General features: G+C 41.5%; 9 protein-coding genes across 16 annotated transcripts; 5 read left to right on the top strand and 4 right to left on the bottom strand.

The window, feature by feature from the left end:
• Positions 1-13421: 13421 nt before the first annotated feature.
• Positions 13422-47499, top strand: ep300b (E1A binding protein p300 b). Of its 7 annotated transcripts, XM_061711947.1 has the most exons (32): positions 13422-15048; positions 15989-16084; positions 16206-16303; positions 18381-18979; positions 20428-20607; positions 24449-24734; positions 26039-26152; positions 26298-26540; positions 26972-27077; positions 27220-27345; positions 27525-27642; positions 27742-27925; positions 28211-28288; positions 28409-28494; positions 29052-29204; positions 29512-30051; positions 30979-31215; positions 31304-31496; positions 32371-32519; positions 34360-34599; positions 35129-35217; positions 36331-36441; positions 37654-37710; positions 37925-38002; positions 38426-38493; positions 38803-38953; positions 39924-40184; positions 40306-40471; positions 41140-41307; positions 41404-41565; positions 41833-42114; positions 43065-47499. In XM_061711947.1, exons 3-32 carry the CDS (start codon positions 16210-16212, stop codon positions 46347-46349), a joined length of 8604 nt encoding a protein of 2867 aa, XP_061567931.1. In that variant the 5' UTR covers positions 13422-15048; positions 15989-16084; positions 16206-16209; the 3' UTR covers positions 46350-47499. The 7 variants fall into 7 exon arrangements, with proteins under 7 accessions (XP_061567931.1, XP_061567937.1, XP_061567936.1 ...); XM_061711953.1 differs by having other exon boundaries at positions 15989-16303; positions 24452-24734; positions 32371-32486; positions 36361-36441; XM_061711952.1 differs by having other exon boundaries at positions 15989-16303; positions 24452-24734; positions 32371-32486.
• A 4255-nt stretch (positions 47500-51754) lies between these two features.
• cbx7a (chromobox homolog 7a) lies at positions 51755-59389 on the bottom strand. Its single transcript, XM_061711537.1, has 6 exons — positions 59115-59389; positions 57704-57747; positions 57502-57567; positions 57339-57405; positions 54285-54573; positions 51755-53234 (listed from the first exon to the last, which is right to left on the bottom strand). Exons 1-6 carry the CDS (start codon positions 59181-59183, stop codon positions 52720-52722), a joined length of 1050 nt encoding a protein of 349 aa, XP_061567521.1. The 5' UTR covers positions 59184-59389; the 3' UTR covers positions 51755-52719.
• Positions 59390-71102: 11713 nt separating this feature from the next.
• On the bottom strand, positions 71103-101441 carry top3a (DNA topoisomerase III alpha). Its single transcript, XM_061712023.1, has 19 exons — positions 100978-101441; positions 97533-97592; positions 97369-97442; positions 97213-97288; positions 96942-97050; positions 96676-96819; positions 96371-96541; positions 96171-96271; positions 92914-92988; positions 92639-92721; positions 92148-92358; positions 90455-90640; positions 90168-90297; positions 86500-86613; positions 83641-83806; positions 83352-83498; positions 82937-83059; positions 75252-76039; positions 71103-72146 (listed from the first exon to the last, which is right to left on the bottom strand). The coding sequence occupies exons 1-19, from the start codon at positions 101152-101154 to the stop codon at positions 71983-71985; spliced, it is 3099 nt and encodes a 1032-aa protein (XP_061568007.1). The 5' UTR covers positions 101155-101441; the 3' UTR covers positions 71103-71982.
• Positions 101442-103185: 1744 nt separating this feature from the next.
• On the top strand, positions 103186-112577 carry smcr8a (Smith-Magenis syndrome chromosome region, candidate 8a). The gene is made up of 3 exons (XM_061712020.1): positions 103186-104358; positions 105691-107409; positions 110306-112577. Exons 1-3 carry the CDS (start codon positions 103706-103708, stop codon positions 110760-110762), a joined length of 2829 nt encoding a protein of 942 aa, XP_061568004.1. The 5' UTR covers positions 103186-103705; the 3' UTR covers positions 110763-112577.
• A 2229-nt stretch (positions 112578-114806) lies between these two features.
• bud31 (BUD31 homolog) lies at positions 114807-117869 on the bottom strand. Its single transcript, XM_061711540.1, has 4 exons — positions 117674-117869; positions 116558-116680; positions 115489-115655; positions 114807-115376 (listed from the first exon to the last, which is right to left on the bottom strand). Exons 1-4 carry the CDS (start codon positions 117765-117767, stop codon positions 115326-115328), a joined length of 435 nt encoding a protein of 144 aa, XP_061567524.1. The 5' UTR covers positions 117768-117869; the 3' UTR covers positions 114807-115325.
• Positions 117870-118236: 367 nt separating this feature from the next.
• Positions 118237-124693, top strand: pdap1b (pdgfa associated protein 1b). The gene is made up of 6 exons (XM_061711413.1): positions 118237-118368; positions 118603-118691; positions 121140-121241; positions 121393-121514; positions 122642-122793; positions 124115-124693. Exons 1-6 carry the CDS (start codon positions 118356-118358, stop codon positions 124168-124170), a joined length of 534 nt encoding a protein of 177 aa, XP_061567397.1. The 5' UTR covers positions 118237-118355; the 3' UTR covers positions 124171-124693.
• Positions 124694-125482: 789 nt separating this feature from the next.
• On the top strand, positions 125483-130767 carry shmt1 (serine hydroxymethyltransferase 1 (soluble)). 2 transcript variants are annotated; one of them, XM_061711411.1, is made up of 12 exons: positions 125483-125580; positions 126386-126514; positions 126633-126778; positions 126902-127017; positions 127124-127284; positions 127815-127896; positions 127980-128192; positions 128307-128420; positions 128538-128660; positions 128831-128947; positions 129080-129190; positions 130219-130767. In XM_061711411.1, exons 2-12 carry the CDS (start codon positions 126422-126424, stop codon positions 130389-130391), a joined length of 1449 nt encoding a protein of 482 aa, XP_061567395.1. In that variant the 5' UTR covers positions 125483-125580; positions 126386-126421; the 3' UTR covers positions 130392-130767. The 2 variants fall into 2 exon arrangements, with proteins under 2 accessions (XP_061567395.1, XP_061567396.1); XM_061711412.1 differs by lacking the exon at positions 125483-125580 and adding an exon at positions 125618-125636.
• Positions 130768-133268: 2501 nt separating this feature from the next.
• Positions 133269-138320, top strand: cpsf4 (cleavage and polyadenylation specific factor 4). The gene is made up of 8 exons (XM_061711995.1): positions 133269-133636; positions 133823-133873; positions 135435-135587; positions 135709-135804; positions 135923-136016; positions 136185-136257; positions 136554-136721; positions 137013-138320. The coding sequence occupies exons 1-8, from the start codon at positions 133534-133536 to the stop codon at positions 137079-137081; spliced, it is 807 nt and encodes a 268-aa protein (XP_061567979.1). The 5' UTR covers positions 133269-133533; the 3' UTR covers positions 137082-138320.
• Positions 137844-139690, bottom strand: atp5mf (ATP synthase membrane subunit f). The gene is made up of 4 exons (XM_061711996.1): positions 139630-139690; positions 138795-138902; positions 138094-138210; positions 137844-137984 (listed from the first exon to the last, which is right to left on the bottom strand). The coding sequence occupies exons 1-4, from the start codon at positions 139643-139645 to the stop codon at positions 137956-137958; spliced, it is 270 nt and encodes an 89-aa protein (XP_061567980.1). The 5' UTR covers positions 139646-139690; the 3' UTR covers positions 137844-137955.
• Positions 139691-141895: the final 2205 nt, after the last annotated feature.

Here is a 141895-nt window from a genome sequence, read left to right as displayed (position 1 = left end):
ATAATATATCAACTTCCACTGCTATGCAGACGACAGCCTGCTCTACACCTCCTCAAACTCCTCACTTCCACTTACCCCCCTTTCTGACTGCCTTCAGGAAATCAAAGCATCGTTCTCCTTGCATTTTCTTAAACTTAACAGCCATAAAAGAGAAATTGTACTTGTCGCAAGACCTCCACTCTCACCGAATCACGCGGTTTCTCCGTCAACACTGACGGCTCCTCCATCCTCGCCTCCCTTCAGGTTAAGAGTCTGGGCATCATCCTCATCATCTTTGTCACTTCTCAAATTCATTACAGTAACTCACTTCTCCTGGGTCTCCCCAACAAATCCCTTCACAAACTACAGCTCCTGCAGAAGTCTGCTGCTCGAATCATAACCCAAAACCTATCCGTTGAACACTTTACCCCTGTTCCTCAACAGGTCCACTGGCTCCCAATAAAACACCAAATCAACTAAGATACTGCTTCTTCATTTCAAATATATCCATAATCTGGCCCCTCCTTATCTGTCCAATGTGCTCCACTCTGTCACTCCCTCCGTATTCTGAGGTCATCCTCCTCCTCCTCCTCCTCCTCCTCCTCCTTATTGTTCCCTCTGCCCCTCTCACCAGGGAATTGATCAAAATTTGCTTTTATGATCTAAGGTACATATCAAAACTAAAGAATATTGTTTCACGCACCTATTTGAAGATGATTTTACACTCTTTTATCTCTTCTAGACTTGACTATTCTAACTCTCCTTTCACTTGTTTTAACGAGCGCTCCTTTACCCGTCTGCAGACTGTGCAGAATGCAGCAGCCAGCTTTTACCTGGTGCTCATAGATGTCAGCATATCACCCCAACATCATCCTCTCTGCACCGGCTGTCAGTCAGACAACGCATTGACTTTTAGAGCTGATGTTATATTCATCCCAGGGGAAATTGCTGTGCAACAGTTACAGTACAAGGTGGGGAAGTAATACAGGAAAATAGTAAATAAATAAAAATAAGTACACACTAAATAAGTAATAAGGGGACAAACTGGAACAGTGGTAAAGTGATAAAGTGATAAGTAGCATGAATTAAATTAAATTAAATTAACAGTACAACTAGTGAAGTGGTGAAGTGATGATTGGTTAAGTGCACGACCAAGCCCCATACACGTGTGATCTTTTAACCCCTTATTCCTCAGCTCCTTCACTTCGGTCCTCAGATGAGAACCTTTTATTCGTTCCAAGAACATGTTATAAAACTAGAGGAGATCACGCTTTCCGATCCATCGCCCCTCTACCATGAAGCTCTCGACCTCCTGATCTGCGTCTGGCCAACAGCGTTGACTCTTTTGAAAAACAGAAGAAGACATTTTTATTTGAGTAAGCTTTTAGTTGACTGGGCAACTTGTCTTTTATTCTAACTGGTTTGTGTGTATACATTTCTTTTATTGTTGTCCTTTTCTACATTCATTTTCGCCTCTGTATTTTAATTCATTTCATTTTATCTCACTCCACATCTTACTGTAAGGTACTGTGTGATTTTTATCTGTGAAAAAAGACTGATTGATTGGATTTCAAAAGTGTGAGTGGGTTTAATCTTTCAGTGATCTGATGATGTAATTAAACTGCGTTGGTGAGGGATTGCTCTGCTGCTGGTTTCCAGTTTACTGGAAAGGCTGACATCCGGTCTGTGATAGCAAATGGCAAAGATGTGGAAAGGAGGGACCAGAAAAAATTCAGAATATTTGCTTTTTTTCTTCAAAATATCCACATAATCTGTACAAACTTACTTTGCCAAGCACCGCTTAGAAGAAAATAAAGGCACTATGGTGTCTTATTTAGTGTAGCTGGTGTCTTGGATGCAGATGTTGCGTATATGGATGTCTTCATTTCAGCTTCAGCTGGTTCATCCTGGGTATAATATGTCATTACATGTATGCCACAGAATTATTATGTGTTTGTTTTTTCTTGTTCCTCTCTTTTTTTTTGTATTTGTAAGGAGTTGTTTGAATGCAATATGGAAAAAAAAGAAAATTATGATAAAAAGAAATCATGAAGCTTTCTGCAACAGTCATAATTAATGGCTCTTTTAGATTACATAATAATCCCAATGTAATCAAGCCAGGAATAAGCACAATGCCCAACTTTTATTTAGCAAAAAACTTAACTAAAGTTATTATCCCACTGGCTGCAACACTGCAATATAACATGACTGATCCATCCCTTTCCTTCTTCTCCAAATATTCCTATTGTATGTTATTCTTATTCAGTGACGTTCTATCTTAACTTGGTCCGCAGGACCCATCTCTGAATGCTACAGGCTTCTCTACAAGATATTTCATCTGATGAATATGTGCTGAGAATGCAAGGTAAAGGTAAAGATCCCTTTTGTCCAGGTCTAAACAAAAAGTAGAAAAAGACAGCGCTTTTGGATTCAAACTGTGATTTTCATTCAGTCAGTATTCAAACTCAGAATTCAAGTAAAAAGAATTATTATAATCAAAATATACTTAAAGTTCTTAAAGTAAATGAACATATGAGGAATCACATGTTTCATGAAAGCAGCATGACAGTAGTGAGGCGTGTAGGAGTAACAGGGAGGTTTCAGATGGAAGTGGGACCGCAACGCATCTTCCCTGAGCCCAATTCTTGTTTTTCCGTGGAGATGGCGAGATGGACCGGGGAGGTCAGACACGCGTCTCCATGGACTGTCATATTTTCAGATGACATTGTCTTCTGTAATGAGAGTAGGGAGTAGGTGGGAGAGAAGCTGGAGGGGGGTGGGCGGTGGTGGGGGGTGGGCTGGAGAGAATAGGAATGAAAGTCGGTCACAGCAAGACAGAATATACATGTATTGAAGAGAAGCAGGAGGAACGATGAAGATGGAAGGAGTAGAGGTGGAGAGGGGCAGGAGTTTAAATACTCTTGCTCAACTGTTCAAAGAAATGGGGGGATGTGGAAAAGTGATGAAGAAGCAAGCACAGGCAGGTATCAACAAGAGCAAAGGGAAAGTTTTACAAGTTAATAAGAGCAGCTCTTCACAGTGTCTTTGAGACAGCAGCACCGACCAGGAAGCAGAGCTTGAGGTGGCAGAGATGAAGATATGAAGTTTCTGTGGGAGTGACGAGGACAGAGAGAATTAAGCGTATCAGAGGAACAGCCAATGGTAGACCTCTTGGAGATAAAGTAAGAGAAACTAAACTGAGAGGGCTTGGACACTTAGAGGAGGGATAGTTCATAGACTGATGCATGAATGTTGGAGATGGAGCCTCCAGGAGAGAAAGGGGAATAAGAAAGGAGACTTCTGGATGTGGCAAAAGAGTATACAGGACTGTCTCAGAAAATTAGAATATTGTGATTTTCTGTAATGCAATTACAAAAACAAAAATGTCATACATTCTGGATTCATTACAAATCAACTGAAATATTGCAAGCCTTTTATTATTTTAATATTGATGATCATGGCTTACAGCTTAAGAAAACTCAAATATCCTATCTCAAAAAATTAGAATATTCTGGGAATCTTAATCTTAAACTGTAAGCCATGATCAGCAATATTAAAATAATAAAAGGCTTGCAATATTTCAGTTGATTTGTAATGAATCCAGAATGTATGACATTTTAGTTTTTTTAATTGCATTACAGAAAATAAAGAACTTTATCACAATATTCTAATTTTCTGAGACAGTCCTGTATATACAGGGGAAGATGGAAACAGGTGATCCACTGTGGCGGCCCTTACAGAGAGCTGAGAGAATAACAAGAACAGTCATGTATGTTAGTGGAACATAATAAGTTCATCACCTCAAAGTTATCAAAGAGGATTTACCAGCTTCCCAAAGTATAGAGAGTACATAGATCTGGTGTGCAGCTTGTTCATTTTTCCTGTGGTGATAGAGGGTTTTATCTTAACCTGGGAAATAGCCACTTTCGTGTTTATATTCTGACATAATATTAATGTTCAAAATATGATAAAGTAAACCATTGGCCCTTGGATTGTAGGGGTCACTTAATTACCATCCACCACTGCCAATTGCAGCATTTTCTTGACCTTCCAAACCTACTCTTAGCCTCCATTATTCCTATAAATTGTTTATTTTTCCTAATTACCTGACAAACTATGTAAACAGCCAGTGAAAACACTTTGCTTGTGTCCTGCAGCCTTCTGCAGCCCGGTGGGCATCAATTACTTCAGAACGCTCGGCAGCTGCTTACAGGAGCCTGCGCTGGCTGATTGGTGCAACGGGGTTTGAAGAGTCAGTCTTTTTTTTTTTTTTTTTTTTTAATGACTGTGAACAAACTCTCGCTCTAACAAGCTAATTAGAGTCTGAGACCTTGATGAAAGTTAGACTGGTGAAGTCTCACGGGGTGCCCAAACTTTTGCTTTTGCACACTTCCACTTATTTTCCCTCCATCATGAAATTGTACTAAACAACCCCCCGCCCCTCCCAAGAAATAACACATGACAATGAGAATAAGATTTCTTTGACTACATGTTTTTGGAGATCCGTCATCTTCTGCTCAAGTATGCTGCAGCAGTCCCAGCAGGCGGAGAGCAGGTCCTACATGTGGGGAAACTAAAGCCCAGTATCAGACTCTGTAAGGAAAACCATCGATCTAAATGATCAGTTGCTGCAACATTTCATAATAAACCACTTAGATGATATTTACAGATGTGGGGTACAAGACTATTTGACTAACACAATAACATTTGTCTCTTCGTGCAGAAGCAGCAACTGTTTAATACATTTCCTAGATTGGTGTTTATAAATTGCTTTTTATTATTAAAAACGTATATCAATATAAAATATAAAAATACCAATTAAATAAAATGTTTTAGGCCTAAGTAATCTGTGACCAGCTGACATATTTGTAGTAGTCCAATAATAAAGTAGTAATTGTGTAACTGATTGAATTATAAAGAGCAGTTTGTCGGTTACCAAATGCAGTCAAAAAGGTATTTTCCATGGTGTTAGGGAGGTTTGTCTCCACTGAAACACCTGCAATGATGGATACCATTGCCTTGAATCAAAATGGTCTCTCACACACCTCTGAGAGAACCATTTTCTATTGTCAAAGACTTCAATGCTAGGTTGAACTGCGCCGACAACATCCTCAGAACATCTGAGAAGGTTCAGCAAGTGCTAGGATCGTTTCTTTGTAAAGATTCAGTGAAGGGACTGTGTCATCATAACTTAGGATCCTGGTCAGTGATGGTAGGAGGTGGTGGTCAATCCATCTACATGTACAGTGAGGTGGAGACTTTTGGATAACCTACTGATATCAAGGTGTGCAGCAAAGAGGCTAATTCTGTTCCAAAGAAAACAAAAACATCCAGAACAGACTGATCTTATGCAGGAAATGTAAAAGTTGCACAACACAAGACAGGTGTGAGGTTACTTTCTTCGATCAAATCCAATTTCAGCTTTTTAGAAAAATATGGAAAATGATCTGTGTGTTTTCCAGCATAACAGAGAACCACGCCGCAAGCAAAAGTAATAAAGAGAGTACAGAGAGATTGAAATAGCATTACAATTCTAGATCTGTGGCCATAAGACTATACATATCCAAAACCGGTTTAGAGTCTTTGGTCAATCCTCAGAAAGAGGGTAAGTAGGGAATTACAAATTGTGATTAATTCAGCGCACTAATGCAGCATTGATGGTCTTCCCCGTTAACCATCAAAATCTAGCCCAGAAACCTAGTATGTCAGAGGGAAAGTTTTGAAGATGTTTTGAAGAATTAAAAAATGTTTTAGCTATGAACTCTTTGAAATAAATATGTTTTGGCAAATAACAATCATTGAAACTTAGAAATTAGAAATGCTCTTCACTGTATCTTGGAAATGTGAAAATCATGATCTTAAAATACTGATGCACGCGTGAGCCAACCCATTACTTCTTAAAGTTGTGGGAAAGTTGAGGACCGCTCAAATAACACATTTTTGGAACCTTTCACAGGTGATCAGGTTAATTGTAGACAGGTGAGTGTTGTGAGCATTAAAAGGAATTGGAATTATGGTTTGTTGATGATAAACCAAAATTAATAAATGTGCAGTCTATGAAATGTACAATGTCAGATATGTACCGACTCAGATTCATGTAATAGACCAAACTATGAAATGTACAGGCAACATTACTTACAGTTACTGTGTGCGTGTGTCGGTATTTCTGTGGGTGCATTTTTTTGTTCATTTTGTAGTGTGGGATATTTTATTTTATTTTGTTTTAATTTTAATTGTATTTATTATTATTATTTATTGCTGCTTATTATCATTATTATTATTTGTAGCTGGAAGTAGGGTGGTTCACACCGGAATGTTATATTTTGATGTAATTAATGTGTCTGTGTAATCCCATGAGGGATGGGTCATTTAAATGTCCAGACACAAAAATAAAATCATTCATTCATTCATTCATTCATTCATTCATTCATTCATTCATTCATTCATTCATTCATTCAATTCATTCAATTCATTCATACAATTGAAACCAGAAGTGTACATACAGTACAGTGTGCAAAAAGAGACATAACATTTTTTGTTTCACTGTCTGGAGTTAAATCAGACTAAACATCTCCTGTTTCAGGTCAGTCAGGATTATGTAATTTTACTAAATGCCACAATAATGAGAGAAAAAGTTTCTTAGATAATTTTACATTACTTTCTCCGAGGTCAAAAGTTTACATTTCCTTAGACTTTAGTAGCATTGCCTTTGAACTGCAAGACTTGGGTCAGACGTTCTGGGTAACTGCTGGAGTTGTGCCCGTTCCTCCTGACAGGACTCGCTCGCACACACCTTTTCAGAGAAGGGCTTTGTGATGATTGCCACTCCACTCCACTTTGTTGTCCTCAAGCCACTTTTTAACAATTTGTCCCATTTGCTCCCAAGTTTTAGCTTCCTGGCTGATGTCTTGAGATGTTGCTTAATATTTCAAAGTGCTTTCTTCATGATGCTGTCTATTTCATGAAGAGCTCCAGTTCCTGCTGGAGCAAAACATCCCCACAACATGATGCTGCCACCTCCGTGCTTCACAGTTGGTTTGGTGTTCTCAGGTTTACAAGCCTCCTCCTTCTTCCTCCCAACGTTGGTTATTAAGGTCAAACAGCTGCATCTTAGTTTCATCAGACCACAGGACGTGTCTCCAGAAGTTACACAGAGGGGACACAGAGCCCATCTCCTTCCTGAGAGGTGTGATGGCTGGACATCCCATGATGTTTATACACATGTATAATTCTTGGAACAGATGAACGTGGCACCAAACATCTGGAAATTGCACCCGTGGATGAACCAGACTTGTGGAGCTCCCCGATTCTCTCCCTGATTTTTTGGCTGATGTCTTTTGATTTACCCATGATTTCAAACGAGGAAGCACAGTGTTTCAGGTGTGGCCTTATAATGCATCCCCGGCTGTGCCTTCAATTACCTCACATGTTGTCAGTCAACCTATCAGGAACTTCCACACCCATGACATCATCATCTGGGCTTCCCCACGTTATTTAAAGACATAGTACTTTTCGTGTATATAAACTTTTGACCTCAAAGAAAGTAATGTACAATTCTCTAACACATTGTCTCTCTCATTATTGTGGAATTTAGCTAAATTAAATAATAAATAAAAACTGGCCTGAAACAGGAGAAGTTTAGTGATTGAACTTCAGGCAGTGAGACAAAAAATGTTATGCGTCTTTTTGCACACTGTATGTAAACTTCTGGTTTCAACTGTACAAATGATAAACTAAACTGTGAAATGTACTTACTGTACTTAGAAATATGTATACACAGAGTAGTGGGTGCAGAAGAGTCATGAGGGAGTGTATGAAATAAGGGAATGAGTCAGGAGTGCTATTGTCACACAGTGATGCTGCGCTGTACAAACTTATGGCATGGGATAGAAGAGACCACCTATAAGGCTCCCGGTAATAGAGGTGCAGAGAGAGTGGTGGGGTTACCCATGATAGATAACAGCTTTTTGTTGTATTTTCCTCCCCAGAAGAGCTTCAAAGGTCTTGTGTCTGCAGCCAGTAATAGAACCAGTCTTCTTAATCAGTTTATCTCATCTCTTTATGTCACCGGCAGCAATGTTGCTCCCCCAACAAACCACAAAGAAGAACAGAACACGGGCCACAGCAGACTGGTAAAACATCTCCACCATCTTCCTGCACACCTTGAAGGACCTCAACTCAGTTCCTTCTTGCTGTAGTGATAGTCTGCTGTTGATGTAAACATATTTTAGATTTAGATTTAGATTTATTTATTTGCACAGTTAAACATTACACAAATAAAATTACCAACTTTACAAATTACAGTGCAGGAAGAGGTGAAAACTCAAAAGAGCTTATCAGGTGCCTCCACCTATAGTTAACATAAAATTTAATATCATACTTATGAAAATAAAATATACAAATGAGCAGTTAGAAATCTATAAATGATACATGTGTACATATGTGTATCTGTAGTTCTCAACTATCTCCATATCCTCTTGGTGGAGTATCTAAAGTGGCTCAGCTTGTCCTGTAGCTCAAGCTGCCCCCCCTCTCAGTTCCTGTCACCTGACCGGGAGCCTTTCTTTCTTGTTCATTAAAACCTTCACGTTACCAGTGATCCATTGCTTTATTACTTGGGAAACAACAGTCCTGTGTCCTGTGTGATGGGATCCATCATCGTGTTGATGTGTTGATGTCCTCCCCACAATGGCTTTAAGAGGCACAAATCCTATCCTGCAAGGAAGAAACAGAAAAGACAAGGTGATGGGGACAATGGCACTGAGCTGTGTCTCCAAGCTGGGAGAGTGGCTCATGCAGATCCCTGGCGTCCAAAATGTGTTTGATCAATCGATCTATCTGTCGACCAAAATGTCTGTCTGCAAGTGCAGAAGTTGAGAGTTTCAGGATTCATTTGATGGTAGTGATTGCTTCAGAAGCTTGTGCCACTTAATATTAAGTTGATGTCTCAGTTTCATTTGTTAGTATTTTCTTTAATGATTCTGTTTAACAATAATGAAAATGCAAAATCTTATTTTAAGTTGTCAGTTTTCGATGAATTATTATTTATTATTACTTTAATCAGTATCAGGTTATGTCAGTGATCATTACAGGTTTTTCTTTCTTTAACAGGTTATCAACAATCGTGTTTAGATCTACTTACAGATTAATGGAGATTTCATGAATGAGGCCGATTCTCTGTTTTCAAAACTGCATCCTGCCAGGTAGTATACAATATATTCTGCATATTGATGAGGTGGTCATTACTAGTACATAGTATGCCACCCAAAAACTGACTATGCATCGGCACAAGCAGAAGCCAGTCACATGACTGCTGTAGTGCTGCATTGCATTATGGGATATAGTACGGTATGTTAGACAGAACTCAGTTTCCCACCAATTTCTACCATTAAAAGTTCCCCAACATTAAAATATTCCTGGCATTTTCAAAACAGTCAGATAAACTTATCTGAGCACATTCAACCACTTTTTGTTAAATTTGAGAAATTTCATCTACCGACTGATTAAAAGTCGCAACAAGATTTTTGATCCAAGAATCCATTTCAAATTAACATGCAACATGCAAAACATAAAATATAGACATAAGATACTCTTTATCAGTTTCTTGCATTGTAATTCTTCAAAATTAAATAAACTTGGTACTGAATCAGCAAGATAGTCTTCACAAGCTCACCAAACGTCATCCATAAAGGGCTGCACAGTTCATGAAGCTTTAGAGCCCCAGTCTTAAAACTAAGTAAAAAAAGAATGCAACAAAAAATGTGAAATCAGTTGGTTGGCATATTGTCTTACAAATGAGTTTATCTTGGGAGTTAAAGTTGAGAAAAAGTCTTCTTCCTCACATTCTCTATATTTGGCGGCGGTGGTGGAGAACGTCAAGTACCTGGGTGTTATAAACAGTCGGCTGGACTGGGATTACCACACAGATGCTTTACTCAAAAGAGGGATGAGCAGACTCTACTTTCTGAGGAAGCAAGGATCCTTCAACATCTGCTGCACATGTTGGAGAACTTTTCCCAGTGTGTTGTTGGGGAAGCAGCATCAGAGCCAGTGATACCAGTGGACTCAAACTGATTAAGAGGGTCATTGGCTGAACTCAGAAGGCTTTTGAAGCTGTGATGGAGAGGAATGGTTTGGACAGACTTCTGTCTATCATGGATAACCAGGACCACCTCTCCTCTCTAAACTGCACAGACAGGGGATCACCTTGACTGCATGTCATCACACTCTACAACAACTCCCCTCTGACACAGAACACATCTGAGCTCTGCATTTCTTAATTAAATTTATAGCTGAACATTTTGTACTCCTTTGTAGGAAGGTATGTGGTAACAGATGTGTGTCATTTTACATACAGATTACCCTTTGTAGTCAGTATTGTTCATTGTCTTGTGCTGTGTATAGTTTTATGTACATACTGTATCTTTTACGCCTAAACATAATGCTATGACGCCAGAATTTCCCAGCTGAGATCACACATTACTATTCCTGTGCACCATTTCAAATGACACTAGCAGAAATTTAATAAAAACGATTGGGAATTCTCAAACTGTTACCAACAGAGCAGGCTTTAGGGATTGAAAAATAATAATAATACATTAGCATATCAAAACATAGGGAGAATTCTCAACTGATCATTTTTTCAGTGTCTGACAAATCTGCTAAAATTTCATCCACGGTGGGGTCTGAAGTCATTCAACAGGGAGTTCCTATTCAGATCAGCTTTATTTATATAGCTGCAGATGTCATCTCAAGGCATTTCAAGAATACAATTCAACTCATTTCAAAATTAAAATAAAGCCGAAATAATAATAATAAAATAATAACAATAATAATGATGATAATAGGAAACCGGCAGATTGCCCAAAATACTTTTCTTCGATACAATCCCATATCCTGGGCAAGCACAAGGTGGTGGTGGAAAGAAAAGAAAGAACTGGATCAGGGTTGAGAAGACAGGAGAAAACAGATCAGGAACACAGGGTCGTCGTCACCATCAAGATTCAAGATTCTTTATTATCATTCTACACTACCTGTAGGCACAACAGAATTACAGGTGGTTCATCGAAGGTGCTGGTCCTTATATAAAGTATATCAATATAAATATATAAATAAAAATAAGGTAAATAAAATATTAATATGTAAAAGTAAAACTATAGTTGCAGTAAACGAACCAAGTAAAGAGAGGTGCGTCATAGCAGGTCCCCAGCAGTCTGAGCCTATAATGCAGCATAACTGTGGGGTGTTTCAGGGTCACCTGAGCCATCCCTTACTGTGACCTGTACTGTATGTGCACGCCGTCCGATAATTCAAACCAAAACATTAAATTAAAAAAACAGGGATGCCTACAGTGCATTATCCAGGAAGTGCATCACTACTGGAGGCAGTAGGGTGTTTGTGGACGGTATCAGACAGAAACGCAGGAGCAAGGCGCCACTTTTCCCTTGAAAGAAAATTGAAAGAAGCCACCTTGGCTGGATTATCCATATACTGAACCGGGCGAGTGCCCAGGGGCGCCAGCCAATGAGGGGGCACCAAATCAAATGACTAACTAGACCATACATGTCATATTTTGTTATTTTCTCTATATATTTGCTGGAAGAGGAGCGAACAGGTACAGCAGTAACCAATGATATAATAAAAATACTTGAAAATAATAATAATAAAAAAATAAAAAGAATTGCGTTTGAGTGAGTGTGCTGTTCCCTACCTTCACATCAGCTCATTCAGTCTGTTTGATTGTTTAGTCATATGCTGTAATAGTTTTGCATGTAGTCCTCAGACAGGCCATATATGATGGAAATGATGATAGTGAACATGTGGTGTTACATTGGCATGTGAGTTGCATTCTGATTGGAGCAGCAGTGTAGTACGGCGTTTGCAGACTCATGTCTATCTATGGTGTTACTCTTAGTTGGTTGCTTGTCTTACATTTATTGGTATGAGTGTGGAGCATGTACTTCAGCAATACGTTGATGTAAACCTATGGTCTTTATTTCATTTTTTTTTTTACAAATCTTTTTATTTATTTATTTTTTTCAGTTCACATACAGTCAGTAAACAATGCAATGTGACAAGGCGTTTCCGTTGGTAGTTGTTGGGTAGTAAACATCAGAAATCTTAACACAACTTAACACCCTCCCTATCCATCCACTCTACCCAAGTTGGAAATAAAACAAAAACAGACAAGCACAAGAAATAATGAATAGATAAATAGCTGGCAAACAAGAAGATCCACCTTGGGCCCCTGAGCAAGGCCCTTAACCCTAATTGCTCGCCAGGCGAAATGGCGTGTTTGTTCTCACAGATGTACTGCAAGTCGCTTTGGATAAAAGCATCTGCTAAATGACAGTAGTAGTAGCTAAATGAAATGAGAAATAAAATAAGAACAATAAGGACAAAGGTGAAACTGAGGAACTTATATAAAAAACAAACAAAAAACAAAACACAAAAACACATCAACAGCAAACAGACAAAGGGGGTGGTATCTGGTCTATTTGTTTCTAATTATTTCCTTTTCAGTTATTTTCAGGGTGAATGGTAGTTCTGTTTAAATAATCAAAGAGGGGCTGCCAGGTTTTGTCAAAGGCTTTGCCGGAGCTTGAAAGTGAGAACCTGATCTTTTGGAGTTTAATATACAGGACTGTCTCAGAAAATTAGAATATTGTGATCAAGTTCTTTATTTTCTGTAATGCAATTAAAAAAACAAAAATGTCATACATTCTGGATTCATTACAAATCAACTGAAATATTGCAAGCCTTTTATTATTTTAATATTGCTGATTACGGTTTACATTTTAAGATTACCGTAAGATTCCCAGAATATTCTAATTTTTTGAGATAGGATATTTGAGTTTTCTTAAGCTGTAAGCCATGATCAGCAATATTAAAATAATAAAAGGCTTGCAATATTTCAGTTGATTTGTAATGAATCCAGAATGTATGACATTTTTGTTTTTGTAATTGCATTACAGAAAATCACAATATTTGAATTTTCTGAGACAGTCTTGTAAGCTAAGACCTCCTTTAGCCAGCTGTTGTGTGAAGGAGGTGGTGTTTATAACCATTTTTACAGTCAATTGTGTGAGGAGGGGGGGGGGCACTTCAAGTGTGGTCACCCTGGGGCTCCACTGATTTAAGGATGATTTATGGTTCCGCGTTACACCAACGCAGAACCTACGGTGTATGGTACCGCGTCGCCGCGTAACTTACGCCGTAGGTTACGCCGTACTCTGCGTCGATTTAACGCAAAACCACAATTCCGGTTTTAATCCGGGTCTGGAAGCCACCGAGCCGAGCCTGGTTTGTCCGGAAAGGGCCGATCCCCTCCGAAGACAGCCCCCCCCACCACCCCCCGTATCCTCCTCCCCTTCACGCCTAATGTTGCCGTACCTCCAGCCCCCTCCACCCCCCCCGTGCCAGAGGAGCAGAAACAACAAGCCGCCATTTTGTTTGTGCGGGCAGACCGTCAGCGAGACGACCGGCAGCAGGAGCGACTCCGGCGGCAGCCGCTCCGGGAACCGCGGGCAAGCGACACAGCCACGTCCCGCCGGCCACGGCCACAGACGGGGGGCAAGGCACGGCCACGGCCACGACGAGGAGGGGGAAACACGCCGACTCGGTTGCACATATATAAATATATATATTTATTTATAAATATACATGTATGCATGAGAAGGAAGCAGTCGGAGCAGCCTGAGGACGGGGGTGTTGTTGCGGAGCGGCGAGGAGAGGAGAGAGGAGGAGAGGAGAGGCGGAAGAGGGGAAAACCTGCGAAAAAGAGGGACAAGCATCACCATGAAAGATCGATATGTGTCCGTCGCGGAGGAAGGGACGAGCCCGCATAGACAATTATATAAATAAATTGCTGCCGGGCAGAAGGGAGAGGTGGAAAGAAAGACTGGTTTAAAGAGAAGGGGGACATTTCCAGGACCAGCGCGAAGGGGGGGCAATCACCATCACAAAGAGTCCAGAGAGGATTTTGTGAGACCATAAATATTAAAAGGGGGGTGTTGATGACCCCTCTTCTGAAATAGCCATCATTTTTCAGCTATTCGCCGTCAATTTTCCATTTTTTCTCCCCCCTCCGAAATCCCACCAGCTTCGCCCACCGCCGTGGGTTCTGGTGTCGGAGGTTTCTCCAGCTCCATCCTCTTACACAGGCGAGAAAAATTAAAAGTGGCGAAATATATTAATCCTCCGAGGTTTTAAAAGGAAGGAGGACCCTCTGCTGGAGCCCAGGATAAGTGGCCCGACAGATCCGCCTAGATATAACTAAATTGGATCGATCCTCCTGCCCTGCTGATTGGCAATTAGCGCCGTGATTGCCCTGAAGGAGCACCAGGAAATACACCTGCATGCAAACACTCTCACAACTACACTCACCTTGCTTTTTAGGTTTTTTTGGAAGGATCCTAAAATATATTTTCTCCACCTTTTGCCAACCGTGCTGCCTGCAACAGACATTTCGTGTGTGGGGTTGCATCAACCAAGTGTGCAGTTTTGGGACCCAGTGCCTTGCATGAACACGACTCAGCTGGCATGCAGGAAAAAAACAGAAAAAATCAATGCATGGACGTATGAATCTGCAACTGATCTCGTTTTTATGTGACTAGATGCAAGAAACCAGACAACATAATTGCAGATTACTGTTGAACGAATCAAGTTTTCTCGTCGGTATTGGCAGGACTTGAACTTTTAAGTGTTGCATTTGAACCACTTTCACACACTTTGGGGGTCGGTGAGAAAAGTCTGCTCAGGTGAAAAGAAATGCTAAATCCGACCTTGGATCTTAACTGTTGCACAAGATAGTGGCCTCCCGGGTTTTTTTTTTTTTTGTTTGTTTTTTTTATTAGTATTTGGAGCCAGTAGTAATTTCCTCGCCACCACCACCGGACCTGAACCCTCCCATTCGTGCATGGACTATGGCAGACAAAGCTGAGCGCCTTGGCGGGGACGGACCTCGGGACCCTGGGTGTCTCTCAGCAGCAGCTCCGTGAGGTTTGTCGTGAAGGGCCTGCAAAGCTTCCCCTTCTCCTCACCAGTGGCGTCAATTCAGTCCAAGCTCAGGTATGACCAGGTTACGAGTCACAGAACTTAACTAGAGTATCAATCAACACGTCCAGCAAATACTCATCACAGAAGTTTATGGAGCTTATCCGTGTGGTCAAGAAAATTGGAACTTTTTCAAATGCAGTCTCGCTCACTGCAAAAACTAAAAAAAAAAAGGAATATTTGTCTTATTTCTAGTTAAAATGTAATTTTTAGTAAAAAAAAAATCTCATTACACTTAAAACAAGAGTCATAAACAGAAAAATAACCTGTTATTTGACCATGTTCACCTGTTTCAAGTAAAATTTCACTTGAAATAAGTAGAAAAATCTGCCAGTGCAACAAGATTTTTTTGCTTGTAATGAGAAGATAAATCTTGTCCCACTTTTCTTCTACTTATTTCAAGTGAAAATGTACTTGAAACAGGTGAAAATTGTAAAAATAGTTATTTTTCTGGTGATGACTCTTGTTTTAAGTGTAATGAGATTTTTTGACTAAAAATGAGATATCTTAACTAGAAATAAGACAAATATTCCTGGTAAGATTTTGAGTTTTTGCAGTGTAAACACCCAGCGTGTCATGGTGGGGGCACTTAAACATGAGATGAGAAGAAAAAAGGGGAAGTTAAATTCTTTAAAACCTAAAATTTATCTTCTCATTACAAGCAAAAAAATCTTGTTCCACTGGCAGATTTTTCTACTTATTTTAAGTGAAAATCTACTTGAAACAGGTGGAAATGGTTGTTCTTGAGTCTTTTTTGACTAAAAATTAGACATTTAACTAGAAATAAGATAAATACTCTTGTTAAGATTTTGAGTTTTTGCAGTGTAGCTATAATAACTAGTGAAATCGATCACGTTGTTCTGATTTGCACTTGTAGTTATTCTATATGTATGAAGTAACATAATAATCAATCCAAATAGACCCAGAGTAATTCCATAAATCTCCTCCCGGCCAGGTCTGCAGGAGCCGGACCCTCGAGGGGGGGTGAGACCAGACCAGCCCAGAGAGGAGGGAGCAGCCCCGCACCGCAGTCCTCTCCCCTGCCGGGACGGTGGGGGACGACACCGACTCACTTTCAACAGACGGAAATAAGGAAACACGGTCCCCAGTGGATCCGGTGTTTTTATTTGTTTTTTTTTTCCCTCTTCCCCCCTTCTTCTATAATCCGCCAGGACTATGGCGGATAACGTGCTGGAGCCCGGGCCGCCCTCGTCCAAGAGGCCGCGGCTGTCCTCGCCAGCGCTGTCGGCGGCCGCCAGCGACGGGAACGGTGAGTCCCGCTGCAAGACCCCCGGAGCTCCGGCCGGAGTCCATATCACACTGGGGTTTCACGCTGCAGATCAACCGAGCATGCATTTCTGGTGTTTAAATATACACAAAACAGCTCCGTGTGCGGTTAGGAGCGTGTTATAGGGGGTTAAGCCTGAATTTATGGCTCCGCGTTGAATCGACGCAGAGTCTACGGCGTAGGGTACGCGAAACCTACGGCGTAGGGTACGCGGCGACGCACATCGTACGGTGTTCGTCGCCGCGTACCCTACGCCGTAGGCTACGCGGAACCAGCTGCTGCTGCTGCTCCGTGCAGAGCGTCTCCGTGTTGTGGTGCGCTAGCCGCCGCGGCTAACTAGCTGCTAGGGGCCAAGACAATGGGGGGGTCGGGGCTCCTGCCTCGCTTCAAGTTGTTTCCGCCGCTTTAAAAGTTGTTTAAGCGGAGGTTCGATGCCGCACACGGGGCCTAATAACCCGCTCCGTGGATGTGCGGGGAAAGTTTGTGCCCGAAGTTGGTGAATAAAAGCGGCTTTGGGGGAAAGTGGCTGCAGCGAGCTAACTAGCTAGAGACACCGACGAGCTCCGCGCAGGAAATTACATGATCTACTTTAACTGTTTTCATAATTAAAAGCAGCACACACTGAGCATTCTGGTTGAAAATGCCCCCCTTCCCCCCACTTTTTTTTTTCTTTTTAAACCCCATGATTTCAGCCTGCTTTTCTGCTACGGTGTATGTTTTAGACAACTATTGTCAGGCAGCTATTGTTCATTAAGTTGGCGTCCAAGTGGCTGCTGGTTCATTTAAACCGCGTTCACATGAAAGCGCAGACGAGCCACGCTCGTTTAAATGTCCTTTTCTCTTCACTTTCTCCGTCTCGGAGGAGTGTAGTTTCCTAGTTTCCCCCCCAGACGTGATTAAAGGTACTAAACAGAGCAGCGTGAGTGTGTTGCCTCCATTGTCTGGTTGCGCGCTGACGCAGCTGCCCATTTTGTAGTTCACTTTTCACAACAATTAGGAGAAAACGCGCTGCAAGGAGGTTATCTGGAGGGCTTTAAGTTTGATTTTTGAATGGAAACAGTTCTACAAAGGACTATATTTACAGTGATTGAGCAAGAAGCTGTGGAGTCCTGGCACAATTTCCTCTTGTTGCACTACACAGAGAAGGTGTAGGGATGATGAAGGCATTTATTTTTCAGTCTGTCCAACTCACACTACACTGAAACAGTCTAGAAAGTTTGAGCTACAGTTGTTAAAGATTTACTGTGGAGCTGAAAGGCAAAGAGAGATCGCTTTCAGAACGGCAACACCAGGTATAACGTGATTTTTAAAATAATGCATACATTTCAGAAAGTTTTAATATATCCTGCTGAAGCATAAGGTTTCTCATGTTCCCTGCCGCTTCATGATGTTACACCGAATAACTGCTTTTCACAACAATTAGGAGAAAACCTCCTTGCAGCGCGCTATCTGGAGGGCTTTAAGTTTGATTTTTGAATGGAAACATTTCTACAAAGGACTATATTTACAATGATTGAGCAAGAAGCTGTGGAGTCCTGGCACAATTTCCTCTTGTTGCACTACACAGAGAAAGTGTAGGGATGATGAAGGCATTTATTTTTCAGTCTGTCCAACTCACATTACACTGAAACAGTCTAGAAAGTTTGAGCTACAGTTGTTAAAGAGATCGCTTTTAAAAACGCCAACACCAGGTATAACGCGATTTTTAAAATAATGCATGTATATATTTCAGAAACTCTTAATATATCCTGCTGAAGCATAAGGTTTCTCATGTTCCCTGCCGCTTCATGATGTTACACCGAATAACTGCTGCACAAATGCACAACCCCATCTTGGTACTGTGGTGTTTACCTTCTGTGGCTTCTCACCTTGTCCTCACCGTGTTTGCTCTTCATGTATGGAAGCCCACCAAACCACAGATTCCCTTGAGATTGGTCAGGGCTGTGAGTTGCAGCTGCTTCTGTGTTTACTTTAAGAGCGTAATATATTTAAAGTATTGTAAATTAAGTAAAAAATATATATATGTAAGATTTTTTTGTTTCTGTTCCCTCCTGCCCAGATTTTGGTTCACTCTTTGAACTGGAACACGACCTCCCAGATGAGCTCATCAGTTCTTCGGACCTGGGGCTGACCAATGGAGGGGATGCCAACCAGCTCCACACCAGTCTCGGGGGTGGCCTTGGTGGAGGTAGCCAGGATGCGGCGTCAAAACACAAACAGCTGTCTGAGCTTTTGCGCGGTGGAGCATCAGCTCAGTCCGGTGTCCCCGGTTCCAACAACGCATCGTCTGGGGTTTCCATGGGAATCATGGGGAACATTAATGTCTCCCCTGGGGGACCTCAAGGCATGCACCCTCAGGGCCAGCCGCAGCAACCTGGATTATCTCAGCAGGTTGGGATGGTCGGCGGCGTGGCCGCACTCAGTCGGACAGCAGCCATGATGGGTGCCCAGAACGGCAACACCGGACAGCAGCATCAGGGGATGATGGGTGGGCAGGTTGTGAATGGCTCGCCTAGAATGGGCTACCCTGGTAATGCGGGCATGGGTAACAGTAGTAACGTTTTACCGGAGAGCTTACAGCAGCAACAGGGCTGTCCGCCAATGGGAGCCGGGGGTCAAGCAGGGATAAGACCGCAGCAGCAGGGCGCACTGAGCAAGGTAGGTACACTCCCAGCAGCAGCAGGACCTGAACACACCCCATAGTTGTCAACAAGAAATTAACACCTCAGTTTCACATGTTTCTATAGCATTTATTAAAAAAATTCAAACTGAGGTTAAGAGTGCCCACACTGCCGAATCCAACATCAGCACATAGTTCTTTAAATGATTTAAAGCCGCTTTCATTACTCTTAGAAAAAGGAAATTTGACTGACATTATTGTCAGATTCTGTCACATCAACAATTACATTTTCACAAAAAACAAATTCAATTTATTAATTTTTTTTCTTTTTTTCCTTTTTACTTAAGTTATTCTTAAGTATTGTTTGGGGGATGTGTGAAAACCTTGTGCATTTATAATTTTGAAACTGATGCTAAATTTGACTGGGATAGTATTAGTAAAGTTGCTATCCAGTAGTTGATATAAGACTTGAGATCCTGTTCGTCACAGCAGGTGCAGCCAAATGTGTGGTTATATGTTGGACTCGCAGCTGCATCACAGTTGAGTCTGTGGTATTGATGGTTAACCTCCTTGTTAGTCAATATTCCACATGACGGTTGTGATTTTGTTCTAACATCGCACAAAAGCAGCACTAAACCATTGTTAAACTAGATAGATAGTATTAGACATATTTTCCTGTAACTACAGCTTACAAAGTTTGTTGAAATATCATTGATGTCACTATTGACCAAGTAGCATCCTCCCACCAATGCTCATATGTAGAGGTTAACAGTTTAACGAGACTTATTCATTTGAAAAACTCATAATGTACAGTGGTTAGTAATTGCTCATCCTTGGTGCACTTTAAAAAGCTGATATAGTTTACTCTGATGCTGAGGTTGTAATAAATACCTTTGGCTGGAGTCTGCAGCTGATGATAACATTTTTTTGCCGGTCTAAAAGTTGGCAATTAGACCATGTCAGTGCTCTTGATTTATTGTGGAGACAAACCAGGAGAGCATAGACATAACATTTGTATTAAAAAAACTAATCACAATGAAACTTTGAGATAAAACAACATTGTCCTTCATTTTGGATCACTGAAGTCTAAATATTTATCAGGTGTTTCATGTTCAGATCTGCAGTGGGCTGTGACGTCACAAACCCAGATCAGAGTAAAATTCTCCATCTTTATCTCAACTAAATTTCACATCATATTACATTTGTTGCCCCTCTGATGAAGAGTCAAATTGTTAAGGGGATTTTAAAAGAAGTGCACTGCACAGGAGGAGGTGGACCAGAGTTAAAATGCTGGCTCCACCCACTTAAACCAACTCTGGTTTCTTTTGTACTATAATTCTGTTGTATTCTCCAAAAAAAACATTTCCCTCGAATGTTTTAAAAATACTATTCCCATGTTTTATGTTACATCTTACCCTATATTTCCTTTGATATCTCCTCCCTTTGTTTCTTGGCCCCTCTCATCTAAACTTCTACTGTTCTCCAGATGAACATGATGGCCAACGCGGGCCCCTATGGCGGTCCGTACAGTCAGTCTGCTGGCCAGGGACTGCCTGGAGCAGGGCTGGGCCCACAGCTCCAAAACAAGGCAGGTCTGCCCGGCAACATGGCCGCCCAGTTCAGCATGGACAAGAAGGGGCCTCCTGGTCAAGGCATACCCGGGATGGTAGGACTTGTTTTGATTCTTATCTTTACAGATTCACACAGCCCCAGTGCTTCCCAATGAAGAAAATGGTGATAGTGGTGGATTTCTAGCTGTGTTAATAATTTTCCTTATTAATATTAAAATTAAAGTAATAAAAGTCGTCATTACCATCCCCCTCGCCCAGATTTATGTCCCTGTGGGCGGTCATGCTCCTCTTTGTTTATTATAATAAATGCATGATGGTAATGGTCGTGTACTGATGCACCATGGCTCAGTATACCAGTGAGGGACATTACAAGGGGGTTTCTTGCACAGACAGTAACTAATGGCGCTTTTCCACTAGTACCTACTCGGCACGCCTCGCCTTGAGTTGGTTTTGGCGCTTTCCACCCAGGGTTTAACCGTGCCGAATAGATACTTTTCTGTAACTAATCTGCTGAGGTTCTAAGCGAGCTGAGTCTGGCCGTATCTGACGTCATCACACTACACGCCACCGATTGGTCGGGGGGTTGGGAGTCAAACGTCTGACTCAGGATGTGGACATCGTTTGAAGCACAAAAGTCTGCTCCGTGGTCCAACTGTGAGGTGCTGACTTTCATAAACCTGGTGGCTGAGGAGAGAATTCAAAGGGATCTAGACGGGCGATAAGGAACGACCAGATCTACCAGAAGCTTTTTGTCACTTCATAGCTGTTCACGGCTACCAACAGGCTTTTCAGCAGCGCCAAGACGAGATTAAAAAAAAAATCTAAACGCCTCGCCAGTTGAAGCTTCTCTCACTCTCATTTTATAAATTGATATTGAAAACACGGCACAGACCAACCAGCACAAATACCAGCTCCTCCGGGTTCTCCATCTTTAGTGTTGTTTTCTTACTCTTTTTAGTTTGTGTCACACAATCAAGTACATCCCAGCAGCTTCGCTCCAACCTCTCCTACTTCTGCTCCTGGTACTGGAAAAGAAACTAGGCCCAAGTTGAGTAAAGCCAAGTAGGTACTAGTGGAAAAGTGCCATGCGGTATATTCAAAAGGTGGCAACACTTCGCGTGAGGTCCTTTTTTTTGGGTGGGGGTTAAATGATCTGAAGGGCCACCTAATCTAGTTGGCAGTAGAGTAACTAAACAGGGTTCCTTTTATTGAAAGATGAGGGCCGGATTTAACTTGCTCGTGTGCATAATAGATGCAGGCACTAAGCTCTACAGTAGTCATTTCATAATATTGAAAATTAAATAAATTACGCTATTAAATTCTGAGCAGGTTGGGTAGAAATTGGGATCATTAACATTATGTGGTAAACCCTGGGGCGGGCAATACGGGGCTTAAATTTTTTGATCATTTAAAGTGGACATTAAATGGCGAGTTTTGTCTTTATTCAAGTTACTTCCACATTATCACCATACGTCCAAACTTTCTAAATTACTTAAACGGCAAAGAATAATATCACAAGTTTAAAGCGTCCTTGAGGGGCAAAGAGATGCTTTTGTGTAAAGTGTTTTTGGATGATATAATGTCTGGAGGTTCGTAAGTGCCTTCTGATTGGTTATAATTCTGTAAGCCTCCTGTGAAGGGCAGGGGTGTTGCAGGAACGAGCACCACCGCTCTTACTATCAGGTGTGGGGAAAAGAAATACAGCAAACACTCATATAGCCGTTTGTTTGTTTTTGCTGTTTTACCTTTATTATTACATCTTTGCAATGGTTTAGATGGGTCCAAAACCATGCAATGTCCACTTAACAGTATACATGTGGTTTCATCACGCACAATCTTAGGTGCTTCATATTGAAGTGAAGATATTTATATATAAAAAAAAACTTTTATAAAACAAAACAAAAAAGAAATGAATATTGTGTGCAGATATAAACTTCTTATTTAAGGTTTTTTTTTTTTTTTTACTTTTACAACTTCTTCTATATTGTTTGTATAAAGTTTAAGTCCTTTGAGCTCAACTATTGTGCAATGTTTGGTTTAGTGATAGGAATTAGTTTGCCTTTACATTTTGAAAACCACAAAAAATGGCAAGAGAAGTTGGAGGGAAAAAGCCGGAAGTGAAAGAGTCGTATGGACTTCCTAGTCTTGTAGAAAATCCTGTTTTCCTTTTTGAGGGATTTTTCAGGCGCACATATGCATATATTGACATGGGGTGGGAACTCATCAACAGGTAAACATCCTCTGCATCACCTGATAGTTTATCATCAGCTTTCTGTTTCTGTTGAAGGCCTACTGTCTTGGGTCATCGTCCACCTGCTCAGGAATAGTTTAACAAACTTGTCATTACACCATTCAGTCTTTATCTTAGTCACGGTATGGATTCGGGAACACTGGCCTCTGTAGCAATTGTTTTCATTCCTGAACGTGACTATGATGAATTTGGTGGGGTTTTTTAAACAAACAGCCGGATTTCAAGCGCTTCATGTGTGTTTTCTCTCTTTTTGTTTCTTGTTTTTCCCTCCTCTTAGGTGGCAGTTTTTTGATTCAGATTAGTCCATTAACAGTGGGTTTTTTGTTTTGTTGATGGTAAATCTTTAAACCACACAGAGGTTCTACAAAAGGCTCCATATTGTTTCTCTTTTACCCATTCACACGAACACACTCCCACTATTAAACTTCAACTATTATCAGAATTATTTTATTGTCATTGTTTCATTGGAAGTACAACGAAAATAAAAAATATAGCAGCTCTCGCAACAGGAAAAAGAAGAAAATAGTGCAAAAGACATAAAATTTACATCTTCACCTACAACAGGGGTATTGCACTTGGAATATTGTGCTTGATATGTAAGAAACAGATTTTTTTTTATTGTATAGTGTAGATTGAGCAGTTCAGGGTTTGGTTGAGTTTGAGGTGTTCAGGGCAACAGCAGCTCTTGGGTAGAAGCTATTCTTTAGTTTGTTGGTTTTTGCCTTGATTGCCCTGAGACACCTCCCTGAGGATAGAAGTTCAAAGAGGTGATGACCAGGGTGTGAACTGTATTATTACAGCTTTTACAGTTAGTTACTCTACGTACAGCAGGTTTAATAATACAGCTTTAATTTCTACAGTTGTACCCAATGGGTGCATTAGGGGGAATGTGGGGTTCAATCTCCTGCCCTGAGACACTTTGACGTGTGATGTTATCAATCTGCAAACCTTCCAGTCAGAGGAAAACCGACTCTACCCACTGGGCCATGGCTGCAGCCCTATAAACAATCAAATGGTGTAGAATTGTACTTAAAAAAATCACTTATCAAGCTGATTAATATTAGAACCACTTTCATTCCTCTTGAAATGCCTTTTTAAATATTCTTAAATCCAGAGAGAGAGAGCCCAGTGGTTGCTTTTGCACACGTTAACATACCAGCTAATTGACAGAAATGCTCACTTTTACCATCACACCTCTTCTTGGCCTCAAGAGATTAGTCAGTGTTGTCTTCAGTAGGCATACAGATGTTTGGGAAATCTCAACGGGGAAGGAGACCATGCTGTGAAGTCGACAAGGTTGCATTACGTAAATTTAATGAAGGAGCTCAACTAGGTGTTCCAAGGAATATCGAGGGATAAGTCATTTTTAAAGTAAAATCACTCAAATGTCTCACAGCGACTCTGTCAGATAACATTGAGTCACTGCTGGTTTTTAACGTGAATTAATGAATTTTTAAGGAAACACTTTGAGTCCTTTCCCATAATATATCAGACGTCTGATGAGCAGTATGGATAGAGATAATCAACTTTAAGCACAGACTTTGTTCATGCTTTAGACTCTGTTTGTAAAATAAATAATATATGGAAGTATAGTAGATGGTTATAATCAAGGTGCTGCTTGTCATTTGTGAGTGTTTTTAATCTGTTATTAGGTAAAAAAAAGACTCATCTTTCCCTCCTTTCAGCAGCCCGGTTCAGTCGGAGTGCCTGTCGGCGGAGCAGCAGCTGTGGCGGGGTCCCAGGTTGGACTCAACGCTGTGGGGGTTGGACCCGGCTCAGCAGCACCGACCGCTGACCCAGAGAAAAGGAAACTCATTCAACAGCAGCTCGTCCTCCTGCTTCACGCGCACAAGTGCCAGCGGAGGGAGCAGGCCAACGGGGAGGTGCGGCAGTGCAACCTGCCCCACTGTCGCACCATGAAGAACGTGCTCAACCACATGACTCATTGCCAGGCTGGCAAGTCCTGCCAGGGTGAGTCTGATATGCTGATTGCTGCCCTTTTATTTTAAGGCTGTGTGGGCGACAACAATCACCTGACGGTCTTTAAAGTAGTCATGCGTCTGCAGAAGCTTTTTTTTTTTCTTCTTTTTTAATTATTATTATTACTTGAATTTTGTGAAATGTTACTCGATTGGCCTCCAGTTTCACATATTTTATGATTTCTTCTCTCATAGCTGTTAATCAGAAATTTTTCTTTACACTCTCATTGAGCCTCCACGATACATTGTTTGGGTTGAATGACTAACTACTATAGCTTCTTGGTTTCTGCCAACTCTGTCTTCCTTTAGACACTTGTCGTCAGTCATCGCTCTCCGTCACAGTTTCTCACTATACTTAGGGCCAGTCCCAATACTCTCCCTACCCCTACTTTTCAGCCCTACCCCTAAATTTTGCGGGTTCCTGTGAGGGTAGTGGTGTCCCAATTCCACTTTGCATGTAAGGGTAGTGGGCATAACGAGGGCTAGTGTGTATGAATCTACCCCTTCACAGCTAGGGATTTCAGATGCTCACTCGCTGACCGAGGGCTAGAGAAAATTTCCCAGAATGCTTTACGTCATTTGCAGACTGAATCAAACAAAAAAACATGGCGGACATTTCTCATTTTTAGTGAATAAAATCAATATTTTGAGTTAGTTTCTGCATAAAAATGTGTTTTGATTACATTTCTAGCGACAAATATATATTTTACTTTCATAATATTCAGTCAGTGAATGTACATAATCACTCGCTTGCTCGTTTTTTCAGATCTCGCCAGAATAAAGGCTGATTTATGGTTCCGCGTTACACCAACGCAGAGCCTAAAGCGTAGGTTACGCAGCAGCGCGCCGCACGTCGCCGCGTAACCTACGCCGTAGGCTCTGCGTCGATTCATTCCATAAATCAGACTTTATTCTGGCGAGATCTGAAAAAACGAGCGAGTGATTATTATGAAAGTAAAATATATATTTCTCGCTAGAAAATGTAGAAACTTTTTATGTAGAAACTAACTCAAAATATTGCTTTCAACCTGATCTTACAAAAATCTGTGAAATGCCCAGGACCACTTACGTACTCGAACGTAAACCACGCAGTGACATAGCAAGTGGTGTCCCAATCCCTAGGGAAGATTACAAAGCCCTACCCCTTGTGGCTTCATTTTGAGGGTGAAGTGGTAGTGAGTAGGGTGAACATTGGGATTGGCCCTTAGTCTCTCTTTTTTTTATTCTTTTGGGCAGTTGTTTTCCCTTTTATCTAACCTTTTTTTTCCTCCCCCCTATTTGTCTCTTTTCCTGTAGTTGCACATTGTGCCTCATCCAGACAGATCATCTCGCATTGGAAGAACTGCACAAGACATGACTGTCCTGTATGTTTGCCACTGAAAAACGCTGGGGATAAAAGAAACCAGCAGTGTGAGTGACTTTGAGCAATAAACTTGCTAATGAGTTTTATTATATACAGTATTAATGAAAGACTAATTATTCAAATTCACCTAAATTGTAATATTCTTGCTTCTTTAATTAAATTTCCCCCCTTGTTCTCCTTCCATCTCCGCAGCTTTAGTCAACAGTGCAGCGATGGGTTTAGTGAACGCTCTAGGTTCGGGGGTACCAGGTGCTCAGTCCAACACGCCGAACCTGAACCCCCCCAACCAGATTGATCCCAGCTCCATAGAGAGGGCCTACGCTGCACTGGGCCTCACGTACCAGGGCAACCAGCCGCCCCAGCAGCTACCGCAGGCCAGCATGCCTAACCAGGGGCTCCAGGGACAGCCTGGGATGAGGAGCCTAAATGCCATGGGTTAGTTTAATATGTATTTCTCACGATGTATCATGGCTTATTAGGACCTGTCCTTAACATGGATGTCCATTTTTAACGATTGCCTCGGCATTATATTAACAAAATTAAGTCAATAAACTAGCGTTTCAGAACTTTTAATCACATCTTGTCAATGAATGGAGCTGCTACCGCGGGTGTCGTTATAGAAACCAATTTAACAGGGATTCGCAGAAGCAATCTCAGGTTTTGAATGGGATTGCCCTTCATGTTTTGTTTCTGGCTTTCCAATACTGCATTTAATGACTTTGTTAAACAAATCTAGCTTATCTCGCCTTGCAAGAGATAAATAAAATATACGTACTAAAGTGCAGTGATTGTATTTTACAGGTAATTCTGTCAGTATTACTGCCATAAAAGTGATTCTTACTCATTGTACTTCAATTTCTTCCAAGGAGCGAACTCTATGGGAGTGAATGGTGGCGTTGAGGTGCAATCCCCAAACCAGCAGCCGACCCTACTGCCAGACTCGATGTTGCACAGCTCTATGAGTGCACAGAGGTTGACCTGCATTTCTTTTAACCGTTTTTATGTTTTGCTTCAGCCATCCCATGCTGTACAACAGACTATAAACAAAGTCAACATTACTCCCACATTGCTTAACCTTTACGTTGTGACCTTTTCTCTGTTGTTTCCTCCTCAGTTTGATTGGTGATGGTGTGGGGAACCTGGGCTCGATGCCCACAGCTGCTGCTCCTTCTGCAGGAATGAGGAAGTCTTGGCATGAGGACATCACGCAAGACCTCCGCAACCATCTTGTCCACAAGCTGTGAGTTTGATGTGTCATACAAATGCCTCAGTGTAATGGAGCTCATGAAATAAACTAATAATGATGGAATTTGAATCAGATCATTTGCAGTGAGACACGTCAAAAGGATGCGTCCACTGTCCTCAAGTTAAGCGTCGCTGGTATAGTTGTCTGTTTTTCCTTTGCATGGTTCCGAGCAGAGTCCAGGCCATTTTTCCTACTCCTGACCCAGCTGCACTGAAGGACCGGCGGATGGAGAATCTGGTGGCGTATGCTCGAAAAGTAGAGGGGGACATGTATGAGTCAGCTAACAGTAGGGTAAGGAAACCCGCACGAACAATGTTCTATGACCATGATGTTGTTCTGGTTTGTTTTGTTGTGCAAAATCTTAAAACCCTCAATGCTGTCCCTTTCTAGGCGGAGTACTACCACCTCTTGGCAGAGAAAATCTACAAAATCCAAAAGGAACTGGAAGAAAAGAGGAGGACAAGGCTTCAGAAGCAGGGCGTGATGCCGGGCCAGCCTGGCATAGCGTCCTCTGGTCTCCCCCAGGGGCCTCCAGGCATGGGACAGCCAACCCTGCCCACTGGACCAGCCCTCAGTAAGTACATGTACTGTTGTTGGCTAAACGTCACTCTCCGCCTGCACATACACTATATGCTTTCAAAGATATTACCACAGGGTGCAAGTCTGCTGAGGTTTAAAACTTACCCTGCTTCTTTTTTGTTGTTTTTTCTAAATTTTATTTCTCATATTAAATTTGACATTAAACTTAGTTGTTTTTGGATGAAAGCAATAGGACAGATAGCCAGGCCCAGCTAATGTTGAAGCTTGTGATCCTGACAACTATATTTTTGATATCCGTAACTCTTTACCTTCCTGTCAGATGGTCCTCATGCAGATCCATCCATGGTCAGGCCAGCTGGTCCTAATCAGATGGTCAACAGGATGCAGAGTCCAGCAGGTATACCACCCTTGACAAGGACAAGTTCTTCTGAAATGACTTGTATTTTGAGTTTGTTTTCCCTATCAACATCTTGACTTTTCTTTTTTTTTCTTCATTTTTGTTCCTCATCACTTTTAGGAATGAATCAGTTTGGTCAAATGGCGATGCAGTCAGTGGGTCAAAGGTCGACGCCTCCTCTTCCTCACAATCCTCCAATGAACCAGGTAAGCATCACGGTACCCGTCAGTACTTTGAGGTTTATATGCATTAAGAGGTTGGATCTCACCAAATGAAATTGATAATATTGGTCACCTAGTCACTAAGACTGACCATACACTTAATTTGGTTGTAAATTAATTAATTGCCAGATTGACCAAACACTTAATTAATTTACAACCGAATTCAAGGTCGCAGAGAAGTTTCCAAAGTTGGAAGAAAGTCGTGAAAGGTCTTGATTCAATTTGAGGATATTCTCACAATCTCAGTCATTAGGTCTATGGTGAGATTCAAGGTTTTCTTTTTGACATCCAAACATTGTTGTCCTTTTGATTCACAAAGAAATCTTGTACTTGTAGTCACGTGAATAATGAACGCACAAGATTTCAAGTCTTGGGAAAACTTTTAGCCCACATTTAAAAAAAACCCTGGCGTATCATTCTTAGACGTGAGAGGAGATCATCCGTTAGCCGTTGTAAAATGTTACTCAGGTTTTTGCAACTTCTAGTGTTGTTGACGGCTCCAGTGATGGATGAGTTCACACGTATGGTTTTTTCCCCCACAGATGGGCATGGGAGCGACGAGAATGAGTCAACCCAGTGCGGCGCAGCTTCAGAACCAGTACCTCCCTCCAGGCCAGTTTCCTGGCTCTAGTCCTGGACGTGGTTCTGGTCCTGTTGGCATGAACCAGCCAGGAGCACAGACTAATGTGCCTTCGGTAAGGTTAAGAGACAGAACAGTGTTGCCTGCTTAGCCTAAGTTGAGTTCAGACGAACAGAACGGGTCAAAAGCAGAGAAGAGGTGTGGTTTTAGTTGGGATTGAAACAAGTGAAGGCAGCAAACCCGGGCGCGGCCTCATGATCACTGGGTTGGTCCTCTGACTTGAAGTGTGTCACTTTCCCTTAGCAATGAATTCATTTTAATCTATTATTTAGGGTCTGAGACAACTTATATCGTAAAAGATGCTATATAAATACAATAAAATTCATTTACAATGTATTTTATCGCTCCATTCTCTGCCGCAGAACCAGATGTCAACACCACCTTCCCTACCAGCCAGCAGCCCTGCAGCACAGTCCGTCTCATCTGTCCCCAGCTCTGGAGCCTCCGGAGGCTCCATGGGTCCTGCCAATGCCAGTAGCATGGGGTCGCTATCCAACCTCCCACAATCCTCCACCCAGCCCAATGCTTTCTCTCATTGTCCACCTGTACGAACAAACTCCCCTTCACCAGCACGCAGCCTAACGCCTCAACCCCATCAGACGCCGCCCACGTTACCTCGCTCCCAGACTCCACAGGCACATACTCCCAGTACACCCCAAGTCCCTCCTCCACAGAACTCGCAGCAGCAGCAGCAGCAGCAGCAGCAGCAGCAGCAGCAGCAGCAGCAGCAACAAGCCTCGCAACAGCCAACGCCATCAGGGCAGACGGGGAACGCTGACAAAGCCAGTCAGCTTCCACAGCAGACGCTTGGGGACTTAGGTTCCCCGGAACCCCAAGCAGCTCAGACTCCGTCAGCCCGGACACCGAACCCACATGTGCCATTAAAGCTGCCAAAGACCCCTGTGAGTAGATCAAACTCCCACCAGCTTTACTGCCAGTCTGAGCTCGATCCCTGTTATATTTGCATTAGGGGTGTAACGATACACTAATCTCACGATACGGTACGATACACAATATTGAGGTCACGATTACGATACGATATTATAGCAGTATTTTTTTTTAACAACCTTGAATGAGGAACATATGACTGGGAAAAAATAGTATTTTATTTGAAAGACACAAAATACAAAACAATACTGTGCATTTTCCCTATTGTTCCAGTTTGTAATGCTTTATAACTGTTTAAGTTTTAAAGAGAAAGCCAGGCCAACCATTTTCCACAAACTGAACTAAAAGTAAATGTCAGGTTTGCATTATGATCTTCAGTTTCATACAAGTATATTTGTAAATATTTGGCCACAAACTGAATAGTTTCTCATGTATGATTTGACTTTTTTCTTTTCCAGAAATTTAACAACTAAAATTAAATAAATAAAAGTAAATAAATAAATAAAATTTTACATCATAAAAAAGATTGATTCATGCTCACCTTATAAGTGTAAGACGACCCAAAAAAGGTTTAATTTAATAAGGTACGGCTTAACTTCTACACCACCCTTACATAAGTAAAGGTTCAGAGCTCAAAACGGGACCACAAAACGGGACTAGTTTCTTCTGAGCGGAGTAAGATTTTGGTCCGCGGGTCGAGTCGCGGTCGGCACGCGTGGTCGGATGCACGTTACTAATCAACACAATAGATTAATATTAATAACCCAACATCGCGATAGTTTGTCACCTCCACGACACATTTCGTGACGTTTTTGTATTACGAAATTTCGTGGCACGATATATTGTTACACCCCTAACTTGCATACAAGAGAGCCGTGTATGTGTCCCGTTTCTTGATTCTATGTTTCTAAACATCACCCCACCTCTGTGCTTTTTGTCAGCTCTCTTCAAAGCCTTTTATGGCATCAGAGGGCCAGATTTCTTCTCCAGCGTCAGTCACAAGCAGCACTGGTCCCAACTCGCAGCTGACGCGTGCGGACGGACCTGGTCCCAGCCTGGAAGATGTTAAAGTAGAAGTAAAGAAGGAGGAAGATGACGACGGATCTGACACCCAAGGTGACGGCAAAGGAAAGATGGGAAAGGGTGAGAACGAAGTGAAGATGGAGGAGAAACCAGAGGTAAGATTGTCTGAAGAGTTGGAGTACAGTTAAATGAAAGGTTTCACCCATAAGGAAGTCATCAGACAAACGCTAATCTTCTCCTCAGGTAAAGAAAGAAAAGCCATCAGGAGATGGGTGCAAAGAGGAGCCCATGGACACATCCTCGTCCTCGTCCTCTGGGTCGTTGGCGGTAGTGAAAAGTGAAGTACCGAAGCCTGAGCCGAAGAAGGAGCCCAAAGAGGAAGAGGAGGGGTCAACATCCAACAGCTCCCCAGCCAGCGCTCAGAGCAAGAAGAAAAGTAAGTGACCCCTTTATGGTGCAATCAGTATCACATTAATGAGTATTTGTTTCAGAGGGAAAAGGTAATAATGAGAGGCTACAATTACCGTATTTTCCGTATTATAAGGCTACTTAAAATACTTAATTTTTCTGTGCCCTATAATCAGGTGAGCCTTGTGTATGAATTTTGTTGTGCTCACTGGCCTAAAACCAATTTTCTGTGGTACACGGCCCTCAAAAATCTGTCAATGTTTTAGTGCGACTTTGGTAAGTGACGAAGTCGCTCCGCTCGATTGATTGTCGGACCGTTCAGCTGACGCATTAAAGTCGGTCCTTGCTTGGATAAGTCTTGTCAATGTTACGTTCCTGTAATTAGACGTCAAACCAACGCCAGGTTTTTAGCGTAAACCCAATTTTCAAATCTATATCATAATCCAATTATAATCATATGTCGGACTACAACGCTGTTCCAACCTCACACGCTGGTAACGATGAACCAATCAGAGAACAGGACGTAGTACGACACTTACCTGCTGCACTTTTTATTTGTGGATTCGTGGAGGATTAATGATTTTAAGATATGAGTGTATTAGTTACAACTGAAGGATATTCTGAGTTGAATACATTTTGACTTACCAGACTGTTTTATATCGCTTAATAAATGTTTTATCATGCACCTTTTATGTATGAAAATAGACCTGCTCATTGATATTGTGCCCCTAAGGGTCCGCAAAATACGGTCGTTGTCATCTGAGGATGGCTATTTTCAAAAGCTCCTTTTAGAGTTGGACTTTGATTCACTTTGACATCCATTGAAGCTTTGAAGGGAAGGTTGTCCGTACAGACCAAGGCTCTGCCTCTGAACTCTGTTTTTATTACTCCCCCTTTTGCAGTTAAACCGGAGGAGCTGCGTCAGGCTCTGATGCCGACCCTGGAGGCTTTGTACCGGCAGGACCCAGAGTCCCTGCCCTTTCGTCAGCCGGTGGACCCCCAGTTACTGGGAATACCCGTACGTATTCGAACTAGTAACAAAACTAACCTGGTAAGGGACTGCACTGGCTGCCATTTTGCTTCAACTCCTGTAAAAATATAGCTTTTTTTTTCTTTTTTGTCGTTTTGTTTCTTGTCATGTATAATTTTCATTTCTCATCTCATTTATATATATTTTTTTTCCTCTTTTTCAATTTTTGCCATATTGGTTACATTTTCTGTTACTTCCTGAGTTTTATTTAACCTCAGTGCATGATAGGAGTTTAGAAAATTAGATTTCGATGTGTTTGTGTGCATATATTGATTTTTGTACTGTCCTCAGTTGATCATGTCATTTGTAAATCAACGCAATGGCTTTCATGAACATAGACGCAAATCAAATTTAAAGCAAGAAATGAAATCAGAATATTTTGTTCCCAACAGTGAAAGTAATTTTCATAGATCAAATTTTATCACAGTCTAAATGTGCATTATTCTAGATGTTGAGTCAGTGGCTCACAGCATATTCTATACAACAAATAGATTGTCTTGTCTTTGTTCTATATCTTGGTGAATATAATTTGCACTTCATCAGCCAATTGCTTTCATTTACTTTCATTTTTTTCATAATTTGTTTTCAACTTCAGTATTTCACTGCTAGCTTCCTAGTTCAGTTCCTCACCAGTTGTGATGTGACAGTGTTCAGGTGGGCAGTGTGTGAGGTGTACAGCTCTCGTGCATCCAAATTAGATGCAAGAGAGCACGCTAAGACTCCAATTGTCTCGCAAAATATGAAATTTCATACATGCCACTTTAAGAGTAACAGCCGAGTACTGGTCGTCTCCTCCCTCAGCGACTTCAACAGTGAAGCGATGCAGCTTTCAGCTGGCGAGTAACAGCCGTTCATATTGAGTTCACACACATCTATAACCACTGCAGTGTTGTAAATTTGGCTCCGCGGGCTGTCATGGTAATATGCATCACCTGTTTGTTCATGTGAGTGGTTTATTCAGAGATGAGGGTTTGTTTGAAACTCTTGTTTCTAAGGCGACGCTCAGAAGGACCTGCTGATGGAAATCCACACCTTGGGTTTTGTTTTTGTTTGTCCCCAAAAGCCTTTTTCTTTCCTCGCCCTCCTCTGCTTCTTTTTCAAACTGCCGTGTTGCGTGAGGAGAAACGGAGCGCAGACGGCAGGAACAAGAAAACGCGTTAAGACGCCGCTTACATTGGCTTCACCTCAGCACTGTTTGCTTCAACACTGCCATCCTAGTTCCACTGATGCTGCTGCTGTTAATGCCAGCCACATAATTGCTGAAGAGTTTAGATCTCTGTTTGCTTATTACTTATGCAACTGCTCTGTTATTCTTGGTTTTGCACCCTGCTCGATACCGTTCCTCCAGCTGTGTGACAACTTTTTTTAACTTGATCACGACAACACAGTGGCATTGCTTGGCTTCAGTTACAGAATGATTTATGTGATGTACAACTGCTTTAGCAAGTCGTCATCTTTTTTTGAATCAGAAGAGGACAGGGATGACTAGGATCAATTTCAAGGTCACTTGATTGCTGTTCACAGCATAAATTGGCACTTTAATTTCAAGTATTGGGTGCAAAGCAGAGAGCTGGAGGGCAGAAGTTGTCATGTCTCTCTGTTTGCACGTGAACCTTCTTTTCTGCAGCGCTCAACATCATTGTCCCCCTGCACCCTCTTCTCTCCCCAATGTGGTTCCACCTGGTTAACTGCGACACCCACGATGCCGACGACGGTCACACTCCTCTCCCCAACCAACTCTGGCCTTCCACCTGGGATGACCAAACCGGGCCCCTCTCTGCCTCCTCCTCTCCCTTCTCTTACCCTTCCGTCCCTCACCTGAACTGGATCTCCAATTCGAATGGCGACCCGTCCAATCCAGGACTATTTTGACATCGTGAAGAACCCCATGGATCTGTCAACCATCAAGCGGAAGTTGGACACAGGACAGTACCAGGAGCCGTGGCAGTACATAGAAGACATCTGGTTGATGTTCAACAACGCTTGGCTATACAACAGGAAGACGTCGCGAGTCTACAAGTACTGCTCCAAGTTGGCTGAGGTGTTTGAGTCGGAGATCGACCCCATCATGCAAGGCCTCGGGTACTGCTGTGGGAGGAAGGTGAGGCAGAGCTGCTTGGTTTCACCTTTTTTAGGATAAAATTGTCTGTTTTATGCAGAAAGTAAGCCAGGAGTGGCTTCCAAATTAGTCATATCTCTTTCAGAAAGAGTAACAGATGAGTGATGGGCACAAATATAGGGAAATGTTCATTAACAAACATATGAGTAGATGCCTGAAGTTTACGTGAAACTGCTTTCAGACAAGCAATAGTTGAACAAAGAGGATGTCGTGTTAGTTTTAGGGGTTTAGAGGGTGTTTTGGAACGGTTTTCCATTTTGGACAGAATTGGATCAGTTTCTCTCCCCTGAGGCTAAAAAGCGGCATCCTGATAATGTTTAGGATCAGCTCTTATATTTAAGAGAACGTTTTTAAATGTAATGTTTAGTTTACGTGTTACTGCGATGATGTGAACTCATCCACATCCAGGTGCGTGCGTGCGTGTGTGTGATGGCCAGAGTTTATTCATTTTATTAGATTTCCTCCAATAATACTTGGGCAATGTTTTCTTTTTGTCCCTTTACTTCTGCAGTTTGAGTTTGCCCCTCAAACTCTTTGCTGCTACGGAAAACAGTTATGCACCATCCAACGTGACGCTGCTTATTTTAGCTACCAGAACAGGTAAGAGCCGTCGATACACCACACATGCCGATCACAGGCAAGTTGTTTTCATAAGCTGTTGTTGAGATCTAGACCTTCTTTTTTTCCTCCTCCTTCTTCTTCTTCTTCTGTTAAAATTCAGTCAGTGAAATCGGCTAGTTTGTGTTGTTGTATTTTTTCACATTAACTGTATTTCCTACAGCATAGCATCAATCAGTTCAATCACAGATGAGTTTAAATTTGGCTTCAAATGGTTACCCTGGCACCATCTCCATCTTCATAGCTCACAGTTTTAAATTTCATTATGTTGTCATTCATTAAGTGGGCTCCTGTCTTCATCAGCTGTGATTCATTTGTGGCACCGTTGTTTCCCGTTTGGGTAATTTTAACACCGGACGGCCCAGGTTTTCCGATGTTCACTTGCACAGACGGAGTGGGAGGAGGGCGGGTGCTCTCTGCCCTCCTGAAGAGGGTTGCCCACTTTCTAAATGACCAGAAAGGATGATGGATCTCTGTTCCTTTGCCATTTAATTATTCTTTCTTCATTTACCTTCTCATATTTGGAGACTCACTCCCCTGCTCCTCCACAGCTCCTAGTGGTCTCTCATGTTGCTGTAATGTTGTTGTTGTTGTTGTTACCACTGAATGTCTGACGCTAATCTTTGCTTTGCCTTGGCTCTCTGTCCTCTGTTGGTTGTTGTTCACATTCTGTCTGTCCATCCCTCCTCTTTACCCCCACCTCCCTCTCTGTCCATCCATTGTCTCCGTCTGTCCCGTAACAACTTATTTCACGCTTTTTTTATATATTCATTTTGACCTCCCCTCCCCCACATCTCTCCCTCCCCTTCCTTTCTCCCTCCTCTTTTTTTCTTTCTTTTAAACGCTTGTGTTGTCTGCATTGGCCTGCTTTGATGTGACCAATCATCCACTCCGAAATTTATGTGCAAAATCAAAACACCCGCCCACACAAAAAACCTGCATCACGATTGGCTGCTTCCTCCTGGCGACGACCCATCTTGCCCTCTGCCTCCTCCTGTGTGTGCGCGCCCCCTGGCCTGTCCTGCCCTGCCCTGATTGGCGGCTGCTTCTTCGTGCCCTCTCTGTGATTGGCTGTGCTGATGACGAACGGTGTAGTTCACCAAAATATGGGCTTCTTGCTGACAGGTACCACTTCTGTGAGAAGTGTTTCAACGAAATCCAAGGCGAGAGTGTTTCCTTGGGGGATGACCCCTCCCAGCCTCAGACGTGAGTACAATTACTCCTTTACTTTTTACTACTCAATATAACACGGCTTACTTAACTTATCACTGGTTTGGTAGCATCAAAACCACCTAGAATTAACCTTAACTGCTTTTGTGTGTGTGTGTGTCTGTGTGTGTGTGTGTGTGTGTGTGAAGCTCAGATAAACTATATGCTTTAGATATACAAGTGATTATTTTTTCTTTAACTTGAGTTATCTCTTAAGTATTATCTCTCACTGACCAGCATCGATGCCAGGTGTTTCTTTATGACACAAATGTTCGGTGTTTGTGTACTGAAGTAAAGTAAGAGAGTCCTGTACTATAGTATTGTCTCCAGAGGTAACACTGCTGAAATGAAATGAAGCCATCCTTGGATAAGAGTTATCTGCTTCATCAGAGTCCTTTTTAGTTTTAACTGCTGCAGTGTTGCCTTCTTTTAATAAAATCTAAAAGCAAACCATGCATGCATGTGCTAAAGGAACACTAATACGTGTAACGCTGTGCTAACGATTGAATTTAGTCTCTATGTGAAGACAGTTGAAACAGAAGAAGATAGAAAATCAGTTTATACGTTGATTATTGTGCTTTTAGTGTTTGTTTTGTTGGAATTAACATTTCTTTGTTTCCATAAACTGGTAACAATGCCATTTTTGATCAACAATAACTTTTTTCTAACTTTTTTATGATTTTCTTTGTAATGCAAGATGATGCAAAAAACCTAACTTTTTTTAGGAGGGGTTGTCGGGTTTAACAAAGCAAAACATTTGGAAACATTTCCTTACAGTGAATTATGGGAAAACATCTGTTTTAAATTACAACCTGTTTAAAATATTTTTCTGTCAAATTGATGATGATTGATTGTTTGTTTTTTTTACGAAAATAAACAAATATATATTTATAGAATCAATAGTGAACAATTAATTTAAATTGAGTTTATAGTCATCATTTTGATTGATTGAAGCCCAAAGGTAATGATGAATTTGGCAATGTTTTGGCTGCTTCCAGCAAATCAAGAGGGAGTTTAAGAATGGTCTTTTTATTTGTAAGTAATTTATTTAAGTAATGAGTAGTTGCAGGAAAGCAGCACGTTGTGATAACACATTGAACCTGTGTTTGCTTTTCTTGACTGGAGAGCAGAGACGTCCAGCCTGCAGACCACGTGGGGATTAAGTTGTTGTCTTGACCGCAGTAGTTTGCTTTCTTTTTATTTCCACAGGTCCATCAACAAAGACCAGTTCCAGCGAAAGAAGAATGACACTCTCGACCCTGAGCTGTACGTGCCTGTCTTCATTCATAACTCTTTCTCTTTCATTATTGAATCCCATCGCTGCATCTTGGGGCTTATCAGTTTGAATTGTCACAGTTTCTGGTCGTCAGATCTGTGTTGCTTCTGCAGGAGAACAAACAAGTTGTTCCATTGTATTTTTTTTATTTTTTTTAACTTTGGATATTGTTTCTGTCTTCTGTCTTCTCGTCGTCACCGTCAGACTTGTGGAATGTACCGACTGCGGTCGTAAAATGCACCAGATCTGCGTCCTGCATCATGAAACCATATGGCCATTGGGGTGAGCCAGCATCCAACACATTGTGCTGCACGACTGAAAAAGAAATCTGTTATTTACGAAGCTTCAGACTCATGAGACAAAGATAAATTAACCTGCTCAGATTTTCACTGCAGCTACATAAAAAATGTTGGTCTTTAAGGATGAAATACGGTTAGAATCTGAAGTTTTCCGTCTTTATCAATGTATCGGAGCAAAAATGCTCTCCCGTGTTATGGCAACAAACCGGAGAGCAAATCTGCCCTTCCTCAGTTAAACCATTCATGATGTGGCTTTCAGCAATTTCCCACCAATTTAAGTTGTTTAGAATCAGTTATTTCTTAATAAAAGCCACTTCCTTGTTGTTGTTACTTACTGGTTATTGTTGCAGATGTCGTGGTGAAAGTGAATATTTAACCGGTCACTGTTTATTTTTTTTAATCACAGTTTTGTATGTGACGGCTGCCTGAAAAAGGCCAATAAGACGCGGAAAGAGAACAAATATGCTGCCAAAAGTAAGTGGAGCCATGAGCTCATGCTTTGTCTGTGTTTTATAGTTGTTCTTCCATCCAGACTTTTGAGATCCGAAATGCTTTTAATCTGCTACATGTCCCTTTCATTTATTGATTTTCTTTTTCATTTGAGTTTTTTTTCCTTTTCATAGTTTAGACTTTTTGAAATATTGTTAAGTATTTCAAAATGTCAGAGTATATGAAGAAAATAGACTAGTTTATTGTAATTAATCAGACTTTGGTTCTGTATCTATTCTCATGACTAAAGGTCAGAATCTCTTGAAACATGTTTCCTCTACTTTTTTTGTGCAGGGCTTCCCCAGACTAAGCTGGGGAACTATTTGGAGACTCGAGTAAACGACTACCTCAAGCGGCAGAACCACATAGAGGCTGGAGAGGTCACCATCCGCGTGGTCCATGTGTCCGACAAGGTGGTTGAAGTCAAGCCAGGCATGAAGTCCAGGTACACGCTCAGATTTCACCTTCAGCAGCACGCATGAAAGTTATGCCATTTCTGCAGCACACACAATAAAGTCTTAGGTATTAGCATCATGACTCGTCTCTTGAGTGTTAATACAAACCCGGAGGAGTTGTGAGCATTTAAAAGCAAAAATATAAAAGGCGGATGAGACCGTATCTTGGAAAGGGACTTATGAGTTACAACATTCAAAGCCAGAGCCAATTCTTTCCTTCTTTTTTTTAAATTCAGAAGTGTATGAATTAAGAGTTTATTCAGTCATTAATGGGTCTAAAAACGTTTGCACTCGGTAACGTGATGTCGAGTAACGGCACGGCAGCATCTCCTGTTCTTCAGCAGCGTGCTCACAGGCAGGGGGGTAACTGCAGTAATGTCGTGTTTATAACTTATTTATTTACATTTGGAGGAGTTGATGAGGCTATGAAGGGACCAATTCATATTTAAAGAGGTTCCTTCACAAGCAGAGGCTGCAGAAGAGGACACGAGTTACACCATACCTGTGTCTGCACCCACTCAGCTGGTGTGATATTAAAACAGAGAAGCTGAATTACTGGAGAACATTTGAAAGCAGCACATCAGTGGTTGTACGGTCTGTTTTTAATCGTAACCTGGTCGCTGCCTGATTTCTTGTGTTTCCCATTAGGGCAAAGGCATTTAAGCATTTATACGACAGATTGGTGCAGACATTTTAAGTACTCATGATCACAGCGTCGCGTGTGAGGGACCCCCACCCACTCATGCCAGTAGACAGACTTATCTAACAGATGACAAGAAATTGTAGTAAGAAATACAGCATTTAGTGAGATTTAAAAAGTGTACTAATGACTCGGTGTAACTAATAGTTGGGGTTGGCATAAGTCTTAGCTGGTTCTCTGTCAGAGGTTGCAGGATAAGGGAAAAGCTGACGTCAACACTTCAACGATTTCTTCTTTGTTTTCTTCCTCCCCTCTGCCAGGTTTGTGGACAGCGGAGAGATGTCAGAGTCTTTTCCGTACAGGATGAAAGCCTTGTTTGCGTTTGAGGACGTTGATGGGTCAGACGTGTGTTTCTTCGGTATGCACGTCCAAGAGTACGGCTCAGATTGCCCCCCTCCCAATCAAAGACGGGTGTACATTTCCTATCTGGACAGCGTGCACTTCTTCAAGCCTCGACACCTCAGGACTGCCGTTTACCACGAGATCCTGATAGGCTACCTGGAATATGTGAGGAGGCAGGGGTAAGAGAAGACGCCCTGTCTCTTTCAGCTGCATGAAAACAAGCAGGCACCTTGAATGCAGTAAATGTATATCTTTTATAAAAGCCTCTGTAAACACGACTTCATGTCTTCCCCCTTTTAGATTCACGACGGGTCATATCTGGGCCTGTCCCCCCAGTGAAGGGGACGATTACATTTTCCACTGTCACCCAGGGGAGCAGAAGATCCCCAAACCAAAACGCCTGCAGGAGTGGTACAAGAAGATGCTGGACAAGGCTGTTGCCGAGCGAATAGTCCACGATTACAAGGTTAGTCGCTTCATTTTACATTCAGGCCAACTTAATTTGTCCTCCAACCGCCAAGTGTGATTTCTTAAACGGTGCAGTTTTATCACAGGTTGGTTTACTCGCCTGTCTGGTGGATGGACAGATGATCTTTTTTTTTTAATTATCTTTTTATTTAGAACAGCAGTATTCCATCTTACACGTTTTTACATTCAATCTTTAACTTAAATGTTTTTGTCCCTACTATCCTCCAGGCATTTTTTATGAACAGTAATCAAAAACAATAACAGAAAATAAAAAAAAAACAAAACCAGGGAGCGCACCCATGTTTACAATCATTACATCACATAAAAGAATAGTTCACATGAAGTCAGATGTGATTGGTTTCACATACTCAGTCCATTTGGACCAGATCTTATAAAAGTTTTCTTTCTCAACCCTGAGGGAGGAAGAGATCTTCTCCATAACATAGATCTCGTAGATGATCCCAATCCAGTCGTCGATAGTGGGGGGGGATCCACTTTTAATAATTTCCTTGTAACACATTTCTTACTGGCTGCCAACAGTATAGTCAGCAATTTTTTGTCTTTTACATTCCATGTTTCGAACATTATGTCTCCCAAAAATAACGTGACAGATGATCATTTTTGGGAAAGCTCTTCACTCTTTCTTATTCTTCTTTGTCCCTTTAGGACATCTTCAAGCAGGCAACAGAGGACCGTCTGACAAGTGCCAAGGAGCTGCCGTACTTTGAGGGCGACTTCTGGCCCAACGTACTGGAGGAGAGTATCAAGGAGCTGGAGCAGGAGGAAGAAGAGAGGAAGAGGGAGGAGAACAGCACCTCCAACGAGAGCACGGATGTAAGTGGACGACCCAGTCTCTGTGCAAAACATACATTTACCTGGTTCACACTGGGAAGTGTACTGTACTGAAATTGCCTTGAAAAATATTCACAGACCTCAAAAGGAGACAGCAAGAACGCCAAAAAGAAGAACAACAAGAAGACGAGCAAGAACAAGAGCAGCTTGAGCCGAGCCAATAAGAAGAAACCAGGGATGCCCAGTGTTTCCAATGACCTTTCCCAGAAACTCTATGCCACCATGGAGAAACACAAGGAGGTATACCAGTCCTGTCCTAATGAACGTGTGCCGGCGTAGCTTTTTAGTGGTTTATATTCCCAATCAAAGACCTGTCATGGCTGTTCCGCTGCTTCTCTGCCGTTTTGAGCTCATGCATGTTAACCGGTGAATCTGGAACGGAAAAGTAATTTTTAATTGTATTTACTGCAACTGATGCATTTGGTGAGACCGCAAAGATGCATAAAAAAGATATTTTTAAACTGTCTTAAGGCTCTTCATCCAACTTTCGTCGACTGTATTTGTCAGGTTTTCTTCGTCATCCGCCTGATCGCGGGCCCCACTGCCAACTCGCTGCCGCCCATCACCGACCCGGATCCACTGATGGCCTGTGACCTGATGGACGGCCGGGACGCCTTCCTGACTCTGGCCAGGGACAAACACCTGGAGTTCAGCTCTCTCCGGAGGTCTTTGTGGAGCTCCATGTGTATGCTGGTGGAGCTCCACAATCAGAGCCAAGACCGCTTCGTTTACACCTGCAACGAGTGTAAACACCACGTGGAGACCCGATTCCACTGCACCGTCTGTGAGGTGAGAATCTGTCACGATGCGTTTCTTCTTCTTCAGATTAGTGTAGATTTAACAAAAAATGATACTCTACATCAGGGGTGTCAAATGTGCAGGCCGCCTGCGGCCCGAGAGAGGTTTTCATGCGGCCCGGGAGAAGTTTCAAACGCAAAAAAAAAACGAAATGTTAATTTACTAAAAAGGAAGGCATAAATAATTGCCATGAATCGCAGATATATTTCTTCTACAAATCAATCGTTATTCCACAAAGAGAGCAGTTTGACATTTGTTTAGTTTTCTAGAATGCATTTGCCGATTTTATTTCTTTGTAGACGGTCGTTTATTCTTATTAACTGACTACTATTACATATTTATATATATATTTTCGCAGGAAAAATATCACTGCTAAAAAAGATGATAGAAGATATTTATTCGGAGAATTTCAGTTTTGAATACGAGGATAGTGACAAAGTAAAACATTTAAAAGATAAGTGCTGACTGGCCTAAATATCCGGGCCAATTTTTTAAAATAAATACACTTAATTCTTCTGTAAAAATCTCTAAATCACAAAGAAACACTCTCGGATGTAATAAGAAAGATTTTGCTTTTAATTAGATTTCCTATAAAAAAGCGAAATAATATAAAAAAAAAAAACATACTTGTTTCTGTTTATCTTTGTAAAATGATATTAAAAGTATCTTGCATAATTTAAAAAAAAACGAGAAATTTCAAGAAAAGAGTGTAAACAAAGTGCATATTTCTTTTAAAATTAACTAAACTGATATTGGATTAGATAACAATAGTAAAAAGAATTAGAAAAAAAAAATTTCGCACAGTTTTTTTTTATTTTGAGCGTGCGGCCCGCAAGGAAAAAAATTGGTCAAATCCGGCCCGCCAAGCAAAATGAGTTTGACACCCCTGCTCTACATGAAAAGTAAAAGTGTAATAACTCCTTTCTCTCGTCCCTCTCCAGGATTACGATTTGTGCATCACCTGCTACAACACTAAAGGTCACGAGCACAAAATGGACAAGCTGGGTCTGGGCCTGGATGACGACAGCAACAACCAAGCAGCAGCAGCTACTCAGAACCCCGGCGACTCGCGCCGCCTCAGCATCCAGCGCTGCATCCAGTCGCTGGTCCACGCCTGCCAGTGCCGCAACGCCAACTGCTCCCTGCCGTCCTGCCAGAAAATGAAACGGGTTGTCCAGCACACGAAAAGCTGCAAACGCAAGACCAACGGCGGATGTCCCATCTGCAAGCAGCTCATCGCTCTGTGCTGCTACCACGCCAAGCACTGCCAGGAGAACAAATGTCCCGTTCCGTTCTGTCTCAACATCAAGCAGAAGCTCCGGCAGCAGCAGCTGCAGCACCGACTCCAGCAGGCCCAGATGCTGCGGAGGAGGATGGCCACCATGCAGAGGGTGGGGCAGCCCGCCGGAGGACTGCCCGGAGGACCCGGGGTGGGACTCCCATCGCCAGGAAACAATGTCTCCACGGCGCCCAGTACCCCGACTTCAGGAGGAACGCAGCCCCCAACTCCGCAGACTCCCACCCAGACGATGCCCCCGGGCCCTCAGCAGGGGATGACTCCTGGGAACGGAGGACAGCAGCAACCGGGAGGGATGCCCCCGCAACACCCCATGCATCAGTTCCAACAGATGTCAGGTGGAGGCGGAGGGCCAGGGGGAATCATGAACTCCCCCCAACATCAGCAGCAGATGCTCCCTCAGGTGCAGCAGCAGCAGCAGCAGCAGCAGCAGCAGCAGCTGCAGCAGCAGCAGCAGCAGCTCCAGCAGCAGCAGGGCGGACCGGGGCTCAACCCCCAGCAGCTTCAGCAGCACAACAATCTGCAAACGTATGGCGGCAGACCACCAGGCTCTTCCCCCCTCCACCAGTCCCAGGGTAAACCGGTTCTGGGCTCTGCGACACCTCCCCAGCAGCAGCAGCAGCCTGGCGGTGGAGTCATGGCTGGGAACATGGTGGGCCAACAAGCCCCCGGCCAGCCCCAACAACAACAACACCAGCAGCAGCAGCAGCAGCAGCAGCAGCAGCAGCATCCCTCCGGTCCTCCACCAGCAGCCGTGGAGATAGCGCTGAAGATCCAACAGGTGGCCGACGCTCAGAGGAAGATGGCTTTGCAGAGACAGGCGGCCGCTGCAGGCCTGATGCCGGCCCACCCTCACCACCAGCCGGGGCAGGGGCAGCAGCTGGCCATGGGACACCCGGGGGCCGTAGGGATGGTGGGGCCCCAGGGCATGCCGCCACAGAGCCCGGCGGCGGTGGCAGCTGCTCGCGCTCACATGGAGCAACAAGGGGCTCCGCCAGGGATGATGGTGGGCGCGGGCGGCCACATGCAGCAGCCCCCCCAGCAGGGCAACCTGCCGCAGGTGCCGCTCTCTCCTCAGGTGCAGCTTCAGCAGCAGAGAATGAATGCTCAGCTTCAGCAGCAGCAGCAGCAGCAGCAGCAGCAGTGGGCCGCGCAGGGCATGTCGCCCCAGCAGAGACAAGCTCTGATGACCCAGATGGGCCATCCAGCCATGATGCCGGGGCAGCAGCAGCAGCAGCACCAACAGCAGCAACAGCAGCCTCAGAGCCATGCTGCCCTGATGAATGTGGCGCAGCAGCAGCAGCAGCAACAACAGCAGCAGCAGCAGCAGCAACAGCAGCAACAGCAGCAACAGGGGGCTGCAGGCGGACCGGTCCCTGGACCTACAGGTGTTCCAGGTGTTCCAGGGGGGAACATCCCCCAGGCGGCTCTGCAGGACCTGTTACGTACTCTCCGCTCACCCAGCTCACCTCTCCAGCAGCAGCAGGTTCTCAACATCTTGCGCTCTAACCCCCAGCTCATGGCTGCTTTCATAAAGCAGAGGGCCCTGAAATACAAGGGAGGACAGGTGGGTCCCGGAGGCCTGGGGGGGGTCCCGGGGGGGCCCGGGCCCACGGGGGGGCCTGTCGGAAATGTCATCCAAGGAGGGAACCAGCAGGTGAATGTGAATGCTGTGAGCGGCGGCCAGCCGGGGATGCACATGGGGGGTCAAGGAGGGACGAACGTCAACGTGGCCACCTTGGCTCAGCTGCAGCAGGTGCAGCAGCAGCTGCAGCAACAACAGCAGCAGCAGCAGCAGCAGCAGCAGCAGCAGCAGCAGAGGCCGATGCTCAGTGCCTTACAACAGCAGCAGGTCGCTTCTCTCCAGCAGCAGCAGCAGCAACAGCAGCAGCAGCAGCAGCAGCAACAACAACAGCAGCAGCAAGGAGTTGGGCGAGGAATGCCGGGCCAAGGGCCACAGATGGGAAATCTAAACGGCCCTCAGTTCAGAGAGCTGCTCATGAGGAAACATCTGCAGCAGCAGCAGCAGCAGCAGCAAATGGGGGTCAATCATAACCAGTTTCAGCAGCCGCAGCCTCCTCAGGGCCAAGGATTCATGGGACAGCAGGGGATGCAGCCTCCTGCGGTGGGGCAGGGCCCCCCTCACGGATCCCAGCAGCCCGGTGGCCCCCCGGGCCAGCAGGGGCCGGGCTACCCCGGGTCTGTAGCCCAGCAGCAGGCCACGGCTGCACTGCAGCAGCGGCTGCAGCATCAGCACCACCTGCAGATGCAGCAGCAGCAGCAGAATAGCATGCTTCAAGGGGGTGACGGAGGGCCGGGTGGAGGGGGGGTGGGCGGTCCTCAGCAACAACCACAAGGCCCCCAGCCCAGCCAAAGTGGCCCCCCACCCCCGTCGTCCCACACGCTGCTGCAACAGGCCCTGCAGCAGAGGCTGCTCCAGCAGCAGCAGCAGCAGCATCTGGGCCCGGGGGGGTCGCCGGCCCAACACAGCAATCCCATGAGCCCGCAGCAGCCGCAGCAGATGGCCCAGTCGCCTCACCCGCACCTGCAGGGGCAGCCGCATCCCGCGTCGCTCGCAAACCAGGTGCGCTCGCCGCAGCCTTCGCCCAGACCGCAGTCCCAGCCGCCGCACTCGAGCCCGTCCCCGCGCATGCAGCCGCAGCCCTCGCCGCACCACATCTCCCCCCAGATCCAGACGGGTTCTCCGCATCCAAGCCATCTGAACCAGCATCATCCAGGAATGGTGCCGCCTCAGCAGCAGCAGCAGCCGACAAACCAGCAGCAGCAGCAGCTGAACCACATGGAGCAGTTCGGCTCAGACGAGATGCTGTCTCAGCTGAGCGGCATGGCGGCTCTGCATGGACAGGGGGGCAGTGGTCCGGACCCGCTGGGTCAGAACATTAACCACAACTCTCTAGACCACATGTAGGACTTGTTCTCAAGCTGAGCTCGTGTTCTGCTCGGTTTGCCGCACAAACTGCACTCACCCAGGACAGTGTTATTATAATAATTATTATTACCTAGCCTTTTTCCCCCCTTTTTTTTACTATTATTAAATGTTATTTAAAATGTTTTCAATAAAGATGCATTGAACTGAACTTCCTATGGGAGATGAACATTAAATCAAGCAGTCGTTAAATGAATGAAAATTAATTGTAAGTTATTTCTGTTAATATATATATATTTTTTGCCAACTGAGGACAAAGAGGGGGGCGGTTTCTCTTAACAAGCCCCCCCCCTCATCTTCACTTCTCGCAGAAGAAAGGTGATATTTTGAGGGGTGGGGGAGTAAATAGAAGTTCTTGCCTTTTTTTTTTTAAGATTTCTTTTTTTTAGATTTTAAGTGGTTTAAAAATTGATTTAATGCAAAGAACCTTTTTATCCGATTTTGTTTTGCATTTTTCAGGCTTTTTTTCTGTTTTTGCGGAGTGATGTGTATTATCAATGTAAATCCAAACAAGATGCATATCTTACCTTTTTTTTATTATTATTATTGTTTGGGTTTACTTTATTTATTCTTTTCCTCCGGGGGACGGGGTGGGGATGTTGTATACCCTGAGACTGCTACAGTTCATATAGAAGTTATATTTTTGGTATCGACTGTTAAGACTGGGAGGGGGGGACTTAGCAGCAAGTATGTTACTTCACTTTAGATGTCAGTGGGAATATTGTCAGTGTTTTATTGCAGCTCTCGAGGGTCAGCTCTGACTCGGAGATGTTCAGCGGACACGTGTTGACGCCCCGGCCGGCTTCTGCGTTGGACATCGGCCGAGCCGGGAGCCGCCCTCCCCTGCAAACCTGCAAGCCCTTTCCCTCGAATGTGTGTGCACTCCTCCCTTTTAAAAGACGCTTATTCTGGAGCTGTAGAGGATCGGGGAAGCGGGGTGCATACCTTTGTGCCTGTAACATTTTAAGTACATGGGCTGGGATGTTTTGTTTGTTTGTTTTTTTTAAAAGGGTGGGTTGGGCTTCTTCTAGTGTTTTTAGGATTCTACTGTTTGGAGTAAACAGAGGATGACGATGACGATGATCCAAATGAACTGTGTTGCACAGAAATGAGGAAAAAGAAGGTGATACGAGCCATAAGTCTCCGTCTCTTTCTTCCTCTTCCCTTTTGCTGCTTCCCTTGGACTTTATATCCTGTTTGGGGGGAAACGTTGAGCTCCTTTACAAAAACTCCATCCTCTAAGAACTTTGGGAGTTTAATTTAATATTTTTTACTGTACAAAGGAAACAAACTGTGGACTCAAATACTGTTTTTATAATAAAATGAAAATTACCAATCACCCCGTGTGCTCCGTGTGGGTCGTTCTTTAAGGAGACACGAAACGTGTTAACTGAAACTGATTTCTGCTGGAAAATGGGCAACTAAAGTCTGACGTGAGATACGAGGGTCCGATACCTGCACCCTAAACTTTTGACTATGAAGAACCAGACTACAACTAAAAGCTAGTTAAAGATGAGGGATGTTATGGTGCTGCAGAATAATTTTCTTCCCTCGGTTTCCCGTGTGTCCAGCTGGAAAACTAAAGACTAAATGCATTTGGTGTTTGATGGGTCAGTAAATTGTATAATGGGACACGTTGACAAGTAGGCAGAGGTGTCAAAAGTATTCACATTCATTACTCAGGTAGAAGTATAGATACTAGAGTTTAAAAATACTTCTATAGAAGTTGAAGTATCAACTCAAGTTTTTTACTCAAGTAAAAGTATAAAAGTACTAGTTTCAAAACTACTTAAAGTATAAAAGTAAAAGTAATGTAAGGGGGAAAAAAGCCATTAAGGACAAAAGCCATTGAAAATGAATGAATCTTAGTATAATGCAAATATATTAAAGAAGCATATATGTGTACTATTGAGCATTAACATGTGTTTCAGAGAGCAGGAGATATGATGACTAGTTGCCTATAAGTATTGTAATGGTGCAAAAAGTCAAACTTCAGAGGCATGTTATCATTTATCCTAACCTTTATTGGAATGTACATCCAAGTTTAGTTGCAGGAATCTGAGGGAACGGATGTAAGAACAAAACTGGACAAGAACATCTGAAACAACCACAACCAAATTCACTCTATCCGGATGGAGCAATTTAACTGGATAGTTTTTTTTTAAAGGCCGAAATGAAATAGAGTAACAAGGCTGTTTTTAAAATGTAAGGGGTAAAAAGTACAGATAATTGCGTGAAAATGTAAGAAGTAAAAGTAAAAAGTCGTCTGAAAAATAATTACTCCAGTGAAGTATAGATAACCAAAATTTCTACTTAAGTAAGGTAACAAAGTATTTGTACTTTGTTACTTGACACCTGTGCAGGTAGGAGTCCCTTCCTGGTTTCCAGAGACCTGCTGTTCATGGCGCTAAAATGGAGTTATAGATGTATATTATAAATGTCAGTTGAATAAAAGACAACTACACGTTGAATGGCTCATTTGAAAACCTTCCCCAGTTGTAACAATCTCGCTTGAAGGGGTTATTTTATGAGAACGTGTCTGATTTTGATACCAAACCAAAACCTTTATATCACACAGTCCTGTCACTTATTCCTGGGCTGCCTGAATCTGAAAACATGTCATTCGCTGGGCCGTTCAGGCTCGCAGGGTACTGTGACATCACAGACCCAGATCAGAGCAGATCTGTCCTGCAGTCCAATGTTTTCCTCTGAATTTAGGTGAGAAAAAACATTTCGACACTGATTTCAAAAGATACCGTGGAGAGGAGTTGTGAGGAGTGACCCTTAAACCAGCTGCTATGAAAAGAGCTGTAAATACGTGTTGAAAAGGGAGCTGAAGTCGTGCATCTCTGTGGTGATTTGACTAAAGTCTGACAGAAATGTTTTAAAAGACCTCAGGAAACCGTTTCTAGGGGTTGTAAATTGTCTAAATATCAAACATCTTCACACAGACAGTCATCAGAATGATTTTGTGAATATCCAGGATAATTGTCTGTCTTTCAGATATTTTTCTTCTCCTCTCCTACTTCAAACTCCATCAATACTGACATGAATCTCCCTAATAAACTTACGGTAAAGCTGTAGCATCCCCGACTGATGACGGTTGACTCTTTAACTGATGGTTCACAGATGTTTTTATTCCTTCAATATAAAATCACCTCAAACACACCGTAAGAGCTATAAAGGAATAAAATACAACAAAGTTACTCTCACTATATACATACATTGTTTCATTCAACTCAAATACAGGCCGACACAGCAGCTCGCTGGGTCGGCAAACCCGTTAACCAGAATAAATGACAGTAACAGACAACCAAACTTAATATATACATAAATACTGTATAACATTTACAAAGAAAACAAACCTTGTGCCCCTTATCAGCCAGGTGCTTTTTTGTGTCGGTTAGGCACACTTTAGCACTACCGACACTAATACCAGTCTTGCAGAAAATGTTTCTACAGCCGTTAAACTTTACCGTTAAATACCGGAGCGCTGAAGTTCTCGGCGAGACGCCTTCAAAATAAAAGCACTAAATATTCGTCTTATTAAAAATAAAATAAAAGCCTGGCTCCAAACAACTCCAATAAGCAAAACAAACACAAAAACACATTTACAGAAATAATCATATTAAAGGTCATTTACAAAAGCATCTTCCCCGAGAGTAATGCGCCATCTAGTGGTGAAGCAGGGCAACGTCCCTGTTCATGATGGACCGTTTATCCATTAACGTGCAACGGCTGAATAACTGCTCAATAGTTTAGTATTGTGAAGTAAACAAAGCTTGCATACCAATAGAGAACAGGCTCTAGCTCAGTTTTATTTAGTTTTGCTGACAGTTCATTAGAAATTCATGAGTTTTAGTACCTTTATTAATAAAAATTGACTTTATAGGAATTGCAAAAAAGCAGAATCCTTAATTTCAAAGAATAAGGCCCTGTCCCAATACTCCCCCTACCCCTACTTTTCATCCCTACCCCTACATTTTGCGCGTTCCCGTGAGGGTAGTGGTGTCCCAATTCCTTCACCTAGGGATAGTGAAGAAAAGTAGTGTAGTGGCTATGAATCTGTCCCTACGGATCGAGTGTTTTCGGATGCACACTAGTTTGATCTAGGGACAGAAAAATTTCCCAGAATGCTTTTCGTCGTCATTTGCAGTTAGTTTCTGCATAAAAATGCGTTTTGATTACATTTCTAGCGAGAAATATATATTTGACTTTCATAATATTCACTCAGTGAATGTACATAATCACTCATTTGCCCGTTGTTGCGAAGATCACGCTAGAATAAAGGCTGATTTATGGTTCCGCGTTACACCAACACAGAGCCTACGGAGTAGGTTACGTAACCTACGCCGTAGGCTCTGCATCGATGTTACGCGGCGACGCGCGCTGTACGCCGTACGCCGTACGCCACGCCGTAGGCTCTGCGTCGATTTAACGCGGAACCATAAATCAGCTCCGGAGCCGGCAGGCAGAAATCTTGAAATTTTCGGAGCAAATTTCTTAACAGGCGTAGCTACAACTGTTAGATTTCTTCTATTAGACCAACATTTATCTTCCTAAATGATTGATTTCAGCCAGCGGTAATTCTCCACAGAGCTGCAGGTTTCTCCCCCGGGACGACGGCGCAGGGCGATCATGTCTGTTCTCCGGCTGCTGCTGCTGCTGCTGCTCCGAGCCGGCGGCTCTTCTCATCTCCGAAAACATCGGGTCAAATTTCTTAACAGGCGTTATTTGGATAAACTGAGCCCAGGTTGGGGATCTTAACGGTTACTTTTACGCCTGAAAAAATATTAAAACTTAATAAAGTGGCATATTAACAGCGCTACAGCTGAAGTTAAAACAGCGTTTGGCTCTCAGCTTCCTGATTTTAGGGGTGGTGCTGAAAGTAGGAGTAGTGGGAGTATTGGGACAGACCTGGGAAGATTTCAAGTGCCCTAAAATCTGTGGCTTCTTTTTTAGGGGTAGTGGTAGTGAGGGAGGGCTAGTGGTAGAAAGTAGGGAGTGTATTGGGATTGGCCCTAAGTGTGATGCAAAATGTATTAGACCACTGTGTGCAGCAATACCAGCTCTGACCACATGGGGGCAGCATACCACAGGAAAGTTCACGTGTGGACTCCTGAAAACAAAGTCACCTGAAGCAGGACAGTGTGATGTGTGATGGTCTCCACTCATCAGCAGCAACTCTTGTCAACCCAGTGGAGCAGCTACTCCCATGTGGTCAGAGTTACTACATAACGTTGCTTTACAGATGTACTTAATGCATTGTGTGTTATGATCACAAGAAATGTTTGTGAGTTATAATGCAAGTTTTGTTTTCTATGTCGTCAAAGACAAAGATGTTTCAGCACACATTTGTTTTAGTACACATTTATTGAAAATGCATTTATTGTATTCATTTATTTATTTTTTAAAGAAAAAGACACCTGACCATCCATCTTTGCCAGAGAGAGACTGATTCAGAAACATTAAGTGACATAAGTTAGTTTAGCTTAAAAGTGTCACATGCAATAAATAGTAGCTCACTACAGTTTGACCTAAAGTACATATGCTTCCGTTTGCACATTTCCTACACAGCATATAGGCAGCAGTCTAAACTAATATTTCCTCTTTGATATGCACAAAGGCTACTGAAGAGAGTGGATTATCAGCTGGTAATACAAAAATAGAACCAGGTAGCATTTCATACTTAAAAAGTTAAAAGGACAGACAGACAGCAAACACAATTATGCACACCCCCCACCCCCCGTGCATCCAACTTCCTTGAAATGATCGTCATCTGAGCGGGAGCCATTAATCCTCCGTCTTTGTTGCACTTCTTTTGTGACAGAAATAAACCCGTCCAACAAATCACAGGACAGGGCTTTGTGCATGTGCGGCACAGACTGACGGGGCATGCGGTAAGCTCTGTGCAAATAAAAAGAAACATCTTTACAAAAACAGTACTCGTAAGAAAGAGGAGCGTCTGAAACCGGCTCCGAGAACTGACTGAACTGCGAGACAGACGCTCTGCTGGAAAGCACTGAGGACAACTGGAGAAAGTAGCTGCATCATAGTTATGTGAACCGCGTCGTTTCAGGCTGCCGCCTCGCCGGCCGTCTCCCGGTCCCAGCAAACCCCGAACAATCAACCTGCCGCTGAGGAGTCTGCCTGATTGTTCCCCGTCACCACTACTGAACCAGCCACAATAATAAAGTCACCACCCATTTGTTTATTGAAAGGCAAATCGTGTCTTACTGGACTCGGTAGGAGATGAGTGTAAACGTGGAATTATCTTTCATACATAACGTTTATATTTATAAAATGAGTGGGAAGTCTAGTTATGGTTATCTACATTTCCTTCTTTTCCCGTTCAACAGCCCTTGAAGAAGCCTTCAGCCTCCGTGGCCTCCTTAAACATCACCGTCAGGGAGTTTATAGTCACATGTGTCACGATCACCTTTGCAGGGAGGTCGGCTGCAGCCGGGTCAGTTGGAGCGACGTGTGTTGTCATGGTAACGCTCAGATCGTCACCTATCACCTGTGTCTTCTCCGTGGTGTCGGCGTCCTGCACCCTCGCTATCACTGAGATTGCGTTGTTTCTCTCCGACCCAGACTCAACGGCTTTCCCGTCTCCCACCCGGTTCCCCCGCTCGTCCACGAACACCGCGTGTCCTAGTGCGGGCTCTGACGCCGGGGCGCTGTCCTTTGGTTGGTCGCACGGAGACGTTTGTCTCCGACTGGTTTCACACGTGTCTCCGTCTGATCTCTCAGTCCGTACGTCTGCACCGGCTGCTGCTGCCGTCAGATGGGCCTGCACCTTCTCCTCCACCTCAATGTCCAAGTCCTGTCTTTCCAGCAAGGGAGGCGAGCTGCAATCTGACTGGCCTTTAACAGAGAGCACGGGAAATGTTGTTCACTTGCATGAATAATAGGGGTGTAACAATATATCGTGCCACGAAATTTCGCAATACAAAAACGTCACGAAATGTGTCGTGGAGGTGACAAACTGTATCGCGATATTGGGTTATTAAAATTAATAGCTTATATTCTGTTGACTAGTAACGCGCATCCGACCGCGCCTCGACCCGCGGACCAAAATCTTCCTCCGCTCAGAAGAAACTAGTACCGTTTTGGTCCCGATCACGAGACTCTTGGGGGGTTTTTAACTCTGAACTTGTACTTATGCAAGGCTGGTGTTGAGTTAAGCCTTACCTTATTAAATTAAACCTTTTTAGTAGGATAAACATGGGGACAACTTCTTCCGAGTTCCAGTGTACTTTAATGTCCCTCAACAGCGTAGGATTTTAGAACATCCACACAGCACCTAGTGCCGTACTGTGGCGTATCACTCCGCCCAATCTAAAACAGACTAATCACTACAGATAAACTGATTATAGTCCCTGATTTACATCAGAATATAAAGAATATATTTATAAAATAATTAACCCTGAATTACCAAAATAACCTTCTTAACAAAAATAAATCTCCTCTTACACTTATAAGGTGAGCATGAATCAATCTTTTTTATGATGTAAAATTGTATGTATTTATTTACTTTTATTTTTTATTGATTTAATTTTAGTTGTTGTACTGAAGATGCATAATGCAAACCTGACATTTACTTTTAGTTCAGTTTGTGGAAAAAGGTTGGCCTGGCTTTCTCTTTAAAACTTAAACAGTTATAAAGCATTACAAACTGTAAAAATAGGGCAAATGTACAGTATTTTTTTGTATTTTGTGTTTTTCAAATAAAAGACAATTTTTTCCAGTCATATGTTCCTCATTCAAGGTTGTTAAAAAAATACTGCTATAATATCGTATCGTTATCGTGACCTCAATATCGTGTATCGTACCGTATCGTGAGATTAGTGTATCGTTACACCCCTAATGAATAACTTTGCACATTTTGACAAAGTCATATCTGGAGAAACGAACCGTATGAGCTGTCTTCACATCTCTCCTCCGCGGTGCCTTCAGACTCCAGCTTGTCCTCCTCACTGGTGCCCCAGTCATCCTGCATGCGCTCCAGCTTCTTCCTCTGCAGACGGACGGGTTTGCGGAGCATCCCTCTGCTGGTCACTCGCTGTCGGCCCTTCCTCCGGATGGGGCGCCGGTACACCTGGTCCACATCTGTGCTCATGGACCGGGTGAGGGAGAGACGCACGCGCGGGCTGGGCTTCTCCCCTTCCTTGTTAGCGCTGCGGAGGTCCATGGGAAAGATGTTCTGGGGGACAGAAGTGAAGGTTCAATTCAATTTTATTCATATAGCATCTATTACAACACAAGTTGTCTCTAGGATCTTTCCAGAGACCCAGAACACGACCCCGAGCAATTATTACACAAACATAACATAAACAATGGCAGATAAAAACTCCCCTAGTGGGGGAAAAATCTTAGGCAAGAAAAACTCCCCTTTAATAGTGAAGAAATCTGGACCAGGACCTGGATCATTGGTCCATAGATGAAGGACAACTGATTTAAAATAAATGTGTGTATATCAATACGCCGTTATGGTCGACTGTTTAAGAGTCAAGGAATGTCAGGAACATCGCTTTTGTGGGAAAATAACAGTTATATTGTCTATTTATATGTGCAATGTATCTATTTGTTCCAAAAACATAATGCATGATTCATTTTTAATCCATGTCTTATCTACCCGGATATCTCAGACTCTTCTCATTAAAAAGGTGGAGAAAACGGCAAGAATGACTGACAGAACAAGACCCGTCTTTCAGACTCACACCTCTCTCTCTCAGCACAGTTGAGTCTTTCAGCTGAACTGCATTCTGGTCTATTGAGGCTATTATTAGCACTGAAACCTGCATCTGTGCCGCCGCCTTGATTATTCGCTCTGCCTGATCACTGATCAGTGGAAACAGCAGAATCTATGAGGCGACTGACGGAGCAACGCCACACACGTCTGAGGACGCTGGAACGTTGCTGCCCTGAACTTCCTGCTGGATGGTTAGTTACGCCCCGCAAACAACCATGTGACCACTCAAACAGTGATACAGCAGTTTTGATGCATGGCGCAGGAGGGATTAAAAAAAAAAAAAAAAAAGAAGTTAATTCTCACATTATTCCTCGTGAATTTTAGCTTGCTAAAGATGGACATCTCAGGATGTGAGAAAAACTTTCTAAAAGTTTAATAAATAAATAAAAAAAATGACATCACAGTGATGTCATGGGGGCTGTATCAAGTTAAACTGGCCAGCTGTTCCAACTATTTTCCCTCTTTGATATAAAATGTAGTCTGGTTCCTTCTGAAATGTCTTCATTTCCAAGAAGCAGTATGAACAGATGCAGAGGAAACTGCCTCCGAACGTCACAAACAACCAGAGAAACAAAGCATCTAAAGTCAGCAGAGAGACAACCAGAGGAGCATCAACAAGACATCTTGCTCCGGCATGAGTCAGCTCACACAGCCCATCGTGATTGGTTTGGTACGTTATGTACCAGTGGGATGAAAGTGGGAGGAAAACCAGCCCTTGGGGGAGGAGTCTAAGGTTAACGCATACTACTTTAACTACAAGTAAGACATTTGTGTTTAAAATATAAATCTGAACGTTTTCCATGTCAAACTAAAAGTTGTATTTTGCTGTACGTAATACTGTGGGTGGAGCCTGTGATAGGAGCTTCAATAAGATCTCCAATCATCTTCAACGAGCACCAACATCAGAGTTGAAGCCGACATGGAAGTCAGAAAAGTTACACTTCCTTGGCTGACCACTGGGGCCCGGCTCCAATTGTTTTGTTTTGTTTTTTGGGCCATATCAGGTAAAATAAAATCAAAAGATTAACGTATAATTGGGAGTGTGGTCTTTTGATTGGCAGTCGGTGTAGCCAATGGCCAGCTAATCATTCATATTTTCCATTTTGCTGTGCCGTTAATCTTACTAAGGAGCCATAACTGGCCTGGAGGGCTCCGGGGATGAAGCTTAGCTAAGCAGCAGGCAGCCTGTGCTGACCGTACGTACGAGACGTCCCCCTGCAAATCTCTTGGATGTGGAACAGCTGAAGGAGACAGGAGCAGAGTGGAAGTCTCCTGGGACCTGCAGACAATCAGCCCGCCATGCCGCCAGCATCTAACACCACCAGCACAGCTCTGCCAGTTCTCCCTTCAGCTCTGGCACCAGTTAAAGTGAGGATGTTTGGACAGATGTGACCAGTATGAATGTAAAGTAACTTTAATTTAACATGAGCTACGCCAGCCTAAAAAGCCAACTGTAAATGAAGTAAGGTGGGCGTGTTCCAGCTGGCGTTTCTGGGCTGTTTGTTCCTTTCAACTGCAACATGGAGCCATGCAGTACTTGAGAAAACCCATGGTTAACAGCTTGTCCAGTTCTTCTTATATAGCTAATAGTCTCCACCGGTCGCCATGGTGAGTGACTGACTCACCATTAGAGCTAAGAGCAGTTTAGGCTGTAAAAATACTAATTATTGTCAGCTAATACATGACAGTTGATAAGAATTATTTGGCTTTTACCACATGAAGCGATGTTCTTCACATTATTGATAGCACATGTAAACATGCGAAGACGCCTCCTGACTTCTCTGTGCACGGCCTCCCTGCCTCACTAACTGGAGATGGCACAGAGCCGTCAGGCCACTTGCAAATGGCAAGTAGACTCTGGCACCGCGGCTCGGCGCTACAGCCAGAAAAACTCTGATTTGAAAACAAAACATTTGGATTCACTGAAAAAAAAAAAAAAAAGTATTTGGAATAAAAAAAAAAAAACTTTTTGGTTCAGCTTACAAAAAAGAAATTGTGATTAAAAAACAAAACAAAAACCAATGAAACCATAAATTAAGTTCCGTTGTGTATTTTCAAACATTAGCAAATTTGTCAATATTGCACAGATTCTAAAGAAAAATACTATCTTAATCCCAAAGTCACCATCCGTATGAAAGGTGTAGCCGCCTTTAACTGAACAGGTCTTGTCAGTCGGCAATAACGACAGAAGATGCAATAAATAAATAGTAGGTTACCCGCAGCAGGAGCCTCCTGGGTCTCAGTCCCTTCTTGCGATACGCCAGAGCTCTGAGCTTCTCCTGACTGGGAGAGAGGTGCAAAGAGAGGAGAGGACGAGGTCAGACAGAAGAGAAGCTGTGAGTTACGAGGGCGTGAGAACTACTCCACATTACTACTCACCTCTCTTCGTAGGCCAGGACCAGACGAGGGTCCAAAATATTGTCCTCTGGTTCCCAAGTACTGTACCTGCCAACACAAACACATTCAAACAGTAACTATACTAGTAACTATAGTAACGATATTGGGAAGCATATTCTGAAAGTCTGTCCGAGTATGCATGGCAGTGATGAGGTCACTGGAAGATGACTCAAGGCTTACTCACTTCTGGGGCCATCCCTGCCATTTCAGTAGATACTCCACATTACCCTGAGGGAATAAACAGATGGAAAAGGGGAGGGGGGGTCAGATTGTGACTAAGTGCATCAGAATCCTGCAGAAACACACTTTTACCAAAACTGCCATCTATATGTGCTCCAATGACATAGACACAAAATAAGGCAGAACTGTCGCTTTAAAGTGAGCAGAAGGAGGGAGCGTCTTGGAGATTTTTCTCCCTTTCAGTTGTGTTTTTCCTGGAGGATGACGTCAATGACAGCGGAGCTGCGTGGCCTCCAAACAGCAGCCCCGCCCCCCTCCCCTCGCACATGCATGACGTCAGCACCCCCAGCGTCGCGGAGCCTGGCTCCACCGAGCACGGGTACATTCTAGAACGCTACACCGGTGGCTCGGAGGGATAGGTGCGGCCGCGGGAAGCGTGTAAACAACGTGGTGTTGCGCAACCGCAACACCACGCAAAACAATCACCGGAGTCGTCACGAGTTCACCCAAAAAAGTGCTTAAACTGACCCAGTCTAGTCGGGGAAGGAGGTTAAAAAACCAGCGCTTTTTCAGAATCAGAATCAGAATCAGCTTTATTGGCCAGGTTCGAACATTGTCCAACAAGGAATTTGACTCCGGTAATTTCGCTCTTTGGTAGTAAAAGAAACAATTAACAATTAACAAATGTGGTATTTCTATGTACAGAATAAACATTTTAAAGGTGCAGCAGTTTGAGGTAGTGAAAAAGGACAGTTCTGAATAAAAATAAAAATAACCTATTTACAATTTTACAAGACAAATTATACAAAAAAATACAACAAAAAAATACAAAAAATACACAAAATACAAAAAATACAAAAAATACACAAAAACACACACAAAAAAATACAAAAAATACACAAAAAAATACACAAAAAAATATGCACAAAAAAATACAAAAAATACAAAAAAAATATGCAAAAATGTTCGTCGGCGCACCACAACAGCGTTAAGTTTGAAAAAAAAGGTCACGTTTTTAAATGTTACATCAAAAACGCACCGCAGCAAACACAGGACACCTGTAGCTCCAGGTAGGTTATAACCGGACACATCCCCGTAAATCATGCTGCGCGGCCACGGCGGGCCCGCGCACGGCGGCGGCGCGCACTGGCCCGGATCAGGACACACACCCCCATTTCCCACTACAGCTGCGTAGCTGCTGCACAACACGCTGCAGCACCGGCCACGGGAGGACCGGGACCGGAGACCAGCTCAAACTTTGACGCACTTACAAACACTAACATCTGAACATCCACGTGTAACCCGGTTGTGTTGTGAACGAGGGCAGGTGTACGCACGCTGCTGCTGCAAACACGCCGCTGCGCGGATCACAGGGGGAATAAGTTACGCAAGTTGATATAAGTGACCACGCTCACCTTCCTTATCCTTTTTTTCGTTATCGACTCCACGGCGAACACTTGGTCCCCGATCGATGACAGCTCCATCCCCGCGTGTCGCGACGGGGATCCCGCTGGTTTAAGTGGCGGCGTGGGAATGAAGCGGTGACGGGGGAGGACTTGTTAGGGCTCTGGTAAAGCTGGTTCCCCCGCTGAGCTCTGTCGCTGCCCCCACGAGTCTCTGCGTGGATCTCCCACCAAACTCACTCCGCCTCCCCACCTGACTTTTTAAAATCTGCGACACATCAACACTGGCCGGCGCGGGGCTTTAAGCCGGGCGCGCCCCCTTTCCGTTACGTAGGGCCAGGCCCCCACAGGGGCGGGCCCGCGGCCGCGGGGCCGCGCACGCAAACTGGAGCAGAGTGCAGAGGAGGGACAGAGGATGAGGGGAGGGGGGGGCAAGTGTCATAACTACACTTTGTTGTGCTTTCAGTGCTTCCACCAGTTAGTCCAGTTTAAAAGGAGTTATAGCCAGTACTCGAGTTGTAAAAAAAAGTCAGAGGAGATGGTGGATTTTATCATATGGGGACAGATAATTTGTGCTGATTACAAATAATATAATATATTACAAATAATAGCAGTGACCAAAACACCTGCAGAAATACTGCAGGAATGACATAGCAGCAGTTAAATGCAGCCTTCTGTAAGCTTTAAATATCCACTGGGCTTACATCAAATACATCAAAACACAACAATAAAAAACAGTTTTCTGAACTTATCAATATGACTCTGTCCTTCACAGGATAAGTAAAATGGATCACTGCAAAAACTCAAAATCTTAACAAGAATATTTGTCCTATTTCTAGTTAAAATGTCTCATTTTAGTAAAACAATCTCATTACACTTAAAACAAGAGTCATCACTGAAAAAAACAACAAGTAGAGATTTTCACTTGAAATAAATAGAAAAGGTTATTTTTCTGGTGTTATTTTTCTGGTGATGACTAAATGTGGAAATAACAGTAATACCACATTCATTGATGAAATGACATAAGGGATGGAAAGGGGGGATGGCAGTTTTTCAGGGGGGATGATTTTGACTGTTTTTTATTTCGGGGGGGATGCCATCCCCTCATCCCCCTCAACTCCAGTACTGAGTGTATTGAGAAAATATTAGAGGTACATTTGCATCTAGAGCCAAAAGTATTCCTACTGGGTATTTACTCAGCTAATTGTAACACAAGAAAGAAACATCAACTATTTTTAGATATAGGCTTGCTGTTGGCCAAGAGAGTCATTGCATTAGCTTGGAAAGAGGTGGATAGACCAAGAATAGGTAAATGGCTTTCCGAACTAACAGCAACTCTGCCCTAAGAAAAGATCACGTATACTATCAGGGGTAAGCAATATGTTTTTGATCTGGGGCCCATTTAAAAACTTTCTTTTTAATAAAACTTGTCTGGTTTGGTGGTAACACCTGGGGATGACCCATAAGTAACACTCTGTAGCTTCAAAAAGGTTTACTGTCTTGTGTTGAGTGATTGTTGTCTATTTTATGTGCAGTGCAAACTTGTATGAAAAGTGTATGATTGGTTTTGTTTCTAATCTCTCCATTTTTTATTTTATTTTATCAACTAATATATTTTGATATATTTCACTTACTCAAGCAATGTATAATTATTTTATTACATATTGAAATTCCTGTCTTTCGTTAGTGATTTTTATTTATTATTTTTACTGTTGTTATGTTGTTATGCTTTGGTTGTGAATTGAGGACCTGGGTTCTGTACGGTTTGGAGCAGATGTTTTGAGTCCCATGGGTTATACAGTATGTATGTACTATTATGTTTTGAAATAAATAAATATATTGTTGCAAAAAAAAATAGTTATAGCAAATCGATCCGTTTGTTTGTTTACATTAAATTAAACTTTACAAAGTATATTTCAGGGTGGTTCAGGGTGACTAAGGTTTTCCAGTATTTCAATGTATTAATAAAAACTTGTTTGTGACATAATCCATGTTTATTGGGATTCATTTTCATTTTTATTGCATCTCATTCTGTCCTGTGAGAAAAATAGCCGTTAGCTTTGCTAAACATAATGTTATCGCCTGGAAATAAATGGTCTCACTCAGTTCAAAGGTCACAACTTTTCTCCCTGTGAATAAAAGTAACACAGTGGAGGACTTTATTTTTTTCTTTTTTATTGTTTTTTTCTTTCATGGTCCCCCTAACAGCTAGTGTAAGCCCCTTTTTACAATGTATGTAACGCATGTTTATTTCCATCCATCCATTTTCTATACCCGCTGCATGTTTATTTGTTATGGAATAAACATGCTTCTTCTTATTTTATTATTTATTTATTTATTTATTCATTTATTGCCATGCTGTTTTCACAGTCCACTGAAGCACTGTATAACTCTTGAAATATCATACTAAAACAATTACAACAAACATTACAACAGAAACAAGCAAACACCGGGCTAACAAGTACACAGACACTTTTACAATCGCAGCGTAAACAGACAAAGAAAGTAAATTAGTAAATTAGTCACCTGACTTAAGGCCGCTCACTCGGACAACATAGCCCACACAGCTTGACAGGAACTGACAAAAGAAGGGGCTACATCCGCTTCTCGGACTTAACTTTAGTACGGAAGTAAGAAACAACACTGCAGTTCGTCGACTGGCCACTAGGGGCTGGGTCCAAATGCTAGTTCATCTCTACTGACCTCCAAAATAAACTGTCCAACTTTGTGGCAAAAAAAAACATCCTGAAAACAGCCTGATTCAAAAACACATGTTTAATATTTATGAAAATTGTTAATGTACCATAACGGGTAAAAAAAAAAATATCTACAGTAAAGCCCTATCTATGCATAATTAGGTTGTGGTCTTGTGATTCACAGCTGGCATAAGTTTAGTTGGTTAGTGTTTTGACTTTGCCTCTGAGATGTGTAAAAAAAAACCTAACAGAGCATTTTTATTTTATAGATAATACAGGACTTTATGCTAACAACTGTTAAAAGAGACGACTGCAGTCGGTTTTGGTTTGGTCAGGAGGGGTTAGGGAGGGAAACGTGATAAAGCAAGCCAGAAGAAGCTACTGTATCTTCACACTCGCTTGAACAGCTGGACTGATCGTAGCTCGCTGGCGTCTACTTCTTGCAGCAGCTGGGTCGTCCAGCCAGGACACTAAGCAAGAAAAAACTACAAATATTAAGACATTACTCACTAGTCCAGCAAGATGTTCCGCATCTTGCGTCCCATTTCTTCTCATAGCTTTCACAAAAGTCAGTCCATAATTTACTCTTGTCCCTTGTTCACTCTCTTTATCTTTTTCTGTCCTTGCCTTCTCAGATCTCGTCCTCTTTGCTCTCTTCAGCACCTCGTGCTATGATGAACGTACGGGGGACAGTGAGACAGATGCTTCTTATACCCAGAAGTGTTGCTGCTGGCGTGTGACATGTTAAAGCACAAAGTTTCCATAACGTGAATCATTTTCTTGTCGCTGTTTTATTGAGCAATGCCAGAGCAACCCTGGACACTCCGCCAGTGTCGGGGTCCCATCCACCCGTAAATAAGTCAATGAAACATCTGGAGGATTTTGAAATAGTTATTCAGTCATGGTTTAAAGCCTAATAAAATATTTATTAGGGAGTTTAAAAGTGAACTGCTAATGGAAGCTTTAATGCAGTAATATATTTATTAAACAAACCTGAGAAGGAAATATGTCTTTTATTTTGAACCCTCCATCAGATTGTTTCCCAGAATCTCATCCCAATCAGTGGCAATGTGAGGGTGTGTTATTAAGACTGCACTCACTGAACTTAAGAGAGAAACAGTGTGAGCTCATGTATTTTTATATAACACAAGTAAAGTCAGGAAAGATCAGAATTTGCAATGGATATGTACGCCTTGCTTCACTCTTCAGTGGAAGTGTCCATCCCTCCAACTGCGTTTGATCCAAATATGGAACTAAAAGGCTAAACACTGACTGAAAGTCTGAAATGTATGTGCTCGATGCTGCGCGAACCCTCTGCAGAGGAGAGAGCTGGAAATTAGGCTCAGGAAAACAAAGATGACGGTTTCAGTCACGTAGAAGGGTGATAATGATAAAAAGGAAGCACTATTTAGAAGTGGGATCACAGTTTTCTAACTTCATATCTGATTAATTTGTCTGTTTGAGCTCCAGGTGAAAACAAAACAAAGGTGGAGATACATTTGTGAAATAAAAGGCCCAGGGAGCCAGTTTCCTGTTATCTTTCACTGGAGCCTTAGTGGCTCAGTTTACAGTAAAACTCGACAGTTTTACTCGGCACACAAGCACAGCCAGAACACACGGCCTATGGTCTCTCCGCACCTGGAACACTTGCATCACTTACGGGCACTGGGTGTCATGGCAACTGTTTCCTCGGCAACGGGTGAAAAGCTGGATGATGGCAATGACGCAGCAGGAAGAGCCGGGGAACAGCTCAAGGCCAAAAAGTGATCTGAACTCAGGGACCTCTGACCCCCCCCAAGTTGTGGGCGTATAAAAACAACCCAGGTGATTCATTTTGTCCTCACATTTTACTTAAAATGTAATCAATAACGTCACGGTCCTGCAAAGATCCTCAACTAAAAAGCTTGGCACTGGAGATCCTAATGCGCCTCGTGTTGAGCAGCTGTGCAGAGATGAGAATCTGGGAATTTTCCATGTGGACGGTAAATTTCTCTCCTGCTTGGAAATGTCCTGCACTTCACCTGGCGGCCTAATCCCAGATAACCCCGATGACATCACCGGGGTTATTTTGACAACAGGGAAGAGTTTCCACTCAGAACGAGTATTATGATGAATAAACTGGACTTTAACTCATAAAGTTTTTGAACCCTGCTCCTGTGTGGTGATATTGTGCACCATTTTTTTTTTTTTTACCACCCCCCAAATCAAAACAAGCACCCTTACCATCCGTTTTTTATTTGCAGATTGCTTTAAAGTGTGATGGTGGTTTCCCGGAATTCCACCGAGAAGAGGAAGCTGTCACTCATTTCCATCCCTCTTGCTTTTATGACATTCCTACTACAGGAAGCAGTTTTCCAGGGTGGGATAAATGCGGCGCATTTCCCGTAAGAACGAGGTTATTATCAGAAAGTCACGCCAGAGGAACGAACGACAATCACATGACTTGATATCTGCCTGGATACGAGTCGGGATGGAGAGCAGAGCAGAGCCCAGCAGGAGGACCGCGGAGCGGGGAGAGCGGGGAGCCGCTCCGCCCACGGCCGTGACTCACGCGTGAGTCACCAAACGTGCCAGGAAAACAATTCTCTGGAATACACACACACACACACACACACACACACACACACACACACACACACACACACACACACACACACACACACACACACACACACACACACACACACACACACAGGACCAAAGAACAAAAACACCACACGGATAACTTACAGCTTGATGCCGGGAATCCATGCATTTCTGGTTTATTCTCCTTCTCGCCGACACGAACCTTCAGTGATCCGAGGGGAAAGACTTTCTGGGAATGTTAACCCACTCCGAATATGATGTGAAACATAAATCATGCCTGAAAGCCATTTGGACGGTGCACATTTACGCATATTTGCAAAGTAACAGCCGTGTTGTCAAGCATGTTGTGTATATGTATAGGTATGTGTGAGAGTATAATTACAGTATAATAATACTGTTATTTAGCAGTGTGAGTACAGTGTGTGAGTATTTATAAATACGGTAAATGATAAGTGAATAGGGGTAGGATTAAATAAATTTACACTTCTTCCTTCTACTTTTTTGCACATGTAAATTAAGATATCAAGTGTTAAAGGATGAAATTCTTTGTTTTGTTATTTTGTTTTCCTAAACTTCCCTTGAAGTGTTTTTTTTTTACATGTACAAAAATAAAATAAATCAAATCAAATCAAAGCATTTAGTTTTTTTCTGCAGAAAAGCCCAAAGAAAAACCCTTTTCCTCGATTAATCGATGTCTGGATCAACTTACAAGTGAGTCAGAGGACAAGTGAGCATCTTTTGGTCCACTAAACTTCAAACATCATTCCAGATCATGATTCAAGCTGAAAAAATGTCTGTCATGAATGTGCAAAAGAGAGAGAGAGAGATTTTGTAAACTTCCCCCAAAAAGGTTAACACCCTTTTCACTGAAACTGAAAGTGAAATTAAAAGTATTTGACAGACTTTTGTCAAAATACCACAGTGACACAGCACAATCCCCCCTTTTAAAGTATTTACTGTATATCTGTTCATAGCATCTCAGCACCTCGAGTCCCTCTTTTTATTATATTTTAATGTTATTCTTGTTATCTTCATATTTTGTTGGGTGGGTGGATGTCTCCGGGAATCTGTGTTACAGTTTTGTGAAGTACCAGAACATGTAGTTCATCAAATGACCACTAGGGTCCGGCTCCTGAAGCGAGTCCACCGTGTAAAAATAAACACATTTATGACAGAAATAGCAACAAAAAGTATGTATTTTATGTGATTGTGTGATGACTGAGTGTTTGTTTGTTACTGTTAGTTTGTTGGCCCTATTTATGTCAGAGACACAGGGATCGGATGAAACGTGATGGGAGATGGATGGAGACAAATCTGAGGACCGTTCTGCTGTGATCTGGGTTTGTGATGTCACGATGTCCTGCGTATCTCAACTGCTCTTAGTTACATATCAAGGTTCGTTATGTTGGAAGTTTTGAGGATGTCAAACATCTGAATAAACACTCTCAAAAAGCAGACAATGACTGCGTTTACATCATGCACTCAATAACCCTTTTAAAACCAGAATATTGGCAATAACCCGAATTTGCACGGCCATGTAAACACCAATAACCCCTTTGAATAACCAGAATTTGCTCATATTCGGGTTTTTAAAAACCCAAATAAATAACCCGAATACGTTTTTAAAAACCCCAATATGACCCCTGGGTTACTCCCTTTTAAAACCCGAATATTGGGTCATGTAAACGCCAAACGGAATATCCCCATCAAAAGGAACATGAATTTGTTTTCTGCGCATGCTCTGTTCACAAGGAATCCTGGTCTTTTGAGTCCAGGAAGTACTTATAAACATGGAGAAACGCAAGACCACGCCACACTTTTGGAGTGAGGAGGAGACTAATCACTTCATAAATGTAATGAAGGATATGAACATTTTGGCATTTGTAGACGGTAGAAAGTACCGGGATAGCGAGATTTACCATAAAGGTAAGCGAAAAGTTGCGCTAAGCAGCATTTGTTTTGAATTTGGATACAGGAAGAAGAAGCGGAAATGACGGTAATTGCGTCATCACGTTCTCCGCGCGTCGCTGGTTTGATCGAGATATCCCGAATGATTAATAACCATGTAAACGGGGATAACCCTGTTTGCTCACGCATGTAAACGGAATATTCCGATTTCCGAATGTTTCAGTAACCGGAATATTAGCAATAACCCAAATTTTGACTGCATGTAAACGTAGTCATAGTTTTTCCAAATCAGCGCTCTACAAGGCAGTGTTCTGCAACCTGGGTCCTCAGGAGCCACATGTCCTACACCTTTTAGATGTTTAGATGTTTCTCTTCTCTAACACACTTTTTTACTCTGTTTGTTTCTATCTTCATTGCCCTGAGACGTCTCCCTGTGGGTAGGAGTTCACAGAGGTGATGTCCAGGGTGTGAGGAGTCCCTGATGCTGCTGTGGGCTCTCCGGAGGTAGCGGTGTTGTAGATCTGCAGGGATGGGACTTCTGGAGCTGCTACCTCTGCAGCCGGACAACCACGGCGAGTCGTCGCGGCTCAGCACCGACTCCACCGAGAGTTTTTAAGTTGTTCCTCCTGAGAATCCTCAGGGAGTGGAGTCTGCTGGGCCTTCTGCAGGATCCATGTGGAGTTTGCAGTCCAGGTCAGGTCTTCACCAACATAGATGCCCAGGAACCTGCAGACGCGCGACAACGCTGTCCTCGGTAGACCGCTGGCTCTGTAGGCAAACTGCTGGGGTTCAAGTGTGGGTGTCTAGCATGAGGTGATGTGACTCCGTACCAGTTTCCCCAAGCATGTCATGATGATGGGAGTCAGTGCCACTGGCCGGTGGTCGTTCAGACTGCTGGTACTGACCCACCACAGTGGTGCAGCTGGTGGTGCAGCCGTCTCACAGCTAGAAGGTCCTGGGTTCAATTCTCGCCGGGGACTGTAGGTGCTGAGGGCTTGTTAAAGGGGATCTATTATGAAAAACACGTTTTTTCTTGCTTTAACATATATAAAGTGGTCTCCCCTCAGCCTGCCAACTCAGAGAAGGAGGAAAGCAACCAAATTCTGCAGTGTCTGTACAGCCGCCTGGATGAGCCGTCAGTGTGATGTGACTTCTACGAGCCGTTCAGATTCAGCGCATTTCCGTTACGTGACCAAAATGCAAACCACGCCCACAACTATAAAACCGTTTAACTGCATGCGAGCGTCCGACTATCACGTAGCACTGCGTGACATCAGACGCTCTCTGTCCATCTCCCTCCAGCAGCTGCCACTTTGAGGTTTTTGTAGTGAAATGAGGAGGTATCATAGAGATAACTTCTCATTTCAACTAACTGGATCAGCCGTTCCTCATCCATGACTGTTTCCTACAGCGCTTTCAACCGGCTTTCAACGCGAGCGGCAGGAAGAAAATAGAAGCAGGGCGTCCGACAAATGTTCAGCTCAAAACGGCGCGCCACGTCGCGCTGTGTCCCTCACAGCCAGTTAGGACAGTCCAATAGAAAATAAAGCAAGGGAATTGATTTTGTCGCTGACGCTCGCTCGCATCGCATGCAGTTAGGACACGGTGTAAATAACTCCGCCGGCCTAAGCTTCCGCCATTTTTTCATGGCGGTGTATCGCGTCATTCAGGCAGCCAATCAGCACAGTGCCTCATTATCATAGCCGCCCCGCCCACTCAGAATCCCACATAGATAATGAGGTTAGAGAATGGGAAGATAAAGACATGATTTAGAGGCTGAATTTCTAATTTATTTAGCAAAAACGATCAAAAGCTTGTTTTTAAAACATTCAAGGCCTGTTTAAAATAGGTATTAGATGCCATAATAGGTCCCCTTTAAGTTCCCCCACGAGCGTTGGGTGTTGGGTTGTGTGCTTTATCCAGGGTCTAGCTGCCCTGGTGGTGGCACATATTTGTTGATGAATGAGTCATTTGAATCAGGAGTTTCGCTTTAAGGTTTAATGTGAAGCAGAACATTCCCCATTTTAAATTAACTAATGCACTTATTCACATAGTCTCAGCAGCAGATAAAAAGATTAACACTCAGTTTGTGGACCATCTTGCAAAAGAAGACAAATCACTGAATAGTTTTAACACGACCTGGAGGAAGAAAATCTGTTCTGTTCCACGTTTGTCTTTCTGTAATTTTCCAGACATTTAACTGAACAAACATTGAACAAACAAACAAAACAAACAAACACTGAACTAACATTTAACATTTAGCTCCTACAGGTACCTGGAGGGACACATTAACAACAAACTGGACTGGACCGAAAACACCGAGGCTCTTATCAGGAAGGGGCAGAGCAGGATGTTTTTCCTGAGAAGGCTGAGGTCGTTTAAAGTTTGTACCAGGCTACTGAGAATGTTCTACCAGTCAGTGGTCTCCAGTGTCCTGTTCTCCGCCCTGGCCTGCTGGGGAGGCAACATCTGTGCCAGGGACGCTACCAGGCTGAACACGCTGGTGAGGAAGGCCAGCTCTGTGGTGGGGACCGGGCTGGACAGCCTGGAGGTGCTGGCCGAACAGAGGATGGGGAAAAAACTGGCGGCCATGTTGGCCAATCCCTCCCATCCACTGCACATGGAGCTGACGGGGATGAGGAGCAAATTCAGCCACAGATTTGTCCTCCCCCGTCAGAGCACAGAGGGATTTGGACAGTCGTTTATTCCTGCTGCTCTCCGACTATAACCAGGCCCTGCAGGCCCAGGGAGACCTGGAGCTGGAGTTGTTAGGCTAACTGACTTGGACTTTTATCTGCATGTTTTTCATTTTTGTCTTTTTGTCTATCAATCCATCCACAAGCTATTTCCAACCTGTTTTCATTCTTTATTTCAATTAAATTCCCAAATTCATCACTTTAATACCAGGTCTGCAAACAATCTCCATCCGACCTTTTTCAGGACTACTTTTTCCCCATTTTCAGTTAGGTTCAGAGGTTCCTCTTTACTGGAACACCTTACCACTCAATATTAGAGAACGCTCGAGCACAAATAATTTCAAAAAACAAATCACAACTTTTTTGCTAACCCAGCTTAGCAAAGTTTAACTAATTTCCAGAACTTCTCTGCACATCCTCATCAGATTCCTGTTTTCTAGTAATTTAGCTTATTCTCCTTAGTTGTCCTATGTTTTACATATCTCTGTAGATATTGTTTGTTTCATTATAGGAGGACCACTTGACAAGCCCTTATGGGTTTTTTTGGTTCCTCCTGCACATTTCTTTCTGTTACATTGTATTTCTTTTTTTGTTGTTTCCGTTTTTTCTACATACTGTTTGTCTGAATTTTTGGTGGTTGTATATTTTTTTTATGTGCAAATAAATACATTAAAAAAATTAAAAAATTAAAATTAAATTATGTTTGTATTTTAACACATGCACATGTTATCTGCACATGTTGCACTTTTTTTTTCATGTTTGTCTTCCTCTTTTTAAATGTCATGAGTTGTTTGACAACTGATTTTACCCAGAGGGGACAATAAAGGTTTCAATCAATCAACTCTTCAAAAGGCAGAAGATGTGTTTTGATTCATTTAAGTCACCAACTATTATTGTTGTTATTCAGAGTATGCACTATAAAGTGTAACCTTGACGTTCCCTCAGCTGTTTATAAATGTTGATCCAGTGAAGGTGCATGATTGCATTTGGTTCATTTTTAGTCAAAGATTCATTTTAGTTCCTCCTCCTTGAAAACGATCTATCTTTGAATGATCTGAGAGGTAAATAAATGATAGTCTAGAAGACACCAGTGCCTCCATGTTTTGAAGAAATGGCTGCAAGAGTAGATTTCTGTAATCCATCCACACATCACCTGTACCTGCTTATCCTCCGTCAGGGTCACGGGGATCTGCTCACTGATTCACTAAAATTACGATTGTGCCGTTGAATACGTCAAGATTTTTGATCTACTGATGGTTTGTTCTTGTGTCTTTGTAAACTTTTGGGTGGTTGGAAAAGGTGTTGTGGACAAATTTTTCTTCCTAAGAGCTACTTGTTCATGAAATCTTCAGGAATCTGAGTAGATTTGCATCTAAATCACCTCCTTACTAAAGAAAATGACTCCGGATTCACAAACGCTGTGTAAAACTAAGATTTGATTGTGATGCGTGTACAGGCAGCATGTTCCTGTCCATTATTAACAAGCATTAATGTCCACCTAAGGACCTACCGGTGTGTCTCTGAAAAAAAAGAAAAAAAAAAGGGGAAAGGACATTTCCAATCACAGCTCATGTAAATTTCACCACCAACACTTTACGCACACATTCGTTCAGCTCGTATTTAATGAATGAACCCATTTGTTTGCTGTTGTTTTGGTTTCAGTTTCAAAAGTACACGTGCAACTGAGCATTTACGCACCGAGGAATTGTAAATAAAGGAATGTGTTTAACTTTAAGGACAGGAAATATGATAAATGATGTGTTAATGATGTGGATGATTCGCTCCGACTGCTTCAATCATAACTTAATGATGATAGCTGTGCGTTCAGGCATTCCCCCTAAAAACTCAAGACTCATCGTGAAACCAAAAGCAAAACCAACTCAGAGACGAGGACTAAAAATAAAAACCTGAGGCAAAGACAAAAAAAGAAAGTAAAGGAAAAGAAAGTAAAGGAAAAGATAAATCAAACAGAACAAAAAGAAAACAGCAGCATCAAAAGGAAACTCAATTTTAATAAAATATCTTACAAGTTTATTAGTATTTACATTAAAATCTACTGAATTGACAAGTCTTGAAGGCTCAAAGAAAAACAAGTAAATGCTTTCACTTTCAAAGAAAAACAAGTAAATGCTTTCACTTTTTGCATCATTATATTTGCAGGGTAAAAATATACTTTAAGGTTTTACAACTGTCATAAATCCCCAGATGCAACATACTTGGCTCCGGTTAAAGACCGTGGAATATGACGATGACCAAAAATAAAAGTCAGCATGTTAATCCGTCCTACTAATTATCATGTCTTTCATAACCTGTGTGCTGATGCATCCTCTGTTAAAGCAAGTTTGCTCATTAAAAAGCTGTAATGAATCACCTCCGTTCAGCAGAACTCAGTCAAAGATTGTGAACGAGAAACATGACGGATGAGGAAATAATTTGATTTCAAGGCCGGCAGAGAAAACAACCAATTAACAGTTCAGGTTACTGTGGTGACAAACACCTAAAAGGAGTTCAACTTCACCCCGTGACGTGTTGCTGCATCTCGACTTGTGATGAGAGATCTTTTCTTCAGCGGTAAAAAGAAGAGAAACTTGCATTTTGTAACTTGTAGACAATGTTGTGAGTGAACAGTTCAACAGTTGAAGTCCTTTCTGTAAAACATTTGCTTGTTTTTTGCAGTTTGGCCAAAACAAAACTAAAAACATGTTTATGACTTGTAGACGTGCCAGACAAGGATCATTCATCTTGAACAAGCGGGATAAAGATCTGCTGACAGAGCAGGACCAATTCAAAACAAGAGAATAAAGTTGTACGTGAAGCACAAAAGGCTTTATATCTACATGTCAAACACATCGCACTGCGAATGGTTCATTAAAATCTGTCTGGAGCCGCCGATGGAAGCCGTCCTTATCCTCTTGAGACAGTGACTTTACAAGGCAGAAGAAGCCCCCCCCCCTCAGTTGTCCGGTATTTCTAAATGAAATCCCCCCCCAGAGCTCAGCGCTGCGGACAGGTGACCCGCGTGTGTCCCGGCATGTGGCAGATGCCGCAGGTGCGGGTTTTCCTAGCAGTGGGGGGCTTGCTGGCGTTACCGTCTCCCGCTGTCCTCCTGCCCTTGTTCCCTCCGGCTCCACCGCCCATGAATCCACTTCCTGAACCACCTGAGGAGAGAGAGGAACAACAGGTCACACGTAAACACGAGGCGGCTCCAGGTCTCTGCACGGGGAACACCAGAGATGATGCTGCGTTATCACTCGTGCAGAGTTTAGATGCTGACCGCTTTCCTTTTACCATCAAATAAGGATTACACGAGGGATTTCTTTCCAGTTCGGTCTCTTTGACATTCAGTCCGAGTGTGTATCTTTTCCGTTTTTCTGATTTAAAAGTGTGTTTAACACGGTTTACAGAACTAACTGACTCCAAGCCAGACTGGCAGTCAGAGAGCGTGAGAAATAAAATGAAATGCAGTCATCACTAAACCAAACTCACCTACAGTCTTTTATACAAGTTTAAAACTTTAACCTTTGGGTTTTTTCATGTATGAAAACATAATATACATATATGCATAATATACAAAATCATAATCATAGTAAACCTTCACAGATACAAATAAGATATTACTTCATTCACCCTGCCATTCAAAAAATTAAAGCTGCAAGCAGCGATGAACGGGCACTCGTGCGTGCAATTCTCACCAATAAAAGGTCAAGGACTCAAAACTAAGTCCGATGACACCACTCATGACGCTTTATGTCAAACCATTCGAAAGTTATGGCAGAAAGTACTAGGAACTATCAAATATGGACCAATCAGATGAAGGGGGGGGGGGGGGCGCTTTTTGGTGTCTATCGTCGCCACAGTAACGCTTTTGACTGAGAAAAGTGATGCCCATCGTCGCAGGATCTAGACGCACATTTTGATATAAAACACACCTGGGTGCACTTTACAGTTCGGGCAAAGAAGCGGCAAAAGAAATGGCATAAATTGCGCCAAAATTACACAATTAATTCAAAATGGCCGACTTCCTGTTCGGTTTCGGCCATGGCGCCAAGAGACTTTTAAGTTGCGACATGATACAGGTGTGTACCGATTTTCGTGCATGTACATCAAACCGTATTGTGGGACTTGAGGCACAAAGTTTTCTAGGGGGCGCTGTTGAGCCGTTATGCCACGCCCATTAATGCAAACCATTAAATATCAAATTTTTCGCCAGGCCTGGCTTGCGTGCAAAATTTGGTGACTTTTGGGGCACGTTTAGGGGGGCAAAAAGGCCCTCATTTCGTCAGAAGAAGGAAAAAAAAAAAAAAAAAAAAAAAAGAGAAAAATTCCTACAGATACAATAGGGCCTTCGCACAGTGGTCGGGCCCTAAAAATAGAAAATAATCATATGGGCAATACCAAGTACCCCCCTGTTTTAATACAGCTCAGATCCACCTCCAGCTAGAAGGACAGGTTGAACAGGATTTAATGCACTGGAGAAGATTAAAAAACATGACCGTCCCAGTATTTCCAGCCTCCGCCAGGTAGGTGGAGCAGGAGAATAACGACATCCTCTGCTCCAGTGTGGGTTGGTAGGCAAACTGCAGGGGGTCGGTGACGTTTTAACCACTGCACGCAGGTGTTTCATGAGCAGACTTTCCTGTGACTTCATCTCATGTGAAGGTAAAGTGGTTGGTCTGTAGTCACAGCTACAGTGACTCTCCCCCCTCCACTGGTGGGAGCTGCTCTTATAGGTCTGCTCACCTGTGCTCACCTGTTGATCATCAGTTCATCTGGATCATAGCAGCACATGCTGCAAGTTGTCCTCTCAAATGGGATGCAGCAAGAGGGTACTTAGTATTGCCCACATATTTTGTCTTATCTGGCTTCTTTTTGTTAAATAAATAATAGCAGAGTGAAAAAAACATATATGTTGTTTGTCTGAGGTTGCATTTGCTGAAACATTAATGTGAAATGATCTTTGTCACATTTTGCAGGTTTGCAGGTTTTCCTGTGTCTGACACTCAGCAGAGGTAGAGATGGAGCCACGCGATAAGGGGGAATATAATGTTGTTTTTGCCCAAACAACAGTGATGCTCTCACTAAGAGTGCAATAAAACCCACGATAGAAAGCTAATGCTTCCTTTTTAACACCAAAGTACCAATTCAAGGGATTCCAGCTTCATTTGTCAAGATTAGTCCAACAAGCTGTTTGACACATGAAGTTAGAATAAAAGTCATACTTCACATAAGCAGGAAAAAAACTTCTGCAGAGTTTGGACCGCACTACTACTGTTTACGCATTTAAAATCACACATTATGTTGCATTCTTCCGAAAAGTAATTGGCTATTAAACGTTTTCACCCACACGTAATAAGTGGAGGCAGATTTGTGCCGCGTTGAAAGTAACATGTGACTCAGTGTGTTTGCTGTCATAACTTTCAGAAGAAAAGCAAAGGGAGCGGATTCAGACATAATTAAGAGGAGCGGGCACTTACTGGAAAGGAGCGCATGTGTGGAAGGAGATTTATTACAGGCCCAGCTTTAAACCATTAAAAGTAGGGCTTTCTTAATGGTTTTGAGGTCATGTTGACCAGTCCACACTCTTTAAAGAGAAGTGTTAACAGCTAAAGTTATATTAGATTTAGTTCAGGGTTCATCTTAGTAGATGAGGGAAAAGGAATTGAGTATCTTTTTCTGTCCTCAGAGCCCTTTGCAAAGTGTGTAATATCGACTTCATGGGCACACAGGGAAGTTTGTGTGTTTGATATTTGTATTTATATAGTTGGTACATCGGTCCATGCCACAAAAAACATTTAAACGAGCAGCAGCAATCAAGGAAGGCCAAATCCTCCATCAGAAGTCTTTGTTGGCTCGCAGAGTTCATGACGGGGCATATTTTCTCAGGGAGCGGGAGGGGCAGGGGGAGAGCCAGCCCTCTGTGTTTTCTTAATGTTTTGCTCAAATATCAACAGATGTGACGTCATCCAGAAATTGCTTATCCTACCTTTAATCTCACTGTGTTTATTTATACTTGGGACTTGGATGAAGAACATTTTAAAGACCAATCATTAGGAATGCCAGCTAATTTCAACAGGTTTATCAGAACCAGAACCAGAACCCTGCCCAGTAGGTTTGCACTTACAAAGAATTTGACTTGAAGTTTTTCTTGCTACTCTAGAAGCGAACATGCAGGTTATAATGAGAGGATAAAAAGACATGATGATTATCATTACCATGAGTGTAGGAAGATGTAATCAATATGTGTGCATGTGTGAGAGTCTTGCCTGGTGGGGGTACGTTCTCATCTGTCCACTGAAAGAAGCCACACTGCTGCTCTCTGGGTTTCCCGCAGGTGTGGAACGTGCGGCCCTTGTTGGGCCCGTCCTTCTGCACCGTGCGCGTGACGGCCGCCTCGTTACAGTTGCACAATACCTGCCCCACTTCCTGCCCTCTTCCACTTCCAGATGTGTTCCCAAACCCTGGAGCGGCCCTGGGCGGCTGGGGTGTCCTCTGCGCTGACAGCGGGGGCCCCCTGCTCTGCGGCGCCCCCTGCTGGACCGGCTGATCAGCCCACAGGAAGAAGTTGCAGTTCCCCGAGTTACACTTGTAGAACTGACGACCTTGGTTGGGCCCGTCTTTGCGCACAGTCAGGAGCACGGCATCCTGAGCACAGTTGCACACGATGGCGTCGCCGCCAGCATCCGCGGGAACCCCGCCGCCCCCTGGGGCGGGTCTGGGCTGGGGGGTCCAGGACGGGACGGGAGGCAGGGAGGGCCGAGGGTTGGAGCTCAGGGCTCTGGCTGGGGCTGCTCTGGGAAGCTTCGGAGCTGGAGGCCGAGGGTCGTCTCGTCTGCCCCCTCCTCCCCCCCCTCCGCCTCTCCCGTGTCCTCTGCCACCTCCCCCTCTACTTCCCCCTCCACCTCCATCTCCACCTCCCACCCCCCCTCCCCCTGCTCTGAGGTATCTCAGGTCCAGCACCTCCCTGAGCGTCTCATCACAGCCACCGATGCAGCCCACGAACTCCAGCGGCATCATGGGAGGGAGGCTGCCCCGACGAAACTTCAACTGCAACCTGAAAGAGCAAAGACACACAACTAAACCAACAACCTTAACCCCTGTGCTGTCTCCGGGTCAAAATTACCTTATTCTCCTGTTCCTTCTTTCCTCCTGCTCTCTCCTTCCTTCTTCCCTTCCTTCCTTCCTCCTGTTTTCTCCTTCCTTCTTTCACTCATCATCCTCTTCCTTCCTTCCTTCCTTCCTTCCTTCCTTCCTTCCTTCCTTCCTTCCTTCCTTCCTTCCTTCCTTCCTTCCTTCCTTCCTTCCTTCCTTCCTTCCTTCCTTCCTTCCTTCCTTCCTTCCTTCCTTCCTTCATCATCCTTCCTTCCTTCCTTCCTTCCTTCCTTCCTTCCTTCCATCATCATCCTTCCTTCCTTCCTTCCTTCCTTCCTTCCATCATCATCCTTCCTTCCTTCCTTCCTTCCTTCCATCATCATCCTTCCTTCCTTCCTTCCTTCCTTCCATCATCATCCTTCCTTCCTTCCTTCCTTCCATCATCATCCTTCCTTCCTTCCTTCCTTCCATCATCATCCTTCCTTCCTTCCTTCCATCATCATCCTTCCTTCCTTCCTTCCTTCCATCATCATCCTTCCTTCCTTCCTTCCTTCCATCATCATCCTTCCTTCCTTCCTTCCTTCCATCATCATCCTTCCTTCCTTCCTTCCTTCCATCATCATCCTTCCTTCCTTCCTTCCTTCCATCATCATCCTTCCTTCCTTCCTTCCTTCCATCATCATCCTTCCTTCCTTCCTTCCTTCCATCATCATCCTTCCTTCCTTCCTTCCTTCCTTCCTTCCATCATCATCCTTCCTTCCTTCCTTCCTTCCTTCCATCATCATCATTCCTTCCTTCCTTCCTTCCTTCCTTCCTTCCTTCCTTCCATCATCATCCTTCCTTCCTTCCTTCCATCATCATCCTTCCTTCCTTCCTTCCTTCCTTCCTTCCTTCCATCATCATCCTTCCTTCCTTCCTTCCTTCCTTCCTTCCATCATCATCCTTCCTTCCTTCCTTCCTTCCTTCCATCATCATCCTTCCTTCCTTCCTTCCTTCCTTCCATCATCATCCTTCCTTCCTTCCTTCCATCATCATCCTTCCTTCCTTCCTTCCTTCCATCATCATCCTTCCTTCCTTCCTTCCTTCCATCATCATCCTTCCTTCCTTCCTTCCTTCCATCATCATCCTTCCTTCCTTCCTTCCTTCCATCATCATCCTTCCTTCCTTCCTTCCATCATCATCCTTCCTTCCTTCCATCATCATCCTTCCTCCATCATCATCATCATCATCATCATCATCATCATCATCATCATCCTTCCTTCCTTCCTTCCTTCCTTCCTTCCTTCCTTCCTTCCTTCCTTCCTTCCTTCCTTCCTTCCTTCCTTCCTTCCTTCCTTCCTTCCTTCCTTCCTTCCTTCCTTCCTTCCTTCCTTCCTTCCTTCCTTCCTTCCTTCCTTCCTTCCTTCCTTCCTTCCTTCCTTCCTTCCTTCCTTCCTTCCTTCCTTCCTTCCTTCCTTCCTTCCTTCCTTCCTTCCTTCCTTCCTTCCTTCCTTCCTTCCTTCCTTCCTTCCTTCCTTCCTTCCTTCCTTCCTTCCTTCCTTCCTTCCTTCCTTCCTTCCTTCCTTCCTTCCTTCCTTCCTTCCTTCCTTCCTTCCTTCCTTCCTTCCTTCCTTCCTTCCTTCCTTCCTTCCTTCCTTCCTTCCTTCCTTCCTTCCTTCCTTCCTTCCTTCCTTCCTTCCTTCCTTCCTTCCTTCCTTCCTTCCTTCCTTCCTTCCTTCCTTCCTTCCTTCCTTCCTTCCTTCCTTCCTTCCTTCCTTCCTTCCTTCCTTCCTTCCTTCCTTCCTTCCTTCCTTCCTTCCTTCCTTCCTTCCTTCCTTCCTTCCTTCCTTCCTTCCTTCCTTCCTTCCTTCCTTGACCCGAAGACAGCACAAGGGTTAAACAAATACCACGTGTGCTGGGCTGAAATCTATCAGTCATGGGAGCAAAAGAGAAAAACCCTCTTCTTACATAGATCAAACCTGCCTGAGCCAATAATAAACACATCGTAGAAGCTGATATTGTGGGATTTATGATCAGAGAATAAGAGAAGTTGTGTAATTTATGAATCACATTTTCAAGGATGCAGTACAATCGGATTTGTGAAGGCCTGGAGACTTCAGAGAAAGATGCTGTGACATTTCTGTCATAACACCTCACCACTGGAAAGAAAGGTTTCCGCAGATAATCTGGATAAATTAAGTGCTGGAAATCATCTGCACATCTGAGTAAATTATTGTAAGAAATTATGAGTATCAACAATTTCAGTTATTTAGTAAATTCACAGTCTTACACTTTAGCATTTCATGAAATGTTTGAAAATGTCCTTCTGAAATGATGTTTCATGATTTTGTTGTATTTTGCAAAACAAACTGTAAATATTTATTGACGCAAATATCTTCAAATCTGAAGGATTTCAGAAAGGGTAAATTCACCCACCAACACAAATGAAATTAGTTTCTTGTCCAAACAACAATTTGAAATATATTTGCCAATATATCATCATTAACACAGTGATTGTTTTCCTTTAAAGAGTGCGTTTTTGTAATGCAAAACTTAATGTAATCCATCATGTTGTCATGGTGATTAGCGAGGCAGCAGCATAAAACAGCCGTTTACTGTGCACACGCCTGCTGATGAAGTTATCCAACAACTGAAATCTGCTGAGAGAAATCTGATTTAGAAAAAAAAAAACAAAAAAACAATGATATTGTTTCCAATAACTGCTGTGGCTCAACTTTAAGCTCTGTACCAGATTGGTTACTATGGCAACAAAAGCTGGTGTGGAGCACTTTGGCTCACAGCTAGCGAGCGTGCCCTATATTTGGACTGAGCTGAGGCTAGTGCTCAAGGGGTTAACGCCTACTTGTGTAAACAAGAATTTAGACAAATTTCTTGCATCGTTGAGCGCTTCACTGCGCTCAGTGTTCGTGCCGCCAGCGCAGCCGAGAGTGAGAATAAGGCACTGACGGTGCGGCTCACTAAAGAGATCACTCAAAGGGATGTTTTCCTCCGCAGTTGAGATGTGTGGTTACTGCAGGACTGAACCGTGCCAGGAGGAACATGATGTGTTAAACCTACCGTAAATAAGAACAAGGCAAATCCAATACCATTTTAACATATTTAAAGACCATGAATTGTAACCTTTTATTAAATGATGAATATCAAAATGCAGGAACTAACAAAATAAGTCTTTAATGGCTCATCAGTGAAGGTTTTAATCTAGAACATGAATGTGCGTTTGAAGAGGCTGACAAACAGGCTGTCAGCTATTATACAGGACTGTCTCAGAAAATTAGAATATTGTGATAAAGTCCTTTATTTTCTGTAATGCAATTACAAAAACAAAAATGTCATACATTCTGGATTCATTACAAATCAACTGAAATATTGCAAGCCTTTTATTATTTTAATATTGCTGATCATGGCTTAAAGTTTAAGATTAAGATTCCCAGAATATTCTAATTTTTTGAGATAGGATATTTGAGTCTGGCCTTCTTAAGCTGTAAGCCATGATCAGCAATATTAAAATAATAAAAGGCTTGCAATATTTCAGTTGATTTTTAATGAATCCAGAATGTATGACATTTTTGCATTACAGAAAATAAAGGACTTTATCACAATATTCATAATTTTCTGAGACAGTCCTGTAATTATATATGGTCTTATCTAAATACGTTTTAATCCTGGTCTTCAGGATCCACTGCCCTTTATGGGTTAGATGTCTCCCTGCAGGAAACAGCTCCAGCAGCGTTTGTCAGTTCCAGTCCTCGAACACCACTGTCCTGCATGTTTCAGGTGTTTTCCTGCTCCAGCACGCCTGGTTCAAACAAACCTGTCGTTGCCAGACTAGAGCCAAGCCAGAAAGAGGATCCATTCATTTGAATCAGGTGTTTAGGCACAGGGAAATTACTGAAAAATGCAAGGCAGTGGTACTTGAGGAGAACGGAGAAACACTGATCTAGAGCATGACCAGGAGCGAGAAACACTCCCAAATTAGCTAGATTAATTAGATCTCTTTCTTTAAGCAACTCCACTTGTCGGGCATCGATGAGATTTAGTATTAGCTTCCCTTGAAAGTTTGGACTCCCAAGAAACAGATCAAAAAAGAATAGTACTGCCCGCACAAGAATCTTGTAAACATTCTCTGATTTTGTTCATATTTGACACCTCTGACCCACGATGAGTTATTGCAAATAATTGTGATCAAAGGTACTGCTTTGGACTGGTACAAGTCATATCTAAGTGGTAAATTCCAGTCTGTACCGGTAAATACAAATAACTCCTCTACACACACACCAGATTTAGTTATGGTGTTCCACTGGGCTCCAAACTGGGGCTGATTCTGTTTAATCTATACAGTACATACTTAATTTGGGCAATATCATCAGGAAACGTACACATGTCCATTGTTGCACTAATGACACCTGGCTTTATCAACAAAGTCTGAAGAAACTATCACATATAAAAGCTTGTCTTGAAGAAATTAAAGCCCGAATATCCTTTCATTTTCTACTTTTGAATTCAAGCAAAACTGATGTTATCATTCTTTTCCCAACAAACCTCAGAGAATCAGAGGTAGTTCATGACCCCGTTTGACATACTTTCCTCATCTGCACCGCACGGTTACTTCAGGTCCCCCTTTGTTTAAACTAGCTCACTTGTTTATCATGGCTCAGATTTAGTATTAAACGTTGTATTGGGGAAAACAATTACGTTGGTGGACCATAAGCAGCCAAAAGATGTGTGACTGCATGGATTGCGTACATACACAACAGATGTACTTGGATCAATCTCTCATTCAGGGAAAAAACAACAACTAAATGAAATAAAGAGAGCGGAAAGACCACAATACACGAGGCATGGCGAAGAACAGAAAAAAACAAGAGAGGAGAGACGTTGCAGAGAGACGATGAGCAAAACATACATGCATGTCTGCTGAAGCCCCAATAACTTACATGCATGAAAACCATGTGAGAAGCTTCATTATCTAACTTTGTACTAAATCTGGACAGGTTTCAGTGCCACTGGGAAAAACCTCGCAGTCATTTTTCTAGCCCTCACCTTTTAATTTTTATGTAAAAAGAAACTCAGGCACAGTAATCTTTTACTTTTCAGAAGCTGAGAAACTGATCCCTGCATTTGTTTCATCTAGGCCGGGCTTTTTTAGCTGGTTATTCAAACAAATCCCTTAAAATCTTGCCCATCCAAAAGACTGGAGCAAGTACTGACGGGAACCGTCTTGATAGATGTCGTTTCTGCTGTTAGTCTCTGCACCGCGGTTTCCTGTAAAATTTAGATTAGAGTTTAAAATCCTCCTTTTCATGTATAAAGAGCTCAGCGGCATAGCTGCATCTTATCTTAACCGTGTTATCGGTTCATCTTACTGAACTGCTCCCTGAGCGCAGGCTGAGCTGTGATTCCCAGACTGAGAAGCAAAGGCTGCATCTCTCAGGCCTCTTTGCTTCAAAAAAATCATTTTTGTTTCAATGACTAAAGATTTGTGCAATTTTAGTTTTCATATGGTCATTTATCTCTTTTGTATATATTTTTTAAAGGTTTATAAATATTTTTCTACTTCTTGCATTCGGTTTAAAAAGTATTGTTATCGCTTCAATCTTTGGTATTTTGTTTAATCTCTTTCTATTTCCTTTTATAAGTTCTGCCTTTGCTCTGCAGAGCGCTCAGAAAACTGTGCAACATGAAGCGCACATTTCCAGCTCTGAAATGAAAGTGATGATGTGTCACACAAAGAAAAGCTGCTGACTCTGTGGCATTAAACTTCCTTTTCACTTTTATGTTGTTTTTTTTTTTTTACTTGCTGTATCGAAAGTTCTTCATTTTTCACTACAACGATCGGACGTTGCAGCTCAGCATCTGCACTGAAAGCAATCCAAAAACGGGTCATTGCTCGTCTTTTTTTGCATTGAGTTAAGAAAAGTTCCTACCTGGCTGTCTGACTTTAGCAGCACCGCCAGGCCTTTTGTTATGGTGTGACAGAACCAGAGCAAACAAGCACATTGGGAGACCCACATATGTGAAGCTGCATAATGCTGAGATAAATATATGTTGATGACGCACACACACCTTAATCATTTCTGACACTTGAATCCATTGGGCTACTGTTTTTCAACTTTCCAAAGGCAAAGCGAGAAACATTTTTCAGCTTTCACCATTTACAGATCACTGGTGGCCTTTCTGGCGCAGGTTTATCTGGATCTTGGACCTGCAGTTTGAAAACACTGGCTTGTGACTCGTTGGTGGTCGTGTCCTGGGACACTTCGATGATGGGATTGGAGATTAATCCGTGACCTTCCAGTTAGAAGGAAACTGTATCATATTCTATTCTATTTTATTCTATTTATATAACTATGCAAATTCTCTTGAGGTGCTTTCCAGAGATTTAAAGCGTGACCCCCCCCAGTGTTTCTTAAATAAACAATGGCAGATACAAACTCCCCCAGCGGGAGAAAAACCTTAAAGCCCACAAACTTTTACAAAACAGTAGTGAAGTAGTGAAATCAGTATCATGTAGGACAGACTTTGTGCACCATCATGTATTTGTGGGAGTAAACAGCTTCCCCCCTTTCTCTCTCGGACAAGAACATTTTAATTTCAGTCAAGGCTGGTGGTGAATCTCCAACCGTGAGGTTCAGCTCCTGAGTTTTAAAATAGCAACATCTCATTCTGCTCTTCTTCTGAGTTTATTTCATTCAACCACATAACTGAGCAAGTACGAACGCGGCTAACCTTGATTGCTGGTATGAGTCTCAGTGAACGGTGATATTCAGTGATACCGCAGGTTAAAAATAGACGGATCTGAATCCTGAAAACAGATTCATTAAATCTAAATCTTAAAGTATGGTGCCACATCAATACTCACATGTGAACGGGGCTCGGCTGACATGTGGGACAAACACTCTCATCCCTGCTGACCTCCAGGACGGTGTCGGGGAACCACACGGCTGTTTTGCAGGCCGGGAAGCCGACGCATGACAGGTACTTGCTGCAGGGGAGAAACGGAGCTCGTGACACGGATAAAAGATCACTTGTGTTTCAATTCAAGCTAAAACAAGACAGACTTTCCCAGGTACACCAGTTGGTGAAGACATACAGTTATTAACTGTGGCGACAAAGTACAGCATCTGTTTTGTGTCATAGAAGCTTGTGATTGTCTTTGATTTTAAAAAAGGAAAGATAAATGGGGAAATACATTTTTAGCCACTCAATACTAGAGAAAGCATCTTAGTTTTCCTGCAACAGTGTGGTGTTTGCGCCCTACTCTTGTCTTTTCTTACCCGTTTCCTTCCCTCTTCCTCTTCAGCACCATGTCCCGACCACAGCTGGGACATTTCCTCACCGGCAGCGGCATCTCCATGTCTTGCTGCTCTATGTCCGGGACGTCCAGAGCTGCACCCAGATATGGAGACAGGGCCTCGTCCAACCTGAGGAGAGGAGAAAAGATGCATTGAGTGTATGATATGTGCAGTTAGTCCATCAATGAAAAATACAACACAACTGTGCTCATTCTAGACAAAAGGGGCATTAGATATACAAACATGTATCATATGATAAAGTCCAACTAACTTTTTTGCCTTCCTGACAGACTCGATGAAGACAGTCTTGTATTTCTGGATGTGGTGCTGCAGGACGCTCCGTTTGTCCTTCCTGCCTTCTGACACCAGCTTGAGGTCGGCTTCCAGCTCCGCTCGCAGGTTTGGCTTCGACATCTCATAGCCCATCGAGTTGTAACCTAAACACACAAACACACTTGATGGTCAAATAACGAGAAAATCTCTTTTTGACATTTTTGACAAAGTGGAAAGTGGGACGTAACATCACACTCTGGTTTTCTTTGGGGCCGGCGAGGTTTGGACCCATTTATCATGGCGAGCTGTACAGATTAGCAGGGCACTGTGACATCACAGAACCAGCTCAGCGTAGATACATCCAGCCTCCTGATCTTTATCTCCAACCACAACCTCAAAATGACGCCTCACGCAGCGTACTTCAGAAATGAAAGCAGTAACTCTTTTACTCTTCCTTTAGCTTCATTATCAGAACTAAATCCTCACCAACAGTTTTCTTTTATTTACTCAAACAAAAAACCAGGCCGTACCACCAGTCTGTTTAGTATTTATGTCTGATTGGTAAATCCAACCATTTACATTTGCACAAAACCAAAACACACAGGAGGAATGCAGTGGAGTTCAGTGTTCATCATGCTGGGATGCGATGGAGACTACGACCTTTGACCTGCAGTGCAGAATACAGTAAAATGTATATTGCACATATCATGAAACAAGTATGAGGATAAAACAGAGTGATGGTTAAATAGGGGATGGTGAGGAAGCTGCACCCCACACAGGTTTTGTGCTCCTGAGTGGTAGTGAGTGTCTGTTTCGTCCTGGAGTGAAGGGGGAGGCTAGTCCATGATTTTCTGAACTGAGTTACGTTGATTGTGTTTTTCTTTCTGTTGCCAGCTGCTGAGCAGAAGAGATTTCACGCTGCGAGGCAGAGCATGAAAGTGCTCTCTATTGCAGAGAGGCAGAAGGCCGCCGGCGGTCTGTCACACCGACTGTGTCCTTAAGGACCGGCAGGAAAAGCAGTTGCTGCGGTGCCTTTTTAACAGCAGCTGTGGCGTTTGTGGACCAAGAAAAGTCTCCTGCTAAAATTGAAATTCAACTGTTCATTGACAAACAATCTCCACTTTTGAAGTTTTGAAGATGGGAGCGAGCGGGGGGAGATCAGCTCTGCACTTCCTCAACTCCAGGATGAGCTATTGTGTGTTTAGAGGCAGGTTATTTGGGGTCAACCAACCCGCCAGTTGCAGGGCACCACGACCTCCTGAGATGAGTCTGACTGCACACTAGTTTACGGAACTGCAACCTGATTAAAGTCTGCAGTATGGATGTGTACAGTCATATGTAAAGACTCAGCACGCAGCCCTGCAGGGAGCAAATGCTCAATGTGAGAGTGAAAGAGGAGGTGTGAGCTGAGCTGGAGAAAAAAAAGATGGTAATCTTGACTTCAACTGAAGTCAACCTCTCCACTGTCACTGATGTTTGTCAGATGAACTGCACAAAACTACACTTTTATGAGTTATGGCAGTGGTTCCCAATCTGGGGGGCGCACCCCCTAGGGGGGGCCCTGCGAGGTTGGAAGGTAAATTAATTTAAAAAAAAAAAAAAAAAGAGTAATGGTCTGGCCGGCGGGAATCTAACCGGGGACCTGCTGCTTCAGGTTCCTAAAAATACCCGGTGCTACTGAGGTAGATACATGTGGTAATCTCTCACCTGCAACCCGGTTTGAGAGGATCTGTTACATGAACAAGCCCACCCCACTCACCGAAAAGGTGTGGGGATTAAAGCTGACATTTTTGCAGAGCAATTGTTGACATTTTGATTATTTGTTTAGCTGTTGCTGCTGGTTTTTTTCCTCAGGGAGCTGGTTATTTTTGGAAAAAGAATATATGTTGAAAGTAATGCATACTGTTGTACAGTAAAAAGGAAAAAAAAGAAATGTGTTGCACATGAAGCAAACCCACTCATATCACTGAAAAGATGTGGGGATTAAAGGTGTAATTTTTTTAGAGCAAATGTTCAGATTTTGGCTCCTGTTTGTATTGTTGTTGTTTCAATCTCTGAGCTGGTCAGGTTGAAAATCTATTTTTACAGAGATGGACAGTTTTTTCGCACATATGTTCAATATATGAAATGAATTGCAGTCGCATTGGAATGCAAAAGATGTGTGTGTCTGTGTTGGGGTTGGGAGGGGGCTCGAAAATTCTGTTACGTACAAAAGGGGGGCCTGGCAAAAAAAGTTTGTGAACCACTGAGTTATGGTATTGCCATGACAACAGCTTGTCTTGCCATTAAAATTCAAACAAACTTTATAAACACGCTAAAAAAAACTGCTTTGAACAGAAGCAGTTTAGGGTATTATATAAGCAGTCAACCAGTAGAGCTGTTTACTAAAACGGCCATTGCTTTTATTCAACTCAGATGATACGGACTGAAGCTGCAACCATGAAAGAGTGAAGCGTGAACAATGCTGTTACTGTTTCATTTAATAACGCGGCCTGTTAAAATCATCCCAGCAGCTGACCAGAAGCCACATCGACCTACAACAACTTTGCTTGACAGTCCATTAAAAGTTGACTAAAGCAGTTTAGTCTTTTGAAAGTGATTATAGGTCTGACACAGTTGGATTATCACAACTAAATGTAACAGAAAAGGGGTCTATAGGACTGATCTCAACACACCTAGAGAGGCTCGCTTCATCCATCCCCTCCAAACAATGATATTTGGTACTTTTTTTTTTTTTTTTTACCAAAGTATGTCACAGAAACCTCGCTCAAACTTCTGGAAGTGAGAAGAGGCACCATGCGTGTCCTCTAAGGCCAGCCCAGGTTATTGTGGTGTGAGAGCGTTTCCACGTACGTACCCTCCACCAGTCCCATGCCGAGCTCTCCGGGAAGAAACCTCTGGTCTGCAGTCAAACCCACGTACATGCGACTCTTAATGGTCTCGATGTGATCTGCATGGGTGGCGTCTGTGCCTGTAACACACACAGTTAACACAACACAGCTCATGTTACACATGAAACAGTACATTCAAAACACTGGCATGGGCGTTCAGGCCCTTGGTGGCTCTGGTGCTTCCTGTCACACTTCATCGCTGCCAGGATGTCTGGATGGATGGCGGGTGTATGCCTGTGCTGGGGCGTTTGTTTTTGTTTATAAATTAATAAGACTTGGAAAACGGGATGGATATCAGTGTAATTATGAAATATTGGAGAAAAGGGAGGATTAAATAAGTTTTACTTCCTTCTACCCCTTTTCAGACATGTTGAACAGGATTTGTAGGTTGTGTGTATTGGTATGCGTGTGCATGTATACAGGTATGTATATATAGATAGGTGTGTGCACATTGGGTATAGATTTATTTTATAGATTTATTTATTTTGTGTACATTCAGTAAAAATAGATTCATTTATTTATATAAATTAATTTACAAGGGACTTTGTTTGTTCAAAATGTGTGTGTGTGTGTGTGTGTGTGTAGTTGTATATAGAGTTAATGTTGTTATAGAATGGTTTAACATGTCTGGAATGAACCAATAAATGACAATGAATGAATTGAAAAACAAGCTTTATGTTGACTCAATTAAAATAGTAACTGGATTAATGCTAATGTGAACACTGAAGAGGACACTGAAAAAGTAAGTATGCCCATTCATACCAGGAAAAGTGCTTTGGGAATTTTCTTTTCTTCTTTCTGCACAGTCCATCCACATAACCCTGCTCATGCAAACATTTTACAGCATATTGTGCTTCAGGATATTGGAAAAGTATGTTTTTCAGTAGAGATTTCTCTGAAATGTTTCTTTTGAAGCATTTGCTTCAATAAGACTGATTATATGAAGTAATGAAGATAATGCTGCACATGACTGAGCCGGACGGCTAAGTAATATTTGATTTGCAAGGTCATGAGTCAGCGCGATGACCTCACCCACCAGATGACGTGCTGGCTAACGTATACGAACACACTGCTGCCGCTTTACACAACACCAGCAAATCAAGACAACATATTAATCAATTTGATCAGGCGGTGTGAACATGTAACACATGGTAGAGGAGTCTGCAAATGCTGAGAAATTCTGCTTTGGAAAAACAGCCCAGATGACAACATTTGTGTTTCTTGGGACGCAGAATTAAGAATTAGCAAAAGTGTTTTTTAAATATTGGCTGCTCTCGCAACAACATACTACACAATGCATCTTTAATGTACAGGACTGTCTCAGAAAATCAGAATATTGTGATAAAGTTCTTTATTTTCTGTAATGCAATTAAAAAAACAGTCCTGTAGACTACGGTATGTACTGCAGACTGGTCTGGCGGTAGTTCATACTATGTAGTATGCAACCATTAAAAAAACAACTCAGGAATAGAAGCTGGTCACAGAGTCGCTCCCAAGGGCTCCCGCTTGGCGTGGTGCATTATGGGTACAGTGTGGGAGGCTGGCTGGTCAGTTGCAAACTATAAATGTTCCTGGACGTCCCAAACCATCCGGATGGTTCTCACATACTGCAGATTGTTAATTTGCTTGCAAACGGCATTCTACATTTGGGCAAACTCAGTGCACACTGGTAGTGTATTATGTGGCTTAGTGGTTTTAAAAAGAACCATAGTGACTTCTGAAGTTACTGAAAATGACAACATATCCCTGTAGGTCGTATAGTTAACTTTGTTTTTTTCCCCGAGGGGTAATTTGTTGGAAAGTCAGTAGAAACGCATGCAAACAATAGAAAAACAATACACAATAACTGGTTTAAACTACACATCAGAGTGACTTATCAAAAAAAAAAAAAATTCAGTGGCTGCAGGCACATTATTTTTTTTCTTTTCTATGGCAATCTGTATCGATCACCAGTGATTCATTGACTCAATTACAGCAGATATGTGGACGTTCCTATAAAAACTGAAATCTGGTCCTCTGTGCCATTTCTCTGTATGTTTTAAGTCTGCTGCAAAACACCGGACCTAAATGAATGTATCAGCTTGTCATCCAGGTCTGCTCAAGACTGTTGATGACCCGCTCCTTTGAATGAGGCGTGTTGTTGAAGGGAAACATCTAAAACATGCAGGGGAGTAGGGCACTGAGGACCACAACTTTGGCCCATTTCAAGCTGCAGAAAAAGGACAAACTGTTCCAGACTGCTCCCATGTGGATGGTGTTCAAATGCTGTGGACTTCAGCGATGGACAAAAGTAAACATTTCGATGACTTCTGCATGATTTCACCAGAAGATTTAACTGGGTTAATGAGTAAATAGTGAAACACACACGTATGTAGGGCAGTGTTCTTCAATCCCAGCCCTCAGGACCCGCTGCCCTGCATGGCTTAGATACTTCTCTCTGGCATTCCTGATTCAAATGAAAGAATTAGCCCCAGCTTTCCATCAAACCTGCTCAAATGTGTTAATGACCCTTAACTTTAGTCAGCTCTGGTGGAGCAGGGGCACATCTACCACATGCAGGGTGGTGGGCTCTGAGAACATGGGCTGAAGGATACTGATGTAGGGCATATATAGCCGTTATAGATGAAAGAGGTGTGGTTTATGTAAAATGGGTCCAGAGTTTCCCTCAGGGGACCTTCTATCGCTGTTCACGTTCACCGCTCCTTCTGAAATTAATAGACTTGAAACCTGCCAATGGTCTGCTGGATTTTTATGTCAGACGGGGAAAACCATGTGACACAGAGAAATGACTCTTCAACAGGGTGTGTCATTTCCAAACTGTGTCTGAGTACAACAAGTAGTGAAACGAAAGAAAAAAGACAAGGGGGGGGAGAAGAGTATGTTTGTTTTCTCTAAACAAGATTCTAAACCTTTATGGACGACGTCATGAAATAAAGACAAGATGGAAGGTGGAATTCAGAGGATCAAGGATAAAGATGAAGACAGTCACACTGCAAAGACAATCCTGTCATGTTTGCACATGGCTGTGATGTGGAGTCTTGAGTTAGCTGCAAAAAGTGCATTATGCACTTTGATGAATTTGTTCCTATTACGTTGTTTAGAGTAATATATTACTTCATTTATTATAAAGGTTGCTAAAGAGAGACAAAGACGAATAGATGTACACGCTCACATTTCTTTCCTCAAAGTTTCAGCTACATACAAGAAACTAGGGGGCAGTATCATCTCTGTTTCTTTTATAAATTATGTTTCAGCGTTTCCTGCCTTGAAATAAATAATAAAGGAATCATAAGAGCTTCTTTTCCTGTGCATTTTACTAAATGTAACTAGCTCTTATTGTTACATGGCTGCCACTTAAATAACCTGAGGTCCTTTGACTCAGGTGCAAATCTTTCTAAGAAAAAACTAAGTCTGCTCTATCACTTTTTATGCAAGAGTAAAATACTGTACAATTTTGAGCTACTTGTCATGTAAATATGATAAACGTTATAGATAAAGATATAGATAAATGATAAGCCTTGGTTTAATTGCATGTTGTGCTCGTGAACAAATTCTCTATCAAAGATTCATCCGTTTTTGATTTCCATTATGTTCTTTCGTGGATTTGATCGTTTTCCGTGCGTCTAAAACTTACCGATGCCGTGTTTCTCCATCAGTGATATGAGGTCGGCCTCGGTGAGGAGCTGCGGTGGACTCGTCTGTCCGTCCAACATCTCGATAGCAGAGGGCTGGAACTGGGAGCCTTGTTCATACACTGGGATCACCTACAAAATATTACAAGAATCTGTCACAAAAGTGCAACAAAAGGAAGGAGAAAACATTGTTTACTCAACAACAAAAAGTATGTTTAGAAAAAAAGCAACAGTAGCATTAGCTCCCACAGTTCATCAACAAATCTGAAGACGCAAATCATACAGGTACCTTTGCGCTCCACTTATCATACGGATAAACATCCAAGTAATTCCTCGCAATAATCATGAGTCCAGAAGTAGAGAACTTCTCCCGAGCGATGTCTATGTCCACCACGGTCTCGTGCCCCAAAGCGTCCTGGGACACACAGGCTAGGAAGTGCCGGACAATGAACTCGTACAAACGCGCTTCATTGCCCTGGAAGAGAGGGGGACACAAATGTGTCTCCAAGTTCATCACCATGCTGTTTAAAATGAACACAATTATTTCCAACCAAAAATGGGGGGTTAGAAACCTCTTCTTTGCCCTTTTTAGTGCTTCTTATATAAATTACTCTTTTTTTTTTTAAGTTGCAAAACTTTGTTGTGGGATAGAAATAGTTGGTGACTTTTAGGCTGCTGATGCAGGTGTTTTATTATAAGTGACAGCTTTCACCATCGTATAATAATAAATGCTTTCAGTTTTTAAACTCTTTACAAAAACACCTAATCTCAACAAAGGGCATGCCTGAGCAGAAATCCTATAATCTCCTTCAAAAAGAGAAAAATTGAGGAAAAAACCCCCAACATTTTCAGTGCCTGAGAGCATATAGTTGGGAGTCTAAAGTGATAAACGGATTAAAAACTCTGACTTCAGACAAAACTGTCACTTTGTTTTGGGCCTACAGATTTGAAAATATGTTATTTAGTGAGTTTCTCAGATTTACGGGGTTTTGTGAACCTTGGAAGCAGGAAAGGAACGACCCCAAAAGAGGAGCATTCCTCTGCAGATGGAGGTGGAGTCGGGTGGAGTACAACAAATGAAGGAAGCTGTAAGCTCCTGGATGATAATGGAGCTGTTGTCTCCGTGGCATTTTGACCAAAACATGTAACGCAAATATTATTGTGTCCCCAGAAACTTAAAAGTGCATAATATGACTCCTTTAAATAATGACCTTGTGATAGTTCAGGCGTTTCAAAGAACAGCAAAGAGCCACTGCAGAGCATATATATATATATATGTTATCTTTATATGAATTAAATCTCTAAAATATAAGAAAATCTGTCCGACAGAAAACTGACAGCACCGTCCTGTGACGCAGTGTCTCCCAACCCGGGGTCCGGGCCCCCCCTGGGGGGACGCCAGAGATCTCTGGGGGGGGCGCAAAACTTTGTCTGCTTTGAGGATATGCAGTTGTAAAAATTATATTTACACATGTTAAATAAATAAAAAAATCATAATAACACACCTAATGGAATACAGTAATCCAAGTCTGTATAAACCCACTTGAAAATATATATTGGTCATTTTAAAATACTTAAGTTAATTATCAGGATAAAAACTTAAAAACGTATTATTATATCATCATTCAACATTTAATCATACTACTACTCCGACAGGTTGTTAAAGGAAAAATGTTAAAAAATGTTGCTCTCATATTAAAAGAGACATTTTTCAGAAATATTTTTATGTCCTTGCAATTATTTTTTGTGTGTATTTTATAAATTGGTGACACAAAATGAAGGTGAGAAAAACAAAGTACAGGGTAAACCAAAGAGAAATGTATCAAAAAAACATAATTAATGTTCATTTTTTCAATTAAAGATTTGTAACGAATAACTTTACTCTTTTGCTGCTAGTACGCACGGGTCGGGGGGCCCGGCTGGTCTTAGACACAAGTAGGGGGGACAAGGAAAAAAGGTTGGGAACCACTGCTGTGACGTACCTGCAGAGCGCCTGCGTACTTTGTGGGGTGGATGGGAGGGTGAGCCTGGTCGGAGTTTTTGCCCTGCCGTGGGTTGGGACCCCCTGGCTGGTCGAGCACCCGCTGGGCGAAGGTCCCCCACGCTGGGCTGTGTGTCTGCTGCTCCACCAGGGGGCCGAGGGCCAGGTTTGCAGGAAAAATGTTCGTCTCCGTGCGAGGATAACTGATAAAACTGAGTGGGAGAAGAGAAAGCGCAACCTCAAGTCAAGAACTGCCAGATGGTCCTTCACGCACTAAAATAGGAACAAGTTTGAAGTAGTTTGGCAACCTGGTAAACAAAAAATACATTTGACAATTTCAATGGAACCATAAAGCCCCTCAAGATGTGGCTTCATTCCAGCAAACCGACTGAAGCACGTCCAAATGTGCAGAACAGCACTTGAATCTCGGGGAACCGGCGCATGTGTGATCTTTATCTCAAATGATGGTTGTGATGATATTCACACGCTCACCCTTGGGTGTAGAGTTTTTCAGCAATTTTCATGGTCTCTTTGGCACTTATTCTGAGCTTCCGAGATGCCAGTTTCTCCAGTTCCTGCAGGTCAAATAAACACAGAGCAATTTTTACGGTGGACCACAGCAGAAGGATGCCACCTAGTTTCTGTTACGCTATAATTTCAACTGCATTTCCTTCATTTTATAACCCTGAGTTGTGTTTTATGATGCTGATGGTGTGTTATTTGTGTAGCCATGGTCTCATCTTCTCTTTTTCCTTTGATCATCTTACCACAGTGTCCAAAGGCACCGGTCTCCATTTGCTCTTGGGTTTGCTGGTTACTGAGGTGACCGTTGCTATGGGCTCCTAGAAATGGATACATTGATATTCACTTTTCACATTTTAAATCATTTTATTCACACAAGTAAACAACATTTTAGTGCAGTTTCATGTTGGTTGCAGGAGTGGTTATTAAACACATCCGTGCACAACTATTTCAGACACTAGATACACACACAGCTGACAGACCCACACGGCTAAAACTATGAATAAAATATAACTGACCTCAACATCGCTACCGATACGCTGCTGTAAATGTGTTATAATATGAAGACGATTGTCTTTTATTGATAACGTTTCTTTCTCTGTTTACAGTCATTTGTTTGCAGAAGGTGAAAAAATGCAGTATAGACTGAAAAAAAACAACAACAACTGAGAGGTCTGACATGAAACTAAAGATACTCTGAGGCTCTCCTGCTTTTAAAAGGTGGCTCTTCAACAAAAGCGTCTGGAAACCTCCAGAGATGTAAGAACAATGGTTGGAAATGATGAAATGATGAAATAAAAGCTACATGTTGTCATAGCTAAAATGCATCTCAATCTATCAAGTGCATAATTCAACGTAGTCACAAGAAATCTGTACCGGTGAAAAATAGCATCCGGCAACTTGTTGCTTAGAGATCCTTTTGAGTAATAGAGAGAAATGTAAAAAACTTTAAAAAAAAATACACCTCAACTCCTAGCAAGCACACTTGGGTGTATATTAAAAAAGATTTCAGTTTAGGGAGGGGAAAGGGGGTTTTACAGGGAAGTACAGGGAAAGAAGTTTGTACAAAATTATTGTTCAGTCTAAGGAAAAAAAAAAATCTTTAGGGAAAAATGCTGAATCTTTACTAAACATTGTTAAGGGGGTGTTTTGTTTTGAGAGGAGGTATTTCCTCACAATAACACACATTATAGTCTCGGGAATCATGTAAACGCCCTTTAACAGACGTTCATTGGTGAGAACATCTTTGCAGGGTAATGTGGGGACTTTTTAATGGCCTGAACCAGACTTTTAAAACTAAATCAGTTTATCACACACAGTACAGACATCAAGTCACAGGTCAACGGTAACAGCAATGTTTTCATCACAGGGCACAAATAAAGAATATTCTGCTTTATAAAACTAAAATTTAAGTTAGTTTCAGAAGTACGACAACATTCCCAAATCAGCTTGGATGTGCATGATATGGCATTTACATGGCAAACATGTACTCTGATACCACTGAACAAAATACAAAACAAAGTAACAAACACGACCTCGAATATGCCGACGACCTAACAGCAACAAAAGTCTAAGGAGTCCGCAGCAAGGTGGCTTTATGAGTCTTATCCTTCTTTAAACATCTTGAAAACATTTGAAACCTTCAGAGAAGATCTAATTTTAATCATGAACATCAAACCTCTTTCACTTAATTTGAGTAACAAAAAAAACAATAACCCCTTTCTTAACTACTTGTCCATTTATGTACCATAGCTGAGCAGTAATAGAAGACCTGTGACTGAGCCCTGGGGGCCACTGTGGCACACACGCGTGCTCAAAGGTCTGGATACCGTTTACAAAAAGAAAAAAACACCTTATTATTTAGGTCTGTTAAGATAAAAAAAACAAAACAGATATTCTTTCTTTCTTTTGTGTCACATCAATAATCAAATTTTCCATGACTTTCTTCAAAAGAATATATTTTAAGGTACACCTTCTAACACAGTTGATTTTATTTAGATTTCCCAGTGATGTCTTGCAATGACGCTCCTAAGACATCCAGAAAGAATGTGTGGGCCTTCACGAGTCTGGTTACTCCAGACTCGGTCTGGTGCAGTTTCCAGATCCCTGAAACTCCCACATTCATGTGTTTAAACACAAATATGAACGGCATGGGAACATACAGCGACATGCTGCTCAGGCAGGAAGAGACGGCTTCTGAGTCCAAGAGATGAAGATATTTTCGTATGAAATGTGCAAATGAACCTCAGAAAAAAAACAAGAAACCTTGTAAAGAAGCTGGCTGAAAACAGAACAACTGCTCCCAACCAATCTTAAAAAAAAAGGCAGATTTAATTTTACAGCTGCATATGGCAATGAAGATCTTAATTTTTGAAAGTGTCCTGTGGTCTAATGAGATTAAGACTGAGCTGTTTTATGTCTTAAATAATGAGTGGGAGCTTTACAAGTGTGAGAACACCAAACTGTGACGTATGAGGGTGGTGGCGTCATGTGGTGGGGCTACTTTGCTGTAAGACAGGTGCCCGTCACTAAAAAGATGTCATTATGAGAAAGGAAGACTATTGCTATATTGAAGCAACATCTTAAAACATCAGTGAAACAAGTTAAGACTTGGGCAAGGATGGGTCTTAAATGGACAACAGCGCAAAGCACACCTCCTAATTAGTTGGAACGCAACTAAAGGACAACAAAGTGAAGGCAGATGTGCACATTTCCTTAATTCTGAGAAGACGTGCAAGCAAGAAGTCCCACAAACTGGACTCAGTTCCACCAGTTCATACTTACAAAGGGTATGTAAACCATAGACTCTGAAGAAAGTAAACATTTTCTAAAGAACCAGAGGTTTATGTGTACTTTGAGCACATCTGTACAACACCTGTGGCATCTAGCCTGAGTTTGTCTTCCCGCACCAATACCTCACTCTGTGGGAAACAGTGGAAACTTAGTAGTGATAATTACAGGTCTCGTAAGCCTCATCGGCAAACAATACGTGTTCATGGATAACAGGAACAGATTTAGATGACACCTTCTTGCTGACATCAGTGAGTGAAACCACACAAATACACACAAATAATTTAAAGCCGAAGCAACAAATAGGAGATTACAGAACAACAAACTCCCAACGACACTATCACACAATTCATATCAAATTCAAAGCCAATGATACATTTGAAATGCCTTATTATTGTTTGGCATCTTCTATTAAAAATAATATTTATACCCAACACTGAAAATAATAAGAAATATAAAAAGAAAAAGAAAACTATATCAAAAATATATAATCCTTGAAAGAACACTGTACTTGTCACTTGTCCCTGCTAAAGACATATTTAAAATGTGATCTGCACTGTTAGTGCAGGTATTCCCTACATCTAATGTAATAATCTAAAACAGTAAATCAACAAGATGTTTCATGAACGTATTGATTCATAATAACGTCCTAAGAAAGCCAACATAGTCTAGTTTCATAGTGTCACACATCCAGACAGAAACAGGCACATACCTCCATGCAGATCTGGTAGAGCACAAGGCAGCACGTGTGATTAAAGAGACGGTTTCTTTTCCAGCTGAACTCCACGGTTTCCTCCTCAACCTCGTGGAGAACTGGCACAAACACAGACATTGCAGAAAAGGGGTCAATACCTTAAAAACTAGAAGCTGTTGGATGTTTATGACTGTACATGTTTTCTTTTTCTTTCCAACCTTTGATCTTGTAGAAAGTCTCAGGTATGAAAGCTTGGATGGCTTTGAAGCGCTCAACCACAAAGCCCAGAGTGGGAAACTGACAGCTGCCGTATGAGATGAGCTGATTGGCCAGGGACTCTGGGAAGATCTTCTGCAGGCGAAGTGTCTGGAATCGAGTGAAAGATGCACCTGCAGAAGATGAGCACAGGGAATAAACAGATGAACATGACATTTGAGCTATAGCTTATAGTAAACTATTTGCCAGTGACCCATTTTCTGGTGCAGAAAGTGTCTTTTCCAGCTAACACTGAGTGCAGTCTTACCTATCCGTAAATCTAGCTCCTGACGGACATCAACCGCGTCGCTGACGTTCGCATCAGGCTCTATCAGAGTCTCACAAGCTCTCCGAATTGAGCCGGGGGTGATCTCAGAAAACTTTGCTCGAAAGACTTGCAAATTGGGCTTCACTAGAAAAAATATTTGCACAAATGTTAGGCCGTAAGAGTATTCAGTTTGTGCACAAATGTACAAAACAAGCGTTATTCTATAGTCTTAGACAGTCACAGAAATATTTATAACCCTTACGTACCTGCTTTGCAAACATCAATAACTTCAAAGCCGATATTTTCTCCCTCCCTGTCACAATCGGTCCAGATGACCAAAGCCTGGCACTGCCTCGCCTCCTTCTCTAGCGTTCGCTACCGAAGAAAAAACATGAAGAAAACGTGAAAAAAAAAGACCAAACTCAAACTGTCTCATAGAAAATATCATAAAGCCAAAGAATTAATAAAATGAGGAGGGAAATGTATGCAGCTATAGTGTCTTTTTGGTGAGTCCTGCATCACAGGAAGGGAGTGTACCTTTATATTTATCATGTTTTCTGGGCAGTACTTCTCTACTTCTGCATCAAACAGCAGCACAGGATTGCAGCTGTGCCTTTAGAGACAAAAGATACACAGTCAGCTGTCATGATCCTTCTGTGACAATGAATTTTCAAGATATTTTTCTGAACTTACCATTTTTGAAATGGTGCTTTAAACTCTAGACCCAGTAAATGACCCGACACAGACGTCATTGTTACCGTCACATTCTGGATGGAAGCAGAGTCAGAAATACGGGAAAATTAAAAAAAGAAGACAATCAGATGCAGATGCAGATGCAGATTTTAATGTTTGCTTACCTGTCCAAAAAGGTGATATTCATACTCGTAGATTTTATTAAATTTGGACATTCCTTCCCGCTGAAATGGAAAACAATACAATCACTAACACGGCAGAGCAAGTTAGTTCTTCTGAGTTCAGTAAATCAAGTTGTGTCATTTCTGCCTTTGCAAAATTAGAAGATTTATTTTTCTTTTAAGACTATGTCAAAGAGGTTTTACGTTAACTCAGGTGTAACATCAAAGGATTAGTTATGGCGCAGATGTGCTCATTCATATTGCATGCACAGCCACTATGGTGACACAGTTTTCCACTGATTACAGGACAAAGAGTGCTGAGCAAATATAATAACATCAGGACTGTTTATGCAAAATTGAGAGATTTTTCTTTACTGTTTATATGACTGCATGTACAGGGGATTTAAAAAAAACTAAAATGGCTATTAAAGAATGAGACCGAAGCTGGTTCAGTTAACATAAACCCAGTCTCAGTTTGTGTGTACTTCAATCATATTAACCAGTATTACTCAAAAAGCCTTGTTTATGACTTTTGGGATCAACATAGAATGAAATCATTTTGTTAAAGTGGAAGAACAAACTCCCCCCAACTTTTAAATTATGGATTAAGGATCTTGCATGTAATTTGGCCCTGGAGAGAATTCGTTACTCCACAAGAGGGTGTGCCAAGACATTCTATGATATCAGGCAACCTTTCTTAACCTATATAGGAAAAATGGACGCCACTGAGATTGCAGGTGTGTGACACTGACCCTTATATTGTATAATTTACTTATTTGTTATCTGTAATGTTTATTTATATTTATTTATATATCGTTGTTTGTAAGTTGTATTTTTATTTTATTTTTTTAACTTTATTGTCTTTATTTTTATTTTTATCTCTGAATGGTACAATAATTTAGTTGTAGGGATGTGGCTCCGTTGGAGCAAGACACATGGGGGTTATAAGTATTTATCATATTTACTATGTTAATTCTCTTATATGTAATTATTCTGTAAAACTTGAAAAAACAATAAAAAGACCTTGGAAGACCATACAATGAAATCAAAAATATTCACGGACAGCTGAAATGTTTAAAGGGAATCATATTTGGTCAAGTAAGTTGTTCATTTTAAAGAAGCTTAATGTATACAGTTGTCTTGTTTAGATATTGACAAATGGACTAGCTGTTATTGTGGCACAGACTACAGCAGGGTTGCTACCCGTCCCTTAAAATAGGGAATCGTTACTTAATTGGGAATTAAAAGTTGCGTTCCGTATTGAACCAATACAGGCCCATATTATGCTCTTATTTATTAATGTCATAATATACAGGTGAAGGTCGGAACATTTGAATATATTGAAAAACTTAATTCGTAGTAAATTCAACTAAAGGTGAAACAAATATATTATTTCCTAGTACATTCAAAGTGAGATATTTCAAGCCTTTATTTGTTATCATTTTGGTGATTATGGCTCACAGTTTCTGAAAACCCCAAATAAAAAATGTGATGGTTTTATGAAATCAATAAACAATTCGATCATCAAAATTATAACAAATAAAGGTTTAACATATCTTGCTTTGCATGTAAGACTGTGAGACTATGTAATATATTAGTTTTACCCTTTAAGTTGAATTATTGAAATAAATAGTAATAAATGCTAGTATGGTTGGCTGTCTGTACAGTCATGCACTTTAAATAAAAGCATTTTGTTTTTTCATATAAAATAAATACATTTCTATGCAGTTTAGAAGTTTTGGAGACCTCCCTTTTTTTTGGCGCCTGGGATGCTGAAATCGGGGCGTCCCTTATTTCTATTTCTGAAAAGTGGCAACCCTAGACTACAGACTTACTCGATACATGACATCATAAAAGACTGTCCATAAAAGTTGGAGAAAGGGATTGCTTTGAATAAAATAAACTAAATACCTTAAAATTTGTAGATCTAGTTGAGCTAAGGACTTCTCTTATAAGGTATAAGGCATACAACAACCTACTTCCTTACTGCATTCAGGAAATGTTTTCACCCAGAGAAAGGTATGAACTCAGGTGAACTTGTATGTTTAAAAAAATAAAGGTAAGGACAAACTTTAGAAGTAGATGTGTTTCTGTTAAAGGGGTAAACTTGTGGAATAGTCTGCGATGAGCTAAAAATGTGTAGTTCTATCCGCAAATTCAAAAAAATGTTTAAACTTAGGGCAATTGATAAATATAAACTATGACCAAGAGTAGCTTCTCCTGCAAATCCTCTATATCACATGCTTTTGTTGTAATTGATCTCTGTAATACTTTTTATTTTGATTTGTTGTGATGTATTGTAAAAAGGGTAGGCATTATATAACCTACATCTTCAGTCTACACCTTTTTTGGTTCATTTATTTATAGCTTTACTGTGGTGCATGTTTTGATTGACTAATGGACCAAAATAAAACTAACTAACTAACTAAATAAATAACTAACTAGCTTTGTTTGAAAACAAACTGAATATGTTATGATTAAACCTCAGATAAACCTAGACGGCAGACAAGCAGGAACCTCCTAGTGTAGACTAGAGATCAGAGGTGTCAAGTAACGAAGTACAAAATACTTTTGACCTTACTTAAGTAGAAATTTTGGTTATACTTCACTGGAGTAATTATTTTTCAGAGAACTTTTTACTCCTTACATTTTCACGCAATTATCTGTACTTTTTACTCCTTACATTTTAAAAACAGCCTTGTTACTCTATTTCACTTTTTTTTTTAAACTATCCAGTTAAATTGCTCCATCCGGATAGAGTGAATTTGGTTGTGGTTGTTTCAGATGTTCTTGTCCAGTTTTGTTCTTACATCCGTTCCCTCAGATTCCTGCAACTAAACTTGGATGTACATTCCAATAAAGGTTAGGATAAATGATAACATGCCTCTGAAGTTTGACTTTTTGCACCATTACAATACTTATAGGCAACTAGTCATCATATCTCCTGCTCTCTGAAACACATGTTAATGCTCAATAGTACACATATATGGTTCTTTAATATATTTGCATTATACTAAGATGCATTCATTTTCAATGGCTTTTGTCCTTAATGGCTTTTTTCCCCCTTACATTACTTTTACTTTTATACTTTAAGTAGTTTTGAAACCAGTACTTTTATACTTTTACTTGAGTAAAAAACTTGAGTTGATACTTCAACTTCTACAGGAGTATTTTTAAACTCTAGTATCTATACTTCTACCTGTAATGAGTAATGAATGTGAATACTTTTGACACCTCTGATTAAACCTCAGATAAACCTAGAGGGCAGAAAGCAGGAACCTCCTAGAGCAGACTAGAGCTGATTGTAACTGTTGTAGGTTTGTAATGATTGTAACTGTTGTAGGTTTGTAATGATTGTAACTGTTGTAGGTTTGTAATGGTTGTAACTGTTGTAGGTTTGTAATGATTGTAACTGTTGTAGGTTTGTAATGGTTGTCCAGACACTGACCCTCCGGGCTTGTCCCCCCGACATCAGCCCCGCGATGCCCTTGGCCGCGTCGTTCTTCTCGGCCACGCAGAGCACCCGCCGCACCGGCGTCCTGCCCCGGCTCATGGCGCAGCAGCGGCGGCTCGGCCGGATCCCAATCCGCAGCGAGGCTGTCCAGAGCAGGCGGGCTGAGATCATGCCTGGCGGGGCCCCGCCGGAGCCGCTGCGAGGGGCCGCTCCGCTAGCATCCTAGTTGCCGGGACCGCAATGACCACGTTATCCGCTCCCGGAAAGTTTTCAAACAGCTACAAAAGACTGTCACCGGTTGAATAACGTACCTCCTAATAAATGAGATAGTGTCGAATAGGGACAGGTAATTAAAATGTGTGTAAAGTGGTTTATAAAGGACTATGACAGGAACAGCACCGGGCTCTGACACGTTAGCATAGTTAGCTCTGTTTACAAAATCCGCGCCGGTGGCGAAAACTGCCGTAAACGAAGTCGTTAAACTGTCGTAAAGTCTTGGACCCGACTTTTTCATAAAAAATAAAGATGCTATTATTATTAAACATGTACAGGACTGTCTCAGAAAATTAGAATATTGTGATAAAGTTCTTTATTTTCTGTAATGCAATTAAAAAAACAAAAATGTCATACATTCTGGATTCATTACAAATCAACTGAAATATTGCAAGCCTTTTATTATTTTAATATTGCTGATTATGGTTTACAGTTTAAGATTAAGATTCCCAGAATATTCTAATTTTTTGAGATAGGATATTTGAGTTTTCTTAAGCTGTAAACCATGATCAGCAATATTAAAATAATAAAAGGCCTGCTATATTTCAGTTGATTTGTAATGAATCCAGAATGTATGACATTTTGCATTACAGAAAATAAAGGACTTTATCACAATATTCAAATTTTCTGAGACAGTCCTGTACATCCAAAATTATATACGTATTGTTTATTTGTATTAGAGTTTTGTTAGTATTAATCTGAAATAACGAAAATTGGCATATTTCAAATATAATGTAATATTACATGATAGTAAAAAAGGAAAAAATACTCTTTAAATCAGAATTGTAATTATTATTATAATTGCTATTAAATTAAAGCAGAATTAATCCAAGCGAGAGACCATTTAACTGTACCAATGCGGATAGAAATCGATTCGTTCGACAAAAGTATGTCTGAACAACTCCTGGTTGGGTTTTTTAAGCATCACATTTTTTTTCATTCAACTGACAAATAATTGAGCTGGCAAGCCAATTATTCGCCAAATCAACTTTGAACTGGGTAGCTTTTCATTCATTCATTTTCGATGTGCTCCAGAACTAACGTTTTTGTTGTTTTTTTATTTTTGTTTGTTTGTTTGGTTGTTTTGTTTTGTTTTTTGTCTTCAAAACAATTGCACAGTGTATTGTGGTTATTCTCAATTGTTAACAAAATCTTTTCTTTTTTTTGGTCAAAGCAAATTGAGAGGAGTGTGGAGCATACACAGAACATTTTTGTGCCAGAGAAGTTTATTACAATCCCATTATCCCGTTCTTACTAAAGGTTCTTGGGATTTTATTTTAATTAATTTTATTTTATTTCATGTTTTTGTTGCAACAGCAACCATGGAGGGTTTACTATCTAAAAATGACTTTTTGTCATTTTTGACCAAATGTAATTCCAAAGCCATATATAATCTTTCATATCATATTGACATTAAAAGGTATACTATATACTGTGTATAATTACATTGACATTATATATATATATATGTATATATGCATGTATGTATGTATGTATGTATATATATATGTATGTATGTATGTATGTATGTATGTATGTATGTATGTATGTATGTATGTATGTATATATATATATATATATATATACACTGTATATATATATATACTGTATATATATGTGTGTGTGTGTATATGTATATATTCATATAATATACGTATATGTATGTATGAAAAGATAATAAACTCCCTGTTTAATTTAAAAATCATCAATTTCATACCAATTTTCTTTTCTTTCATGTAAAGAAAAACTGAAAATCTTTACAGTATAAATTGCAATCACACAAAAAATATAAATATACATAATCTTCAAAAGTGAAGTCTTTTACATAGATGTTCTAAAAACTGTTTTTTTGTTGTTGTTTTAATCATTAAACCCTAGTTGTGTGTTTTATTTGGAGTGTCTGAGTGGGAGGAGCGTCGGTCACGTGACCAGGCAGCGTCCAGCTGGGTAAACATGGCGTCTGTCTCCGCCAGTGGATGAAGCTCCTGTAGTCGGTGTTTCTGTGTTAGTAATACCCCGTACTCCAGCCCTCGGCGACATGCCGGACTCCTGGCGGGGGCTTAGGACGAGGACGGAGCTGTTTACTGATGCTGCTTCACCCCCAGGCCGGTGCTGAGGTGGACGGTGCGATGCCTGCTCGGACGCCGCGACCAGCGCTGCATAATTGCTTTTGTTAACTGAGGACTGACTTGTATCTTTTTCGAGTTGTTTTTTTTAAGACGAATACTAATGACCCCATACTGTCATCTGTGGATCAGAGGTGCACAGATTATTTTTGTGCCCATTTTACTGTCGAAGGCTGCCTTTGATGAATTATGTAAATCCACCGGTTTCTGTAGTCCGCTCCTTCTACAGTAACAGAGCAGTCAGAACAGTGTAACAGCATAATGACCTATAGGACTGGACTGGATGTGACTGCTCCTCGCTGCTTTACTCTGACAGCTTTTCTATGACCGTGACTGCTGCTGCTGCTGCTCATGCCTTGCTCAGCAACACCACTATGATCGGCTCCCCGGATGTGGTAGCTTTCACTAAAGAGGATGAGTATGGGGAATCAAATCCAGACCCGTGTGGGCTCCCAGAGGAGTTCTCGGTCCCCCTCTATCCGCTGGCAGACTCTAATCCTTGGGCAAAAACCTCTTACGCCAAATTCACCAAAGACTTCATCCTCATATCTGAGTTCTCTGAGCAGGTCGGCCCTCAGCCTCTTCTCACCATCCCCGATGATCCTAAAGTCTGTGGGACCTTTGACCTTAACTACTTCTCCCTGCGGATCATGTCGGTGGACTACCAGGCCTCCTTCGTGGGCCACACGCCCGGCAGCGGCTATCCAAGGCTTAGTTTTGTGGAGGACTCGAGGGTTGTCCTGGGAGACTCAAAGGAGGGGGCCTTCGCCTATGTTCATCACCTCACCCTGTACGACCTGGAGGCCAGGGGCTTCGTGCGGCCGTTCTGCATGGCGTACATTGCAGCAGATGAGAGGAAGATCATGCTACAGTTTCAAGAGCTCTCCCTCCGCTTCTCGCAGGCCTCTGAGTGCATGAAGGCTGGAAACAGGAGAGCGTTCGCCAAGGAACTCCAGAGGAAGCTGCAGGACCTCGAGTAAGAACATCAGCTCAAAGCATTTTACTTGAGTTCCTGTGTGGGATCTTGTTATGTTAAGGTTTGCAGTTAAAAATGTTAAGTCGTGAAGATACACCCTCTAAGGAGAATGTGCAGCTTTCACAAATTTCATGTTTATATAAAAACAGAATGCAAAAATTTGCAAATCTCATAAACCAAGATTTTATTGACAGGACAACAAAACAAAAAATCAATCCAGTGCTGAAAGTGAGAAATTTGATCGCTTCATGAAATATATTGGCTCCTTTTCAATTTGATGGCAAGAAAAGGGCTGTACTAAAATTAAACAATCAAAGGAGCATCAGCATCAGACCAGGACCACGATTGGGCCTGAAAAGAGCCTTTTCAAAGAGGCAGCAGTTCACCAATCTGTGAAGAACTATCCAAAAAAGTGTAAAACAATTTCCGAATAATGTATCTTGGCATAAACTTGATAATAACTTGATGATCTCATCATCTTCAGCACAAATTATTGTTAAAAGATTCTCAAAATCTCTGTATGTCATGGATGAGGCCCAAAAACCAGTATTGAGTGCTCGTGATCTTGAAGCCTTCAGGCAGCATTGCATTAAAAACAGACATGAAATCACTGCATGGGCTCGGTGTCTAGAAACATTAGTAACTGTGGCATCCATGAATGCATGTCAAAGCTTTTACATGCAAAGAAGATTTTATATGTGAACCTGACCCAGAAATGTGTACGGTATATACCGGACTGTCTCAAAAAATTAGAATATTGTGATAAAGTTCTTTATTTTCTGTAATGCAATAAAAAAAAAAAAATGTCATACATTCTTTACAGTTATTCATACAGTTTAAGATTAAGATTCCCAGAATATTCAAATTTTTTGAGATAGGATATTTGAGTTTTCTTAAGCTGTAAGCCATGATCAGCAATATTAAAATAATAAAAGGCTTGCAATATTTCAGTTGATTTGTAATGAATCCAGAATTTATGACGTTTTTGTAATTGCATTACAGAAAATCACAATATTCAAATTTTCTGAGACAGTCCTGCAAATATATGTATATAATATATAAATACTGCAAACTGCATCTTACACAGAAATGCAACAACATGCGCTCACTATGACTTTATCTGGTTCTCAAGATAGTAAATTTTCTCTTTTTAAATGCAATATGTTTTCTGTGTTCTATTGTGAGTAAAATAGGGGTTATGGGGTTTATCAATCGTCGCAGACTGTTTTTGATTTACATTGAACAGTTTCTCATTCTGCGTCAAACTGCCGCACGTGAATCACAGTTGGAGTTATTGCATGTGTATGACTGAGCATGTTGTGTCGTCCCCAGGTACACCCACTCCGTCCTGCAGAGGGAGGAGGGCCTGCAGAGGGAGGCGGGGCCACAGTGCATGTACTCTGCGTATGCCGTGGAGAAGGCCAACGAGCTGGCTAACGTAGAAAAGAGCATTTTTGAACATAGAGACCTGCTGAAACAGATCAGCTCGTACCACCGCCGCCAGCGCCGGGACCCTCACGCCGTCTCCTGCCAGAAGTGCATGACTGAGTGTTTGAGCGAGTGCGAGGAGCTTTTAGACAAGTACGCCAATTTTGCCCACCCTTGTAGTTATAGTGACAAGGTTCGGTCAGAAAACGACAAAGGTGGAGAAGAGGGAGATGAGGAGGAAGACGAGGGTGTGAAACGCAGGCCGTCCTACACGCCGCAGCTGATCAAGGCCAAGTCTGCCAAGTGTTTCGACAAGCGTCTGAAGACCATGACGGAGCTGTGCGAAAGGACTTTCTACGAGGCCACGGTGGGAATACTGAGAGAAACGGAGAGGAGTTTCCGGGGCGACCTGTGTTACTTGCACACACGCCGCCTGGACAAAGCTCTGCGCCGGAAACAGAGCGTTGTCAACTTCTTGTTTGAGGAGGAGCTGGAGAACAATGACAGCGAGGGCGAAGCGGGAACACTAAGACCGTTCTGTGCTGTGAACCACACCGTAGACAACCACGTAAAACTGAACCCACCTCATATCGTGCTCGGACCAGAACCGTGTGAGCTGAGTGCTCCCCAACCCCCACGTACGCTGGACAAGGGGGAGTTTGGGGACCACCATCTGGTGTCTTCTGCCTCAGACCAGACCCCGGAGACGCAGGAGAGCTCCGAGGCGACCAAAGGCAGCTTCAGCAGCGACAAGAGCGGCATGGATCAAGCAGATAAGCAAGACAGTCTGGCCAGCATGAAGTCAGAAGGTCCGGATCCTGATTTTGACCTGACCCCCGACCCCGACCACAACACTGACATGGAGAAAGAGACCAGCAGCGATGAAAATGAGACCACGGCAGGGGAGGACGAGGCCGACAACGGAGGGGACCAGACCCCTCTGTCACTACTGGAAGTGGCGTCTGAGCTGGAGGCTTGTAAGGAGGATGAGTGTGAGGCAGTAAACCCGTCAGAGATGCTGGTTCCCATCGACACCACATGCTGCATTGCCCAGGAGGGTTTCCTTTACGACACATCTGCTCCTCATATCGTGCCTTGCCTGCAACAGAACTCCAACCCGCAACTTTGCAGAATCCCGGTGGTCAATCAGGAGCCACAAGCCCTCCTTCCCCTGCAGGACGACTACACTGTGGGTTCTCCAAGCTCAAAGAGTCCTCCGGTCGGGCTGGAGCTTCCCGTGGGGCTCGCCGGAGACACGGTCTCCCGTATTTCCGTGGAGGACGGGTCCGACTGCACCATGAGCGCTTCCACCGGGTCTGATCGGGCCGCCTCACCCCTCGGCTACGGCGGGGTGCTGACCCTCCGCCAGAGGAAGAAGGCGGGTCAGGGCGCCCTGAGGTTCGTGCGCCAGTATCCCTTCGCCCTGCAGGCGCTGTGGTGCCTGCTGAGCGGCAGAACTCTGGTGGTGCTCGGGGCTGAAGAGTCCCGGGTCCGCCGCCTGGTGTCGGCTCTGGCTCTGTTTGTCCCGGCTCCTGGGAAGTGTGGGGAGCGGGTTCAAGCCTGGCTGTCGTGTCCTTTCACCCTCTCTGACCTGCATAGGTGGAAACTCATCGGATTGCAAAGGTAGGCGAGAGCGAATAAAGAATGTAATCATTGAAACACTGAATTTGATACCATTTTTGTTTAATATATAGATGCTGTTAACATTGTAACTCCTGTCGCAGCTTAGTACACTGTTGTTATTTCTGTCTTTTTAGTGAGTCCTCCCTGCAAACACAGGAGAGATCTTTTCATTTAAACAGCCATTTTCCCTTCACATTGAGATTTTTTTTACATTTTAATTAATCAGTTTGGCTTTATAATTTTATCTACTCAACTTTCAGCCTATTTTATCATCTTAAACAGGACAGGAAGAGCCATTTACTGTTAAATGCACCTCAGAGTGCATTTGTCATATGTCATTTCTATTCAGACATGTGTCGAACAAGTAATCCTTCCAGCATGTGCTGAACAGCAGCGTTATGGCTGTTGACAACAGGTATTAGTTCTGTTAGTCACAACATCGGGTTGTTTTCATGACTGGAAATGCTGCAGGTGAGACACTAAACACAAAGACCAAATGTGACAAATCAAAACATGGGATCTCTTCCTCATTTCATCTTTGCTTCCTTCATGTGGAGAACCTGCTGACAAATATGTGTGTTTACATTTAGGATCATTTACAGCCCACTGTTGTGTGCTTTACAAGCACACCAGGCTAATTCTTGTCTTACTGGTTTGATCTGCTGTTCTCCTCCACACATTGATGAAGGAACATATTATAACATGAAAGCAAATACAACATATGAGAGATTTAAATTAAAAGAACTACTTAAACACAATGATGAGCAGCAGAAAAGAAATGTAGCTAATTTATTTTTAGTGTTCATGCTTGCAAAAGATTAAACAAAATATGATAGATCCTGAAGAGGAAAGAAATGAGAGTGCCAACTTAAAGAGTTGTAGAATGTGGTGTAAATTGTAAACAGTAATCTTTCATACTTTATAATCTTCAAAGTCAATACTATTTGCCTGGATGGAGGTTTTGCGGGCTGTAAATCAATAACCTATTTCATGAAGTCACCTGGACTGTTCTCAGTCGGTGATTAAGTGAAATTCAGAAGCTCGTGAAATGTTTTGCTCTTCTGAATAATCCTGTGTTGTTAACAACCAATAGCTCCTATCAATACTGTAAAAACACAGATGTATTTACAAATATTTTAAGCTCTTGGCTTTTCTACTAATGGAAGCAAAATGAATAAAAGTGTGAATAATCATCTCTTTTGACAACAGTGTCTTTAAGTTTGAAAGGAGTTTGGACCATAAGTTTAAAATGACAGAGAAAAGACGTTGCGTTAAATAAAACCCTGACGTTTCTCAGGCTTGACGGGACATTTAAGTCTAGAGAGCCAGTTTGCTGCTTGATGATCTACAATCTATCAACATGATGTTTATAGAGTTTAGGTTAATCATCTGCCAGCAGCTTCTGTGTGTCTGCAATCAATCAAGTCCAACCATTTATTAAATTTGGAGCATAAAAGCAGTAGGAGATGTTGACATAGCTAGAGGGAGACTGAAGTGATATAAAAAGTTTATAAACCCTTTTGCCTCTACTGGTTTTCCGAATGAATTTGCCTTAAAATGCATTGAGGTATTCATCTAAGTCAGACTCACAGACAAACGCGTTTAACCTGATAACACACAAACAATTACTTCTAATATATATTTATTGTGCTGGAGGAAAAAGATAAGTGAGCCCCTTAAGTACCGGTAATTACTTTAGTAAGAGCTAGTTGGAGTTAGATGCACCTGCTGATCCGATGCTTTTCTTCCGGGAAGATGACTCAGATAACAATCCAGATGCTCAGTAAGCTACAGAATAACCTTAAAGTAGCAGCTAGAGATGAAAACATCACTAGAACTGCCAGACATCTCTGTTCGTGGGTTTGCCATCCGTCACTGAACAGGCAGGTGTTCATGGAGGAAGATAATTTTATCCAAAGAAACATAGCTGATGTTTTACAAACAGCCCATTATCAATCTGCAGTGCTGCCTAGACGATGTTTAGCATTGTGAATGTTTAATGCAGGGGTGTCAAACTAATTTTGCTTGGCGGGCCGGATTTGACCAATTTATTTTTTATATTTCGCTTTTTTATAGGAAATTTAATTAAAAGCAAAATCTTTGTTATTACATCCGAGTGTTTCTTTGTGATTTAGAGATTTTTCCAGTACAATTAAGTGTATTTATTTTTAAAAATTGGTGCGGATATTTACGCCAGTGTGCCGAAAAAGTCAGGACTTTTTTAACTGTTTTACTTTGTCACTATCCTCGTATTCAAAACGGAAATTATCCGAATAAATATCTTCTATCATCTTTTTTAGCAGTGATATTTTTCCTGCGAAAATATATAATAGTAGTCAGTTAATAAAAATAAACGACCGTCTACAAAGAAATAAAATCGGCAAATGCATTCTAGAAAACTAAAAAAAGGTCAAACTGCTCTCTTTGTGGAATAACGATGGATTTGTAGAAGAAATATATTATCGGATATGCTGCGATTCATGGTAATTATTTATGCCTTCCTTTTTAGTAAATTAACATTTCAGTTTTTTGCGTTGGAAACTTCTCGTGGGCTGCATGAAAATCTCTCTCGGGCCGCAGGCGGCCTGCGGGCCGCACATTTGACACCCCTGGTTTAATGGGTTTGTTCAACTAAGACACTAAAAATCTAAGTTGTTTCTGTGTTTATCAGCTTCACCACATTGTGTTTGTTTATTAATGTGACTTAGATGAAGATCAGATCAAATTTCATAGCAAATTAATGCAAAAACCCAGTCAATTCCAAGGGGGGCATGTGGTTTTTCTTGCCACTGGAATGGGACCTAACTAGAGCCCTGAGGGACTCCACATGACAGAACCCGTTCATGTCTCCGATTAGATCTGCAAGTTTATTTACCGGTGGTTCTGTTTCCTACAGAGTTGCATCTCCCGTGGGCTCCAGCATGCTCAACTCGCTGTCCCGCTACAGTCGCTACATCTCCATTCTGGATGCTGACCAGAAGACCCTGCGCTGCCCGCCGTATCGCGGCCAACTCCTCGCCAACGTAGCCGACCACCGCACCTACATCCGCCGCGGCTCCACCTACTTCCTCCACGTCCAGAGCACGCTCTGTCACCTGGCGGCCAGGGCCTTCCTGTTCACCTTCACTCACCACCTCCATGTGCCGGTGAGCTCCACGGAGGGGCCGGGCGTCGTCGAGGGCAGACGCCAGTGCTTCCTGCAGGAGCAGCTGGGGCTGGACGAGGAGGACAGCCAGATACTTCTTTACCTCAGCCAGCTCGTCACACAGCACTACCTGCAGCCCACCAGCAGCAGCACTGCAGCCCCTTCGTTTAGTTTCAACTACACAACCAGCGTTTTATACAAAATCTAATACTAAACCAAGAGCAAGATTACTACTTACTACATTTTAGCAAAAAAAAAAAAAAAAAATCATCAGTGGCACTTTGGTTTTTAGCGGACCAAAAGTGATCTTAATAAGGTCTATTTAGTTTTGCACTGGTTATCGTTTCCTTTGTCTGCCTTGCTGTTTTTTCTCTTTTTTTTTTAAATCTCTGCTCTTGCGCTTTCCTCCTGCTGTAGGGACACGGACGCAGACCGAGCTCTGAATGTCTTAGACGGGTTGACTTGTCTGATCCGCTGCTTGTTGACACTTAGAGGTACACATAACAGAAACATAACAGAACAGATGAAGATCTGCTTCAGTTGTTGTTCTTTGAATAGATTTTTCCCACTTTTAAAGAAAAGAAAAGGAAAATAAGTCCCTTCCACTGGTGTATGCCAGTCCACGAGTCTGTGTGTGCTGGTTTGACTTCAGCCATCTTACTCACAGGTTCTGTCTCGGCCGTGCATTAACACCTCGTCACTCAAAATCCTGCAAACGTCACGTAAACATGTTTTTCAGCACGGCTGAAACAAACTCATGCTTGCTGACATTTGCTTTCTGTTGAGAACAGACTCCATGAAAGTCACGGTTTAGCGCCACGTAGGTTTGTTACAGCTGGTTTTGTGACTTGCCTCCCTCTTTGACAACAAACTTCCATCTGTCTCCCTGAAGTCTGTCCATTTTTATGTATTTGTTTCACTGTTACTCACATTCCCGGCACATACTCTCACATAGGCAGAGGATCCTCCTTCTCGCTCCAAGTAGTGCCACAAGATTTGGATTTTAAGGATGTAGGTTCCTTAGTGACACGTAAAACATCCCCACAGGTCTCATGCGAAGAATGCTTTTCCAGACACTTAATATTATCATGCACATCCTCATCCCTGTTGGGGGCCAGCAGTAACTGGAACCCGTCACTGCTGCTGGGAGCTCTGCTGGGTGTCACTCGTAAGGTCATGAAGATTTTAAAGCTACTTAACTTAAATGTATTGAATTTCATTGTCGTCTTAGAGTCGTGTGGGAGTGTTGTGGTGTCTGCATGAGACAGTCTTGTGCCAGGGTGATCACCGTGTTGATAATGTTTCGGTTTCGGTATATAAACTGACTTTTTTTTTTTAGACGACGATGCTCTTATGATGAAAATATTTTATTTCCTGTGCCATCGAAAGCCTAAGTTTTATTTAGGATGGCTGCCTTTTTGTGTTATTTAATAAACCTTTGCTGGTTTCGTGTTACGGACAATCCCTTGTTCTGTATTTAATGTTTGCGAAATGGGAAAAAAAAGAAGGAAAAAGATGCGATCAAAACACTCAGCACGTATAATTGGATTGCTGCTCTAGTTTTATGTTAAGTTTCGTCTTGAAACAAACAAGAAGGATTTTGTCTTTAGATTTTACTGTTTTTAATTCCGTTTTTACAGTGTGTTTCTGTAGGATGGTACCTGCTGTACCTGCTCGGCCAGAGTTTTATTGTGAAAGATCAAAGTTAGATCACGAACAATGCGGTTTTCAACTATTAACAGTAACCGTAGCCATTTTAATTCAATTCGATGTACCGTTTCAGTTAAATGCAATTGGGGCTTTGTGGATATTGTTGAAGCATGTAATGTCTTTTTAATTGTATCAGCAACTTTTCTGTAGCTCTTCTAATGCAAGCAGCTGAATGTAATCTGAAAAAGCCATACCACAGTGTGCTTAACATGTTGTCACCCAGTGTCCTTACGTTGCGTTATCATGTCTACATTTTTTATCTCATCGTCAGGGTGCTGTGCTCACCTCAGCCCTGTCGATGGTTTTAATAAAGCACGATGTGAATGTCCCGACGCGTGTGTTCATTTATTTTCGCCCGGCAACCCACAAGTCACCGTTAAACATGAAATATACAGCCTTTGCCTGCGTGACTGTTTGAGGTGTCATGAATAATAAATGTTCATCTGTGAGCACTCTAATCTAATTGGCCCTCTGGAGCAGCAGAGGGGAAGGTGGCGGGAACTCAGCGTGTAACTTGTGAGATGATATAAACAGAATTTCCTCAGCCTGCAATACTTAAAAACTGAAGAAGAGTCTCCATCCTTTGTGGGAAATGTACCACGGGAGCGGGAGGTGGCTGCTCTGCAGCAGCAGCAGAAATGCATCAGATCACCTCAGAGATCGTGTGTCTGCCGGTATGGGTGCACTGATCTCATCTGTGATGTCACTGGAGAAGGTCAGGCCAGTCGGGAGGATCTTGCACAGCAGCACTGGTTTATGCAACACTGGAGTAACTGAGCACCCCCAGGCAGCAATTCTGAAACCATTTATTTTAAAGATATTATTAAAAAAAAGTATTTTATGAAAGGATAACGATCATGTAAAGTCATTTAAACCGTAATATCAACTCTTAGGGTCCTGATCTAAAGTTTATATACTCTTAAATGTTCAACAGTTACACAGACACCAGGTGACACTCAGATTGAAGTGGATGATTTTCCTCAACCGTACCCTTTGAAATTGTAAGTACTGTCTACCGGTATCTATAAATCGTGAGTCTGGTGTACTCTGAAGTGCATTGACTGACCTGTATAGATCCGGAACCTAAAACAACTTTCTTAAGACCCTTAAAATAGCTCAACTTCAAAAAGATAGAAGAATATAAAAAGATATTCAAAGTGTTGAAAAATGCAATTCTGCACTAGTTCTGACGGGGTGAAACATCAAGACATTGATGGCAAAGCAAATTCAGGTCAACAAAATATATACATATAAATATATATATATATATATATATATATATATATATATATACACACACACATTACACAGTACACAGTACAGACCAAAAGTTTGGACACACTTCCCCATTTGTGTGAATGAGAAGGTGTGTCCAAACTTTTGGTCGGTATTGTATATCCATGAGATATTCAAGAGCAATGAAGGCTGTTGGATTATTATTTATTCTATCTATTATTTAAAAAAAAGAAAAAGAACTCCATGATCAAGCTGTTTCTGGAGTGAGAAGACCAAAACAGAACCTTACAGTCACTAGAACTGTGATGTTGGAGAGCCAACCAACCCCATGTCCATTACGAAGCGTGCTGGTGGTCCGTGATGTGAGAGCTCTGAAGACACAGGGAGGTTGAATGAAAACTAAGGACATGCCATCAAAAAATACTGGCAGACAATTTGGATTCTCTTAGCACAAAATCAGAACCAAAAGACAAGAATGTTGTGGAGGTTTGCAACGCTGGACGGCCATGCACATCCTTAACAGTGATTAAACGGGGAGGGTCTCCAGACAGGAGCTTCAACTTAGCCAAGTTTTATATTTTCACATTCTGAACTTATAGATGACAGTAACTTAAGTCACCAAAAACAGGTTGAAACATTTTTGTTTTATAACCGTTTTTCAGTTTCTGTAGTAAACCCATTCATGACACACGTTTACCATATTTTTTTTTTTATTTTCTACTTGCAGTCACAAAGTTTTAGTTCAAGTGGAAAAAAATGTTCATCAAAATATGAAAACATAAAATGGTTTGTCACATCCAAACTTAAACTCTCTTGTATAATTGTGCTATTTTGAGTGATTTTTTTAATATCTCAGCACAGATAAATGTGATGAAATGTAAACTGCAAAGTATGCAACATACACTTAACAGTTCATATTAGACTTCTCAAACTTCATGCTTTGTTCAGTAAATCAGGCTACTTTTACACCTCTGAACCTTCTGTAAAAGTGGCCATTAGATAATCATGCTCAGTTTTTCTTACTTTTAACAATAATCAAAATCAAAAAAGGATGAAATTCTGAGGTGAGAGTTCAAGCTGTGTCAGAATGAGCATCTAAACATGTCACTACCTCCGTGGTGTAGAGAACAGAAATATGTGGACATAGATGAGGTTTTAAGGCTTTTAGTGACATGTTCTGCTACAAGAAACTTGTTTCCTGTCGACATTGGTGAATAGCAGGCTTTTTAATTCAAACATTAGTATTAGGCAAAAAGAAAAGAACTAGATATTTTATTTGAAAAGACTAAAAACCCAAGACAGCAAGTGCTTCTGAAATGTTTTATTTAAAATTATACCAAACAACAAAGATGAAGTACTAAATATTTAAAGCAATGACAAAAAAAGAAAAAAAAGGCAATTTCATTTTCAACCCACTTTGAATGAAAGAAATTTAAAAAAAAAAACCTTCACAGTGGGTCCGACGTACTGGAATGACAGACGTGATCCAAAAACAACTCATCTTAAAACAGTTTCCTTGAACTTTAAAACCAAGTTGGAGTTAGTTGTGACCAAAATAAACACATGGCAAAACTAAGGTTAGGACACATGGCCCCCTCTGTGAATACTCTGTTACTGTCCTGTGTTTAAAAGAACAGAAAATTAAAAACGTTGATCCCTCATAGGGGCAGCTGAGAATGATGATAAAGAAATGTTTCTGATGTAGATGAGGAAATAAAAGAGTTGCTTTAGGATTCCAGTAGAGACTACTGGTTAAGCCCATATGTCAAAAAACAAAACCACAAAAAGAAAAAAAAAACCAAGAAGTCCAAAAACTGGCTGCAGATTAGCCAGAACATCCTCTGCACCCACAGTGGGTACATTCAATGATCCTTCCCTGCAGAGAAGAACAATCTTATTTTGATACAGGCTCAAAAGACTTCCTAATATAAACATAATTTGAAAACAGGTTAGAAAAATTAGTGAGAACTGCAAGAATTCTGACTTACGACTTCCAGCTTGCTCTTTGGGACTCTGCAGATGCAGTTAGTCCCAAAGTTGGTGTCTCGTGTTTGAATGCAACGCAGGCAGCACAGATTCTCGTAGCCCTGCTTCTTCCACTTGGCAATCAGGTTCTTGTCTGCATAGCCTTCCTTTATACAGTACTCGTACAGCTCTGCCATTAAACAGACAAACACGGAATTGGCATCAACCTCAACAGTCTTGAGTAATGTGCCCCAACAAGAATGGAAAGGGGACAAAAATCTATTCATTTGTTGAATTGAATAATATGGATAAATCTATATAACTAAGCTTAGCACAAAAATAAGGTGGTTCTTCCACACGCCACTAAGGCTCCCGTTTGTTAAATGGATCAATTGTTAAATTGCCAATGTTGTTTCTTCGAACTTAAAATCATCCAATTCACCAAACACAGACCAAAAAAAAAAAAGAAAGTAAAAGTTGTTTGGCATTGGCAGGGAAGATTTAGCAAATTTTTCAAGGGTGCAACCGACATACTCAGGTCTTTAGATTGTCCCTTATTCATCCCTCAGTGGGGAAATTCGCTTTGTGCAGCAGTAAACAACACACATAGGATAAAAAAAGTAAAAAATATAAAAACAGTGGAATGAAAATAAAGGTAGTGCAGTACGAGAAAGAAACAAAAAGGGCAGTTCTTCTGCTCATCCTTAGAAATATGGCACCATTTGAAAAGGAAATAAAAAGACTTTCCACCAGTATATTTATTGCCAAGAAGTATTGTTACAACAAATAAATAATCAACCAAACACAAATGTCCTTACTTTTTGTGCTAAGTTTAGTATTTGACAAATAAAGGCTATGAAATATAATTAAATGAATGTGTTCTTAAATGTGGAGAAATTAAATATTTTCTCTCCTTATTACAAAGTTATTATAGACTGATGATAAACATCAGGTCACTAAAAACTTTTTAAGTGTGTCTTACAGACACAGACATCAAAAACATAAAACCTACAATTAATGTATATGCAGATGAGAACAGATGAAAGACACAATTTAAAAGGATATTTAGAGCCACTGAGCTGTTTTATTTACCTCTGCTGATGGCTTTCCTTTTGTAGAAGAGGTCGTAAATGTATCGACTCCGCTGATGGTGCAGCCTGAAAATTGGCCAAAGGGACTCAACTTTCCTTTTTCCTTCATGAGGCTCTGTTTCAGCTGAGACACAAAGTGGGGGGGTAGGAAAATTAAAATTGGGTAGCAGATATTAATACAAGTGGTACAAATTATGGTGTGAAACACAATAAGGTTAGTGGAATCACATATGACGCAATATAGTTATAGATATTAGTGGTGGGGGGGAAAAAATCGATATTGCAATATATTGTTGCGCTCTCTGTTGCAATAAATAATCGATAACTGACAGCAAATATCGATATTTTATTACAACACACATAATGGATTTACGCGGTTGTCACCGCACTATTGTTCGGAATGCACTTAAATTATTCCAGCTGTTCATAGTTTACATTTACAAGCCTAGGAGGCAGCGAGGAAATATACAAATGCACTTTCTTTGTACATTGTATGAAGTTTTGGCATTAAATAAATGCAAAACTACAGACGTTTTCCTTTTTATGGGATTTTTTATCTTTTTCAGTCACATATATCGTTGATGAAATTTCTTACAATATATCAAATATCGTAGATATCGTGATATTATCGTTATCGTGGGCCACATATCGCCACAGCATTGAAACTTGAGTTACTCGTATCGTCCCACCCTAATAGATATTAACTTGCTCTACCTGTCATAATATTAAATCTTGAGGTCTGGGTCTGAATTTAAAAAGACGTTGAGATGGCTTTGGCCATCTTTTCAACACTTTTGACCAGTATTTTATAGTAAACTACAATAAACCTGAACATAGTGTGATTACATTTCCTTTTACATCAAACTGCGTGACTCATCGCAGTTATGAGGACACGATGCTCTCGCATGTAAATAGCAGATCCATACAGCTGAATACAGCCTCGTTATTTAACTTGCGTTTTGCTCATGGGAGTTTCAACATAATTGCATGTGTGTGTGCACACTTTTTAAGACGTTTCCCCGGTGTAAAACCGTGTTAGTCCAAACATGTAGACATGAAGTGACGGGTGAGTTTGAGCCGCTACTCGACCAAACCGAGCTGACTAACTACGACCTACCTTCTCTCATCTTCTGATCCAGCTCGTCCAGAGTGGGCTCAATCAGCTCCCAACCGTCTGGAGGGGGCTTTCGACTCCTCTTTACTTTCGGCATTTTTGCTCCGCTTCGTAAAAATCGTAACAAAGGACGAGCTAAGGCTGTCGGTGTATGGTGTTTATGCGCTGCTCCTCCGACGCGCAAATATGACGTCAAATGTTCGCGTCTCCCGACCTACGTCACTACCTCAACAGATTTGTTTTTAAGCGAAAATTTTTTAAATAGTATCTTAATTTAAAACAACGTAGGATTTCATATAAAGAAGTACAATTAATATGTAATCCTGGAAAAAAAATGTTTAACTTGTAAATTTTTGCTGGCTATTGCATCACTTTAGCGCACTTGTATATTGCCTTAACAAAAACAACATGGTTTAATTTACTTGTGCTAATAATTGTTTCTATTTAATCCAGTCTTTTCTAGTTAAATGTACCGTTTGATTAGACCTGTGTAAAATAGGGTAACAAACTTATTGATGCAGTCCTTTAATTGAATTGCTGACAGGCAGATCTTTGGAGCACTCAGTCTATCCTCTGACTCCTGTGAGTTTAGCCAGCTGTCAGTTTACTGCTGCTATTTTTACTCACGTTTGGTGTCACTATTTATTTATTAAAGCATTTATAAAGCAAGAAGTTGTACGTCAAAATGCCCAAAGGAGGTAAGAATAGACATACTATGTCAAAACAACTATTTCGACATCTGTTAGCCTTCTGATAGCCAGTAAACAACACAGAAATTTGTCCTGAATTGTGTTAAAAACAAAGACATTAGAAGTGACAGCTTGTCGGTTGTCTGACCATCTTTATTTGAAACCCTTTGGTAGTTGTTCGTAACTTTAACCGTGCAAACCACTGTAATATCTTCATGTGATGTCATGTTTTCATCGTTGCAGGTAAGAAGGGTGGCCACAAGGGGCGCATGCGCACTTACACCAGCCCGGAGGAGATCGACGCGCAGATGAAAGAAGAGAAGGAGAAACAGGTTGGCCCGCTGTGGCTGCTGCTGCTGAGTGTGTGAACCTGCCCCTCATTTATAGTGTCAGTAATCTTTAACCAAGTAAACTAATGTAAACATAACTGAAGCATTTTGACTGCTGCTGCTGCTTCTGCTGTTGTTGTTGATGTTGATGATGATGATGATGATGATGATGGTGATGATGATGATGGTGATGATGATGATGGACTGCACTCATACCTTCATAGACAAAAGTGTATCTAATCTCTTTGACAACACTGTCTTTATCCCCTCTACTGTTTCTCAAAACACAAACCAAAAATAAAAAAAAGATAATGCGGCAATACTCAGTACATCCATAGTTAAATAGTTTGTTGATCCATCTTCAGCATTAATAGCCTTGAAGAGTTAGATAACTTTATACTTGTACCCAGTACTCAAGTTGAGGGGGGATGAGGGGGGATGGCACCCCCTGTAAAACTGTCATCCCCCCTTTCCATCCCTTATGTCATTTCATCGATAAATGTGGTTTTACTGCTATTTAAACATTTAGAGTCATCACCAGAAAAATAACACCAGAAAAATAACTTATTTGACAATTTTTCCCTGTTTCAAGTAGATTTTCACTTGAAATAAGTAGAAAATCTGCCAGTGAGACAAGATTTATCTTCTTATTACAAGCAAAAATAATCTTGTTCCACTGGCAGATTTTTCCATTTTTTTCTATTTCAAGTGAAAATCTATTTGAAACAGGTGAAAATTGTTGTTTTTTCCAGTGATGAGTCTTGTTTTAAGTGTAATGAGATTTTTTTTACTAAAATGAGACATTTTAACTAGAAATAAGACAAATATTCTTGTTAAGATTTTGAATTTTTGCAGTGATCCATTTTACTTTATCCTGTGAAGGACAGAGTCATATTGATACGTTCAGAAAACTGTTTTTTATCTTTGTGTTTTGATGTATTTGATGTAATCCCAGTGGATATTTAAAGCTTACAGAAGGCTGCATTTAACTGCTGCTATGTCATTCCTGCAGTATTTCTGCAGGTGTTTTGGTCAGTGCTATTATTTGTAATATATTATATTATTTGTAATCAGCACAAAGGATCTGTCCCCATATGATAAAATCAACCATCCCCCCTGATTTTTTTATCACAACTCGAGTACTGCTTATACCTTATACTTGTAACTTATATGCATATCATATTGGAGGGCTTTTGGCCCACTCTTTCCTACATTACTGCTTCCATTTGAGACTTGTGTGTGTTAGTTTATACACACCATTTCAGTTGAGTTGAGGGTCTGACTTCATCTAGGCCTTTCCAAAACATTGTCTGTTTATCACCTAGTCTGGAGTTGTGTACTTGGTAGTTTATACTTGACAAGTATGACTCAGTATGATGTACTTCGGACAACAGGAGATGCATTTCAGTCTTTATGCAGCTAGAACAGCAATGTACGTGTGCACTTGATGACATCACAGCTCAATCCATATTCAAAAACATACATAATTTGAACATAAACACTACTCACAATGGAACACAAACAAAATAATTTGAACTGTTTTACCTTATATGATGTATTTGTAATGGTTTCTGTGTTTGTATATCAGCCAATGTTATAAATAAAGTTCAGTTGAAGTGAAAAGAAAAAACCCTTTGGAGGAAATTTTAGAATAGGGTCTATCTTGAAAGATTAACCACAAACATAAAGTTAGAAAAACTATATTCTTGTATGGCATCTTAAAAATGCATTCTGTTGTGCTACATTAAAGTTATACCTTTCCTTTTTACTTTTCTCTTCTGCTGTTACTTCTGCTCGTTGATGGGAAACACATTCTGGGATACTTTACTTTATAAGTCTCCACTGGATGCAGCAAACAGCCAGATGATTGGTTGATTAAGGGGTGATGATAAACTGAATCTGGGTGCGATTTATCTTATTCAATCTTTTGAAAGCATTAAGGGGTAGTATACAGGACTGTCTCAGAAAATTAGAATATTGTGATTTTTATGAAAACTCAAATATCCTATCTAAAAAAATTAGAATATTCTGGGAATCTTAATCTTAAGCTGTAAACCATAATCAGCAATATTAAAATAATAAAAGGCTTGCAATATTTCAGTTGATTTGTAATGAATCCAGAATGTATGGCATTTTTGTTTTTTTTAATTGCATTACAGAAAATAAAGAACTTTATCACAATATTCTAATTTTCTGAGACAGTCCTGTACTTACTGTTGCTACCACTATGTTTATTATCCTTTTTTAAACAAAAAAATCATAGGACTAACCTTACCACGATTGTAAAAACTCCCACAAAAATGTAGAATGAGTAATGAATGAGACCAGCAGTCGTGGTGTTTGGTGTTTTGATAAATTCCACATCAAGCTGGGTCATTTTTTTTTTTTTCTTAGAAAAAAATACATGGTCCGTCATTACTACATTTGCTGTTTGGATGTTATATGTTATAGCATGAACAAGAGGGGCAGGATGAAGGAGCAGCTCAGAAAGACACGACAGAGGAGAAACTCCCAGGATCTGGTTCAGAAGAAAGTGATGATGAGGATTCTCAGGTACTGCCACACTGTTTTCATCAGACCCTTGCTCTGTTACTACTGACACTGTTTAACTTAATGCATAGATTTGCAACTTTGTAATTTTCTATTAATGTTAATAATTCATTGTCCGCTTAACATAGTGTGAACTGTTGTAACATGTTTGCAGAGGAGGAGGGCTGGAGTAGAGGGCTTAATAGAAATTGAAAACCCTAACAGAGTGGCTCAGAAGGCCAAGAAGGTTACACAGATCGAGCTGGATGAGCCCCGGCAGTTATCAAGGAGAGAGAGGTGGGTGTTGTCCAGCCAGGCCCATCCAAATCAATCAATTCAAACCCCATTAGACTACATACCAATTAATTTAAAGAAATCTTTTGCCTGGACGTTGTTAATACCGGCTCGCAGACCACAACAAAGGAGGGAGATGCACAGAATTTAAGATTAATGAGTTTATTAAAGGAAAATGCAAAAATAACTACCAATGGGGTGTGGAGAATCAGCATCAGTGGTGTATGGAGGTGCATGTTTTCAGTGTTAAAACAAGGGAAGGCAACACAACAAAGTAAAGGTGGTGATGGCAGAGCCGGCCAGCACCCTGGCATTTGGGCAGGCAGCCTAAGTAATGTGGGAGCACTGGCCAGGTGTTCCCAATTACTCATCAGGTTTGGCTCCGCCCATGTAAGCACCTGCAAGACAAACACGGCACAGTACACGGCACAGTACACGGCACAGTACACGGCACAGTACACGGCACAGTACACGGCACAGTACACGGCACAGTACACGGCACAGTACACGGCACAGTACACGGCACAGTACACGGCACAGTACACGGCACAGTACACGGCACAGTACACGGCACAGTACACGGCACAGTACACGGCACAGTACACCAGTGGTTCTCAACTCCGGTCCTCGGGACCCCCTGCCCTGCATGTCTTAGATGTTTCCCTGCATCAACACACCTGATTCTAATTAACAGTCGTCACCAGCTTGTCATCAAAGTCTGGACAGTTCTGTTGATGAAACAGCTCCTTGTATCACGGTGTGCTGAAGCAGGGAAACATCTAAGACATGCAGGGCAGGGGGTCCCGAGGACCGGAGTTGAGAACCACTGCAGTACACGACACAGTACACGACACAGTACACGACACAGTACACGACACAGTACACGACACAGTACACGGCAGTGTACTGTGCAGTACATCACAATGTAAATATTATATTTTTTATTATTATGTATTTTTTTTTATTTAGAGCTGTATATAACTGACAAATGTTTGGAGACACAGCCACAAAAAAATTCTTGTCAACTGAAGGTTTTATAGCATTAATAAGAACCCTTAATTTAAAATTAATTAAAAAACGTTCATTAGTGACTTTTTACATGTTATTTTCTCCACTTTGACTGTGCACAGAGAAGAGATCGAGAAAGCGAAAGCGAAAGAGCGCTACATGAAGATGCACTTGGCAGGAAAGACCGACCAGGCTAAAGCTGACCTCGCTCGTCTCGCCATCATCAGGAAACAGAGGGATGACGCCGCAAAAAAGAAAGAACAAGAGAAAAAAGGTGAGGCAGAACTTGACCACTGCCTTCCGAGTGCTACCTTTGTAGTGGTAATGTTTTTTGTTTTTTAAATACTGTAGCTGGAAAAAGTCCAAAGATGGTGTCAGATTTAATGGATTTCCTAGTTTTAAATGACGGGAATCTGGATCCATAGTTACTGAGCATTTAAAAATATTTTTTGAATTTGCTACAAAGTTCAATGGGAAAGCTATAAATGAATAAAGAAAATCAGAATCATCAGAATCATGTTTATTTGGCCAAGTCAGGTCAAACAAGACATGGAATTTGACTCAGTTATTTTCACTCACTGTACAGTAAATAGGCAAATGACAGCTCTTATTAACATATATACAATTTTTAAAAAGTGAAAGGTGCAGCAGTACGAGGTAGACGTGGTCACTGAAAGGTGCAGACCTTTATATCCCAGAGAACCACCCGTTAGAAAGGCAACTGCAGCTTCTTCATTTTGGCTCTGAGGGCGTTTTGTTTCATCTCCATCCTTCGTCCTTTGTTGTCGTCTGTACATGACCGGTTTTAATACTATTTATGAAATTGCAAAAGTTCCTTCTTTGACTTTAATTAGATGTTTTATGAGGTTCTCAACCTCATTTTACAGTTATGATCAAACCTGCAGCTTCTTGATGGTGTTTCAAACTATGCAGTGGTATTAAAACTTATACAGTATATTCAGCTATAATTCTCCAGAAGGAATGGTTTTAAATATGGATATTGTTGATTTCTAATACAACAGGATGGTCTTACTGCAAAATAACCTTGCAGTTTTAAATTGATGAATAAGATCAGAGGATCTGCTTGGTGCAGTGATTTCATAATAGGTTAAACACAAGCTCCACCTTAACCAGCACTGCACTCCCCAGTTAGTGATGTGCTCTAGAACGCTGGAGTTGATTCTGTTGAATATGTAGTAAAAATGAATGTGCTTAGTTTCCCAATTAGCTGGCCAGACAAGGAACAAGTTCCTCTTATTATCTGATTTGCTGTACCAGCAGTCAGAATGTGATTCATTATTGTCAAAATAAGTGTTATAACATCCAAATCAGGTAAACTACGTAACATTTTCCACTTGCATCTCATGAAATATATAATATAATCATCACACGTAATGTGCACACGGTCCCTCCAGGAAGCTCCTTACTAGTTCTCTTTAATTCTGGCCAAGTGGGCAAAAAAAGAGAGTAGTCAAATATTTATTTATTTATTTCTGTGGGTTTTTTTTGTGTCACTAGCCTCTTTATTAGTGAATATGTCCTGACATACAGTATGGTTTACTAATTGTGTACATTTCTACCTTTTCCTCCTGCAGCAAAAGAAGCAGCAGCGGCAGCAACTAGAGGAATAAACTCCCTCTCGTTGAAATGATGCAGAGTATTTACCAGAAGCATTTTCACTTGTTCATGGACTGGCCCATTATATATATAATATATATAAATATTTTTAAAGGAAGTCCGATAAAGACTATTTGACATTACTCATAACTATGAACATTGGGAAAATGACAGAGGAAATGCCAGTGGGGAGAGGGCTTGTTTACCATACTTTTTGGAATGGATTATTGGCCTCGGTGCCTCCAGGAACTAAAGCTGCAAATGAGAACGCACTGGTGTTCGCAAACACTTGGAACTAAGATAATGATCTTGATCATATCATTCTTGCATTGTGCAATTCCAACTTTGCTTATTAAGCTTTGCCACTATTTTATTTAATTTCTTTGGGAACTTTCATTGTACATAAGGAACTCATGAAAATATTTCAGATGAATACGATGAAACTGATCAAATCTGTCTTGTTTATTAATTTGCTCGATTTCATGAGACAAAACCTGTGATGTTGGCACCATTTCAGATCAAACTGTTACACATTACACTTGTTTTCAGCTTCTTCAGTTTATTGATGCTTATTCTAACATGTGGAACTGTGTCAAGTTTCTGGCTTTCTCAACATCAGGTGCAAAAGTCCACGTTGGGCCCACTGATATGAAAACAAGTCAATACTCTAGATGTTTACCTCATAAAAGCAGGATTTTGTAATGCTGAAGGTCTTTCAGACATGGAAAATTCAAATGTTATTTTTGAAATATTAAGTTGATATATATATATATATTTATATGTTTTTTTCATCTTGGTGGACAGCCTAAAATATTTCTGCAGTTAGTGCAGCATTTCTGAAATCCTGCCAACAACCTTCGATACTTGCACTCATTGCAAAACATGAAAACGTTAGAGGTATTATGGATTAAGTTAGCACAAACTTGTGTGTATGAATGTAGGTGTGATTCATACTGATATTTTTAACATGGCTTTAGGGATCCTTTATACAGGGTGACTATTTTCAAATAGTTTTTTGACGTTTAAGTCATTAAGAGGCTGAAAACATCAACCAATGCTTCACTAAGTTATGTTCACATTCTGGCCTGAAATGTCACAAAATGGTCCAGCAGTAATACATAAACAGAGTTTCAAAAAACAAAAAAAAAGTTTTTAATCCAAACACAGACGATCAAGTTAAAAACCGAAGACAGGTGTGTAGCGTGAGACTGCGAGTCCAGGCTTTGAACGGAAGATGGCAGTAACGCGCTTAACGTGCTGGTAAAAGAAAACAGCAGAAGAAGAAAATGCGGTGCTGTGATTGGTGGAAAGTTTGGCGGACTCTGCGCTGTGATTGGTGGAGAGTTTGGCGGACTCTGCGCCCGGAGCCCCGCCCGCGGGGGCGGCTGTCACCCGCGGCTGCGCCGCAGTTCCCCTCCGGCAGCGCGGGAGTCAACACCAGCTGGTGAGTTAATAAATGACCACAGAAAAGTCTGAAAACTCTCACAAACTGTCCAACAGGTGAATATAGAAATACATACAGGTTTAACTCTTATAACGGTTTACTCTCCCGCGGTTTTGCAGGGACATTTACGACTCAAATGTTATTAGACAAAGGAACAAACTGGCTGAATAGTTGCTCGCTTTGATTATCGTGTGATGTGGCTGCATGTAGTAGTTTAAACACTTGTGGTCGCTTGTAAAACGCCCCCTCGTTTGTATAAAATGTGTTGCCTCGAGCATCAAAATCCTAATAAACGACATGCGCTCTGCTTGGCTCGGTTCGCTGTTGTTGAGTGACTGAACACATAGATGAGTGTCATGTGGAGCCTGGGAATCGGATTAAAGTCCAAAAAACAGCCACATGTAACGATTTTGCAAGTGGATAAGATCTGACATCCATGATCTTAAACAGCCAGTTTGTGTAGGTCAGTTGCTGCTTGGGCTGTGTGATGTGTTTGTGATATGTTTTTTTTAATGGACCTTGAAGTCTGCACAAATAAGTTGATGATGGGGTTAAAGGTGAACTAAGGGACTCAATGTCCGTATCCCAGCCGAGGGATTGCAACACAGTTGCTGCAGAGAGAGCTGCTGCTGCATGCCAGCTCTTTGTAGTGTAGTAATGGATCAACTGTATTTGAGCCAGGTCTTATCTTCAGACATGTTTAATCCAATCACATGGACTGTTTGGTTAATTTCTGTGCCAAAAAGATTCATATCTAATCTCCCAATTAAAAATAAAAGTTAATGGCTTACCTTTTTGCTTGTAGATTTTCTCGTTGTGTAACCGCTTAAAAACAACCACCATGTCTTTGAGAAACGGAGAAGCTGTGAGTAAGGAAACCTGGGATTCACACAACAAGATGATGGTGGAGCCTCTGGCCATCTGTGACTCAGAGGTTTGTGTTTTTACTCTCTAGTTTACTGGAGACAAAACTGTGATTATCTATTTTTTAATGAATGTATTTATTTATACATGTCGGGTCACCTCTTAAATGTCCAGTGTTTGTTTTTCAGGTGTTCTCCATCATCAAAAAAGAGAAGCAGAGGCAGACGTACGGCTTGGAGCTGATCGCCTCCGAGAACTTTGCCAGCAGAGCCGTTCTTGAGGCTCTGGGTTCCTGCATGAACAACAAGTACTCCGAGGGCTACCCCGGGCAGAGGTCAGGACCTGATTCAGTGGGGATTGTTTTACTGCACCCTGCAAGAAATGCCGCTTTATAACGGCTTATATAATAAACTAATGATTAATGAGGCTGTATTGACTGGTATCACCTCTGTTTCAGGTACTATGGTGGTACGGAGCACGTTGATGTGCTGGAAAGACTCTGTCAGCGGAGAGCACTCGAGGCCTTCGGCCTGAACTCTGAGAAATGGGGAGTCAATGTGCAGCCGTACTCAGGTATTGAGTACAAATACACCTGCAAGGAAGTAGCAGGCTTTTTTGAGACACCCCATCTCAACGACTCTTCATGCTTCTTGCGTTTGTGTTTGTGTTGCTCCGTAAGGTTCCCCAGCTAACTTCGCTGTGTACACGGCCATTGTGGAGCCGCACGGTCGGATCATGGGGCTGGACCTTCCTGACGGAGGTCACCTGACTCACGGCTTCATGACCGATAAGAAGAAGATCTCCGCAACATCCATCTTCTTTGAGTCCATGCCATACAAGGTACAGAGCAAATATCCTTTTCCAGCATGCGAGAATGTTGGAAAGTGTCTATTTATGATTATTGATGAATGTTTAGTTGGTCATAGTCAGTCAACACCAGTGTCAGGACTCAACATGAAACAAACGAGCTTGCGGTTATCTCACCGCATTCTCAAGACTACAAATGTCCAGAACATTTTACCTTGTTGCAAAAGCAGACACTCCTGTAGCACCCAGAATAGAAATAAAGGATTTATTAGTTTTTTTAAAGTATACCAGTACATCAGTTTACACAATTATATATGTTTTACATAAATACAATACTCCTCTATTGAATGGATTAAGTATAATTACATTTATGATCATAAGAGTGAAATAAACAACAGTATATTGTCTAAATAAGGGAAATAGACCAAAGTCTGATGCACTTTGTTGGGGTGGTTTAGGTTTTACCAGCTGAAATAAAGTCTTTCAGATATGTAAATGTGTTGTGTATTGAAGCTGGAGTGTTGTTTGCATTATGATGGGATGTACTGCCTCTATTTTCTTAGGTGAATCCAGAAACTGGCTACATCGACTATGACAGACTGCAAGAAAATGCTCGGCTCTTCCACCCCAGGCTCATCATTGCAGGTTCTTTGTGCTCAGGCGTGCAGAAGGTACATCCTCTAAAGGGCACATGAGGAAACAAACTGACTCCCCTCCTCTTCTTCTAGGAACCAGCTGCTACTCCCGTAACCTCGACTACGCTCGCCTGAAGCAGATTGCTACTGAGAATGGTGCCTACCTGATGGGAGACATGGCCCACATCAGTGGGATTGTTGCTGCCGGACTCGTGCCTTCACCCTTTGAGTACTGTGACATTGTTTCCACGACGACTCACAAAACGCTTCGCGGCTGCCGCGCTGGACTTATCTTCTATAGGAAGGGTAAAAAAAAATACTCTGAGACTGCTGCCAAAACAGATCTCATGCACACTTTGCTTTGCTGTGGCTGCTTCTTTCTGTTTTCACTGATACTTAATGATTTCTTTCCTGGACCAGGCGTGCGGAGTGTGGATGCCAAAGGAAAGGAGACTCTGTTCAACCTGGAGTCTTTGATAAACCAGGCTGTGTTTCCAGGACTGCAGGGAGGACCACACAACCATGCCATTGCTGGTACCTCCTTCATTGTCACCATTCTGCTTCTGGCTTTGTTCTGCTTCATTTCCTCAGCCGTAGAGCTGCAGCATTGGCTGTCATTGATCTTACTCAGATAATGTTTTCTGTCGGCAGGCGTGGCCGTGGCTCTGAAACAAGCCATGACTCCGGAGTTCAAGGCCTACCAGGTGCAGACTCTTGCAAACTGTAAAGCTCTTTCCAGTGCTCTTATCGACCACGGCTACAAGATTGTTACAGGTAAGCCCTGCACATGTAGAGGAACTTTACCGTGAAGGAATTGAAATAATATAACCAAAAAGGGAAAGATGAGTATGATGCCATATCAGATTAGTTTATTTTCTAATAAGGACTTCTCAGTTTACTAGACTTAAGTGTCCTCAGTGTCCTCTGCTGGTCTGTTTCTGAAGGCGGTTCAGACAACCATCTGATCCTGCTGGACCTGCGCAACAAAGCAAGTGATGGAGGACGAGCTGAGAAGGTTTTGGAGGCTTGTGCCATCGCCTGCAATAAGAACACCTGTCCAGGTTGCATTTTTTTTAATTTTTAATTTTGTTGCAAAGATTCTTGTAACTAGTGTGTTTGGCAGTATAGCTTAAGATAGGATCTACCTCTGAAGACCCACTATTATTTTTTAACATAAATGTATTTTTTTGTAGGAGATAAAAGCGCTTTGCGTCCCAGCGGTTTGAGGTTTGGTTCTCCAGCTCTGACCTCCAGAGGGTTGGTGGAGGAAGACTTCAAGAAGGTGGCTCACTTCATTCACAGAGGTAATCTTGGAAAGGAGGTGCTCATTTATTTATTTTCGTAACCTTACCTAGCCGACCATGAGACCAGAATGATTTTAAAGGTGATTAAATTCTGAAAAAAAGAATACAAATTCTTTTGGTTGAGATGATATTAGTTTTCTGAAGTTTGTACTAAATCAAAAAGCATGATTCCTTCCATTACTGCATTTGCTGCATCTTGGAAGTAAGTACTGTATGTTCCGCACAATAAGACTTAAAATCCTGAATTTTTCTCAAAAATCGGCAGTGCGCCCTATAGTCAGGTGAGCCTTATGTATGAATTTTGTTGTGCGGGTTGCAACGCCAGACAACGGTAGATAACTAATTATGTAGAGTTGTTAGGCAACCATCATCCAATATCTGTTCAACGTTACCTTACTGTAATTAGACGTCAAGCCAACGTTAGGTTTTTACCGTAGACCAAATTTTCAAATCTATATCATAATCCAATTATTACCAAACTGTTTTGTTTTGCTTTATATGTTTTATCATGTGCCTTCAAACCCAGGGCGCCTTGTGTATGAAAATAGACCCGTTCATTATATTTATATTATAAGACGCACCGCCTTCTAATGGTCTGCAAAATAAGGTTGTGTAAAATATAGCAATGACTTCCAAGAGTTTCTGGCTCCACTTCCTAAAACCAGCTGCTGTGTACAGAACTGTAAAGACGAAGTTGAAAAGGAAGCTGCCATACTCTTATCACTTTAGATACAAGGGACTGTGTCATTAACAGACTTGTGCAGACCTTGATGATGAGCTGGTCACAACTATAAATGAAAATCAGGTGAAAATCAGGTGTCTTCATGCGAGGCAACATCTAAAACATGCAGGAAAGCCGCCCCCAGGACAGACTTTGGACACCCGTACTCAACTGTTTCAGCCAAAGCATCTCAAAAACATTTCATCATGACCTCAGGGTGTAAACTCCCTTTACAGACAGAGATAATCATAGTTTCTCAGGAGTAAAATTGACATCTGTCACTTCTGCTCTCCCTTTCTTCTTGTAGGCATTGAGCTGACTTTGGAGGTGCAGAGGAGCATGGAACCCAAAGCCACTCTGAAGGAGTTCGTCCAGACTCTGGCCCAGGCCGAGAAGTTTCAGCAGCGGGTGGCTGAGATCCGGACGGAGGTGGAGGCGTTCGCCGGGCGCTTCCCCATGCCTGGCCTGCCTGAGCTGTAGAGGACGGCGGCTCACACACTGTATCGGGAAGACAAACGTGACAAAGAAGATCCGGGAGTGCCGAGCAGCTCCCATCTCACATCCAACCAGAATGGACCAAGTTCCTCTCCTGACCCCTCGGCTGGTCTCCTCAGTTCCAGATGTTTATGAACTGCTGGGAGAAGGAGCGCACATGTTTGATTTTCTCTCGTGAAAAACATCTGGTTTACGAGTTTTGCAAATAATTTCATTCATAATTTCTTTCTAATGAAACTACTGCAGCTTTAAGTGCAAAGAAAGTTTAAAATGTTAACATTTCAAATGTATGTGTTGCATGTTTGTAAATTATAATTTGAATAAACCAATTTTGTTGCTTTTAATAAAATTAACTAAACTACTTTATTTTATTTTTAAGTCTCAATGCAAACTGGTGCAGATTCTTTTTAAAGTCCTCTCCTTTCTGCCTGGAATTATCCAACAGTTTTCAGGATTCAGCACATGGTGTTTGTATTGTTTATTTTCAAAGTTGGACACCTTCTGTAAGACTAACCTGGAATACATGGGAGTAAAAAGTACATGTGTTATACTTCAAATTAGCCAAAATAAGCAAGTTAAATGAATATAAGAAAAAATAGGTTTTACTGCATAATCTGGGGTAAAACAGATTAGTTGCAAACACAGTTTGACAATGGTTTCCTTTCTAGAACCTTCAGAGCCTGCCTTACAAACCGATGACCAACTTTTCAGTTGATCATGTGTGACATAATCACTGAATTAAAATATAGCTTTGCTGACCCAAGACTTCAGGTTTTTCCTGATGTGTCTAAAAGTGGACAGGTTGGATTTAATTCAGTTGACAAACTTTTTAACATTATGCTTGAAGCTGAGAGTATTGAATTATTAAACTTCAAGCTTTTTCCCCTGAACCAGAATATTGGGGTTTGTATCAGCATGTATCAGGGTTTTTGGAAGAAACACATTTTTAGAAACATTGATATGTAGATGTGAACAAAACTCATGGCTGCTGTTTCAATGTGCAGCGTGGCTTTTGTTTTTTGCATGTACAAATAGAGAAGCATCATCAGCACGGCAGATTGCAGTTCAATTCAATTCAGTTGTATTTATATAGCATCTATTACAATTCAAATTATCTTTAGGATCTTTCCAGAGACCCAGAACATGACCCCTGAGCAATTATTACATAAACATAACATAAACAATGGCAGGTAAAAAACTCCTACTGGGAGAAAAACCTTAAAAGAAACAGTGTCAAGGTAAAAACTCCCCTTTAGGAGGGAAGAAACCTTGAGGAGGACTTGGATCATAGGGGGGGGGGCCTCCTGCCGAAGACCAGCTGGGTAGAGCAGGAAATAGAGAATGTAGAACGGAATGAGGAGGTGCACAAGACAAAATACAATATTTTAGTAGTTATATTCCATTAACTGGAGAACTGGTACCTGGTGGACTACAGAGATGACTTTAAACAGGTGTTGAAAGCAGACACTGAGGTGGCAAGGGGGTGGGGCTGCAGGTCAGGATGTCAGATATCTTTAAGATGTATTCTGAACCACTGCTGAACCAGCTGAACCACATTTCATGTAAGACAATTAAAAGTGCTTTACATAAAAAGATAAAAGAAACTGCATTAAAAGTAAAATAGTTTAAAAGCAGAAATTAAAGAAAGACACCATAAATTTAAAAGAATTAAAGAAATTAGATGCAAGAAATAAATGTTGTAGTGCATTATGGTGGATTACTGAAATGTATATCCAGTAAATAAAAAGGTTTTCAAAGCTGCTTGGTGGCACAGTGGGGTAAGCAAGCGGCTCATTATACTGAGGCTACAGTCCTACAGTTGTCGCAGGTTCAAATCCCGGCCTCTGTACCTTTGCTCCATGTCATCCCCATTCTCTCTCTACCCCCTTCCTGTCTGTAATTTGAATGAAGGGCCACTAGAGCCACAAACAATCTTTAAAAAAAAAAGGTTTTCAGCCTCGATTTAAAGCAAGCTACACTTGGTGGACAGACTCTTGCTGTATAAACTAAATAACAGTGGCCCTAAGCCTGATCCTTGTGGTACTCCAAGATTCTTTTGACACGTTATGGACTCTGACACACTGCATCCTTGATGAGATGTATGATTCCATCCATTTCAGTGTGGTCACAGAAAAGTTCAGCTAAATACATTTGGTTAAGAGCATAAATGGTTGACTGTATCGAATGGTTTCCTAAAACAGCTTAAATAACACCACCAGCATCAAGCTTGGATTTGATGTTTTCCAAGAAGAAGCAGACAGATGTCTCAGTGCAATGGTGTTTTCTAAAACCAGATTGCATCTGTTTTAGCATATATGAACTGTTGTTTAATTGCTGTATAAATTGTTCTGCAGCCAAGGAAATATACTAATTGGCAGCCCATTTCCTGGGAGTCTGAGAAAAACACCTTTATTCATAGAATAATTGACAATGTTTGTGCAATGAGAGACTGTTTATTGGTTTTAAGAAACAATGTGTCTATGCCAATCATATCTTTAGCTGTAGAATAACTGATTCTCAACTGCAGAAAAACATTCATTCAACAGGACAGTTTCAAAATGTTCAGAAATCATCCTTATTTCTCAGTTAAATTTTTTTTTATCACCATATACTTCAGACAAATGTCTTATCATGAAGTTTATTGTAGCTTTGTATCAGAAATCAAAATGATGAACATGTCAATATGAGTCCAGAAAAGATTTTGATTTGAGGAAAGTGAAGGATAATAATATCTGGTAATTTGTGGATATTTTCTTGTAAGTCTTGGCTTATATTTTATGTAAAATGTAGTATTTAAAAAACATCGAGAGTCGTGTAATCGATCAGAGCGCTCGGTGATCGCTTGGTTCTGTCTGGCTGGGGTCGGAGTTCAGCGTGCGCGCGTCTCAAACACAATCAGGAACAAGAACTTTATTATGTTCACTTTTAGCCTTTAAAAACGTTTAAACCACAGATGTCTGGACCTCCATGACTTCAGCCCGTCTGCTTGTGTCGAGCCTCGTGTTTGTTGGGTCTCCTCGCGGCCTGGCCGGCCGATCCCCGAGCAGCTAGCGGCTCAACCGCTACTCCAACCCACTCAAAACTAGATTTATCTTAGTTTGGACGGAACTGGACCTCAGCTTCAGACATGCAGGACATCCTGGCCACCGTGGACCACATCAAGTTCGATGTGGAGCTGGCGGTGCAGCAGCAGCTGGGGGCTCAGCCGCTGCCCTTCCCCGGCATGGACAGTGAGTCTGCAGGCGCAGGGCTGATTCATGGTTCCGCGTCACAGCGACGCAGAGCCTACGGCGTAGGGTACGCCATAGGCTCTGCGTCGATTTAACGCGGGACCATAATTCAGGCTTCGGCTGGTGGTTGTTGTTTTTGTTTGATTTGTGACATATTTGTCTGTGTGTGTTTGTTTCCCCTCGCAGAGTCCGGGTCGGCGGTGTGTGAGTACTTCGTGAGGGGAGCCTGTATGAAAGGTGAGAGCTGCAGCAGCAGATTAGCTGCTAACGACGCTAACGGCTGGACTGAGACCCGCTCTACCAGCAGAACACTAACATTACAGCCTTACTTTAACTCAAGAAAGTTTACCAAACACTCCTGGATCCTTTTTATGTGCTTTATTTTTATTTATTTTATCACATTTATTTCAGTTCAATTCAATTGTATTTATATAGAATAGAAAGCCTTTATTGTCATTATACTGGTACAATGAAAATTAGGCAGCAGCTCCGTCAAAGTGCACACATGCAAAGACTATGTAAACAAGTACTGTAAACAAAAAAACAGGAAACATAAATATATATATACACTATAAAAAGAGTGAATGGGAGGATAAAAATGTACATGAATGGGTGGAGGAATATTGCACTTGAATGGATGGAAAAATAATATTGCACTTGAAATGATGGGAGAGTATTGCACATAGATAGTAGGGAATATTGGAACATTATGGATAGAAAATATTGCACAGTATGAGGTAGTTTATTGGTTGAGAAAGTTCACGGCTTTGGGGAAGAAGCTGTCCCTGATATAGCTATTACAACAGAAGTAGTCTCTGATATGTAGATGGGAACAAAACTCATGGCTTCTGTTAAATGTGCAGTGTGGCTTTTGTTTTTTGCATTTATTTATTTATTTATTTATTTATTTATTTAAAAGGGACAACGCACATTAATTGACATGAGCACTTGAGTCCATCATGTAAATGTGCCAGATTTAGCCATACAGGCTAATTTACATCTGCAGTCCCTGGCAGGTTCATGGTATATATAAAAAACATTAAAAAAGAACACACTAAAGAACACACTAAAACAATTAGTAAAACCATGACACTCCGAATAATATAGAATGATATAGAGAAGCATCATCAGCACGGCAGATTGCAATTCAGTTCAATTCAGTTGTATTTATATAGCATCTATTACAATTCAATATCTCTAGGATCTTTCCAGAGACCCAGAACATGAACCCTGAGCAATTATTACATAAACACTGGCAGGTGAAAACTCCTCTAGTGGGAGAAAAACCTTAACCCAAACAGTGGCAAGAAAAACTCCCTTTAGGAGGGAAGAAACCTTGAGCAGGATGTTGGAGCCATTTGTCATATAGGTGATTAATAATTTAGATTTTGCAATATTTGATTAAAGTGTATTTTGACTAATATGCAGTTTAATATCAGTTCGCAAGGGGCTTAATAATATTAATAACTGCAGCTTTCTCATTGGTTGCATATATGTCACGTGATGTACGTGTATTATTGTTCTTTTTTTTGTGAAGCTATGTAACCGAGAGAACACTAGTTTTTGACCGTGCTTGCACAGAAATATAATTTTTCATATAATCGCAGTTTTTTGTTTTTGTTGTTGAAAAAAAAGTTGGACAGAGCAGGAAAAGACAAAACAGACGGAGAAAATATGCCTTTTGATGTTACAGTCTGAAATTTTGAGATCACAATAGAAGTAAAAGAGAAGAAGATATTGGTTGTATTCTGGTATTGGTTCAGCAGGTGTGAGTTTAAACCTCTTGCTGTCTCCTCAGGTGGGATGTGTCCCTTCCGCCACATCAGCGGGGAGAAGACGGTGGTGTGTAAACACTGGCTCAGAGGACTCTGCAAGAAGGGGGACCAGTGCGAGTTTCTCCATGAATATGACATGACCAAGATGCCTGAGTGCTACTTCTACTCAAAGTTTGGTTGGTTAATTTTCACAAAATCTCACTGAGTGGTCACTGTATTTGTATCTTTGCTGTCTTGGTCCCCAGTGCAGTGTCCTACATGACGGATTAATGTCTCATTTTGTGTGTCGACCTTAAGGCGAGTGCAGCAACAAAGAGTGTCCCTTCCTTCACATCGATCCAGAGTCTAAGATCAAAGACTGTCCGTGGTACGACCGAGGGTTCTGCAAGCACGGTACGGTCCAACTCAGCGATCAACAAGACAGCTCTCGCTCTTCTCTACTCTGTGTTGTTAATCAGCATTAGTTTTACTTAAGTAATGTCTCAACTTTGTGTCAATCGTCCTCTTTCAGGTCCTGACTGTAGACACAGACACACAAGGAGGGTGATCTGTGTCAACTACTTGGTGGGTTTCTGTCCAGAAGGAAAATCCTGTAAATTCATGCAGTAAGTGATTCTTTTTTTGTTTGGTTCCTTTTATTATATTGCAAGTCTGTTTTATTGTGGGAGATCGTATTAATTTGGCACAATTGAATAATTTGTCACTACAATGAAACAAAATATCATCAGGAGACTTGAACTGTGTAGATTTAACAGTACATAATTCTTCTCCAGCCCCCGTTTTGAATTGCCTATGGGAACTTCTGAACAGCCGCCTCTTCCACAGCAAGCCCAGAACCAGACAAAGGTATGGAAAACATAAGCATCCAATGAACTCTTGAATGTGAAAAGTCACATTATTAATTAAGGTGGCAAAGATTTGTTTATGTTTGTTATAATTGCTCAGGGGTCTCTGGAAAGCGCCTAGAGACAACTTCTGTTGTAATAGGCGCTATATAAAAAAAAAAAAAAGATTTAAACTGTCTCCTTGGCAGAGATTCTTTCCTCTGTTGATTTTGTTCATCCTTGAGTTGTCAGATGTCACTGGTTTATCCACTGCTGGAAAAGTAAGAGCAACCTGTTTGTGTTTGTTTCCTCCTCCAGAATATGTCTAACATGGGTCGGTCGTCACTTTCTCTAATCCAACTGACCAACTCCAGTCCAGGCCAGCGGCCGCAGCACATCCCAAACCTGGGTCAGCCAAACAACATGGGCATGGGCATGGGCATGAACAGAGGACCGCGTCCTCTGGACCAAGTTACCTGTTACAAGGTGAGTCTTCCATACACGTGTCTACTCAAATTCAGACATTGTAGTGGTCAATTCTTGTGCCACTTTACCCGAGTAATTCCTAGATTTAAAGTGTGTTGATGCATCTGCACCGCACCTCTCAGGTTTAAATGTGATCCCATGGCATAATTCTTAACATGGACCTAAAATCTGGTTGTTTTCTAACTAAATGCCAATTTATTTATTTTTTTAACATGTACATTTTTTTTTCCCCCCATTGCACCGATTCATACACACTTGAAAATATTTATCCTTCCATTTTCCCCTCTGCAGTGTGGAGAAAAGGGCCACTATGCCAACAAATGTACAAAGGGCCACCTTGCCTTCCTGAGTGGACAGTAACTGATGACCTCGACATCCAAACACCACAGAGCTGCAGCTCTCGCTGCTCCAACGTGAGGGCAGCTGAATACGGGAGGTCTCTCTGCTCCACCAGCTGGAGTCGAACCTAAAGACTCCAACTTCCACTCGTGTAGCTTCAGAGACGAGGACAACAGCAAATAAAAAGCTGCAACTATTTCCCCTCAAACTGTGGACATGTGGAAGTGACTCACAGTGCAGAGGATGACTAAACCAGCAAGTTTTTGTTCTGGGCACCTCGCACTGCTGTGAAGACAAAAAAAAAAAAACTAAAAAAAGAGAAGATGACACCAAGGATTGTTTGCAGTCTCTTCAGGCTGCAGTGCCACCCCCGTTTTGATACAACTCAGGTCATGTGACTGCACTGAAGTGCTACCGCTCTGTTATGTTCTAATAAATCTGAGTGTTAATTCACAAATGATCAAGGGGAGTGGGAGTGGAAAGGGTTTGTATTTTCCTAAAAAAACAATTCTTGTAATATCTGGAGTTAATTTCTGACCAGATTTCAGACATTTGAACCTGAATAAGGAGCTTTTTGTTTGGAGGATTCAAGCAGTATGGACCTGCTGAAAGAATTGTTTTGTTAAAAGTTGAATATAGTCTACACCAGTAAATGTCAGATTTGTCATGCCCCTTGATTTTTCTGCAGTTTCATCCAGCAGGGCAACTACACTCGAATAGTAAATTCTAATTTCTGCACGTACTTTAAGGAAAAAACCAGATCCCTCAACAAAGACAGCATACTCACATTTATTAATGTTTTATTGGTCACAACAGAAATATTAAACAGAGCTGAGTCAAAGGAGCAGAGGAACCACGAAATCCAAGTTCAACCCCTGATGGCTGCTGAAGGGGCTCAGTGGTACTTCCTCCAGCGGTCATGTTCTGCAATAGAAGGCAGTAGAAGATACTTAAAATACAAATATCAAACACTGGCAGTAAAGAGAAAGTTAAGACGTGGTGAACGTGAGTTGTGGGAGTGTAAATGTCTTACTGATGTGGTCGTATTCCCACAAGTAGCTGAGGGTCACGTAGCCCACGAGCAGCATAGCCAAGCCACCGATGCCTCCCTTCTTCACATTGATGTACTTGTTATAGTATCTGTCATGGCCTGAAAGAGGTCAAACAGCAGTTGAAAACAGTTCAGTGTCCTATAGGTAGATGTGAGTTTATCTGTGATCTGAATAAATCACACTGAGCAACAGTTTCAGTTTTTAAGATTTTTTGGGGTTTTTTATTCTCAAATTAGTCAGATTTCCAAAAGGAAAAAAGTGAGTGAATTTAAAATTAAATTCCAATTTCTTACATGACATTGACAGGTTTTTTTTTCTGCACAGACCAAATTTAACAGATTTAGATATTTTTTTCCCCCATTAAACCAAATTTCCTTTTTGATCATTTAAACTAGTTTTACCAACCCATTATTGATTAATTACTTTCCATTAATAGTGACCTATAATTTGAAATTTCACAAGTATACGTTTTTCCCTTACAATATCAGATTCAATAGGGCAAAAATTGTTCACTTCAACCTGAGCAGGTGAAGAGACTTAAGGCTGATTTATGGTTCCGCGTTACACCAATGCAGAGCCTACGGCATGCAGAGCCTACGGCATAAGGCACGCGTGCCGCGTACCCTACGCCGTAGGACTGCGTGGACTTAACGCAGAACCATAAATCGGGCGGGGTACTGACCTCGGCGGACGGCTGACAGGACGCCGTTGGGAGTGAAGTCTCTTCCTCCGAACCAGGTCCCCAGCTCTCCGAGCTTCACGTCCATCAGGCGCTTCTCAACTACGGGAACTGATCAGAAATGCAGAAACAGGTGAACTAAACTGTAAAAGACGTTTTGATGCTGAAGGACTCAAATCTGAACTGATCACAATATCAGGTGTTTGTAAACGCTGCACACATCAACGATACATGTGGCTCAATGCTGTTAAACCACTATCTGCAAAGGAAAAAAGAACCGCCAACATAACTTTATAAAATAAATGACCTTTATTTTATTTAAATCTATTTATTATATTTATATTGTTTAAAAAAAATATGGCAAGCAAACAAAAAAAAAAAACGTAATTTTATGTTTTGTCTTTCGATTAAAAAGGCAGCCAGTAAAATATATGAATATATATAAATATGTATAATATTAAGATGTTAATCGTGCAGCTACACTGTTTAAGCTACCACGCCAGCTATCAAACATAAATCCTCACATGCACATCAAAAACGCCCAGATGGCAGCTGCACCCAGGCTGGAGTCACATTTATACATGTCTGATCAGGTAATCGTCCTAAATCACATCAATAATAATCTTAATCAGCAGATCTGAACTCGACACTCAAAGTCCTTGACGTGACTTAAAGGCTTTGCTGCGGCCTCCAATAAAACACTCATTCAAGCGGCTGATTAACCTCCAGCATGACGGGAAACACGTTCAGCGATTCTAAAAGGGTGTATATATAGCAAAAGAAGAAATAAATGAGTAAAAATGTATATAATTTTGCTCCAGAGGACACGCTACGTTACCTGGTCTGTCCGCCATCCTGACTGCAGAGCTGCTGCCGCGGGGAATGCTGGGAATATGGGGGAGCAGTGCATTATGGGAGGAGTTGTAGTTCTTAAATGCTTACACCAGGGGGCAGCAAAATAAATGATTTCCTGATGTTATACAATTCTCCAGGACAAAATCAAACAATCTGAGACTAAACGTACTAATATATCGTTTTTTTTAGCATTTTTTATGTTTTCTACTTTTAAATCACACATGTTGATTTGTTTGTCTTTTATTAGTTTTTAGGTTTGTTTTGGAAACCAATACATTATTGATAAATATACCAGAGTAGAGGGTATTGTGTTTTGGTACAATCTGCACCAAGCAGTTGATCCATTTACAGCACTGTACCCTCATAATGTCATAATAAACCTTTTGTTCTCTGGGGTCATAATTTACCTCGCCGGGTTTGACTGATATTTAAAGCATAGACTACCTGTTACATCTTTAGTCTTCAATCTAACTCATTACCACACATGTTTTCCTTCACTTTGGTATTTAGAGAAAATTGACCTGTTTACGTTGAAGTATAACCTGTATTTAAGCTAAAAAAGATTTAATTTGGGGTCAGAGTGACAGGAGGGTCAGTACTCCAAACACAAAGGCTAGCAGAATCCTATTTATGTACGATCTTGAACAAAATGTCCCCGTACTTTATTAGCAAGAATATACTTGTATTGAAGTTTAAATGTGTGTCCAAAACCAAATTATTGAAAAGACTAGTCCATTAAGACAGATTTTCAATCATTAAGGGCAATCACAGTTTTTAGTATTCAAAATTCCTGCTGCATACCAAAACCCCAAAATGCACGTTTTGTTCCCTTCACCTCTTGCAATATTCAAGACACTGTTGTCTTAGATTTAATTAAATTAAATTTAATTACATGCTGTGCTTTACTCGTTTACCAGTAATCAAACTTTAGGCACATGCACTCAACAATATCAAATAATTTATAAATAACATAATTATATATTCATTTATTTTTGGACAAACCAACTAAAAGGAATGGGTGACAGAAATGCCAAAAATCTGACTAAATAATGTGTAATTTGCCAGAATACCTTATAATTAAAAATGTATTAAATTATTGATTAAAATCCATTCAGGATTAATAAATTGTTTGTGAATTTTAATGTGAATTTAAAACACAATCTGTATTGGAAAATGCACACTAAATGTCCTACAAGACATTCACAGCACTTTAATAAGCTTTATAACTTTGTTTTCCTCGTACTATATGTATTTTATATCCTCAATCTTAACCGAAATGCTTGTGGTGTCTATTTCAAAAAGGCTTCAAGTTTCCAATTACTACAGACCACAATGCATTACTTGATACTGATATTTATTTACTGTTAAAACACATTTAAAATGAGACAATAAAGCTTAAGATATACAATTAGATGTGGCTATTGAAACCTCACAAAATTAAAAAATGAAATAAATAGGCACAACTGCACAAAAAGTGTTTATCAATAATCTTTTGTGACAAAAGAGAAGAAGCTGTGGGGGATTCATGATTCCTACAAACCTGCTGGTTTCACAGCACAAAACCCACATACTGAGTAATAAGTGGAGCCTGTTGAAACCACAAAATCTATATATAGATCTGATATGCAGTCTACAGAAAGTTCTTCATAAAACTACCCGGGAGGGAGTTGCACTTTTTTTTTTGGCTGATCTGGTTGTCCAAAAATATCTGAAAAGAAGGCATTTTTGGTGAGAAGGTATAAAACAACACAACAATAGAATAGAATAGAATAGAATAGAACACTTTATTGATCTCCCAGAGGAGAAATTCAGTCGTGCAGCAGCCAAAACACACACACGCTTTATACAAAAAAAATTTAAATAGAAATAACCAATAAATAGTTAAATAATAAAAAAGAGCAATATAAAAAGTACAAAAAGAGTATGTACAAGAGAGAAAAATTGTAAGATTTGAGCTCACAAACATTTATTTGGAAGCAGTCCCTTTGTAATCATCAACATTATATTGAAGTATCAGTATAATATCAGAGGAGCGAGAACTGATTGCATCCCTGTTAAATGTAACTAGTGAAAAACTTACAATTAAAGTAAGTTATTAACTTTCCCCTTGAGCAGATGGGTGAAGGGAGCCTATGCACAATAATTACATTTTGTACACACTAAACACTCTCACATCAACAACTACAAATGTTTTCTGTCAAATAAAGTGGTATGTTGTTAAAGGTACAGTAAGTGATGTCTGAATGGCG

The sequence above is a fragment of the Cololabis saira genome, chromosome 21 (genome assembly GCF_033807715.1).
Source record: "Cololabis saira isolate AMF1-May2022 chromosome 21, fColSai1.1, whole genome shotgun sequence".
NCBI lineage: Eukaryota > Metazoa > Chordata > Actinopteri > Beloniformes > Belonidae > Cololabis > Cololabis saira.
This window is presented reverse-complemented; position numbering and strand designations above follow the sequence as displayed.

Excerpts from the sequence above, each read along its gene's own strand:
- ep300b (XM_061711947.1), top strand. The coding sequence starts at position 16,210 with ATGGCGGATAACGTGCTGGAGCCCGGGCCGCCCTCGTCCAAGAGGCCG. Across the intron at positions 27,926-28,210 it reads GCCCACTGGACCAGCCCTCA|ATGGTCCTCATGCAGATCCA; the intron begins GTAAGTACATGT and ends CCTTCCTGTCAG. Across the intron at positions 35,218-36,330 it reads TATTTTAGCTACCAGAACAG|TTCACCAAAATATGGGCTTC; the intron begins GTAAGAGCCGTC and ends CGAACGGTGTAG.
- cbx7a (XM_061711537.1), bottom strand. The coding sequence starts at position 59,183 with ATGGAGCTGTCATCGATCGGGGACCAAGTGTTCGCCGTGGAGTCGATA. Across the intron at positions 54,574-57,338 it reads CCAGGAGGCTCCTGCTGCGG|AACATCTTTCCCATGGACCT; the intron begins GTAACCTACTAT and ends TCTGTCCCCCAG. Across the intron at positions 53,235-54,284 it reads ATGTGAAGACAGCTCATACG|GCCAGTCAGATTGCAGCTCG; the intron begins GTTCGTTTCTCC and ends TCTCTGTTAAAG.
- top3a (XM_061712023.1), bottom strand. The coding sequence starts at position 101,154 with ATGATCTCAGCCCGCCTGCTCTGGACAGCCTCGCTGCGGATTGGGATC. Across the intron at positions 96,272-96,370 it reads GACTTTCTACAAGATCAAAG|TTCTCCACGAGGTTGAGGAG; the intron begins GTTGGAAAGAAA and ends TGTTTGTGCCAG. Across the intron at positions 83,499-83,640 it reads TCTGTCAGGAAGGCAAAAAA|GTTGGACGAGGCCCTGTCTC; the intron begins GTTAGTTGGACT and ends TCCTCTCCTCAG.
- smcr8a (XM_061712020.1), top strand. The coding sequence starts at position 103,706 with ATGACCGTGACTGCTGCTGCTGCTGCTCATGCCTTGCTCAGCAACACC. Across the intron at positions 104,359-105,690 it reads AGGAAGCTGCAGGACCTCGA|GTACACCCACTCCGTCCTGC; the intron begins GTAAGAACATCA and ends TGTCGTCCCCAG. Across the intron at positions 107,410-110,305 it reads AAACTCATCGGATTGCAAAG|AGTTGCATCTCCCGTGGGCT; the intron begins GTAGGCGAGAGC and ends TGTTTCCTACAG.
- bud31 (XM_061711540.1), bottom strand. The coding sequence starts at position 117,767 with ATGCCGAAAGTAAAGAGGAGTCGAAAGCCCCCTCCAGACGGTTGGGAG. Across the intron at positions 116,681-117,673 it reads GGATCAGAAGATGAGAGAAG|CTGAAACAGAGCCTCATGAA; the intron begins GTAGGTCGTAGT and ends TTTGTGTCTCAG. Across the intron at positions 115,377-115,488 it reads CAAAGAGCAAGCTGGAAGTC|GGAAGGATCATTGAATGTAC; the intron begins GTAAGTCAGAAT and ends TCTTCTCTGCAG.
- pdap1b (XM_061711413.1), top strand. Across the intron at positions 118,692-121,139 it reads AAGAAGAGAAGGAGAAACAG|CATGAACAAGAGGGGCAGGA; the intron begins GTTGGCCCGCTG and ends TATATGTTATAG. Across the intron at positions 122,794-124,114 it reads GAAAGAACAAGAGAAAAAAG|CAAAAGAAGCAGCAGCGGCA; the intron begins GTGAGGCAGAAC and ends TTCCTCCTGCAG.
- shmt1 (XM_061711411.1), top strand. The coding sequence starts at position 126,422 with ATGTCTTTGAGAAACGGAGAAGCTGTGAGTAAGGAAACCTGGGATTCA. Across the intron at positions 127,897-127,979 it reads CCCCAGGCTCATCATTGCAG|GAACCAGCTGCTACTCCCGT; the intron begins GTTCTTTGTGCT and ends CTCTTCTTCTAG. Across the intron at positions 128,421-128,537 it reads ACACAACCATGCCATTGCTG|GCGTGGCCGTGGCTCTGAAA; the intron begins GTACCTCCTTCA and ends TTCTGTCGGCAG.
- cpsf4 (XM_061711995.1), top strand. The coding sequence starts at position 133,534 with ATGCAGGACATCCTGGCCACCGTGGACCACATCAAGTTCGATGTGGAG. Across the intron at positions 135,588-135,708 it reads CTACTTCTACTCAAAGTTTG|GCGAGTGCAGCAACAAAGAG; the intron begins GTTGGTTAATTT and ends GTCGACCTTAAG. Across the intron at positions 135,805-135,922 it reads CCGAGGGTTCTGCAAGCACG|GTCCTGACTGTAGACACAGA; the intron begins GTACGGTCCAAC and ends GTCCTCTTTCAG.
- atp5mf (XM_061711996.1), bottom strand. Across the intron at positions 138,211-138,794 it reads CCTGTCAGCCGTCCGCCGAG|GCCATGACAGATACTATAAC; the intron begins GTCAGTACCCCG and ends GACCTCTTTCAG. Across the intron at positions 137,985-138,093 it reads GTGGGAATACGACCACATCA|AACATGACCGCTGGAGGAAG; the intron begins GTAAGACATTTA and ends CTTCTATTGCAG.